Source organism: Salvelinus namaycush, chromosome 9 (genome assembly GCF_016432855.1).
Source record: "Salvelinus namaycush isolate Seneca chromosome 9, SaNama_1.0, whole genome shotgun sequence".
Taxonomy (NCBI): domain Eukaryota; kingdom Metazoa; phylum Chordata; class Actinopteri; order Salmoniformes; family Salmonidae; genus Salvelinus; species Salvelinus namaycush.
In genome coordinates, this window is record NC_052315.1 from 8,354,209 (window position 1) to 8,498,387 (window position 144,179).

Consider the following 144,179-nt stretch of genomic DNA (forward strand, 5'->3'; position numbering starts at 1 on the left):
AAGGGATATATCAGTAAAGACCACCTCTTCCAGGGAAATAAGAGACACCATATTTTTCTGTCTAAACCAATTGAAGATGTGGCGAAATGCTAACGCCTGGCAATACAATCTAAAGTTTACAATGGATAGTCCTCCTACGTGTTTCCCTCTTTGAAAATGTGTTAATTTTATCTGGGACCGTTTTACCTTCCCATATACATTTTGAAACCGCACTGAATTTTATCCCAATAGATAAACTGACAAGCCTCTATTGAATTTCCCGCCATTGGACTACAGGTAATTAGCCTATCACCAAAGACAGTAGGCTCTGTGCTATCACGTGCTGCACAAACTGTATTCCTGCAGAAGGTGGTCTATAGCAAGGTTATCCAACCGCGGTCCTGCTTCGGGAAACCCTGGTTTACAGGGGGTGGTCTATAGCAAGGTTATCCAACCGCGGTCCTGCTTCGGGAAACCCTGGTTTACAGGGGGTGGTCTATAGCAAGGTTATCCAAACACGGTCCTGCTTCGGGAAACCCTGGTTTACAGGGGGTGGTCTATAGCAAGGTTATCCAAACACGGTCCTGCTTCGGGAAACCCTGGTTTACAGGGGGTGGTCTATAGCAAGGTTATCCAAACACGGTCCTGCTTTGGGAAACCCTGGTTTACAGGGGGTGATCTATAGCAAGGTTATCCAAACACGGTCCTGCTTCGGGAAACCCTGGTTTACAGGGGGTGGTCTATAGCAAGGTTATCCAAACACGGTCCTGCTTCGGGAAACCCTGGTTTACAGGGGGTGGTCTATAGCAAGGTTATCCAAACACGGTCCTGCTTTGGGAAACCCTGGTTTACAGGGGGTGGTCTATAGCAAGGTTATCCAAACACGGTCCTGCTTTGGGAAACCCTGGTTTACAGGGGGTGATCTATAGCAAGGTTATCCAAACACGGTCCTGCTTCGGGAAACCCTGGTTTACAGGGGGTGATCTATAGCAAGGTTATCCAAACACGGTCCTGCTTTGGGAAACCCTGGTTTACAGGGGGTGATCTATAGCAAGGTTATCCAAACACGGTCCTGCTTCGGGAAACCCTGGTTTACAGGGGGTGGTCTATAGCAAGGTTATCCAACCGCGGTCCTGCTTCGGGAAACCCTGGTTTACAGGGGGTGATCTAGGGGTAGATGGATAAAAAAAAAGATGATAAAACTAATAAAACTAATTAAACAAACAAATCTATATCGCCTTCTACGTTGTGATTTGCCGATGTTGAGTAAACTTACCATGTGGTAGCTAAAAGGCTGAATTTTGGGACTACAATAAAAACCCCAAAAATGTTGTCACATACACTGGATAGGAGTAGTGAAATGTGTTGGTAGTACAGGGGCAGCCATGGTAGTACAGCGCCCCTGGAGAAAATGAGGGTTTAGTGCACAGACATATTTAGCTTGTCAGCTCGGCTATTCAAACCAGCGACCTTTCGGTTACTGGCCCAACGCTCTAACCGCTAGGCTACCTGTCACATACAATTAAACAAAATTATTGTTGACTACAATAAACTCATCGTTCCACTAGTTTCAATTCACAATTTAATAAAACTGAATTACATTTGTAATCTATTATATTCATTAAGTGTTGCTTTATTGGGTTCATATTTTGTATAATAACAAAATTATTGCAATCTGAAATAAATATAGATATTTTAATCCACTCTCTTCAAACTTCATTGCTGAAGAGAGCATCAACACCAACTAGATTTTCTTTTTCACATTTTATCCAAGTCAAGACACAGGGGTTTAAAGGCATTGGATTGGGGCACAAATATGGTTGGAGGGAGTTTACCATATTCTTCACATCAGTCCATTACTTAAAAACTACGAAGGGGAATGTATGAGCGCACAGTTTTAGAGAAGGGTAGAGAATTCGACGGCAAGATACACTTGGCAGATGAAGAGAAATACACTTAAGGGCAGTAAAAATCAAATGGTGACCCCCTATGGGCTTTGGAACACTTTCCCCCTCCTTTAAAACACGAGCCTCTTTGGGATTCTGCTTGTGTTGTTGCCAGAGAACAGGGGAGCAGTAACAGCCGTAGTTATACCTCCGCTGAGCTCAAACCGCATTGGCCTGCAGGGAATGAGTGGGGTGCAGGATGAGCAAGGACAGACAGACGACGGAGGAGGAGAGCGGGATAAGAGATGGGTTATAAACATGCAAAAGTTAAGGAACACTACACAAGCTGGCTATAACAACTCAGTTTAATTCCTATGAAATAAAGCCTCTTCACAGTTGGTTTCCACATAGGAACATTGATCTGTCATGACGTTCAATTACATGGCTAGTATGACATTAACAGATTTGATTCACACACAAGGCTTGCACTATGTATAATGTGACTGTGGGTATGAGAAACATGCTTCCTCAGTCATCCAGGATAGCACCTCTATAAAGATAGTTAACATACCATTTGAAAATGCAGGTTTTGTTTACCGGAGTAGAAATTCAATTTATGCTTCTAAAATCTCAAAAAATAAGGATAATAATTTCATAATCAAAGCATTTTCTCGGATCACCTCGTGAGGTTAATATATTCACAAAATAAACAAAGAATAGTCATACGAACAGACAACGTCGAATAGTAACATTGATTTTACGAAGAATGCTACAAAACAAGCCCAGAGAAGTTCTGGAGTTGGAAAAAGTGAGCCATGTGAACATGATGGTTTTGGGTTTGTTCGATACAGGGACACATTCAGAACTACTGCAACACATCTTCACAAAATTCAATGGTTCTGCAGACAAGATTACAAAGTGTAACTACCATGGTTGCATTCCCCTCCAAAAAACATTTTCTTTGTACAAGGATTTTATATCAATATATGAATAAGACATTTAAATACTTGTCAACCCCCTGTAATACATCCCCACCCTTTTCCCAGGACCTCTCACAAACAAAAATACATTATTGAAACTGTACACAAATATTCTGTCCATATGCTGTTCTGTTTCATTGTAAGCAGTTGGTATAGCTTCTATTAAAAAATAGTTCTTGCTGGTTTCATAGATGAACACAAAAAAGCTGACGCACGTAGACTGCTGACGTCACCGTTCTGTAAAAGCGGGTAAAGTGGGTAAATAAATGGATAGAAAGAGGTACGGTGTTGATGCTTGTGAGTCTATTCATGTCTATACATTTTGCGTTTTGCACAATGGCAGAGACACACAGAAGTGGAAAAGAAGCCTCCTCTTCTGCTGCAGTTCTAGGAACAGCCCATAACCACACCACAGCAGTAAGAACCCCCCACCCCCCCCAAAAAAAAGACATGCAGCTGAGGAGTGCTTTATCTGCATTCTGTAGCAGATGCTACTGTCTATCACTTAGCCTCCTTTAGCATAGATTACATTATCTTTCCTAGTGTTAGCTTAGCTCCTGTTAGCCTAGCTATCACGGCAGAGTGGTGCGTCTCATTAAAACAGGGGCCCGGGGCCATCTTCTTGAGGGGGGAAGTGTGTATTGAGCAGCGTCTCCATGTAGGACACGTAGCTGGAGCTGGGCGTGTATCCTTCACCTTGGTTCTGGAAGGGCACGGACCTGGCTGTGTAAGCTTCACCCTGGTCCTGGAAGGGCACGGACCTGACTGTGTAAGCTTCACCCTGGTCCTGGAAGGGCACGGACCTGACTGTGTAAGCTTCACCCTGGTCCTGGAAGGGCACGGACCTGGCTGTGTAAGCTTCACCCTGGTCCTGGAAGGGCACGGCTGGGGAAAGGGGCAGCAGAGGGGCGGCTAGGGCCGACGGGGCTGGGAGAGGATCAGTGAGAGTTGGCATTGGGGTGAGGGTGGGCTCGGAGATGGGTATTGCCAGAGCCTGGGTGAGGGTAAGGGCGCTGATATCAGTGTTGGAGGGACCAGGAGTATGGCTGGGTGTGTGAGGTGTAATACTGTGAGGTACAGGGCCTGTAGCTGGGGGTTGGCATCCGGGGTCCATGGGGGCTTGAGGTGTGGGGTGAGGGGCGGGGAGGCGAGGCCTCTTGGCTGCCTGTGGTTCGTCGCCTGACAGAAGGGCTTCCTGGGTTGGTATTGCCTAGACAGGAAGAGACAGCTGATGGTAAAAATAGTGGCATGGCATCCACATGATCACTTCTTTCCTATGTTGTGCTCCTACACCCTTCAAACCCCTACAACCAGACAGTAAGGATGGATATTTCAGGAGCATCACATAAAATATGCATTTTATAAAAGGGCTCAACACAGCCATGACTGACAACACCACAACGTAGTGTGGAATAACATGATGAATCTCCTCTCCCCAGCCCACCCCTGCCTCCCTCCCTCCCTCCCTCCCCAGCCCACCCCTGCCTCCCCAGCCCACCCCTGCCTCCCTCCCTCACCAGCCCACCCCTGCCTCCCTCCCTCCCCAGCCCACCCCTGCCTCCCTCCCTCCCCAGCCCACCCCTGACTCTCTCCCTCCCCAGCCCACCCCTGACTCTCTCCCTCCCTCCCCAGCCCACCCCTGACTCTCTCCCTCCCTCCCCAGCCCACCCCTGACTCTCTCCCTCCCTCCCCAGCCCACCCCTCCCTCCCTCCCCAGCCCACCCCTGCCTCCCTCCCTCTCTCTCTCCCCAGCCCTAGTGGGTGGGCGTCAGGTGGTCTCGTACCAGACGAGTGCAGACCCTCTTGGGCAGGTCCTGCTCCAGCGAATGGATCTCTGTTTGCTTCAGTAACAGCTGGGACGCATCTTGGAACTCCACCTGAAAAGGGGAGAAGAGATGGAAAGAGAGAACGAGTGGGAGAGTTAATTAAGGGTCATACTCAAAACAACAAAGCCCAGGATTGTCAGGAGGACAAAATCCAGTAACAGAATTTGAAGACACCCTTTGTGCCATGTTGTCTTGGTGTGTGTGACTCTGTTGTGTGGCTCTGCCGTGTCTTGCGGCTCTGTCGTGCATACAAATGTGTATGTGAGAGAGCAGGTGATTAGCCAGCATCATTAGCATGAGAGAGAGTGGGAGTGAGTGAGAGAGCGATGGAGAGAGAACACATACAAGCACAGTGAAACTCTGAGATTAGCGCACACACACACACACCCTCCTCCCCAGTCCCATCCTGTGATTAGAAACACACACACACAGAGGCATAACCATATAGTCACATGCATACTACATCCAGTCAGAGCGACACACATACAATGACATTCTACATGATTCTGTGCTTCTAACTTTGTGGCAACACTTTGGGGAAGGCCCTTTCCTGTTTCAGCATGACAATGCCCCCTTGCACAGAGCGAGGTCCATACAGAAATGGTATGTTGAGATCGGTGTGGAAGAACTTGACTGGCCTGTACAGAGCCCTGACCTCAAACTGACTGAACACTGACTGCGAGACACGCCTAATCGCCCAACATCAGTTGCCTGACCTCACTAATGCTCTTGTGGCTGAATAGAAGCAAGTCCCCGCAGCAATGTTCCAACATCTAGTGGAAAGCCTTCCCAGAAGAGTGGAGGCTGTTATAGCAGCAAAGGGGGGACCAACTCCATATTAATGCCCATGATTTTGGAATGAGATGTTGGACGAACCATGTAGTGTATGTGGGTGTGTGCAATGTGTCTTGTCATATCACGCATCGCCCAGGCTGAGAGTGTGGAAGAGCTCACAAGGCTCTGTGTACACACCATGTGTGTTCAGAGGAGTTGTGTTCCTCCAGTACCAGTACCAGGGACTGGGGAGGAGGGTGTCTCCTCTAAGCTTTATACCTCGTAAGCACTCTGTGCGTCGCACCATAAATTCTCCACACGCACCTGCAATGCTAACACTCTCGACTACGTTTGAATGTCCGCTGCAGCAAGATACTGTGCCATAATCTACAAGAGTGCCATCATTTTCAGATAAACACTGTGCTGGAAACACTCAGATAAACACTGTGCTGGAAACACTCAGATAAGCACTGTGCTGGAAACACTCCGATAAGCACTGTGCTGGAAACACTCCGATAAGCACTGTGCTGGAAACACTCCGATAAGCACTGTGCTGGAAACACTCCGATAAGCACTGTGCTGGAAACACTCCGATAAGCACTGTGCTGGAAACACTCCGAATTGCACTGTGCTGGAAACACTCCGAATTGCACTGTGCTGGAAACACTCCGAATTGCACTGTGCTGGAAACACTCAGATAAGCACTGTGCTGGAAACACTCAGATAAGCACTGTGCTGGAAACACTCAGATAAGCACTGTGCTGGAAACACTCAGATAAACACTGTGCTGGAAACACTCAGATAAGCACTGTGCTGGAAACACTCAGATAAACACTGTGCTGGAGGCACTGTGCTGGAAACACTCAGATAAACACTGTGCTGGAGACACTCATAAGCACTGTGCTGGAAACACTCAGATAAACACTCAGATAAGCACTGTGCTGGAAACACTCAGATAAACACTCAGATAAACACTCAGATAAACACTCAGATAAACACTCAGATAAACACTCAGATAAGCACTGTGCTGGAGACACTCCGATAAGCACTGTGCTGGAAACACTCCGATAAGCACTGTGCTGGAAACACTCCGATAAGCACTGTGCTGGAAACACTCCGAATTGCACTGTGCTGGAAACACTCCGAATTGCACTGTGCTGGAAACACTCCGAATTGCACTGTGCTGGAAACACTCCGAATTGCACTGTGCTGGAAACACTCAGATAAGCACTGTGCTGGAAACACTCAGATAAGCACTGTGCTGGAAACACTCAGATAAGCACTGTGCTGGAAACACTCAGATAAACACTGTGCTGGAAACACTCAGATAAGCACTGTGCTGGAAACACTCAGATAAACACTGTGCTGGAGGCACTGTGCTGGAAACACTCAGATAAACACTGTGCTGGAGACACTCATAAGCACTGTGCTGGAAACACTCAGATAAACACTCAGATAAACACTCAGATAAACACTCAGATAAACACTCAGATAAACACTCAGATAAGCACTGTGCTGGAGACACTCCGATAAGCACTGTGCTGGAAACACTCCGATAAGCACTGTGCTGGAAACACTCCGATAAGCACTGTGCTGGAAACACTCCGAATTGCACTGTGCTGGAAACACTCCGAATTGCACTGTGCTGGAAACACTCCGAATTGCACTGTGCTGGAAACACTCCGAATTGCACTGTGCTGGAAACACTCAGATAAGCACTGTGCTGGAAACACTCAGATAAGCACTGTGCTGGAAACACTCAGATAAGCACTGTGCTGGAAACACTCAGATAAGCACTGTGCTGGAAACACTCAGATAAACACTGTGCTGGAAACACTCAGATAAGCACTGTGCTGGAAACACTCAGATAAACACTGTGCTGGAGGCACTGTGCTGGAAACACTCAGATAAGCACTGTGCTGGAAACACTCAGATAAGCACTGTGCTGGAAACACTCAGATAAACACTCAGATAAACACTGTGCTGGAAACACTCAGATAAACACTCAGATGGAAACACTCAGATAAACACTCAGATAAACACTCAGATAAACACTCAGATAAACACTCAGATAAGCACTGTGCTGGAGACACTCAGATAAGCACTGTGCTGGAGACACTCAGATAAGCACTGTGCTGGAGACACTCAGATAAGCACTGTGCTGGAGACACTCAGATAAGCACTGTGCTGGAGACACTCAGATAAGCACTGTGCTGGAGACACTCAGATAAGCACTGTGCTGGAGACACTCAGATAAGCACTGTGCTGGAGACACTCAGATAAGCACTGTGCTGGAGACACTCAGATAAGCACTGTGCTGGAGACACTCAGATAAGCACTGTGCTGGAGACACTCAGATAAGCACTGTGCTGGAGACACTCAGATAAGCACTGTGCTGGAGACACTCAGATAAGCACTGTGCTGGAGACACTCAGATAAGCACTGTGCTGGAGACACTCAGATAAGCACTGTGCTGGAGACACTCAGATAAGCACTGTGCTGGAGACACTCAGATAAGCACTGTGCTGGAGACACTCAGATAAGCACTGTGCTGGAGACACTCATAAGCACTGTGCTGGAGACACTCATAAGCACTGTGCTGGAGACACTCATAAGCACTGTGCTGGAGACACTCAGATAAGCACTGTGCTGGAGACACTCAGATAAGCACTGTGCTGGAGACACTCAGATAAGCACTGTGCTGGAGACACTCAGATAAGCACTGTGCTGGAGACACTCAGATAAGCACTGTGCTGGAGACACTCAGATAAGCACTGTGCTGGAGACACTCAGATAAGCACTGTGCTGGAGACACTCAGATAAGCACTGTGCTGGAAACACTCAGATAAACACTCAGATAAACACTGTGCTGGAAACACTCAGATAAACACTGTGCTGGAAACACTCAGATAAGCACTGTGCTGGAAACACTCAGATAAGCACTGTGCTGGAGACACTCAGATAAACACTGTGCTGGAGACACTCAGATAAACACTGCTGGAAACACTCAGATAAACACTGCTGGAAACACTCAGATAAGCACTGCTGGAAACACTCAGATAAGCACTGTGCTGGAGACACTCATAAGCACTGTGCTGGAGACACTCATAAGCACTGTGCTGGAGACACTCATAAGCACTGTGCTGGAGACACTCATAAGCACTGTGCTGGAGACACTCATAAGCACTGTGCTGGAGACACTCAGATAAGCACTGTGCTGGAAACACTCAGATAAGCACTGTGCTGGAGACACTCAGATAAGCACTGTGCTGGAGACACTCAGATAAGCACTGTGCTGGAGACACTCAGATAAGCACTGTGCTGGAGACACTCAGATAAGCACTGTGCTGGAGACACTCAGATAAGCACTGTGCTGGAGACACTCAGATAAGCACTGTGCTGGAGACACTCAGATAAGCACTGTGCTGGAAACACTCAGATAAGCACTGTGCTGGAAACACTCAGATAAGCACTGTGCTGGAAACACTCAGATAAGCACTGTGCTGGAAACACTCAGATAAACACTCAGATAAGCACTGTGCTGGAAACACTCAGATAAGCACTGTGCTGGAAACACTCAGATAAGCACTGTGCTGGAAACACTCAGATAAGCACTGTGCTGGAAACACTCAGATAAGCACTGTGCTGGAAACACTCAGATAAGCACTGTGCTGGAAACACTCAGATAAACACTGTGCTGGAAACACTCAGATAAACACTGTGCTGGAAACACTCAGATAAACACTGTGCTGGAAACACTCAGATAAGCACTGTGCTGGAAACACTCAGATAAACACTGTGCTGGAAACACTCAGATAAACACTCAGATAAACACTCAGATAAACACTCAGATAAACACTCAGATAAACACTCAGATAAACACTCAGATAAACACTCAGATAAACACTCAGATAAGCACTGTGCTGGAGACACTCAGATAAGCACTGTGCTGGAGACACTCAGATAAGCACTGTGCTGGAGACACTCAGATAAGCACTGTGCTGGAGACACTCAGATAAGCACTGTGCTGGAGACACTCAGATAAGCACTGTGCTGGAAACACTCAGATAAGCACTGTGCTGGAGACACTCAGATAAGCACTGTGCTGGAGACACTCAGATAAGCACTGTGCTGGAGACACTCAGATAAGCACTGTGCTGGAGACACTCAGATAAGCACTGTGCTGGAGACACTCAGATAAGCACTGTGCTGGAGACACTCAGATAAGCACTGTGCTGGAAACACTCAGATAAGCACTGTGCTGGAAACACTCAGATAAACACTGTGCTGGAAACACTCAGATAAACACTCAGATAAGCACTGTGCTGGAAACACTCAGATAAGCACTGTGCTGGAAACACTCAGATAAGCACTGTGCTGGAAACACTCAGATAAGCACTGTGCTGGAAACACTCAGATAAGCACTGTGCTGGAAACACTCAGATAAACACTGTGCTGGAAACACTCAGATAAACACTGTGCTGGAAACACTCAGATAAGCACTGTGCTGGAAACACTCAGATAAACACTCAGATAAGCACTGTGCTGGAAACACTCAGATAAACACTCAGATAAGCACTGTGCTGGAAACACTCAGATAAACACTCAGATAAGCACTGTGCTGGAAACACTCAGATAAGCACTGTGCTGGAAACACTCAGATAAGCACGGTGCTGGAAACACTCAGATAAGCACTGTGCTGGAGACACTCAGATAAGCACTGTGCTGGAGACACTCAGATAAGCACTGTGCTGGAGACACTCAGATAAGCACTGTGCTGGAGACACTCAGATAAGCACGGTGCTGGAAACACTCAGATAAGCACTGTGCTGGAGACACTCAGATAAGCACTGTGCTGGAGACACTCAGATAAGCACTGTGCTGGAGACACTCAGATAAGCACTGTGCTGGAGACACTCAGATAAGCACTGTGCTGGAGACACTCAGATAAGCACTGTGCTGGAGACACTCAGATAAGCACTGTGCTGGAGACACTCAGATAAGCACTGTGCTGGAGACACTCAGATAAGCACTGTGCTGGAGACACTCAGATAAGCACTGTGCTGGAGACACTCAGATAAGCACTGTGCTGGAGACACTCAGATAAGCACTGTGCTGGAGACACTCAGATAAGCACTGTGCTGGAGACACTCAGATAAGCACTGTGCTGGAGACACTCAGATAAGCACTGTGCTGGAGACACTCAGATAAGCACTGTGCTGGAGACACTCAGATAAGCACTGTGCTGGAGACACTCAGATAAGCACTTTGCTGGAAACACTCAGATAAGCACTGTGCTGGAAACACTCAGATAAGCACTGTGCTGGAAACACTCAGATAAGCACTGTGCTGGAAACACTCAGATAAACACTGTGCTGGAAACACTCAGATAAACACTGTGCTGGAAACACTCAGATAAACACTGTGCTGGAGACACTCAGATAAACACTGTGCTGGAAACACTCAGATAAACACTGTGCTGGAAACACTCAGATAAGCACTCAGATAAACACTCAGATAAGCACTGTGCTGGAAACACTCAGATAAACACTGTGCTGGAAACACTCAGATAAACACTGTGCTGGAAACACTCAGATAAACACTCAGATAAACACTGTGCTGGAAACACTCAGATAAACACTGTGCTGGAAACACTCAGATAAACACTGTGCTGGAAACACTCAGATAAACACTGTGCTGGAAACACTCAGATAAACACTGTGCTGGAAACACTCAGATAAACACTGTGCTGGAAACACTCAGATAAACACTGTGCTGGAAACACTCAGATAAGCACTGTGCTGGAGACACTCAGATAAGCACTGTGCTGGAAACACTCAGATAAGCACTGTGCTGGAAACACTCAGATAAGCACTGTGCTGGAAACACTCAGATAAGCACTGTGCTGGAAACACTCAGATAAGCACTGTGCTGGAAACACTCAGATAAGCACTGTGCTGGAAACACTCAGATAAGCACTGTGCTGGAAACACTCAGATAAGCACTGTGCTGGAAACACTCAGATAAGCACTGTGCTGGAGACACTCAGATAAGCACTGTGCTGGAGACACTCAGATAAGCACTGTGCTGGAGACACTCAGATAAGCACTGTGCTGGAAACACTCAGATAAGCACTGTGCTGGAAACACTCAGATAAGCACTGTGCTGGAAACACTCAGATAAGCACTGTGCTGGAAACACTCAGATAAGCACTGTGCTGGAAACACTCAGATAAGCACTGTGCTGGAAACACTCAGATAAGCACTGTGCTGGAAAGTCAAAGTCATCTAAGTTTTGGTGTAAAAAAGGCTTCTGCTGTAGAACCAACTTGGTGCAGGGCTGGGGGTTCAATGTAGATGGAGTGGGCCATTATAAAGACTGCCTAAAGTTGTCATAAGGACATTTTAAGGGAAATAAATAGTTCTTAACCCGCCCATGCATCCTAGAATATATAATGAAAATATACAGTGGCACCACCTTTTTATTTATTTAAAATATATATATATATATTTCACCTTTATTTAACCAGGTAGGCCAGTTGAGAACAAGTTCTCATTTACAACTGCAACATGACCAAGATAAAGCAAAGCAGTGCGACAAACAACCCAGAGTTACACATAAACAAACGTACAGTCAATAACACAATAGAAAATAAAAATAGAAAAATCTATGTACAGTTTGTGCAAATGTAGAAGAGTAGGGAGGTCGGCAATAAATTGGACATAGAGGAGAAATAATTACAATTTAGCATTACCACTGGACTGATAGATGTGCAGATGATGACGTGCAAGTAGAGATACTGGGGTGCAAAAGAGCAAGAGGGTAGGTAATAATATGGGGATGAGGTAGTTGGGTGTGCTATTTACAGATTGGCTGTGTACAGGTACAGTGATCGGTAAGCTGCTCTGACAGCTGATGCTTAAAGTTAGTGAGGGAGATATAAGACTCCAGCTTCAGAGATTTTTGCAATTCGTTCCAGTCATTGGCAGCAGAGAACAGGAAGGAAAGGCGGCCAAAGGAAGTCTTGGCTTTGGGGATGACCAGTGAGATATACCTGCTGGAGCGCTGCTACGGGTGGGTGTTGCTATGGTGACCAGTGAACTGAGAGAAGGCAGGGCTTTACCCAGCAAAGACTTATAGATGACCTGGAGACAGTGGGTTTGGCGACGGATATGTAGTGAGGGCCAGCCAACGAGAGCATTCAGGTCGCAGTGGTGGGTAGTATATGGGGCTTTGGTGACAAAACGGATGGCACTGTGATAGACTGCATCCAGTTTGTTGAGTAGTGTTGGAGGCTATTTTATAAATGACATCGCCGAAGTCGAGGATCGGTAGGATAGTCAGTTTTACGAGGGTATGTTTGGCAGCATGAGTGAAGGATGCTTTGTTGCGAAATAGGAAGCCGATTCCGATTCTAGATTTAATTTTGGATTGGAGATGCTTCATGTGAGTCTTGAAGGAGAGTTTAGTCTTACCAGACACCTAGATATTTGTAGTTGTCTACATATTCTAAGTCCGAACCGTCCAGATTAGTGATGCTAGTCGGGCGGGCGGGTGCGGGCGGGCAGCGATCGGTTGAAGAGCATGCACTTAAAAAAACACCTAGCCCTCTGATATGCACTGTTGACTTTCTGATCACCTAAATCTGTCAGATGTTTTCAAACTTCCAACGTAGTCTCATGTGGAGATGAGCTACATTGATTTGAACACATTTACATAACCAGTCCTTTCAGATCTACAAGGAAGTACACAGGGTGTGCAGGCACTAACATCCCCGGATTCAACCAATCAACTTGACGTTAGTGAACATCTAGTCAAATGTCTATCCAGACTATTTGTATTGCCCCCCCCACTCCCCACTCTCTGTCATCTATGCATAGTCACTTTAATTAACTCTACCTACATGTACATACTACCTCAACTAACCGGTGCCCCCGCACATTGACTCTGTACCGTCACCCCCCGTTATATATTGTTGTTTTTTTACTGCTGTTCTTTAATGACTTGTTACTTTTATCTCTTATCCGTATTCTTTGAAACTGCACTGTTGGTTAGAGGCTTGTAAGTAAGCATTTCACTGTAAGGTCTACACCTGTTGTATTCGGCGCATGTGACTAATACGATTTGATTTAGTACTGGAACACAGGGCTAATGGGCTAGTTGGTTGACAAGGTAGAGTGAAGGGAGTGTACGGGGGGGGGGGGGGGGGGGGGCAACGCTACTCTCACCTGGTAGTACTTGTGCACGTGATCCTTGACATAGGAGGCGTTGAGTGCCTGGCCCTCCATGTTGTGGACCAACATCAGCTTGCCGGTCTCTGGGGGGCCGTTACGAAGACAGTCGTGACTCTGGAGGGAGGGAGAGAACGGAGTGATTGATTTGAGGAACAGGTTAGGATTTGATGCATCTAACATTCACTAGATATGTCATTCTATAGCCACTGCTTTGATTTGTCATTATGTTGTCACTATGTCAACACATATCATGGTCACCTCACCATGGCTAAGATCGACAGACGTGTAGAGAGAGCGAGAGGCTGAGAGAGCGAGAGGCTGAGAGAGCGAGAGGCTGAGAGAGCGAGAGGCTGAGAGAGCGAGAGGCTGAGAGAGCGAGAGGCTGAGAGAGCGAGAGGCTGAGAGAGGGACTCACCACAACGTTCTCGGGGAAAATGTTGTCACAGTAGGAGCCGTCATCATAGTTGACCTCGTAGAAGGTTTGTGAGGTCATGCCAATGATGGTGCAGGGGTAGAACCAGCCATCGATGTTCCGACCAATTACCTTCTGGCCAAGAGAAAACTCCCCCCTTGGCCCCGCCCTTGCCTAGAGAGAGGGAGGAGTGTGAAAATAGAAACTATTTGAATTTAATCTATTGTCATTCTATTTCTATGGTGTTAGAGCAGTTATAAAAAGACAGTGTTATATATTTCATGGCACGTAGTGGACAAAACATCAAGAACACCTGCTCTTTCCATGACGAAGATTGTCCACATGAATGCTATGATCCCTTATTGATGTCACTTGTTAAATCCACTTCAAATCAGTGTAGATGAAGGAGAGGAGGCAGGTTAAAGAAGGATTTTTAAGCCTTGAGACAATTGAGACATGGATTGTGTATGTGTGCCATTCAAAGGGTAAATTGGCAAGACAAAATATTTAAGTGCCTTTGAACGGGGGGGTATGATAGTGGGTGTCAGGCGCAGCGGTTTGTGTCAAGAACTGCAACACTGCTGGGTTTTTCACGCTCAACAGTTTACCGTGTATCAAGAATGATCCACCACCCAAAAGACATCCAGCCAACTTGACAACTGTGGGAAGCATTGGAGCCAACATGGGCCAGCATCCCTGTGGAGCCAACATGGGCCAGCATCCCTGTGGAGCCAACATGGGCCAGCATCCCTGTGGAGCCAACATGGGCCAGCATCCCTGTGGAGCCAACATGGGCCAGCATCCCTGTGGAGCCAACATGGGCCAGCATCCCTGTGGAGCCAACATGGGCCAGCATCCCTGTGGAGCCAACATGGGCCAGCATCCGTGGTACGCTTTCGACACCTTATAGAGTCCATGCCCCGACAAATTGAGGAAGCTGTTCTTAATGTTTTGTACACTCAGTGAGTGTGTGTGATTATATACAGTACCAATCAAAAGTTTGGACTATTTTGGACTACTCATTCAAGGGATTTTCTTAATTTTCCCCCTATTTTCTACATTGTAGAATAAAGACATAACACATATGGAATCATGTAGTAACCAAAAAAAAAGTGTTAAACAACTCAAAATATATTTTATCTTTGAGATTCTTCAAAGTAGCCCCCCTTTGCTTTGATGACATCTTTGCACACTCTTGGCATTCTCTCAACCAGCTTCATGAGGTAGTCAACCGGAATGCATATCAATTAACCGGTGTGCCTTGTTAATTTGTGGAATTTCTTTCTTTCTTAATGAGTTTGAGCCAATCAGTTGTGTTGTGACAAGGTAGGGGTGGTATACAGAAGATAGCCCTATTTGGTAAAAGACCAAGAACAGCTCAAATAAGCAAAAAGAAATGATAGTCCATCATTACTTTAAACACATGGTCAGTCAATCCGGAAAATGTCAAGAAATGTAAAAGTTTCTTCAAGTACAATCGCAAAACCCATCAAGCGCTATGATGAAACTGGCTCACATAAGGACCGCCACAGGAAAGGAAGACCCAGAGTTACCTCTGCTGCAGAGGATAAGTTCATTAGTTGCCAGCCTCAGAAATTGCAGCCCAAATAAATGCTTCACAGAGTTCAAGTAACAGACACATCAACATCAACTGTTCAGAGGAGACTGTGAATCAGGCCTTCGTGGTCAAATTGTTGTGAAGAAACCACCACTAAAGGACACCAATAAGAAGAAGAGACTTGCTTGGGCCAAGAAACATGAGCAATGGAAATTAGACCGGTGGAAATCTGTCCTTTGGTCTGATGAGTCCAAATTTGAGATTTTTGGTTCCAACTGCTGTGTCTTTGTGAGACGCAGAGTAGGTGAACAGATGATCTCTGCATGTGGAGGCCAGGTCATCTGTGGAGGCCAGGTGACCTGGCCTCCACAATCACCCGACCTCAACCCAATTGAGGATGATCTCTGCATGTGTGGTTCCCACTGTGAAGCATGGAGGAGGAGGTGTGATTGTGGTTTGCTGGTGACACTGGTATTTATTTAGAATAAATAAGGCACACTGAACCAGCATGGCTACCACAGCATTCTGCAGCGATACGCCATCCCATCTGGTTTGCGCTTAGTGGAACTATCATTTGTATTTCAAAAAGACAATGACCCAACACACCTCCAGGCCTTGTAAGGGCTATTTGATCAAGAAGGAGAGTGATGGAGTGCTGCATCAGATGAGCTGGCCTCCACAATCACCCAACCTCAATTGAGATGGTTTGGGATGAGTTGGACCACAGAGTGAAGGAAAAGCAGCCAACAAGTGCTCAGCTTGGGAACTTCTTCAAGACTGCTGGAAAAGCATTCCAGGTGAAGCTGGTTGAGAGAATACCAAGAGTGCCTTGACAGCTTTGTACAAAGGGTGGCTACTTTGAAGAATCTCATATTTTGATTCGTTTAACACTTTTTTGGTTACTACATGATGCCATATGTAATATTTAATGTAGAAAATAGTAAAAATAAAAACCATTGAAAGAGTAGGTGTCAACTTTTGACTGGTACTGTATGTTGTACGTATGCATGCATGTATGTATGTACATATGTATGTACAGTGGCTTGCGAAAGTATTCACCCCCCTTGACATTTTCCTATTTTGTTGCCTTACAACCTGGAATTAAAATAGATTTTGGGGGGGTTTGTATCATTTGATTTACACAACATGCCTACCACTTTAAAGATGCAAAATATATTTTTTTGTTAAACAAAAACAAAGACGAAATAAGACAGAAAAACAGAACTTGAGCTTGCATAACTATTCACCCTTATAAAGTCAATACTTTGTAGAGCCACCTTTTGCAGCAATTACAGCTGCAAGTCTCTTAGGGTATGTTCTTTATAAGCTTGACACATCTAGCCACTGGGATTGCTCCAGCTCCTTCAAGTTGGATGGGTTCTGCTGGTGTACAGCAATCTTTAAGTCATACCACATATTCTCAATTGGATTGAGGTCTAAGCTTTGACTAGGCCATTCCAAGACATTTAAATGTTTCCCCTTAAAACCACTCGAGTGTTGCTTTAGCAGTATGCTTAGGGTCATTGTCCTGCTGGAAGGTGAACCTCCGTCCCAGTCTCAAATCTCTGGAAGTCTGAAACAGGTTTCCCTCAAGCATTTCCCTGTATTTAGTGCCATACATCATTCCTTCAATTCTGAACAGTTTCCCAGTCCCTGCCGATGAAAAACATACCCACAGCATGATGCTGCCACCACCATGCTTCACTGGGGGGATGGTGTTTTCGGGGTGATGAGAGGTGTTGGGTTTGCGCCAGCCGTAGGGTTTTCCTTGATGGCCAAAAAGCTCAATTTTAGTCTCATCTGAACAGAGTACCTTCTTCCATGTGTTTGGGGAGTCCCCCACATGCCTTTCGGCAAACACAAAACGTGTTTGCTTATTTTTTCTTTAAGACATGTATTTTTTCTGGCCACTCTTCTGTAAAGCCCAGCTCTGTGGAGTGTATGGCTTAAAGTGGTCCTATGGACAGATACTCCAATCTCTGCTGTGGAGCTTTGCAGCTCCTTCAGGTTTATCTTTGGTCTCTTTGTTGCCTCTCTGATTAATGCCCTCCTTGCCTGGTCTGCGAGTTTTGGTGGGCGGCCCTCTCTTGGCAGATTTGTTGAGGTGCCATATTCTTTCCATGTTTTAATAATGGATTTAGTGGTGCTCTGTGGGATGTTCAAAGTTTCTGATATTTTTTTATAAGCCAACCCTGATCTGTAGTTCTCCACAACTTTGTCCCTGACCTGTTTGGAGAGCTCCTTGGTCTTCATGGTGCAATCATGATCTTCATGGAGATCATGTGACAAATAAAGTTCACCTGTGTGCAATCTAACTAATTATGTGACTTCTGAAGGTAATTGGTTGCACCAGATCTTATTTAGGGGCTTCATAGCAAAGGGGGTGAATACATATGCATGTACCACTTTTCTGTTTTTTATTTTTTAGAATTCTTTGAAACAAGTTATTTTTTTCATTTCACTTCACCAATTTGGACTATTTTGTGTATGTCCATTACATGAAATCCAAATACAATCTAACTTTAAATGGATTATTAATGCAACAAAATAGGAGAAACGCCAAGCGGGATGAATACGGGATGAATACTTTTGCAAGGCACTGTACATTCAGAATATAATTCTCAGATAAAAAGGAACCAAGTTGTACATTTACCAAAGATTCAAGAATCTTTGCTAGACAAGAAACCCAAGACATGGCATGATAATGATGAAGAACACTAGTGTCCCCAACCTTATGGAGTAGCAGCCACCGTCATAGGAGCTCAATCGCACAAGTGAATGAATCTTTGCAGATTTCACTCGTTGCTTTGAAAATACAGTATTTGTCAAATAAATACAAAAGTTATTTATTTGAGTTCATGTTGGAATTGCAGAAGCTTTTCTACATATACAGTGCATTTGGAAAGTATTCAGACCCCTTGACTTTTTTCACATTCTGTTACAGCCTTATTCTAAAAGGGATTACATTGATGAGGGGAAAAACAATCTACACACAATACCCCATACTGACAAAGCAAAAACAGGTTTAGACATTTTTGCTAATTAATAAAAAACAAAATCACATTTACACAAGTATTCAGACCCTTTACTCTGTACTTTGTTGAAGCACCTTTCGCATCGATTACACCCCCGAGTCTTCTTGGGTATGATGCTACAAGCTTGGCACACCTGTATTTGGGGAGTTTCTCCCATTCTTCTCTACAGATAATCTCAAGCTCTGTCAGGTTGGATGGGGAGTGTTGCTGCACAGCTATTTTCAGGTCTCTCCAGAGATGTTCGATTGGGTTCAAGTCCGGTCTCTGGCTGGACCACTCAAGGATATTCAGAGACTTTTCTCGAAGCCACTCCTGCATTGTCTTGCCTGTGTGTTTAGGGTCATTATCCTGTTGGAAGGCTAACCATTGCCCTAGTCGGAGGTCCTGAGCACTCTGGAGCAGGTTTTCATCAAGGATCTCCCTGTACTTTGCTCCGTTCATCTTTCCCTGTGAGTGAGAGGTGCTTCTGAGCACGCAGCACTCAGAGAAGGGAAAAACGGCCACTGGCAGCAAAAGGCATGGATTTGTTGGGGATGCATTACAGCCACACAAAGGGGATGCCGCTGGGAAATGTGAGGCGTTATCATGTGCAAAGCTCATGCTTTTCAAATCATCATTAGAGTCGCATCATGCAGCCTTAAAATATATAACAAATCTAAACATATAGCCCAACATTAGTAAAACAACTAAAGTTACATTAATAACGTTAAATTAATCATATAGGAGTACCTATTTCTTTGTTAACCGCTCAACACAGAATAGCTGCATGGGAACACTCCCTCAAATCATTTGGAGAAAATAGCCTTTCTATTTTATTCAGCTTTGTTCAATTGTATTGTTCTTACTATAAAATAATATAAAATAATGCCATGGAATCTAACCAAATCTTATCTGCTCAATGAACTAGTGTAGCCCACAGCCATATGGCATAGCATAACATAAGAGTACGCTATTCTGTTCTTCTGAAATAGACTACATTTTCTTTAGACCTGTCTAAAATAAATAATGGATTCATTGTGAAGGTGTAGGCTATATAACAAGGATTTATTAGATATTTTAAAATGTAGACGTTCCAAAGGTCTGCATCAGTGGCTTGTAGGAAGCCAGGCGACGCTAAATGTGTTTGTCAATTACCGTGAGAACGACAGTAATTTGCTTGACAATCACCGGCTGACGATATTTCGTGACCGCCACAGTCCTAGCCACCACCATGGTGCCGTGACCGCCACAGTCCTAGCCACCACCACAGTCCTAGCCACCACCATGGTGCCGTGACCGCCACAGTCCTAGCCACCACCACAGTCCTAGCCACCACCATGGTGCCGTGACCGCCACAGTCCTAGCCACCACCACAGTCCTAGCCACCACCATGGTGCCGTGACCACCACAGTCCTAGCCACCACCACAGTCCTAGCCACCACCATGGTGCCGTGACCACCACAGTCCTAGCCACCACCATGGTGCCGTGACGCCACAGTCCTAGCCACCACCATGGTGCCGTGACCGCCACAGTCCTAGCCACCACCATGGTGCCGTGACCGCCACAGTCCTAGCCACCACCATGGTGCCGTGACCGCCACAGTCCTAGCCACCACCATGGTGCCGTGACCACCACAGTCCTAGCCACCACCACAGTCCTAGCCACCACCATGGTGCCGTGACCGCCACAGTCCTAGCCACCACCATGGTGCCGTGACCGCCACAGTCCTAGCCACCACCATGGTGCCGTGACCGCCACAGTCCTAGCCACCACCATGGTGCCGTGACCGCCACAGTCCTAGCCACCACCATGGTGCCGTGACCGCCACAGTCCTAGCCACCACCATGGTGCCGTGACCGCCACAGTCCTAGCCACCACCATGGTGCCGTGACCGCCACAGTCCTAGCCACCACCATGGTGCCGTGACCGCCACAGTCCTAGCCACCACCATGGTGCCGTGACCGCCACAGTCCTAGCCACCACCATGGTGCCGTGACCGCCACAGTCCTAGCCACCACCATGGTGCCGTGACCGCCACAGTCCTAGCCACCACCATGGTGCCGTGACCGCCACAGTCCTAGCCACCACCATGGTGCCGTGGCCGCCACAGTCCTAGCCACCACCATGGTGCCGTGGCCGCCACAGTCCTAGCCACCACCATGGTGCCGTGGCCGCCACAGTCCTAGCCACCACCATGGTGCCGTGGCCGCCACAGTCCTAGCCACCACCATGGTGCCAGGTTTCCTCCAGACGTGACGCTTGGCATTCAGGCCAAAGAGTTCAATCTTGGTTTCATCAGACCAGAGAATCTTGTTTCTCATGGTCGGAGAGTCTTTAGGTGCCTTTTTGGCAAACTCCAAGCGGCTGTCATGTGCCTTTTACTGAGGAGTGGCTTCCATCTGGCCACTCTACCATGAAGGCCTGATTGGGGGAGTGGTGGAGTGCTGCAGAGATGTTTGTCTAACTTTATTAGCCACTAATTTTCACACCATAAACTCAATTATTTGATCAGTTAAGTTGACTGTTGCTCAACATTTCTCTGGCTAGCTAACGGAGAATTCATTCCAGCTAGCAAGATATTTAACAACGCTAACAATGCTTGTTCCACCACACTTTCTCCCTCACCTCAAACTTTCCAAATGCCAGTAGTTTTTTGGTTACAGCTCATGAAGTATGCTTCATCACCTTCTCACCCCAGTCTCCGTGGTCAGGCTTCTCGCCTACCTCTTCGTTATCGTTCAAGGGAGGCGCTGCTGTAACTGGCAAACTGCCTTTCCACTCTCCTGCTGTCTTGGTACCTTATAGACAGGTGTGCCTTTTCAAATCTTGTCCAAACAATTGAATTTAACACAAGTGGACTCCAATCAAGTTGTAAACATGTAAATAAGGGATATTCTTTTTAATACATTTGCAAACATTTCTAAAAACCGTTTCTCACCGTCAACAATATGGGTTATTGTGTGTAGATCGATGAGAAAGAAAATACATTTAATCCATTTTAGAATAAGGCTGTAACGTAACAAAATATGGAAAAAGGGAAGGGTCTGAATACTTTCCAAATGCACTGTACATAGTACAGACTCCTGGCCATTGCATAGATAGAAGGCTTCATCAGAAAATCGTACAGCTTAACAGTGCAGCTAACACTTATCTTGATATCATACATCATTATTATACCGATTATTTTGCTGCTGTTTAACGTTGCATGTAGAAATGTGGCGAATAGACAGAATTTTTCATTCTACATGCCAGAGAAGCATGCATGTTCTGCATAACCTATGAATACCTGAACCTTATACAATGTTGTGCCCCTACTGTACCTTGTGATTGGTCTTCTTATGCTTGTGGCAGGTGACAGACACCACGTAGGGCCAATCAGCTGGCTTCATGAGCACACCGGCGATGTGGGCGCAGGTGACGTGGAAGGAGGTGGAGCAGTTGTCGTGGGAACACTGGATACACGCCCCGCACATCTGCTTGGTGTTCTTGTGGCAGTACACACACTTCTGCAATACCAGAGAGGTGTGGTAGAATCAACACATTAGATTTGTCTGTGTCTAAAGGCAATATCACTTTTCTATACACTATTGTCAGAGAAAAAAAAAAACATTTCAGGAGTAGGTTTGTAAAAATCAGTTGGTTAACTGAGATATTTGATACAGTATGAACAGTTTACTCGTTGCAGTGTTTCCCCTATATGCATTAGCAGCGGCGTTGCTCCCTCTGCATCAATCCATCTCATTCTCTGTCGGTCCTTCTTCAGTTGTTTTAATCTTCCTTCCGCCCACCTCTCCTTCACTTTCAATTTGATTTTTCTAACTCCCCTCTCTATTTCTCACCATCCCTCCTTTCCTTTTCCCCACTCTTTCAACCCCTTCCTGCAGGTCTCTCCGCCTCAAAGCCCTCCATAGGGCCCTGGCTCTGAGGTATGTCAGCGGCCCCACAGTCTCCCGATTTTAATATTTTCCACTGGCCAGAATCACGAGATGGACTCCACAGACGGAACGAACCAAAGGGTAGCACGGGGGGGAGATTTATTTATCTGTTTGTTTGCTAATTTCCCTTTTTTCCTTCAGACATTGCCGGCTGGGGTAAAGCCATTACATAACATTTCCTCCGAGTTTTTTTGTTTCAATTGTAAAGTAAACTTTATAAAAAATTAAAACAAACGAGGCAGACAGAATTCTCAAAAATGTTAGGGTTGGGGCCAAACATTCTAGAAAGTTTTTTGTAGCTAAGGAGCATAAATTGGAGTAGAAGTGCTCACCAGTCTCTGCACTAATAAATGAATCTTCGCAAAGTGTCCCATTCGCCTTGGGATATATAGTGACTATTTTACATGAGAGGAAAAACTAAAAAAGGTACCGTGGTGTTCTTTGAGGGTTTGTGCTGCGTTCCAATTAGTTTAAACCTTTCCATGTATCCCAGAACTTTCAAAAAGGAGGACAGAATGAATCACTTTTCTGAATAAAAGCAAATATCAACGGGTTAGGACAAAACATGTACCATAGAGACAGGCCCAGTCATCCAATCATTAAGAGGGTGGGACGATTTTTCACAGCCTTTGGAAACGCGGCTTTGACAGCGGGTGGATGTAAATTATTCAAAAGACAGTCCTCACTTCCTTTCATAGATTACAACATTACTTGTAGATTTGTGACAATGCCACTGAAAAGGCTGTGCAATTGACTCTGAAATCTATTTGGATTAAGCGAGGGATAAAAGTAGGGAAGAAAGCAGTTTGTTCAGCAGCGCGGCAGCGATGGGAAATTGCCTCCTGCCAGCAGGATCAATGCAGATCATTTAGCGCAGTGAGAAATTACTCCTGATTTATTCAGACAGTTTTGCATCTATTATTCACCAAAGTTCTCCTGCTCCTCGGACCGCAAACACACAATCCATCCAGGAGGAGGAGAGGGACAGAACAGATGGAGGGTAGAAAACGGAGTGACAGAGAGAGAGGACAGACTATAGAACGAGCGATAGAGAATGAGCACGAGAGAGCGAGACGGAGAATGAGAAAGCGAGAAGAGACACCAAGAAGGAGAAAGGAGAGAGAGAAGAGGTACACTCAGAACCAATAAAGTCAAGCAGCAGACACTAACTGAGGAGTCCATAAACACAAACAACTTCTGGCAAAATGTAAATAAATAAAAATCTAAACGAGGAATTAGCGATACAAAATGGTGACATATGGACAGCCCATTTTAACACGCTACAACACCATTCAAATGGATGCAAACGCAGAACAATGCCAAATTCATGAGAAGTTGAATGGCGCAATAAAGGACAATCAAAATCCATTGGACTCCTCAATTCCTGACCAGGAGCTCTATAAGAAACTTCAGGCCTGGCGGCATCCTAAATGAGATGCTCGAATTCACTAGAAATGGCTATATTAAAACGGTTTAATTTGATACTGAGTGTAGGTTACTTCCTTGACATCAAGGACACACAACCCCAATCTTTAAGAACGGAGACAAATTTGACCCTAACAATTAGAGGCATTTGTGTAAACAGTAACCTGGAAAGTATTATAGTAGTATTATAAATGTAAGAGTTGTAAAATGTCTTTAAAAACACCATGTCTTGAGTAAAAGCCAAATTGGATTTATACCAAAACATCGCACGACCGATCATACAGTCGGAAGTTTACATACACCTTAGCCAAATACATTTAAACTCAGTTTCTCACAATTCCTGACATTTAATACTAGTAAAAATTCCCTGTTTTAGGTCAGTTAGGATCACCACTTTATTTTAAGAATGTGAAATGTCAGAATAATAGTAGTGATTTATTTCTTTCATCACATTCCCAGTGGGTCAGAAGTTTACACACTCAATTAGTATTTTGTAGCATTGCCTTTAAAATGTTTAACTTGGGTCAAATGTTTCAGGTAGCCTTCCACAAGCTTCCCACAATAAGTTGGGTGAATTTTGGCCCATTCCTCCTGACAGAGCTGGTGTAACTGAGTCAGGTTTGTAGGCCTCCTTGTTCGCCCACAAATTTTCCATAGGATTTGAGGTCAGGGCTTCGTGATGGCCACTCCAATACCTTGACTTTGTTGTCCTTATCCATTTTGCCACAACTTTGGGAGTATGCTTGGGGTCATTGTCCATCCGGAAGACCCATTTGCGACCAAGCTTTAACGTCTTGAGATGTTGCGTCAATATATCCACATAATTTTCCTGCCTCATGATGCCATCTATTTTGTGAAGTGCACCAGTCCCTCCTGCAGCAAAGCACCCCCACAACATGATGCTGCCACCCCCGTGCTTCACAGTTGGGATGGTGTTCTTCGGCTTGCAAGCCTCCCCCTTTTTCCACCAAACATGACAATGGTCATTATGGCCAAACAGTTCTATTTTTGTTTCATCAGACCAGAGGACATTTCTCCAAAAGGTACGATCTTTGTCCCCATGTGCAGTTGCAAACTGTAGTCTGGCTTTTTTTATGGCGGTTTTAGAGCAGTGGCTTCTTCCTTGCTGGGTGGCCTTTCAGGTTATGTCGATATAGGACTCGTTTTACTGTACGGTACTTTTGTACCCGTTTTCTCCAGCATCTTCACAAGGTCCTTTGCTGTTGTCCTTTGCTGTTGTTCTGGGATTGATTTGCACTTTTCCCATCAGAGTACGTTCATCTCTAGGAGACAAAATGTGACTCCTTCCTGAGCGGTATGACGGCTGCATGGTCCCATGTTGTTTATACTTGCGTACTATTGTTTGTACAGATGAACGTGGTATCTTCAGGCGTTTGGAAATTGCTCCCAAGGATGAACCAGATTTATTATTATTTTTATTTTCCCATGATGTAAGCATGGTAGGCCTTGAAGGTAGGCCTTGAAATACATCCACAGGTACACCTCCAATTGACTGATGTCAATGATGTCAATTAGCCTATCAGAACTTCTAAAGCCATGACATTATTTTCTGGAACTTTCCAAGCTGTTTAAAGGCACAGTCAACTTAGTGTATGTAAACTTCTGACCCACTGGAATTGTGATACAGTGAAATAATCTGTCTGTAAACAATTGTTGGAAAAATTACTTGTCATGCACAAAGTAGTAGAGTCCTAACCGACTTGCCAAAAGTATAGTTTGTTAACAAGACATTTGTGGAGTGGTTGAAAAACGAGTTAATGACTCCAACCTAAGGGTATCAATGTATACTGGCAATACATGCAGCAACCCTTCGCCAGGGTTGCAATCTGAGCCCTGCACTCTTCAATATTTACATCAACGAATTGGCCACTATTCTAGAAAAATCCTCAGCCCCTGGTGTTAGTCTTCACAAGTCAGATGTTAAATGTCTGCTCTTCGCAGATAACCTGTGCCTGCTGTCACTCACAGCAGAGCCTGGACCTGCTGGAGCAGTACTGCCAGACCTGGGCCCTGGCCATAAACCCCAAAAAGACTAAAACAATGATTTTCCAGAGAAGATCCAGATCTCAGGGAATTAGATCAAAGTTCTCAATTGGTACAACATATATAGAGTACTGCACTCACTACAATTACTTAGGTTTAAAAATAAACTCAACTGGATACATAAATGAGTCAGTGAATGAACTGAGAGCGATGCACTAAGGGCATTCTATGCCATTAAAAAACGAATTCAATGTGTCATAGAGAGAGAGAAGTGACCAAGGAAAGTGAGACAGTGAGAGAGAAAGAGGGAGAATGAGATATGGGAGTGGGAGAAGATAGGTAAGCATGTGATGGAAAGAGTGTGAGACCAGGGAGAGTAGTTACAGTTTAGGAGCATGTTAGGGGGTGCATAGGCCTAATCCTAGCCAATCCAGCCTCCTGGCTGGCATTTTGAGGCTCCTCAATACAAGGGAGGTCAAAAGGTTTTTGTGTGTCTGGCTGAAATGGCTGTGTTAATGCGTCGACAATATATAAAACAACACAAAAAAACAATGGACCAGGGCGCTGTTCATTAGGGAAAACATTTTAAAAGGATTCACAAAAAGTGTTTCTTATTGGACAACTCCAGGTAGTCCCTCGGCATTAGTTATTTTGTCTACTGTTTGGTATGTAATAAACATGACCCAGTGAGTTTGCCTCCCTCCCTCTCCACTCACCAGACTCTTCCTGCTATCGGGGATGGCGCTGATGTCCACCGGCTCCCTTGCGATGGCGTTGACGAAGCGAGCCTCCGCCACGGCGATGGCACAGATCACATGGACCCACCTGGTAGAGAGGAGAGGACACACAAATCGACGTGCGCCCCCGACTGTTCACAACACCTAGGGTCACGATGCCAGTATCAAGTAGGGCTATGATGATGATAGAATGTTTTTTTTGGGGGGGGGGGGGGGGGGGGTGTTAACTCGAAATGACACAACGACAAGGTTCCAGTTTAACAAAGTTTACTCTACTATATGAACACACTACAAGGTAGCCATTACACTCCAGGCTAGGTCCAACAACGACTAAACTTCCTGCGCATGCGCACTCTTGACTGAGTGATAGCCCCGTAATAACAGAAATATAGGGATACTTAAAACATGAACTTAACAATCTCCCCCTTTTCTTTAAAGACAAATAAAACATCAACAACATAATTAAATGTCCAAGTATTATTCAAGATCCCCATTACAAATGGGTTGTGTGACAGTTCTTATTTGTATTACTCAAGCTGCCACTTTCCATTACTGAGAGCCTGTAGGAGCGAGAGCCTGTAGGAGCACAAGACCGGATGCTCCTTTTTTAGTCAGACAGTCAGCAAGCTGTTCCTTTGTGGTCTACCACAGAATCCGCTGGATTCTCTGTGCTTGAATAAGTTCCTTGATGCTGCTAATCTCAAAGTCTTTTCTCTGTGACAGACTTGGTTGACTTCACAGCATCAACTAATGAGTAGTTGTCAGTGACACAAACTACAGGTAGGAAGTGCCGTTTTGTCCCACCAGTGATAACCTAGCGAAGCATCACAGAAGACAACTAGTTTCAAAGAGTCATCTTTTCCAACATGCTGAAACTTTAAAGTCACTTGTTGTGATTTCAGTTTACGAACAACTTTGTTTGCCTCATGAATGGTTTGTACAGTGGCGTGTTTTGTGTTAGATGCCAAGTTGCAACCATCAAACCAGGTCTACTCTGTCTCGCAGCCCATAAAATTTGTCCCATCTTTGACCTCAATTGACCAGCTTCAATTCCACAGAGGGGAATTCCTTTGTACGGCTCTTGAAGAATCCATGTGGATGGGTTGAAGATTCTTGATATAGCTCTCCTGTTGCATCAGTATTTTTCCATCAACTGTAATAAACTCTATGCCAACATAACAAAAATGATCATGCTCCTCACGGCCAACCTAGAAAACAGCTTTGAGGTTTGGAATCACAGTTGAAGCAAAGGTCTGTGAGCCACCCCAGATAAAGTCATCAACATGACAGGCAAGTACTCCAGTCACATTGCAGTCTTGATCAAGCCAATAGAAGACTGCAGGATCCACTTGTGACATTTTTCCACCTGTATTCAGCATTGTTGCCTTGACTTTGTTGTACCAGTAGAGTGATCCATCTGCCAGTCCATACACACACTTTTTTATTTTCCACAGTGTTCCTTCACTTTTAGCTTCGGGCGGAGGTCGGATGTGAATGTCCCTTGACAGCTCTGTTCCCTGCAAAAATCCAGATTTGATGTCTATGGAATTAAGTTTCCATTTTTTCTGGCAGATTACTGACATCAGCAATCTGAGTGACTCTGAGGCGCATGTCGGTGAGTCTTTTGGGAGTTCTTTAGCAGCCAGCTCCTCAAAACCTCTAGCCACTAGACGTGCTTTGGGCACTATTCCAGTTAAGGATTCTTTAAGGGTACACACCCACCTTGTTGAGACGCACTTTTGGCCAATGTCTTTGACTTCCTCAAACACTCCATTTTTCCTCCAATTACTGAGCTCATCTAGCTTAGCTGAGTCAAATGACACGTCCTTTGTTTCAAGTACATCATCATTTTGAATGTCATTCTGTTTTTCTCGATTTTCCATTGGTTCAATTCTGATATTATCTACAAGTGGCAGGTCAGCTGACCCTGTTGTACCAGAAAGTGTAGCTGGTTCAGAGTACTGCAAGTTGTACCAGTTCTTGTGTTTTGCTTTTCCTGCTCGTCCAATGACGGTTGCTGTATGTGGAATACCACTTTCTCTGTCCGTGTATTTAACAGTTTGTCCAGTTTTCAGATTGGAACAACCATGTTCTCTTAACACATGTGGCTGTTGAATGTTTTCCTCATTTGAACGCTCAACAGTATTACCTGTGGCATGGTTGAAGGTCTCTGCTCCATTTCCTGTGTTAGTTTCGGTGTCCATATCATCGGATGCGACATCTGGTAGGTTTGTGTCTGTTACTGTGTCCTTTTTGTCATTTTCATTAGGAGACTGATTCTCAGCAACAGCCCCTCTATCTTGTTGATCATTTACTTTCCGCAATCTTGAGTGATGCACCCTGACAATCATGCCTCCGTGCCTCACAAATATCACCACACCATCTTGACCAATGACTACTCCCGGTCCTTTCCACTCTTGACAGTCAACTCGTTTGTAGTACACTTTGTTTCCAGTTTCGTACTTCTCATCATCATTATTCCCCGAACTGCTGAGTAACTTCTGAAGTCTGTTAACTGTATCATGTCCAAACTGTTTGTAAAGCTTTAACAATACTTTGTGTTTTTCTTTAGTGCTCATGTTCTCTGTGACTGTCAGAATCTTCATGTGCTCTGTGTCAGTCAGAATCTCATTTTTGCATGGACTCTGTGTGATGTCTTTGTCTAAAATGTTTACACAATAGTGGCCTGAGGTAGTAAGTTCAAGAGTCACTGGTTGTTTAAACATCACTGCCTTGTCATTTTTTATGTCTAGTACAGCCTCTGCCTTCTTGAGGGAAGCTTTGCTTAATAGTAAGGGGATATCTGTAGGGACCACCTCTGTTTCAATGTGACACTTAGTCTGACCAATTTTTGCTGGTATCTTAACTCTCTTGGTAGAATGGACAATTCTCCCGTCTCCAAATTTGAAAGCTCTGTTGCTTGGTGTGTCAATCATATTTTGTACTTCTTTCATATTTAGTTCACTGACATAGCTATCAAGCCATTTTGCACCACACACTGTCCGTGTACATGCAGTATCAATCACAGCAGATCCTAAGGATTCAACTATAAAAATCTCAGTATCAGAAGCAGATTCATTTGAAAACAGTGTAATGTTACACTGCTCTATCTCTGTGTTTACATTTTCCTCTGTTAGTTTAACTTGTTCATTTTTATGAGGACAGTCTTTAACCCAATGGTAAGTGCTTTGACAAATTGCACATTTCGATCTCCTTCCATATTTGTCCAGTGGATTTGTGCCGGGAAATGGCGCCCTCTTCTGGTTGTCTTGAGAATGTGACTTGTTGGCGCCTTTTCTGTGCTGCTCGGTGTAATATGCTGCGTCACTCACTTGCATTCCATCTGTTATTGGCGCGACAGACGTCACCTCACCAAATATTCTTTTTAGTGCCGACTTCATAGATGCAAAAGTCAGCACAGTACAAGCAGTCAAAGCCAACTGTTTCTCCCTACCATCTAGACAAGCAGTGTCTAGCAACTTGAAAGCTAACACTGCATCTGGGAGAACCATGTCGTACTTGCGCATTCTATTGTACCTCTGTTCGAAATCAATGATGTAGTCTGCCATTGCAACCGAAATATCTCTCGTAACACTGTCAAAGTTTGAATATGCCTCGTAGGCACGGTCTTTCTCTTCTTTGCGAAATACAGAATCCAGTGTTGTGATCAAAGTTCCCATACCGTCATCCTTGTTCAAATCCTCAACGGATATTTCCAGTGCTGTATCTCTCGCTCTTCCCTCGAGCGATAATACCACCGCAAGTGCTTGCTTTTTCGCGTCCAGATTAGTAACGCGTGTCCAGATTCCCAGTTCATTTTTCCAACTTTCGTACGACCTCTTCTCGTCGAAGCGAGGTGGCACGTTGTAGTTAGAAACCATCCTCTGCTACCAATGTTAACTCGAAATGACACAACGACAAGGTTCCAGTTTAACAAAGTTTACTCTACTATATGAACACACTACAAGGTAGCCATTACACTCCAGGCTAGGTCCAACAACGACTAAACTTCCTGCGCATGCGCACTCTTGACTGAGTGATAGCCCCGTAATAACAGAAATATAGGGATACTTAAAACATGAACTTAACAGGGGGGAGATAGTCCCAGTGTCACGTGTTTATTTCTGAGCTACACACTATGATACTGGTATGGTGACAACACTACACACAGTGAATGTCATAAGTAATGCATTTTAAAGTAACATAGCGGTATTCCAGTGGTATTAAGAAGGTAGGAAAGGCCACTGACCGGTTGTCTGTGGTCATCTTCAGAGCCCCTCCCCGTAAGTTACACAGACAGCAGTCCTGTGAGAACACAAACACAGAGGTCAGGATGTGGGGTAGGCAGTGGGCACAGACCCGGGGGGATTCACAAAATGTGCGACTTAAGATATCCTCAGCCAAAACGAATGACAGACTTGAGTTATTTTAGATTCATTTGGACTATTCTGAGGAAGTGTGTACTGGCTTCAAAATTCTCAAAATTGACAAACGGTACTATTGCTGCCTTTTCCTCGTTTTTAAGGGAAGGTCCCTACTGTTGACCAATCACAGACGAAAGGACGTACTGTTGACCAATCACAGACGAAAGGACGTACTGTTTCAGAGTGACCGATGTTCCCACATATACGTTTCCAAAACGTTGAACAGATGGTCAATAGAGAAAGCCCAGCGGTTTCAGTCTGTAGGAACTTGTTTCAGGTGAAGGCATTGTGTTGAGTGAGGGACTCACCGCTGTCCAGGCGAGCGCTGTACATCGCGAACACATCCAGGACTGATTGTGTACCGTGTCCAGACTAACACCATAACAACCTGGAGAGAGAGAGAGAGAGAGAGGAGAGAAGTCAAGAGAGAGGAGAAGTGAAGAGGGAGGAGAGAGAGGAGAATGTAACTTAACTAGGCAAGTCAGTGAAGAACAAGATAAAATGAATCTTCTGGTCTGCCTTCTACACTTAGTGGTACTGAATCTACTGAGCCATGGGAAAAGGACTCCATTAATGAAAGCACATCCTCCATTCTCATACAAAAATATCTTCTTAAAAATCCTCACATCTACATGTCATTGGTTGTTCTGCAGTAGTCCCTTATTAGGCACCAAAATATATTATTTATTTCATAGCATTTACATCAACTACGCACAACCTTCCATTTTATTGCATGACATAAGTATTTGATCACCTACCAACCAACCAAGAATTCCGGCTCTCACAGACCTGTTAGTTTTTCTTTAAGAAGCCCTCCTGTTCTCCACTCATTACCTGTATTAACTGCACCTGTTTGAACTCGTTACCTGTATAAAAGACACCTGTCCACACACTCAATCAAACAGACTCCAACCTCTCCACAATGGCCAAGACCAGAGAGCTGTGTAAGGACATCAGGGATACAATTGTAGACCTGCACAAGGCTGGGATGGGCTACAGGACAATAGGCAAGCAGCTTGGTGAGAAGGCAACAACTGTTGGTGCAATTATTAGAAAATGGAAGAAGTTCAAGATGACGGTCAATCACCCTCGGTCTGGAGCTCCATGCAAGATCTCACCTCGTGGGGGCATCAATGATCATGAGGAAGGTGAGGGATCAGCCCAGAACTACACGGCAGGACCTGGTCAATGACCTGAAGAGAGCAGGGACCACAGTCTCAAAGAAAACCATTAGTAACACACTACGCCATCATGGATTAAAATCCTGCAGCGCACGCAAGGTCCCCCTGCTCAAGCCAGCGCATGTCCAGGCCCGTCTGAAGTTTGCCAATGACCATCTGGATGATCCAGAGGAGGAATGGGAGAAGGTCATGTGGTCTGATGAGACAAAAATAGAGCTTTTTGGTCTAAACTCCACTCACTGTGTTTGGAGGAAGAAGAAGGATGAGTACAACCCCAAGAACACCATCCCAACCGTGAAGCATGGAGGTGGAAACATCATTCTTTGGGGATGCTTTTCTGCAAAGGGGACAAGACGACTGCACCGTATTGAGGGGTGGATGGATGGGGCCATGTATCGCGAGATCTTGGCCAACAACCTCCTTCCCTCAGTAAGAGCATTGAAGATGGGTCGTGGCTGGGTCTTCCAGCATGACAACGACCCGAAACACACAGCCAGGGCAACTAAGGAGTGGCTCCGTAAGAAGCATCTCAAGGTCCTGGAGTGGCCTAGCCAGTCTCCAGACCTGAACCCAATAGAAAATCTTTGGAAGGAGCTGAAAGTCCGTATTGCCCAGCGACAGCCCCGAAACCTGAAGGATCTGGAGAAGGTCTGTATGGAGGAGTGGGCCAAAATCCCTGCTGCAGTGTGTGCAAACCTGGTCAAGAACTACAGGAAACATATGATCTCTGTAATTGCAAACAAAGGTTTCTGTACCAAATATTAACTTCTGCTTTTCTGATGTATCAAATACTTATGTCATGCAATAAAATGCAAATTAATTACTTAAAAATCATACAATGTAATTTTCGGGATTTTTGTTTTAGATTCCGCCTCTCACAGTTGAAGTGAGACCTCTACATGCTTTGTAAGTAGGAAAACCTGCAAAATTGGCAGTGTATCAAATACTTCTTCTCTCCACTGTATATATATTTTTACACCTATTTAATCTTTATTTAACTAGGCAAGTCAGTTAAGAACATATTCTTATTTTCAATGACCTTACAGTTAACTAGTCCAACGCTCTAACCACCTGATTACATTGCACTCCACGAGGAGCCTGCCTGTTACGCGAATGCAATAGAAGCCAAGGTAAGTTGCTAGCTAGCATTAAACTTTATCTTATAAAAAACAATCAATCTTCACATAATCACTAGTTAACTACACATGGTTGATGATATTACTAGTTTATCTGGCGTGTCCTGCGTTGCATATAATCGATGCGGTGCGTATCGTTGCTCCAATGTGTACCTAACCATAAACATCAATGCCTTTCTTAAAATCAATACACAGAAGTATATATTTTTTGAACCTGCATATTTAGCTAAAAGAAATCCAGGTTAGCAGGCAATATTAACCAGGTGAAATTGTGTCACTTCTCTTGCGTTCATTGCACGCAGAGTCAGTGTATATGCAACAGTTTGGGCTGCCTAATTTGCCAGAATTTTACGTAATTATGACATAACATTGAAGGTTGTGCAATGTAACAGGAATATTTAGACTTATGGATGCCACCCGTTAGATAAAATACGGAACGGTTCCGTATTTCACTGAAAGAATAAACGTCTTGTTTTCGAGATGATAGTTTCCGGATTCGACCATATTAATGACCTAAGGCTCGTATTTCTGTATGTTATAACTAAGTCTATGATTTGATAGAGCAGTCTGACTGAGCGGTGGTAGGCAGCAGCAGGCTCGTAAGCATTCATTCAAACAGCACTTTTGTGCGTTTTGCCAGAAGCTCTTCGCTGTGCTTTAAGCATTGCGCTGTTTATGACTTCAAGCCTATCAACTCCCGAGATTAGGCTGGTGTAACCGATGTGAAATGGCTAGCTAGTTAGCGGGGTGCACGCTAATAGCGTTTCAAACGTCACTCGCTCTGAGATTTGGAGTAGTTATTCCCCTTGCTCTGCATGGGTAACGCTGCTTCGAGGGTGGCTGTTGTCGATGTGTTCCTGGTTCGAGCCCAGGTAGGAGCGAGGAGAGGGACAGAAGCTATACTGTTACACTGGCAATACTAAAGTGCCTATAAGAACATCCAATAGTCAAAGATTAATGAAATACAAATGGTATAGAGAGAAATAGTCCTATAATAACTACAACCTAAAACTTCTTACCTGGGAATATTGAAGACTCATGTTAAAAGGAACCACCAGCTTTCATATGTTCTCATGTTCTGAGCAAGGAACTTAAACGTTAGCTTTCTTACATGGCACATATTGCACTTTTACTTTCTTCTCCAACACTTCGTTTTTGCATTATTTAAACCAAATTGAACATGTTTCATTATTTATTTGAGGCTAAATTGATTTGATTTATGTATTAAGTTAATATAAGTGTTCATTCAGTAACGTAATTGTCCAAAAAAATATTTATTTTAATAAAAAAATCGGCAGATTAATCGGTATCGCCTTTTTTTGGTCCTCCGATAATTGGTATCGAAAAATCATAATCGGTCAACCTCTACTCTAGAGATACTCTCAATGATCGGCTATGAAAAGCCAACTGACATTTACTCCTGAGGTGCTGACCTGTTGCACCCTCGACAACTACTGTGATTATTATTATTTGACCTTGCTGGTCATCTATGAACATCTTGGCCATGTTCTATTATAATCTCCACTCGGCACTGCCAGAAGAGGACTGGCCACCCCTCAGAGCCTGGTTTCTTCCTAGGTTTTGGCCTTTCTAGGGAGTTTTTCCTAGCCACCGTGCTTCTACACCTGCATTGCCTGCTGTTTGGGGTTTTAGGCTGGGTTTCTGTACAGCACTTTGAGATATCAGCTGATGTAAAAGGGCTATATAAAGAAATTTGATTTGAGAGTGGGGGGGTGAGAGGAGAGGAGAGCGTGGGGGGGGGGGGTGAGAGGAGAGAGTGGGGGGGGGGGGTGAGAGGAGAGAGTGGGGGGGGGGTGAGAGGAGAGAGTGGGGGGGGGTGAGAGGAGAGAGTGGGGGGGGGTGAGAGGAGAGAGTGGGGGGGGGGTGAGAGGAGAGAGTGGGGGGGGGTGAGAGGAGAGAGTGGGGGGGGGGGTGAGAGGAGAGAGTGGGGGGGGGTGAGAGGAGAGAGTGGGGGGGGGTGGTGAGAGGAGAGAGTGGGGGGGGGTGGTGAGAGGAGAGAGTGGGGGGGGGGGGTGAGAGGAGAGAGTGGGGGGGGGGGGGGGTGAGAGGAGAGAGTGGGGGGGGGGGGGTGAGAGGAGAGAGTGGGGGGGGGGTGAGAGGAGAGAGTGGGGGGGGGGTGAGAGGAGAGAGTGGGGGGGGTGAGAGGAGAGAGTGGGGGGGGGTGAGAGGAGAGGAGAGAGTGGGGGGGGGTGAGAGGAGAGGAGAGAGTGGGGGGGGGTGAGAGGAGAGAGAGAGTGGGGGGGGGTGAGAGGAGAGAGAGAGTGGGGGGGGGTGAGAGGAGAGAGAGAGTGGGGGGGGGTGAGAGGAGAGAGTGGGGGGGGTGGTGAGAGGAGAGAGTGGGGGGGGTGGTGAGAGGAGAGAGAGTGGGGGGGGTGAGAGGAGAGAGTGGGGGGGGGGGGGTGAGAGGAGAGAGTGGGGGGGGGGGTGAGAGGAGAGAGTGGGGGGGGGGGGTGAGAGGAGAGAGTGGGGGGGGGGGTGAGAGGAGAGAGTGGGGGGGGGGGGGTGAGAGGAGAGAGTGGGGGGGGGGGTGAGGGGAGAGAGTGGGGGGGGGGGGTGAGAGGAGAGAGTGGGGGGGGGGGGAGAGGAGAGAGTGGGGGGGGGAGGGGAGAGGAGAGAGGGGGGGGGGGAGAGGAGAGAGAGGGGGGGGGGGGGGGGTGAGAGGAGAGAGTAGGGGGGGGGGTGAGAGGAGAGAGTAGGGGGGGGGTGAGAGGAGAGAGTGGGGGGGGGGTGAGAGGAGAGAGTGGGGGGGGGGGGGGGGGGGGGGTGAGAGGAGAGAGTGGGGGGGTGGGTGAGAGGAGAGGATTTTGTTCTGGCACTCTACAGCCCTGTCTTCCTCGCCCTCGATTTCTGCAAAGAGATGTGTGGTGATAGGCATTGGTGAGTTGGTCTCCACAGCATGTCCATACCTGACCTCTGCTGACCCCCGCAGCTGGTGAGGGCCGAACGTAGCCCCGGCACGGGGGCAGCCGAAACGGGTCAGACAGCTGCTGGGGAGGTGTGTGTGTGCACATGGTAAGATCGTACTGTAATTAAATTCAACCAAACCTGGGGAAATAGTCCAATTTGGAGTAATTTGTTGGCAGTAAGCCATATTTATCATGGTCAAAGAAGAATGAGATTTTTGGAGGGTTGAAAATCAGCAAATTAATTGTACAGTGGACAGTACTATGGAACTCAACTAATACTTCTCACTGTCTATGATATGGATTCTGTTGGTTGCAGCCAGGTTTTGCAGCCAATATTCACAAATTATGTCCTGGTTAAATGAAAATAAAAATGCCACGTAGCTCTAATGCAAAGTTTTCCAAGACCGTTCTGCAGCATTCAGAGTGGCGTCACTTAGCTGGCTGCACAGTCACACACTAACCTCTCCCTGTGTGTCGCAAGCTAATACATGTGTAGACTTTACCGTTAAATGCTTCCTCACGAGCCCTTTCCCAACAACGCAGAGTTAAAAAGTAACAAAAATTTGCTAAAGATTTATAAATAAATAGTTACACAATAAAATAACAACAAGGCTTTATACACAACGAGTACCAGTACCGAGTCAATGTGCAATGGTACAAGGTAGTGTAGTTGAGGTAACATGTACATGAAGGGTCAAAGTGACCGGGCAATCAGGAGAGATAATAAAGTAAAAGCAGTGTGAAAGTGTCTATATGTGAGTGTGTGGCGTCAATATGCATGTGTGTGTTTTGTGTGTGTGTGAGCGTATGTGGTGTGTGCGTTGAAAAGGCATTGGTGAGTTGGTCTCCAACATTTCGCTACACTCGCATTAACATCTGCTAACCATGTGTATGTGACAAATATAATTTTATTTGATTCGTAGGAGTGTCAGTGTAGCGTATGTGTATATATATATATATATGTGTATAGAGTCGGTACAAAAAAAACTAGCAAAGGGGGGGGGCAATGCAAATAGTCCAAGTAGATATTTGATTATAAGACTGTTCGGCAGTCTCGCGACTTGGGGGTGGAAGCTGTTCGGCAGTCTCGCGACTTGGGGATGGAAGCTGTTCGGCAGTCTCGCGACTTGGGGATGGAAGCTGTTCGGCAGTCTCGCGACTTGGGGGTGGAAGCTGTTCAGGACCCTTTTGGTCCCAGAGTTGGTGCTCTGGTATCTCTTGCCATGCGTTAGCAGAGAGAACAATCTATGATTTGGGTGTCTGGAGTCTGACCATTTTTAAGGCTTTCCTCTGACTGGTATGAAGGATGGCAGGGAGCCCGGCCCCAGTGATGTACTGGGCCAGATGCACTACCCTCTGTAGCACCTTATGGTGGGATGCCAAGTAGTTGCCATACCAAGCAGTGATGCAGCCAGTCAAGATGCTCTCAATCAAGCGTAGCGGAAGTGTTGTTGCCTACTCGTTAGAAAGTCCAGGATCCAGTTGCAGAGGGAGGTGTTTAGTCCCAGGGTCCTTAGCTTAGTGATGAGCTTGGAGGACACTATGGTGTTGAACACTGAGTTGTAGTCAATGAACAGCATTCTCACGTAGTGTTCTTTTTGTCCAGGTGGGAAAGGGAAGTGTGGAGTGCAATAGATGGAGATTGCATCATCTGTGGATCTGTTGGGGCGGTATGCCAATTGGACTGGGTCCAGGGTCTCTGGGATGATGGTGTTGATGTGAGCCATGACCAGCCTTTCACAGCATTACACGGCTACAGATGTGAGTGCTAAGGGGCAATGGTCATTTAGACAGGTTACATTGGTGTTCTAAGGCACAGGGACTATGATGGTCTACTTGAAACATGTAGGTATTATAGACTGGGTCAGGGAGAGTTTGAAAATGTCAGTGAAGATACTTGTCAGCCCTGTGGCCTTGTGAATGTTAACCTGTTTAAAGGTTTTACTGATATCGGTTACGGAGAGCTGTTCTCCTGCATGGTTCACTGTTGCTTGCCTCAAAGCGAACATAGAAGGTATTTAGCTCATCTGGTAGGCTCGCGTCACTGGGCAGCTCTCGGCTGGGTTTCCCTTTGTAATCCGTAATAGTTTGCAAGCCGTGCCACATCTACACCGGCTCTGACGCTCATCAGTAGGATTCGATCTTAGTCCTGTATTTGACGCTTTGCCTGTTTGATGGTTCGTCGGACGGCATAGCTGGATTTCTTATTAGTGTTCCGCTCCTTGAAAGTGGCAGCCTGAGCCTTTAGCTCAGTTTTGATGTTGCCTGTAATCCATGGCTTCTGGTTGGGATATGTACGTATGGTCACTGTGGGGACGACGTCATCGATGCACTTATTAATGAAGCTGGTGACTGATTTGTTAAACTTCGATGCCATCAGATGATTCCCGGAAGATATTCCAGTCTGTGTTAGCAAAACAGACCTGTAGCTTAGCGTCCGCTTCATCTGACCATTTCCACATTGAGTGCGTCACTAGTACTTCCTGCTTGAGTTTTTGCTTGTAAGCAGGAATCAGGAGGATAGAGTTATGGTCAGATTTGCCAAATGGAGGGCGAGGGAGAGCTTTGTATGCGTGTCTGTGTGGAGTAAAGGTGAATTGTAGTTGTTTTGTTTTGCCTCTAGTTGCACAGATGATATGTTGGTAGAAATGAAGTAAAATGGATTTCAGTTTTCCTGCATTAAAATCACCGGCCACTAGGAGTGCAGCCTCTGGATAAGCATTTTCTTGCTTGCTTATGGCCCTATACAGCTCGTTGAGTGTGGTCTTAGTGCCAGCTTCAGTTTGTGGTGGTAAATAGACAGCTACGAAAAATATAAATAAATTCTTGGTAAATAGTATGGTCTACAGCTTATAATGAGGTATTCTAAGTCAGGCGAGCAGAACCTCGAGACTTCCTTAATATAGAGATTGTGCACCAGCTGTTAACAAAAGACACTGCCGTTCTGTTCTGCTTATGTATAGAAATAAACAGCTAGATGTATATTTTCCATGTCCTTGTTCAGCCATGACTCAGAGAAACATAGGATATTACAGTTCTTCAGACCACGCTGATAGGATAGTGTCGAACGGCGCTTGTCCAGTTTATTTTCCAGTGATTGCACGTTCGCCAATAGAACGGAGGGTAGAAGCGGTTGATCCACTCGCCGTCGTAGTCTCGTCATGTATCCCCGCACGCTGGCTTTTAATGCTGACTCGTCCTTTTTTACGAGTGTCAGAGATTTGGGCCTGGTCCAGGTTGAGCAGTATGTCCTTCGCCGCAGACTTATCGAAATCGAGGTTAGTGACCACTGTTCGCCATTCTAGTCTAACCGCTCCCTGTGTGTTGCATGCTAACCCCTCCCCACCATACAGAGGCTAGCCTAATTGGCTACGCAGCCTAGGCTGGGCGAGTAGAGAAGGAGGCGCAAAACTACTTCCTTTACCTCTTTTTGGGCAAGAGAACAGTTTTGGGAGACACCGGCACAACAATCCTGGGAAGTTCAGGGTGAGCGGCAGTAAATTAGCTAGAACAATTTGATTGGCATTTTGATCCTTGTGGAGAGAAAAATCCCCGCTTTGGACCCAAGGGGGTGCAAATACATAATGGGAATTTAGATAAATACGCCGTGCAAACACTACAGACCATTAGCTTTGTGAATAAAAACCAGACAGGAGAACAAACACAGTAAATATCCTCTTAGGTAAACATGGAGGGAGACTTGACTGACTGATATTGACTGGCTGGTACAGACTGAGAAGAACACAGTAAATATCCTCTTAGGTAAACATGGAGGGAGACTTGACTGACTGATATTGACTGGCTGGTACAGACTGGGGAGAACACAGTAAATATCCTCTTAGGTAAACATGGAGGGAGACTTGACTGACTGGTATAGACTGGGGAGAACACAGTAAATATCCTCTTAGGTAAACATGGAGGGAGACTTGACTGGCTGGTACAGACTGGCTGCCTGGAACGGATTTGTTTGTTTGGTGAGGGCCTGGATGAAAATAGACTGTTTTTGTCTGGCTAGTAGTTGACTAAAGTAAACATGTTATTTTGTCTGGCTGGTGCTGATCTATAGAAGACAATGCAATTATTTTGACCGACTGATCTATAGAAGACAATGCAATTATTTTGACCGACTGATCTATAGAAGACAATACGATTGTTTTGACCGGCTGATCTATAGAAGACAATACGATTGTTTTGACCGACTGATAAACAGACTGCCTGGCTTTCTACCCATCGATCCGTCCGTCCGGCCATCTGCCTGCCTGTCTGTATTAGTCAATATCAATATGTCTATCTTTCTGTGGGCATACTTACTGGAGTGAACCTGCAGGCTGCAGGAGGAGCAGGAGATCAGCGGGCTGGTGCAGTCTTCTCCCGTGTGGGAGTTGGAGGGCAGCAGCTCCGTGTTGTCCGGCCCGGCGCTGAAGCACATCTCTGGGACCAGCGGGTGGGTGCGGCTGCCGCAGCGGGGAGTGTGGGGGTGGTTGGGGGAACTGGGGCTGTCGGATGGGTACAGAGAGTCCTTCTGGGGCTGGATGAAACAGGGGAAGAGGTTACATATATTCTGGGGCTGGATGAAACAGGGGAAGGAGGTTACATATATTCTGGGGCTGGATGAAACAGGGGAAGGAGGTTACATATATTCTGGGGCTGGATGAAACAGGGGAAGGAGGTTACATATATTCTGGGGCTGGATGAAACAGGGGAAGGAGGTTACATATATTCTGGGGCTGGATGAAACAGGGGAAGGAGGTTACATATATTCTGGGGCTGGATGAAACAGGGGAAGGAGGTTACATATATTCTGGGGCTGGATGAAAGAGGAAGGAGGTTACATATATTCTGGGGCTAGATGAAACAGGGGAAGGAGGTTACATATATTCTGGGGCTGGATGAAACAGGGGAAGGAGGTTACATATATTCTGGGGCTGGATGAAACAGGGGAAGGAGGTTACATATATTCTGGGGCTGGATGAAACAGAGGAAGGAGGTTACATATATTCTGGGGCTGGATGAAACAGGGGAAGGAGGTTACATATATTCTGGGGCTGGATGAAACAGGGGAAGGAGGTTACATATATTCTGGGGCTGGATGAAACAGGGGAAGGAGGTTACATATATTCTGGGGCTGGATGAAACAGGGGAAGGAGGTTACATATATTCTGGGGCTGGATGAAACAGGGGAAGGAGGTTACATATATTCTGGGGCTGGATGAAACAGGGGAAGGAGGTTACATATATTCTGGGGCTGGATGAAACAGGGGAAGGAGGTTACATATATTCTGGGGCTGGATGAAACAGGGGAAGGAGGTTACATATATTCTGGGGCTGGATGAAACAGGGGAAGGAGGTTACATATATTCTGGGGCTGGATGAAACAGGGGAAGGAGGTTACATATATTCTGGGGCTGGATGAAACAGGGGAAGGAGGTTACATATATTCTGGGGCTGGATGAAACAGGGGAAGGAGGTTACATATATTCTGGGGCTGGATGAAACAGGGGAAGGAGGTTACATATATTCTGGGGCTGGATGAAACAGGGGAAGGAGGTTACATATATTCTGGGGCTGGATGAAACAGGGGAAGGAGGTTACATATATTCTGGGGCTGGATGAAACAGGGGAAGGAGGTTACATATATTCTGGGGCTGGATGAAACAGGGGAAGGAGGTTACATATATTCTGGGGCTGGATGAAACAGGGGAAGGAGGTTACATATATTCTGGGGCTGGATGAAACAGGGGAAGGAGGTTACATATATTCTGGGGCTGGATGAAACAGGGGAAGGAGGTTACATATATTCTGGGGCTGGATGAAACAGGGGAAGGAGGTTACATATATTCTGGGGCTGGATGAAACAGAGGAAGGAGGTTACATATATTCTGGGGCTAGATGAAACAGGGGAAGGAGGTTACATATATTCTGGGGCTGGATGAAACAGGGGAAGGAGGTTACATATATTCTGGGGCTGGATGAAACAGGGGAAGGAGGTTACATATATTCTGGGGCTGGATGAAACAGAGGAAGGAGGTTACATATATTCTGGGGCTGGATGAAACAGGGGAAGGAGGTTACATATATTCTGGGGCTGGATGAAACAGGGGAAGGAGGTTACATATATTCTGGGGCTGGATGAAACAGGGGAAGGAGGTTACATATATTCTGGGGCTGGATGAAACAGAGGAAGGAGGTTACATATATTCTGGGGCTGGATGAAACAGAGGAAGGAGGTTACATATATTCTGGGGCTGGATGAAACAGGGGAAGGAGGTTACATATATTCTGGGGCTGGATGAAACAGGGGAAGGAGGTTACACATATTCTGGGGCTGGATGAAACAGGGGAAGGAGGTTACATATATTCTGGGGCTGGATGAAACAGGGGAAGGAGGTTACACTGGGTGGAGTTTAGAGCTGTCACATTTCCCCCCAAAATCGATATTGAACACGGGACCACTCCCACAAATGTGTCCAGATTACATTCATCTGAAACATTTCCATCAGAAGTCTTAGTTAAAACTGATGGCAGTCATAGTTGGTGGTCTAATGGTCTGATGCCTCTATGTCTACTAATATGTATTAACTAGCAGCTTAAACACCAACTTTTCATTCTCTCTGTTCATTCATGCATCTGTTGCCCATTTAGTGTATGCAGCATGGTTAACATGACTCTCTGTAATCTGCACGTAGTGTTCTTTTTGTCCAGGTGGGAAAGGGAAGTGTGGAGTGCAATAGATAGAGATTGCATCATCTGTGGATCTGTTGGGGCGGTATGCCAATTGGACTGGGTCCAAGACCACTGTTGTCCGATTGTAACGTTCTGTGTCCATGGTTTGTACCCCCCCTACCCGAGTGTATGGTTTGTACCCCCCCTACCCGAGTGTATGGTTTGTACCCCCCCTACCCGAGTGTATGGTTTGTACCCCCCCTACCCGTGTGTATGGTTTGTACCCCCCCTACCCGTGTGTATGGTTTGTACCCCCCCTACCCGTGTGTATGGTTTGTACCCCCCCTACCCGTGTGTATGGTTTGTATCCCCCCTACCCGTGTGTATGGTTTGTACCCTACCTGTGTGTATGGTTTGTACCCTACCTGTGTGTATGGTTTGTACCCCCCCTACCCGTGTGTATGGTTTGTACCCCCCTACCCGTGTGTATGGTTTGTACCCCCCCTACCCGTGTGTATGGTTTGTACCCCCCCTACCCGTGTGTATGGTTTGTACCCCCCCTACCCGTGTGTATGGTTTGTACCCTACCTGTGTGTATGGTTTGTACCCTACCTGTGTGTATGGTTTGTACCCTACCTGTGTGTATGGTTTGTACCCTACCTGTGTGTATGGTTTGTACCCTACCTGTGTGTATGGTTTGTACCCTACCTGTGTGTATGGTTTGTACCCTACCTGTGTGTATGGTTTGTACCCTACCTGTGTGTATGGTTTGTACCCTACCTGTGTGTATGGTTTGTACCCTACCTGTGTGTATGGTTTGTACCCTACCTGTGTGTATGGTTTGTACCCTACCTGTGTGTATGGTTTGTACCCTACCTGTGTGTATGGGCAGAACAGAGTGCATACGGCACAGTAGGGTTCCAGGGTGGCCACGGCCGCATTGAAACTCTTCTCAGCCAGGATGTTAGGAGTGCGGTTCTGCCACAAGTGGCCCGCCTTCTTCACATGGCCATCCAGTGGCAAGGGGGAGAACAGCTCTGATTAGGGAGAAAGTTGCAAACACACACACGTCAGATCAGTCTAGATACACACAGAATGCGCATACAAGCAAGAATATAGGCTGTATCGGGATATAGGCTGTATCGGGATATAGGCTGTATCGGGCCTGCAATGCATGTAGCACACGAGCCAGAGGAATCCGCAATAGTGTGTTAGACCAGAACAGAGAGAATACAGACTGCAATGTCATCCCCTCAGAACCAACCTTCATCGCTGGACATTTCCTGCTTGACGATGGATAGCGGAGAGCGCATAGGCGGCTTGCTGAGGGGGTGTCGGCGACTCTTCTTCACCTCCATCTTAATCTTCAACTGCTTAGAGTAGTACGATGACTGCTGAGGAACCCCAAAAATTCATCAGCAAAATCCTGGGTTTGAATAAACATTTTCCACCGCTGATAATTAGTCCAGCTGTATAAGAGCATCTAAATGAATAACATCTAAAAGGTTCAAATGGAGGCGTTGATAACCTGTGTTTGAAAGCTTGAAGCTAGTGTTTTGGTTGTTCCATGCTCCAGGGTGAAGTTTCCCTTAGATACAGATCTAGGAGCAGCTTCCTCTACACCAGGTATTCCCAAACTGGGGTATGTGTACATTTGGGGTTTTTTCCTCACCTGAGTAGCCTCATTTCACTGCCAAAAATGTAATTAAACCATCTAGTGTTCAGCGAAATAACAACACAATGTCAAATACAGGTAGTTTAGTCAAATAATTAACATCAATTCACATTAATTAACTGTTACTCTCTTGCGGGAATTCCACTAACGGTCCGTATATAGCCAAACGTAGCTACTGCTCATGTTGGCATCTGTACTGATGGCACAAAAGCCATGACACGGAGACATAGTGGAGTGGTAATTTTCTGCATTATGCAATGATATGAGCAGTGACCATGTAAAACTTTTACAACATACAGAAGTGTGCTGGTTATCAAGGGGCAAATAACCATAATTTTCACTGTCTGACCGCTTGCATGATGATGAGTTTCTCACACGACTGGCCTATCTGGGTGATGTTTTTTCTCACCTGAATGATCTGAATCTAGGATTACAGGGACTCTCCACAACTATATTAAGTGTGTGGGACAAAATTGAGGCTATGATTAAGAAGTTGGAGCTCTTCTCTGTCTGCATTAACAAGGACAACAGACAGGTCTTTCCATCATTGTATGATTTTTTGGGGTACAAAAGAACTCAAGCTTACGGACAATGTGAAATGTGATATAGCGAAGCACATGAGTGAGTTGGGTGCGCAATTACGCAGGTACTTTCCCAAAACGGATGACACAAACAACTGGATTCGTTATCCCTTTCATGCCCTGCCTCCAGTCCACTTACCGATATCTGAACAAGAGAGCCTCATCGAAATTGCAACAAGCAGTTCTGTGAAAATTGAATTTAATCAGAAGCGACTGTCAGATTACTGGATTGGGCTGCGCTCAGAGTATCCTGCCTTGGCAAATCGCGCTGTTAAGACACTGATGCCCTTTACAACCACGTACCTATGTGAGAGTGGATTCTAGGCCCTCACTAGCATGAAAACTAAATACAGGCACAGACTGTGTGTGGAAAATGATTTAAGACTGAGACTCTCTCCAATACAACCCAACATTGCAGAGTTATGTACATCCTTTCAAGCGCACCCTTCTCATTAACCTGTGGTGAGTTATTCACAATTTTCAATTAACAAATAAAGTTTTATATGTAAGATGGTTAAATAAAGAGCAAAATTATTGATTATTATTATATGTACCCTGGTCCTATAAGAGCTCTGTCACTTCCCACGAGCCAGATTGTGACAAAAACTCACACTCATTCTTATATTTAATAAATGTATCGTATAGTGTGTGTGTGGCAGGCTTACAATGATGGCAAAACACAACTTTTGAGAGTGCGCTGACCCTGGTGCTAGAGGAGGTACGTAGCTGGAGGTTGAATGTTTGAAGGGGTACGGGACTACAAAATGTTAGGGAACCATTGCTCTACACCAATCCTAACCTTAACCATTAGTGGGGGAAAATGCAAAAACGGACCCAAGATCAGCGTCTAGAGCAGGGCTCTCCAACCCAATTCCTGGAGAGCTACCTTCCTGTAGGGTTTCACTCCAACCCCAGTTGTAACTAACCTGATTCAGCTTATCAACCAGCTAATTATTAGAATCAGGTGTGCTAGATTAGTGTTGGAGAGAAACCCTACAGGAAGGTAGCTCTCCAGGAACAGGAGGGTAGCAACCCTACAGGAAGGTAGCTCTCCAGGAACAGGGTTGGAGTGAAACCCTACAGGAAGGTAGCTCTCCAGGAACAGGAGGGTAGCAACCCTACAGGAAGGTAGCTCTCCAGGAACAGGGTTGGAGAGAAACCCTACAGGAAGGTAGCTCTCCAGGAACAGGAGGGTAGCAACCCTACAGGAAGGTAGCTCTCCAGGAACAGGGTTGGAGAGAAACCCTACAGGAAGGTAGCTCTCCAGGAACAGGGTTGGAGAGAAACCCTGCAGGAAGGTAGCTCTCCAGGAACAGGAGGGTAGCAACCCTACAGGAAGGTAGCTCTCCAGGAACAGGGTTGGAGAGAAACCCTACAGGAAGGTAGCTCTCCAGGAACAGGGTTGGAGAGAAACCCTGCAGGAAGGTAGCTCTCCAGGAACAGTGTTGGAGAGCCCTGGTCTAGAGGCAACTTCATCCTACACCTTGTTCCAGCACTGCTTACCTGCTGCATGCCTTTCACATCAAGCCTGTCCTCTGCTGGTATTTCTGTGTCATTGCTGCCTTGGGGCTCCTTTGGTGTCTGGGGCATGTTGAATGTGGCAAACTTCTCAAACGCTGCTTGGAAGGAGTTTATAGGGGCCAGCGGCAGGGTAGGTTGTTGCTGCTGCTGCTTCTTCCTCTTCTTCTTCTTCTTCTTCTTCTTCTCTCCATTCACCGTCAAGTGCTGTGGGTCTGCCTGGGGGTCGTGTACTGGGTGAGAGAAATAAAAAGGGAAATGTGGAACCTCCCAATTCAATAAGGTAAAAAATAATTAGAATAATCGGTGTCCTAATATCTCTGCACCACTTGTTGGTTCTAATAGCCATTTGGTCTGATACCCATTTGATCTGGTACCTTGCGATATCATGTAGCTCACGTCTAACTCACTTTGGAAGTTTGAAACTGGGATATCAATTAAACTCCTTAATTGACCCAAAATTGAAATGGAATTTCATCCAACTGGTGCCTTGTGAAACATCCACCCCCCTCACTCTGACCTCCTGCTCTTCACCCTAACGACCTCCTCCTGACGCTCACGTTCCTCTCCTGCCTCAATCCTAAACCAAACAGTAGCAAAGACAATGCAAAACTAATCCAAGCCCCTACACCGACCTCTTGTGGCCTTGGCGGCAACGGCGTCCTGCCTCTCTCGGTCCTGCCTTTCCCGTTCTTCCCTCTCCTGGTCCTCTCTCTCCATGGCCTCCAGGGTCTGAAACGCCTCCCGGGCCATCCTCTCATCCCTCTCCTGGCGCCGCTGGGCCTCGCGCTCCTCCACCTGACGCTGGTACTCGGCGGCATCCATCTCAATGCCTTCCTCCGCCAGAACCTTGACCTCCTCCAGTTTCAGCCGCCGCAGCTGCTCCTTCTTCTGTAAAGCTCTGGGGACGGAGGGACGGGGCAAACAGGGACATGAGTGAATGATGACACTTACAGTACTTCACTTGTATTAACACATAACTCAGTACCTCGCTCTTTTACCTGTATTTTACTGTTCAAGTTTCCCCTGTAAAACATTCATGCTTTTAAAAGAGACAAAGAGAAAAAGATGGATAGATAGAAATGTAGGACCAAAGAGTGAGAGACCTGAAAGTGAGAGACACTGGGTAGAGTGAAAGGGGAGAGAGCCATAGCCTGGTTCCTCTCTAGGTTTCTTCCTAGGTTCTGGCCTTACTAGGCAGTTTTTCCTAGCCACCGTGCTTCTACACCTGCATTGCCTGCTGTTTGGGGTTTTAGGCTGGGTTTCTGTGCAGCACTTTGAGATATCAGCTATTGTAAGAAGGGCTTTATAAATACATTTGATTGATTGATTGAGAGGGGAGAGAGCGGAGCGAGTGAGAGGGGAGAGAGTGGGCGGTGTGACTAGCTACACCAATTGGAACACAACCAGAAGCATGGCTGACACTGTTACACAAAAACATTATACACATACACACACGATCCATGTCTCAAGGCTTAAAAATCATTCTTTAAAACCTGTCTCCTCCCCTTCATCTACACTGATTGAAGTGGATTTAACAAGTGACATCAATAAGAGATCATAGATTTCACCTGGTCAGTCTACGTTATAGAAATAGCAGGTGTTCCTAATGTTTTGTACACTCAGTGTATATTTATATCTTGGTAGTGAATGTGGTAAGCATGTAGGTATACATGTATCAGGTAGTGTGGGGAGGACGTATACAATTATACTCTTGGACAAAGATGCCTTTCATCTTGACCTTGACGGGTCAATGAAATTCAATTGTAAAGCAAGTGTACTGTCATCTCCCTTTCTCCCCCTGACCTCTGAAGCAGTTTCTGGCGGTAGGTGACCCGGTTGGCCCTCCAGTGCTCCAGCTCAGGGCTGGTCAGGGTGGTGGGTCGCTGGTGGTCCAGCACCATGCCGTCCTTTCCCTGTTTCCACTGGACGTAGCGCTCTGGCTGCAGGCAGCGGACAAACACGTCCATGGAGATCTTCACCATGTCCTTACGACATGTACACTGACCGAGAGGAGAGAGAGAGGGCATTGTGAGTACACACACATATCAGGTCCTGGGGCTCTGTTCACAAACACACCCCACAGAGCCCCAGGACAGCAACACAATTAGACCCAACCAAATCATGAGAAAACAAAAAGATCATTACTTGACACATTGGAAAGAATTAAGAAAAAAAACAGAGCAAACTAGAATGTTATTTGGCCCTAAACAGAGAGTACACAGTGGCAGAATACCTGACCACTGTGACTGATCCAAACTTAAGGAAAGATTTGACTTTGTACAGACTCAGTGAGCATAGCCTTGCTATTGAGAAAGGCAGCCGAAGGCAGATCTGGCCCTCAAGAGAAGACAGGCTATGTGCACACTGCCCACAAAATGAGGTGGAAACCGAGCTGCACTTCCTAACCTGCCAAATGTATGACCATATTAGAGACACATTTCCCTCAGATTACACAGACCCACAAAGAATTCGAAAACAAATCACATTTTGATAAACTCCCATATCTATTGGCACTGGGGGGAGAGAGAGAGAGCAGTGTGAGTATATCACAGTAAACTGGGGGGGAGAGGAGAGAGCAGTGTGAGTATATCACAGTACACGGGGCTGGGGGCAGTTTGACTAGATACACGTACACTGGGGGAGGGAGAGGAAAAAGATGGGAGAGGATAAAGGGGAGAGAGAGAGAGAAAATAAGGGAAATGGAAAGAGAGCAAGAGAAGATGAAAATAAAAACTAATTTTCTTTCTGTGCCCCGGTTGGTGTATTACATTTCTGTATTACATTTCTGCTTTATTTCCTGAGCTGTGCTGAGAGGCCTTATGTTCAATTACTGGGAACATTCTTCAGGCACGCTGCGCCTCAGACGGAGCCAGGCAGAACAAGTGGAGGAGACAGATCGAGAGCAAGAGAGAAACAGAGAGGTGAGGTACTAGAGAGAGGGGGGGGGGGTTTAGTAATAACATCAACAACAAGAGAAAGCCCCTCCCACCGCAAACCAATATCCACACACTACATCTCATCTAGGCAGCACTTGAGGGACGGAATTAAGTGAGGAAGAAACCGGCAGATGAAAGAGTCATCTGGCTACCAGGGTCTGATTGGGGACTTACGTAAAAACATTAACTGGAAGAGGTGAGAGACAGCAAAACACAAACAACCGGGAGATAAATGTGTCTCTTTGCAATGTCGTCTGGGAACAGGGGGCGTGGGAGGGTAGTAGCAGCGCACCAGAGGAAGTAGGAACCAAAAGAAAGTAAAGCCCATTTCTGTCCCATAAAACTTTTAAGGGAAATTGATCAATTTGCCATTCCCGAGAGAGGGTGGGGTACTATGCTTAGATGACTTCATTATCAAATGGAAATGTATAAAATGTCTCCAAAACCAACACGTGACCCCCCAAGGCCTTCTAACCAATGAGCCCTATAGCCTACTCACTTCATATCCTAATGAAGTTAAATGATTGTAGGAAAACAAAAGACCTTAGGCGAGGTCGCCCCCTATTAGAAGAATATTCCACGTTAGGGGAGCGCTAAAAATACCGCCATGCGACCTCACTGGCTCCGACCGTCATCCTTCACTAAATAGGTCTAGACTCTCCGTTACCCATTGACGGCGGTGCGTGATAAAGCAATCGTCTTTTAAAACATCGCAACGTGATTGTACAACCTATGTGAGAAAAATAGGCTCACTAGAAAATCCTGTGGCGCTCAGTTGGCAGAGCATACGAAAAATGTATGCACATGTAAAGGACGTCAGGCTGCTCGCTTAACGAGTACCACTTCCTCCTGATTTGACATTTTAGGCTGAGGTGTAAGTTTCACATCCATGTTCTAGAAGCGTGAGAGAGTAGAGAAACTGTGGGAAAATCCAGTTTACAACCGTTAATGAGTCTGCTGTACTGCCTGTCCTCTTGTCTGCAGCAATGGGAGTGTGTCCATTATTCTTATATATTGTTTACCTTTATTTAACTAGGCAAGTCAGTTAAGAACAAATTCTTATTTACAACGACGGCCTAGGAACAGGGGCAGAACCTTGTCAGCTCGGGATTCGATCTGGCAACCTTTCGGTTACAGGCCCAACGCTCTAACCACTAGGCTACCTGCCACCCCAAATTACAGCTAGTGCCATTTGGAGGCTCACAGACACTCCCAGAGAAACAGTAGAAAAACTGGATTCATTTGAACTTCATTTTGAGTTATTGAGCTAAACCGAGCGGGTGGAGGAACTACTGAGGTTCTGAGGACAGCTGCTTAACGAATGCTAACATGTCCATGCATATTGCATAAGGAAGCAGTCATCTGCATTCACACCTGCCACCAAAAAAAAGGATGCAGGTTTACTGAGCATGTCTAACATGGGTGATACACAGGCACACAAAGTGGTGAAGACAGGCATCTGCAATAAGAGGCTTTAGTGGTTAGCTAGGACAGGCTCCTGCAATAAGAGCCTTTAGTGGTCAGCTAGGACAGGCATCTGCAATAAGAGGCTTTAGTGGTTAGCTAGGACAGGCATCTGCAATAAGGGGCTTTAGTGGTTAGCTAGGACAGGCATCTGCAATAAGGGGCTTTAGTGGTTAGCTAGGACAGGCATCTGCAATAAGGGGCTTTAGTGGTTGGCTAGGACAGGCATCTGCAATAAGGGGCTTTAGTGGTTGGCTAGGACAGGCATCTGCAATAAGGGGCTTTAGTGGTTGGCTAGGACAGGCATCTGCAATAAGGGGCGTTAGTGGTTAGCTAGGACAGGCATCTGCAATAAGGGGCTTTAGTGGTTGGCTAGGACAGGTACCTGCAATAAGAGGCTTTAGTGGTTGGCTAGGACAGGCATCTGCAATAAGGGGCTTTAGTGGTTGGCTAGGATAGGCATCTGCAATAAGGGGCTTTAGTGGTTAGCTAGGACAGGCATCTGCAATAAGGGGCTTTAGTGGTTGGCTAGGACAGGCATCTGCAATAAGGGGCTTTAGTGGTTGGCTAGTCATTTCTATCCCTGCTATCATGAGCTCATTTCCAGTGAGGGCCACAGCCACCATACATTAACATAGCAGTGTCGTTATTACCGCACAATGAGAAGTGAATTGACAATACTCTTTGTTTAAAGCCTACTCTAGGCCTGTAGCCAATGTTCCCTCAATGTTTTCATCACTGAGCAAAATTTCAGGTCTGCTGAGCGCAAACTTGAAAGTTGTGAAAATTCTGTGCAACTTCTGGCGAGTAATTACTGTGAACACTGAGGCTGTACCCGCTTTAAGTTAGTTTTAACAGTGGTCAATTAGCCTACTGTGGCTATTTGATCATAATGTAGACCTACCAGAGTGGCCTAACATCAAAAACAATGGAGAAAATGTATCCCATAACATTTTAACATGGAAATAGCTGTTCTATCATTCAGCCTACAGTAACAGCCAATTTGTGGTGTTCAATGTAGGCCTACATTCCATGAGACAAAACATGCAGGACTTGACATTAACCTGTTTATCCACTTGTCCTTCAGACAAGGAGGTGACTAAACATGTTGTTGTTTGATGCAAGAAACCCCTTTACAAAATAAAATGCTTTATTAATCTCATACCATTACTACAGAGATTCAGACAAATTATGCTACCTGCTGCCTATTGGCTATTTAGCTTATTCAAGTCTGTCTCAAAATACAACACTGCCCCTTTATGACAAAACAAAACTCTTCACCTGACTGTCTTTTAAAAGATGTCTAGAAATACACATGTTGTGCTCTTGTAGGAAGCAACCACTCCCCTATTGCTGACTACTAGTGATCTATAACTGGGCTAATAACTCACTAACTATCAAAGGATATGAACAAAATGTACACACGTCGCTACATGCAGCTCTCGCTTTGATCTCAAAACAAGCTCATCTACTCACGCTGTAAAGTGAATGGTACAGATCCATATAAGGCAATGGTCTATTAGTGATTATAAACTGGGTGGTTTGAGCCCTGAATGCTTATTGGCTGACAGCCGTGGTATATCAGACTGTATACCACGGGTATGACAAAACATTTATTTTTACTGCTCTAATTACGGTGGTAACCAGTTTATAATAGCAGTAAGGCACCTCGGGGGTTTGTGGTATCTGGCCAATATACCACGGCTAAGGGCTGTATCCAGGCACTCTGCCTTGCGTAAAAACAGCCCTTAGCATATTGGCCATACACCATACCCCCTCAGGCCTTATTGCTTTAATTGGCCTACCGAAGCTCTGATTGGTTAAGGCGCACCGGTCTGTGTAGAGTACAGGCCTGAGTGGTGCCTGTCAACGCAATAGAATCCTACTCCGATGCGTTCTGCCTACAACAAACTCTCTTGCATAGTTAATTTAGTTTCGGTAGTTTGCATTGAAAGTAGCTAATTGCGTTGATTCGATCACAAGTCCCACAGTAAAGGGAAACGTTGATAGTGTTAACTAAAGGGGGAATCTCTAGAACGTTCAATCTCGTGCTTCTCTGCATGGGCTGATATTTATTCTGCGAGGCAATCCCAGGGGGAGCTGTGCATGAGGGAAGATTGCCTGTAGCGCCCACACACTCGTGGAATGCACACACACACACACAATAATAATACCGTAGCCTTCATCATCTTCAGAACTCCTCATCAAAGCCCATCAGCTCTAACCCAAACAAACAAGCGTACACAAACAAATATCACTACTCGGCGAGTGAATCATCTGCAATTCACTTTGATAGATGAAAAGGAAGAGAATTGGGTCTGTGGCTGTGTGGTGTGTGTGTCCAGTTCTGAGTCACCAACAGCCAGATGGAATGGAATTGAATCTTCTATTCAGTGTGATGAAAATTCTCACAACACCCAATGTTTTGGCCCATACTGAACTGTGAACTGTAATGTACTTTCTCACCTGAAGTATAGCCTAGATCAGTGTTTCTCAACTCCGGTCTCCGAGTATCTCCAATAGCACACATTTTTGTTGTAGCCCCAGACAAACATATACAATTCAACTCATCAAGGGCTTGATGATAAGTTGATAAGTTGAATCAGATGTGCTTGTCCAAGGCTACGACAAAAATGTGTTCACTCAAGGAGTGGAGTTGAGAAACAATGACCTATCTAGATGACATATTCCTGTGTGCTAGTCAGGGAGGTAAGAGAGGAACAATGTTCAGATATGATGAAAAGCAGTTAGGCACATTACACTTCATAGCATTGTACTACTACTACTACAGAGTTGTTGTACTACTACGTTGTACTACTACTACTACTACTACTACTACTACTACTACAACAGAGTTGTTGTACTACTACGTTGTACTACTACATTGTACTACTACTACAGAGTTGTTGTACTACTACAGAGTTGTTGTACTACATTGTACTACTACTACAGAGTTGTTGTACGACTACTACTACAACAGAGTTGTTGTACTACTACGTTGTACTACTACTACAGAGTTGTTGTACTACTACAGAGTTGTTGTACTACATTGTACTACTACTACAGAGTTGTTGTACGACTACGTTGTACTACTACTACTACAACAGAGTTGTTGTACTACTACGTTGTACTACTACAGAGTTGTTGTACTACTACGTTGTACTACTACTACAGAGTTGTACTACTACAGCAGCATTGTACTACTACTACAGCAGCATTGTACTACTACTACAGCAGCATTGTACTACTACTACAGCAGCATTGTACTTCTGCTACTAATACTACTACAGCAGCATTGTACTACTGCTACTACTACTGCAGCATTGTACTACTGCTACTAGAGCAGCATTGTACTACTACCAGTGGTGGAAAAAGTACCCAATTGTCATACTTGAGTAAAAGTAAAAATACCTTAATAGAAAATTACTCAAGTAAAAGGGAAAGTCACCTATTAAAATTCTACTTGAATAAAAGTATTTGGTTTGAAATATACTTAAGTATCAAATGGAAAAGTACAAGTATAAATTATTTCAAATTCCTTACATTAAGCAAACTAGACCTCAACATTTTATTTTTTACAGATAGCCAGGGGCACTCTCTGACACTGACATCCTTTACAAATGAAGCATGTACAGTGGCAAGAAAAAAATTGTGAACCCTTTGGAATTATCTGGATTTCTGCAAAAAAATTGGTCATAAAATTAGATCTGGTCTTCATCTAAGACAAACAGTCTGCTTAAACTAATAACACACACACACACACATTATTGTATTTTTCTTGTCTATATTGAATACATAATTTAAACATTCACAGTGTAGATTGGAAAAAGTATGTATGTGAACCCCTATTCTAATGACTTCTCCAAAAGCGAATTGGAGTCAGGGGTCAGCTAACCTGGAGTACAATCATTGAGATGCGATTGGAGATGTTGGTTAGAGCTGTCCTGCCCTTTAAAAAAAAAAACTCACAAAATTTGAGTTTTCTATTCACAAGAAGCATTGCCTGATTTGAACCATGCCTCGAACAAAAGAGATCTCAGAAGACCCAAGATTAAGAATTGTTGACTTGCATAAAGCTGGAAAGGGTTACAAAAGTATCTGTAAAAGCCTTGATGTAGACAAATTGTCTATAAAATGGAGAAAGTTCAGCACTGTTGCTACTCTCCCTAGGAGTGGCCGTCCTGCAAAGATGACTGCAAGAGCACAGAGCAGAATTCTCAATGAGGTTAAGAAGAATCCTAGAGTGTCAGCTAAAGAATTACAGAAATCTCTGGAACATGCCAACATGGGAGGACACCACGGATGAAGCCACTGCTGTCCAAAAAAAACATTGATGTACATCTGAAGTTCACAAAAGAGCATATGGATGTTCCACAGCGCTACTGGCAAAATATTATGTGGACAGATGAAACTAAAGTGGAGTTGTTTGGAAGGAACACACAACACTATGTGTGGAGAAAAAAAGGCACAGCACACCAACATAAAAACCTCATCCCAACTGTAAAGTATGGGGAAGGGAGCATCACGGTTTGGAGCTGCTTTGCTGCCTCAGGGCCTGGACAGCTTGCCATTATCGACGGGAAAAATGAATTCCTAAGTTTATCAAGACATTTTGCAGGAGAATGTCAGGCTATCTGTCCACCAATTGAAGCTCAACAGAAGTTGGGTGATGCAACAGGACAACGACCCAAAACTACATAAATAAATCAACAACAGAATGGCTTCAACAGAAGAAAATACGCCTTCTGGAGTGGCCCAGTCAGAGTCCCGACCTCAACCCGATTTAAAATGCTGTGGCATGACTTGGAGAGTGGTTCACACCAGACATCCTAAGAATATTGCTGAACTGAAACAGTTTTGTAAAGAGGAATGGTCCAAAATTCCTCCTGACTGTTGTGCAGGTCTGATCCGCAACTACAGAAAATGTTTGGTTGAGGTTATTGCTGCCAAAGGAGCCTCAACCAGTTATTAAATCCAAGGGTTCACATACTTTTCCCACCCTGCACTGTGAATGTTTACACGGTGTGTTCAATAAAGACATGAAAACTCCCGGGTGGCGCAGTGGTCTAGGGCACTGCATCGCAGTGCTAGCTGCGCCACCAGAGTCTCTGGGTTCGCGCCCAGGCTGGGCTGGGTTCGCGCCCAGGCTCTGTCGCAGCCGGCCGCAACCGGGAGGTCCGTGGGGCGACGCACAATTGGCATAGCGTCGTCCGGGTTAGGGAGGGTTTGGCCGGTAGGGATATCCTTGTCTCAGTATGTAAAATGTAATAAAATGTATGCACTCTACTGTAAGTCGCTCTGGATAAGAGCGTCTGCTAAATGACTAAAATGTAATGTAAAACGTATAATTGTTTGTGTGTTATTAGTTTAAGCAGACTGTGTTTGTCTATTGTTGTGAAGATCAGATCAAATTTGATGACCAATTTATGCAGAAATACAGGTAATTCCAAAGAGTTCACATACTTTTTCTTGCCACTGTATTTAGTGAGTCCGTCAGATCAGAAGCAGTAGCGATGACCAGGGATGTTCTCTTGATAAGTGTGGGAATTAGACCATTTTCCTGTTCTGCTAAGCATTCAAAATGTAAGTATTTTGGGTGTCAGGGAAAATGTATGGAGTAAAAAAGTACATCATTCTCTTTAGGAATGTAGTGAAGTAAAAGTTGTCAAATATAAATAGTAAAGTACAGATACTCAAAAAAAACAACTTAAGTAAAGATACTTGAAAGTATTTCACAGGTTGAAAAGCATTAAACATTTATGGCAATTTAGCTAGCTTGCTTGCAGTTGCTAGCTAATTTGTCCTATTTAGCTAGCTTACTATTGCTAGCTAATTTGTCCTGGGATATAAACATTGAGTTGGTATTTTACCTGAAATGCACAAGGTCCTCTACTCCACCAATTAATCCACACATAAAACGGTCAACCGAATCAATTCTAGTCATCTCTCCTCCTTCCAGGCTTTTTCCCTCTTTGTACTTTATATGCTGATTGGCATCTAACTTTCATAATAAGGTGTATTACCACAACGACCGACCGACCTCAGTTCATCTTTCAATCACCCACGTGGGTATAACCAATGAGGAGATGGCACGTGGGTACCTGCTTTAATAAACCAATGAGGAGATGGGAGAGGCAGGACATGCACCGCGTTCAGCGTCACAAATAGAACTGACTTCTTTTTTAGCGCTTGGCAACGCAGACGCTCGTTGGCGAGCATTGTGGGTGCAATGAATGAATATCGTGTACATTGAATTTGCAACGCTCGCACACGCGACGCAAACGGTGTGGTCAGCATGTAAGAGACTGCAGGGGAACAATTGAAAACAAGGAGACCACATCTGTAATTAGTAGGCGTCAGCAGACAGATGTGTCAGCTAATAGAACCTCTGAGCTCTAGTAGACAGGAGACTAGCAACAAGCCACACAGCCCAAAGTGACAGATCCAGCTCAAAGGACCATCTTTCCCTGTGGCATCAAGAGGAAGTGAATAGGGCTTGGCAGAAAGAGGGAGGTTCCCAAGCTGTTCTTTCTTTATTTCCCATTGTCTGGCACTTTCAGGAGCCGCCTGTCAATGTGCTGACACAAAATGGAGGGCAAGCGGCAAAACCAACCAATGAATCTCTGAGATTCAGATAGAACTCTTGAGGGGGAGCTCCCTGGCCAGTGGATTGGGTTCAGACTTGAGAGGGGCAGGGGGCGAGCGGGTTAAACGAAAAACACCATCATACCAGCTGTATTTCTGTATTTTGAAAGTTCCATATCTTGAAAACTTGATTGCTGACAGGCAAAACATTTTTGGGATTATGTCAACAATGGACTAAATAGTTTTTGGGTGACGTTTTCCTTTAAATGCATCAGAGACTGTGGGAAATAGAGAGGGGCTTCCAGTGGCCCTGAGAGCAGCACACTGAACTCACAACCTCATAAATCTGACATGCAGCCAAGCAGAGACAGGGTGTGTGCACATGTGTTTTTTTGTGTGTCCCTTACAGGTGAAAGGCCTGGTCCAAAAACTATTCACAGCAGTTTGCCCTCCGGGACAGGAGATAAAGACATGAAACGAAAATGAAGCGGAACACAGACGAGAGGGAGAAACAGGCGACGTGAGACAGCTTAAAAAGACACAGGTTAATCTTGCCACTATAGGGGGTGCTGTTTTCGCATTAGCATAATTTCCTCTACAGATTAAACTGCCTCTTATTCAATTATTGCTCTTACTATATGCATATAATTAATACCATTGGATAGAAAACAATCTATAGTTTCTAAAACCGTTTCAATTTTGTCTCTGAGTTAAACAGAAGTCATTTGACAGCACTTTCCCTGACCAAGAAGAAGAACGCTCTGCCTATATATGGTCACGCCACCTATGACCCGAAACACACTTCATTCGTCTTCCTCTGGGTGTCAAGAGGACGTCAGAGGAGAAATTTTTTGTTTACCTTGTACTGACGTGAAATAAGACCTATTTCTTTGGCGTGACCGACAACTTCCGGTTCTCTGACTCGCGCTATTTGGAGGTGCGATTGTCTACTGTTTTGCTGCCGTTACGGATGAAAACTATCTCCGTCTCGAAGTTTGTTTGATACATGTGACCATATCATCTTAATGTATGTTTTTTCAATATAGTTTAATCAGATTATTTGAATTTTTTCGGGAGTTTTGCCGTGTTCCGTTCTGTGACTTTTTTTACTTTGGCCAGTCGACCAGTACATATGCTAAATGAAGAGGGAAAGTTGCCATTATGAATGGATTGAACGACTCATCAGGACTAAGGACACATTGATCAACATTCTGATGAAAGATCAGCAATAGTAAGACCCAATTTACGATGTTATTTCATATATCTGTCGTGCATGTGAACTGGTCGGGGGCGCCCAGCTGGTTCTGGCTGGCGTGGCTATGCTAATTTAGCGCTACATTTTGTTTTCGCTATAAAACATTTAATAAATCTGAAATATTGTTTGGATTCACCAGATGTTGGGCTTTCAATATCTGTACGCTGTGTATTTTTCTGAAATGTTTTAAGATAAGTAATTAGTTATATGACGTTGGTCTCTGTAATTGTTCTGGCTGCGTCAGCACTATTTCAGATTGCAGCTGCAATGTAGAACTGTGATTTATACCTGAAAAATGCACATTTTTCAAAAAAAAACTATGCTATACCATAAATATGTTATCAGACTGTCATCTTATGAAGTTGTTTCTTGGTTAGTGGCTATATATATTTTTATTTAGTCGAATTAGTGATAGCTACTGACGCAGGAAAAAACTGTTGGAGTAAAAAAATTGTGTCTTATGCTAACGTGGTTAGCTAATAGATTTACATATTGTGTCTTCCCTGTAAAACATTTTAAAAATCTGAAATGGTGGCTTTATTCACAAGATCTGTATCTTTCATCTGGTGTCTTGGACTTGTGATTTAATGATATTTAGATGCTACAATTTACTTGTGACGCTATGCTAGCTATGCTACTCAGTGGGGGGGGAGTGGGGGGTGATCCCGGATCCGGGTTGGTGACTCGTTAAAGGTTAACACACAACACACAAACAAGGCACCCCAATGACTTCTTGCTCCAGGCCTAAAACAGTTTGTGTAAGCAAACTGTGGAACTGGTATTCAAAGAATGAATTGCATGGTTGTGTAAGAGGATATGGGTAGCATGTGTGACCACTGGGTTTAATCTTCGCTATAGTGTTGTGTGTTGGTAGGGGGCACTTGGGTTTCCATATGGTTTACTGTGCAATACCCACCTGTGTTGCCATCTTGCCGTAGTCGATCCAGCGCAGGGTGGCAAAGTTGGTGGACTCCGCGCAGTTGAAGCCGTGGTTGAAACCGGCGTGGTAGCCATAAGGAAAGGTGACCATAAACTCGCCTTCTTCCTGAGTGATCTGGAGATAGCAAGAGTTCAAAGGTTAAATGTTCCTCTGTGATGTTGTGACAGAGTATCAAATCAACAGGATACAGTCATATAATCTACATGTTACTTACTGATCAATATATAAATATTCTGTTTCGGGTTTGGATGACTGACCCTGAATACAGTAAACAGTTGCATAAAAAGTGAAGTCAAACATTAAAATGTACATTAACTGACTGAGCATTAATGGTCAACAGAACCAGTGCAGTACAAGCAGTATGCAAACCTCATCAAATGTTGTATCTATATTGGATAAGCAAACATTTTTGTTATTAAACCGGCTTTTGATGGGCAGAGATGAGCAAAACTATGCCAAAATGATGAAGTAATTTACATTTAAGGCAATGAAACTCTGCCTCGGATGGAAGGATTTGGCAAAAACAGGGTCTTCGCAACCCCTGAAACCCAGCCATGGGAACAAAAACAGATGCTAGCTCTTAATATCCACAATCATTAAGCACTGATGGGAAGGGTGATTTGCTTTTTTTTAAACTCACCCTTCCTTCCTCCATCCATCTTTCCCTCACTTGAGCTGCCTGGTGGCTACTTCTCCTAGAGAACCAGTCCCGGCGATACATGCGTAATTAGACAAGCCAGCAAGCATGGCACAAGAAATTAGCCAGTCCGTGCAAATTAAGATTCATCTGATTGCGTTTCGTTCCAAGGCAGAACTAGGGCCATCATTTACTGAGAGCTCGGGAGGGTGAAGACAGTTCACCGGAATTGTCTGCATCTCTTGGATATTAAGCCTGACAAATTATTTGGCGGTTTTTATTTTGACACTCCTAGTTTTCTGTGGCTGCCCCAACATTAAAATGTCTACGTCTATTACGTGAGGTTCATTGGCAATCCCTGACAGAATTATTAAGTCACTAGATTTCTACAGCTGAACTTCAAATACGCTGTACGTTTTGGGCCCTTGATCTGAAGACCCTCTTCATCAAGTCACCTCACCCCTCTAAGAGAGGTGGGTCGGCAGGTAGCCTAGTGGTTAGAGCGTTGGGCCAGTAACGGAAAGTTTGCTAGACCAATGTAACTAAGACTCAATCCCAATCATAATTTACTGTGAAGTGAAGCTATGGTCTTTAAGTAAAGACGCCATCAATCTCATTATCAACCTTTCAATACTGTGTGCTGTGTGTCGTCTGCTCGCGCGCGCTGCGTGTTCACGTCATCACCCCCCCCTCCATTCACTCCTCCCCTGTCATCAGTCCCAGAGGTTGGTTGGAGAGCAGCCACACTCACAACAACTTCAGCATGTCTACTGACCCAGACTCCATCATCTAAAAGTGCCATTAGCCTCCACTTCAGTCAGCGAAGGCAGGCTGTCATTCACCCCGTTCATTTCTATCAGCGGTCGGTGCTAGAGTCAGCTAGAGTCACAAGGGTGTGTCCCCTATGAGCCCTGGTCAAAAGTAGTGCACTTTTATAGGGAATAGTGTTCCATTTAGGAAGCAGCCATATGCAGCACAGGGCTATCGTCTCCTTTCACCGGTTGAAGGATTTCAATTGTGCTTCAGCAAAGGGTTCCATTCAGAAGGGTTATTACTAAAACTGCCGTTGGTGGTCAAGTGGCTCCTTTCTGAGAGCTGTTAACAGGCTGCTAGTGGTCATGTGATGACAAATGAGTTGAATTGCATTACCGGAAATATCCGTCAAACATAGATGGTTAAAATGAGAAGTGTTAGAGGTCTGTTATTGGTTAAATGTGCATGTATGACATTAATCAAATGGATGAGGTTACTTCCTTTATTTCTATATATATATATATATATATATATATATATATATATATATATATATATATATATATATATATATATATATATATATATATATATATATATATATAATCCCTCACAGAACAGTGTTGCTATTAAAACTTCAGAGCCCTAAGGCTGTATGTGCCAAGGCGTCTCAGAGTAGGGTGCTGCAGTGTTCAATTTAGCATCCATTTGAGTCTTTATGACTAAAATACCTTTTAGTCTTAGTCACATTTTAGTCATTTCATCCTTAGTTTTAGCTATTATCAGTCGACTAAAACTCTGGACAATTTTTGTCTATTTTTAGTCGAAGTCATTTTAGTCAAATATTAGTCAGTTCATTTCCATGTGCACATTAAGATAGACCTATTTGAACCAGACTATCCACTCATACAGTATAGTTGACACATTGCTATTGTGGCAGATTGTAACCAATGGCAGCCATGATTTACCATATAGGCTACATGTTAAACAATTTAGACATGAAGCGATTATCTCCCCATCACAACCTTAGGATGGGGGGGATAGGGATGTGATATAAAAGTGATATTTTTTCCATGGCAAAAATGAAAAGATCGGAAAGATCAGAAAGCACAACTGAAAGACGTTAATTCCGCCAATTAAATATTCTGCAAAGGCATGCATGCTTATGATTGGATAAAACATTTGAGAAGAAGCTTCATGTTAAATTTGATGTTCATTAATATCACATGGAATTCTCATCACATTTGTCGAAAATGAAAACTCATTTGTTATTCATCGTTTTTTCCCTTCAGGACATCTCGTCTCATTATTGTCATTCATTTGTGTCAGGAAAAATGGGTTGTTGACTAATATTTTTCATCAGTTATTGTCGACGAAATGAACACTGGGGTGCTGATCGCCACCTGATCCTAGATCAGCACCTCTATTCTGAGTAGGGATGTGACAAATTGACTATTGTTCTTAACGTTTAAACTGCCATTTCTTGATTCTTCTTTAAAACTATAAAACAAATTCATTAAATTGCATATGAATTCCCATTTAATTCCCATTCAACTTCTCAAAGTATTGCCATGCAGGACTTCGCTGCGGTCGCCTGCCTTTCCCTGACATTTTCCCAACTGTTAAAGATTATGACCTGTGGGTAGAGTCGACTACCAAATAATTGATTGGTTGACTCCTTGCACGTGGACAGACAGGACAGCCACCAGACAGTCAGTCAGAACCGTGCACTAGGTCTATCTATCAGTATAGACAGGTCAGCCACCAGACAGTCAGTCAGAACCGTGCACTAGGTCTATCTATCAGTATAGACAGGTCAGCCACCAGACAGTCAGTCAGAACCGTGCACTAGGTCTATCAGTATAGACAGGTCAGCCACCAGACAGACAGTCAGAACCGTGCACTAGGTCTATCTATCAGTATAGACAGGTCAGCCACCAGACAGACAGTCAGAACCGTGCACTAGGTCTATCTATCAGTATAGACAGGTCAGCCACCAGACAGACAGTCAGAACCGTGCACTAGGTCTATCTATCAGTATAGACAGGTCAGCCACCAGACAGTCAGAACCGTGCACTAGGTCTATCTATCAGTATAGGCAGGTCAGCCACCAGACAGTCAATCAGAACCGTGCACTAGGTCTATCTATCAGTATAGACAGGTCAGCCACCAGACAGTCAGTCAGAACCGTGCACTAGGTCCATCTATCAGTATAGACAGGTCAGCCACCAGACAGTCAGAACCGTGCACTAGGCCTATTTATCAGTATAGACAGGTCAGCCACCAGACAGTCAGAACCGTGCACTAGGCCTATTCATCAGTATAGACAGGTCAGCCACCAGACAGTCAGAACCGTGCACTAGGTCTATCTATCAGTATAGACAGGTCAGCCACCAGGCAGACAGTCAGAACCGTGCACTAGGTCCATCTATCAGTATAGACAGGTCAGCCACCAGACAGTCAGAACCGTGCACTAGGCCTATTTATCAGTATAGACAGGTCAGCCACCAGACAGTCAGAACCGTGCACTAGGCCTATTCATCAGTATAGACAGGTCAGCCACCAGACAGTCAGAACCGTGCACTAGGTCTATCTATCAGTATAGACAGGTCAGCCACCAGGCAGACAGTCAGAACCGTGCACTAGGTCTATCTATCAGTATAGACAGGTCAGCCACCAGACAGTCAGAACCGTGCACTAGGCCTATTTATCAGTATAGACAGGTCAGCCACCAGACAGTCAGAACCGTGCACTAGGTCTATCTATCAGTATAGACAGGTCAGCCACCAGGCAGACAGTCGGAACCGTGCACTAGGTCTATCTATCAGTATAGACAGGTCAGCCACCAGACAGTCAGAACCGTGCACTAGGTCTATCTATCAGTATAGACAGGTCAGCCACCAGGCAGACAGTCAGAACCGTGCACTAGGTCTATCTATCAGTATAGACAGGTCAGCCACCAGGCAGACAGTCAGAACCGTGCACTAGGTCTATCTATCAGTATAGACAGGTCAGCCACCAGACAGACAGTCAGAACCGTGCACTAGGTCTATCTATCAGTATAGACAGGTCAGCCACCAGACATTCAGAACCGTGCACTAGGCCTATCTATCAGTATAGACAGGTCAGCCACCAGACAGTCAGAACCGTGCACTAGGCCTATCTATCAGTATAGACAGGTCAGCCACCAGGCAGACAGTCAGAACCGTGCACTAGGTCTATCTATCAGTATAGACAGGTCAGCCACCAGGCAGACAGTCAGAACCGTGCACTAGGCCCATCTATCAGTATAGACAGGTCAGCCACCAGACAGTCAGAACCGTGCACTAGGCCTATTCATCAGTATAGACAGGTCAGCCACCAGACAGTCAGAACCGTGCACTAGGTCTATCTATCAGTATAGACAGGTCAGCCACCAGGCAGACAGTCAGAACCGGGCACTAGGTCTATCTATCAGTATAGGCAGGTCAGCCACCAGACAGACAGTCAGAACCGTGCACTAGGTCTATCTATCAGTATAGGCAGGTCAGCCACCAGACAGTCAGAACCGTGCACTAGGTCTATCTATCAGTATAGACAGGTCAGCCACCAGACAGTCAGTCAGAACCGTGCACTAGGTCTATCTATCAGTATAGGCAGGTCAGCCACCAGACAGTCAGTCAGAACCGTGCACTAGGTCTATCTATCAGTATAGGCAGGTCAGCCACCAGGCAGACAGTCAGAACCGTGCACTGGGTCTATCTATCAGTATAGACAGGTCAGCCACCAGACAGTCAGTCAGAACCGTGCACTAGGCCTATTTATCAGTATAGACAGGTCAGCCACTAGGCAGACAGTCAGAACCGTGCACTAGGTCTATCTATCAGTATAGACAGGTCAGCCATCAGACAGTCAGTCAGAACCGTGCACTAGGTCTATCTATCAGTATAGACAGGTCAGCCACCAGGCAGACAGTCAGAACCGTGCACTAGGTCTATCTATCAGTATAGACAGGTCAGCCACCAGACAGACAGTCAGAACCGTGCACTAGGTCTATCTATCAGTATAGACAGGTCAGCCACCAGACAGTCAGAACCGTGCACTAGGCCTATTTATCAGTATAGACAGGTCAGCCACTAGGCAGACAGTCAGAACCGTGCACTCGGTCTATCTATCAGTATAGACAGGTCAGCCACCAGACAGTCAGAACCGTGCACTAGGTCTATCTATCAGTATAGACAGGTCAGCCACCAGACAGTCAGAACCGTGCACTAGGTCTATCTATCAGTATAGACAGGTCAGCCACCAGACAGACAGTCAGAACCGTGCACTAGGTCCATCTATCAGTATAGACAGGTCAGCCACCAGACAGTCAGTCAGAACCGTGCACTAGGTCTATCTATCAGTATAGACAGGTCAGCCACCAGACAGCCAGTCAGAACCGTGCACTAGGCCCATCTATCAGTATAGACAGGTCAGCCACCAGGCAGACAGTCAGAACCGTGCACTAAGCCTATCTATCAGTATAGACAGGTCAGCCACCAGGCAGACAGTCAGAACCGTGCACTAGGCCTATCTATCAGTATAGACAGGTCAGCCACCAGACAGTCAGAACCGTGCACTAGGTCCATCTATCAGTATAGACAGGTCAGCCACCAGACAGACAGTCAGAACCGTTCACTAGGTCCATCTATCAGTATAGACAGGTCAGCCACCAGACAGACAGTCAGAACCGTTCACTAGGTCCATCTATCAGTATAGACAGGTCAGCCACCAGACAGTCAGAACCGTGCACTAGGTCTATCAGTATAGACAGGTCAGCCACCAGACAGTCAGAACCGTGCACTAGGTCTATCTATCAGTATAGACAGGTCAGCCACCAGACAGACAGTCAGAACCGTGCACTAGGTCTATCTATCAGTATAGACAGGTCAGCCACCAGACAGTCAGAACCGTGCACTAGGCCTATCTATCAGTATAGACAGGTCAGCCACCAGGCAGACAGTCAGAACCGTGCACTAGGCCTATCTATCAGTAAAGACAGGTCAGCCACCAGGCAGACAGTCAGAACCGTGCACTAGGTCTATCTATCAGTATAGACAGGTCAGCCACCAGGCAGACAGTCAGAACCGTGCACTAGGCCCATCTATCAGTATAGACAGGTCAGCCACCAGACAGTCAGAACCGTGCACTAGGCCTATTCATCAGTATAGACAGGTCAGCCACCAGACAGTCAGAACCGTGCACTAGGTCTATCTATCAGTATAGACAGGTCAGCCACCAGGCAGACAGTCAGAACCGGGCACTAGGTCTATCTATCAGTATAGGCAGGTCAGCCACCAGACAGTCAGAACCGTGCACTAGGTCTATCTATCAGTATAGACAGGTCAGCCACCAGACAGTCAGTCAGAACCGTGCACTAGGTCTATCTATCAGTATAGGCAGGTCAGCCACCAGGCAGACAGTCAGAACCGTGCACTGGGTCTATCTATCAGTATAGGCAGGTCAGCCACCAGACAGACAGTCAGAACCGTGCACTAGGTCTATCTATCAGTATAGACAGGTCAGCCACCAGGCAGACAGTCAGAACCGTGCACTAGGCCCATCTATCAGTATAGACAGGTCAGCCACCAGGCAGACAATCAGAACAGTGCACTAGCCCCATCTATCAGTATAGACAGGTCAGCCACCAGACAGTCAGTCAGAACCGTGCACTAGGCCTATTTATCAGTATAGACAGGTCAGCCACTAGGCAGACAGTCAGAACCGTGCACTAGGTCTATCTATCAGTATAGACAGGTCAGCCACCAGACAGTCAGTCAGAACCGTGCACTAGGTCTATCTATCAGTATAGACAGGTCATCCACCAGACAGACAGTCAGAACCGTGCACTAGGCCCATCTATCAGTATAGACAGGTCAGCCACCAGACAGTCAGAACCGTGCACTAGGCCTATTTATCAGTATAGACAGGTCAGCCACCAGACAGACAGTCAGAACCGTGCACTCGGTCTATCTATCAGTATAGACAGGTCAGCCACCAGACAGTCAGAACCGTGCACTAGGTCTATCTATCAGTATAGACAGGTCAGCCACCAGACAGTCAGAACCGTGCACTAGGTCTATCTATCAGTATAGACAGGTCAGCCACCAGGCAGACAGTCAGAACCGTGCACTCGGTCTATCTATCAGTATAGACAGGTCAGCCACCAGGCAGACAGTCAGAACCGTGCACTAAGCCTATCTATCAGTATAGACAGGTCAGCCACCAGACAGTCAGAACCGTGCACTAGGTCTATCTATCAGTATAGACAGGTCAGCCACCAGACAGTCAGAACCGTGCACTAGGCCTATCTATCAGTATAGACAGGTCAGCCACCAGGCAGACAGTCAGAACCGTGCACTAGGCCTATCTATCAGTAAAGACAGGTCAGCCACCAGGCAGACAGTCAGAACCGTGCACTAGGTCTATCTATCAGTATAGACAGGTCAGCCACCAGGCAGACAGTCAGAACCGTGCACTAGGCCCATCTATCAGTATAGACAGGTCAGCCACCAGACAGTCAGAACCGTGCACTAGGCCTATTCATCAGTATAGACAGGTCAGCCACCAGACAGTCAGAACCGTGCACTAGGTCTATCTATCAGTATAGACAGGTCAGCCACCAGGCAGACAGTCAGAACCGGGCACTAGGTCTATCTATCAGTATAGGCAGGTCAGCCACCAGACAGTCAGAACCGTGCACTAGGTCTATCTATCAGTATAGACAGGTCAGCCACCAGACAGTCAGTCAGAACCGTGCACTAGGTCTATCTATCAGTATAGGCAGGTCAGCCACCAGGCAGACAGTCAGAACCGTGCACTGGGTCTATCTATCAGTATAGGCAGGTCAGCCACCAGACAGACAGTCAGAACCGTGCACTAGGTCTATCTATCAGTATAGACAGGTCAGCCACCAGGCAGACAGTCAGAACCGTGCACTAGGCCCATCTATCAGTATAGACAGGTCAGCCACCAGGCAGACAATCAGAACAGTGCACTAGCCCCATCTATCAGTATAGACAGGTCAGCCACCAGACAGTCAGTCAGAACCGTGCACTAGGCCTATTTATCAGTATAGACAGGTCAGCCACTAGGCAGACAGTCAGAACCGTGCACTAGGTCTATCTATCAGTATAGACAGGTCAGCCACCAGACAGTCAGTCAGAACCGTGCACTAGGTCTATCTATCAGTATAGACAGGTCATCCACCAGACAGACAGTCAGAACCGTGCACTAGGCCCATCTATCAGTATAGACAGGTCAGCCACCAGACAGTCAGAACCGTGCACTAGGCCTATTTATCAGTATAGACAGGTCAGCCACCAGACAGACAGTCAGAACCGTGCACTCGGTCTATCTATCAGTATAGACAGGTCAGCCACCAGACAGTCAGAACCGTGCACTAGGTCTATCTATCAGTATAGACAGGTCAGCCACCAGACAGTCAGAACCGTGCACTAGGTCTATCTATCAGTATAGACAGGTCAGCCACCAGGCAGACAGTCAGAACCGTGCACTCGGTCTATCTATCAGTATAGACAGGTCAGCCACCAGGCAGACAGTCAGAACCGTGCACTAAGCCTATCTATCAGTATAGACAGGTCAGCCACCAGACAGTCAGAACCGTGCACTAGGTCTATCTATCAGTATAGACAGGTCAGCCACCAGACAGTCAGTCAGAACCGTGCACTAGGTCTATCTATCAGTATAGACAGGTCAGCCACCAGACAGTCAGAACCGTGCACTAGGTCTATCTATCAGTATAGACAGGTCAGCCACCAGACAGTCAGTCAGAACCGTGCACTAGGCCCATCTATCAGTATAGACAGTCAGTCAGAACCGTGCACTAGGCCCATCTATCAGTATAGACAGGTCAGCCACCAGGCAGACAGTCAGAACCGTGCACTAGGTCTATCTATCAGTATAGACAGGTCAGCCACCAGACAGTCAGAACCGTGCACTAGGTCTATCTATCAGTATAGACAGGTCAGCCACCAGGCAGTCAGAACCGTGCACTAGGTCTATCTATCAGTATAGGCAGGTCAGCCACCAGACAGACAGTCAGAACCGTGCACTAGGTCTATCTATCAGTATAGACAGGTCAGCCACCAGACAGTCAGAACCGTGCACTAGGCCTATTTATCGACAATCAAAAGCTGCATCTCGCAATGGAATGCTGCATCTCGCAATTTTTGGGCTTGTAATGTCTCGCAACTTCAGTAAAGCTGAGCACATCATCAAAAAATAGGCTAGGATATTGAGATGAGCAAGATGAAACACTGCATGAGTTTGCGTCATGCTGTTCACAGTGTGGTAGCCAGGGCACCCAAAGAACTGACAAGTTGAGCTTCACGCTTGAATGCTCTTTGTTGTTGTCCAACTTAACCCACTATGAGGTTTCCTTTCTGCATCTACCCCCCCCCCCCCCAAAAAAACATTCTTAACGTTAAGGATCCCAATTTCATTTAAAAGTTTTAACGTTCACACCCGTAATACTGAGATGCTTTATAAAAACGGAAACAGGCTTTCTCCAGACCTCAGTCCCCCCCAGACCTCAGTCCCCCCCAGACCTCAGTCCCCCCCAGACCTCAGTCCCCCCCAGACCTCAGCCACCACCCCGGTCTTCCTGCCACTGCTCGTTCTACTACCTACCCTGTCGAAGGGGATGCTGTACTTCTTCAGTATGGACGGGGAGATGAGAGTCATCTTGTGGCGGAGAAAGGCGTCACAGCCCTGGGAACTGCCTGGGAAGAAACCTGCAGGTGGGGGAACAACACACAAAAACACCACATTACTAAATTGCCTCCCGTTGCCTGAATCCACTTGTTGTGGCATCCATACTAGTGAAATTAGTCACACTAATATCATTAGTGTCTGAGGCCTTCAACTTACTAGAAAAGAGGGAAAGAGATCTGTTTCTCTGTCTTTCGCTCTCTCACACCTCTGACGAGCCGTCTGTGCCATGCCTCAAAGAATGGGAGACCGTTTGCCCAGTTAAATTTTAATGTAACTGACAGTATAATCGAGGCCCATTTCAAACTTCATTTTCATTGCATTGTTTCAGAGCCTGTTGGTCTCAGATGCTCTTTCTCTGGCGGCTGCTGCGTGAGCTGATAAAGGTGAATAATGTGCTGGCGGAGCCCGTGTATTAATCCCCATTAAAATGCAGCTGGCAGTGTGAAACTCTCCCCGGGGCAATATTAACTAAGCTTCATTTTGTCCTTTGAGTTTGAGATGAAGTTCTCTCTCCTAAGTGATTTTTCTAAGAGATTTCAAATGGGGCTTTCTCCATTCTGATTGTTTTATACTGTTCAATCAAACTTCAACCAAAAATATCAATTTCTGCATTCCCTGCACTCATTTGAGATCATTTCCACACTGCCACTTAGAGCTGCACGATATGGGCAAAAAAAATCTAAGCTTTAAACTTGGGTGAATTGTTGGAATCATGGATGTAGAATGATTATTAATAGTATATGATAGTGGGCACTTTGAACACAGTGTTGTTTGACATGACAACGAAAGAAAAAGCCAGGCAGGAGCTATTGTGACAGGTTTGGAACCAAAGGGTTGGTCAGCGTTTTCTAGGGGACCCTATAACCTTTGGCTACATTGAATGTTCTCTTAGCTATTACATGCAGCTAACATATTCATGCTTCACCTATTCCTCTTTGATTTATAAGACACTGTTGCACAAACACGCTGATTTAGGTCAACACCATCACTGGTATCAGGCTGCATTAGCTAGCTACGTTTGTGCTAACTCAGAGACAACATAGCTATTAGCATTAGCTAATTAGCAGCTAAAACTATTTATTTTAGCCACAACTTGCTTAGAAAAGACAAACTAGCTGTTTGCAGACAGTAAGATACAAACTAATAGCATAATTATAGAACGGTTGTGGATTTATATTAAAAAGCAAAGTGGAAATCAGCATGTGCTGCATTGACCATGCAGACTGAACGCAAGTTGTCTCATGATCGAGCAACAAAAACTGTGCTCCTTGAGTGACAAGGGGCAGGCCTCGGTCTGTGTGAAAAGCGGCATGGAAATAGAGATAAACTAAATAAACGGACTCTACACACGGCAGAGTCGCGTATCACAATTAGCAAACCAAACACTAAAATACCATTATAGAATGTAAAGTAAAAACTGAAACCGTTCTGTGGCGGTATATTAGTAAAACATGGTCAGCCTAAGTGTGCATGAGGATCTGGAGTAGTCTTACCTTGAGCCAGCCTCTCCAGCCTTCTCCCGTGCTCAGGTGGGATGGCATACCTGAATGGAGGGAAAGAGAAAGAGAAAATGAAGTGGACTAAAGAAGAGAAGGAGAAATTACAGTATAAGGATCTAAATGCTTAGTACTCTGGTCAAAGTCCTCATTACACACACACACACACACTTAACTGGGCTAATATCCCAAACATGAAAGGTAATTCATCAGACCATCTTTGAGAAATCAAATGACGAGGACTTTGTAGTTGTCTTTGTAGTGCTCTTTCCCCATTTCAAATGAAATCATCAGAAAGCAAGGGAAAGAGAGAAGAGCTAAATCTCTCTCTCTGTCCACATTAGAGAGCCAGAGCTTTTATTGCATTTGTTATTACAACAATTATTTACTCCAGTTTAGAGAACGCTTAACTCCTCAGAGACCTCTGTATGACGCACCATGTACAAAATCTGCACCTCAACCTCCCTCTGGCCAAAAGCTTGTCTAAGTGATCAGAATAGAAAGGCAGATTATGGAGTCTATGGTGACTGAGTGCAGCTGTGTTAGACTGCCACCAGGTGGGCGTAGAGGGGAGTGCATGATCATTAGTTGTAGGTAAAGAAGAAGGCCAACTTGCAGGTTTGTCTCAATATTACAATCTGTGTGTGTGTGTGTGTGTGTGTGTGTGTGTGTGTGTGTGTGTGTGTGTGTGTGTGTGTGTGTGTGTGTGTGTGTGTGTGTGATTGCAGTACCAAAAGTTTTAGAACATCTACTCATTCCAGGGTTTTTCTTTATTTTTACTATTTTCTACATTGTAGAATAATAGAAGATATCAAAACGATAAACACATATGGAGTCATGTAGTACTACATGATTCCATGTGTTATTTCATAGTTTTGATGTCCTCATTATTATTCTACAATGTAGAAAATAGTAAAAATAAAGAAAAACCCTGGAATGAGTAGATGTTCTAAAACTTTTGACTGGTACTGTTTGTAAATAAGGTATTTCTGTTTTGAAATTTTTTCTAAAAACCTTTTTTGCTTTGTCATTATAGGGTATTGTGTGTAGATTGAGTATTTTTTATTTAATACGTTTTAGAATATTGCTGTAACGTAACAAAATGTGGAAAAAGGGAAGCGGTGTGAATACTTTCCGAATGCACTGTAGATCAATGTTTTTTCTGTGATCGAATTAACATTATATCCGCCCATTCTCAATGCAACAAACCAAAACAAATCTAACTTTGCCAGATTGAGCCTGTGATTTTTATGAAGGCAGAGCCAGAGCGCAACGCAGTAGAATAATATTGGTGGCGGTAGCCCACAAGCAGTCTTTCAATCAGCCACGAGTGAATACGTTTTTCAAAATCAGGGGACAGAGCCGCACGTGTGCATATTTGTTGATATTATTTGCTAGTTAGCGAGTTACCAGCCCAGTTATAGATAAGTATAGGTCAGCAATGGGGGGTTACTGCTTCCTACAAGAGCACAAAACGTGTAGGCTACATTTCAAGGTGTCTTTGAAAAGCCAGTCCTGTAAAAATCGTATGTCTTAAAGGGGCAGTGTTGTATTTTGAGACGGGCTTGATATGCAAATATGCAGAGGGATAGTCTAATTATCTGTAATGTTCATGGTTTTGGTTCAATTTGTAACAAAGAGGGCATTTTCATAGACTGACTTGAAAGCCAGATTAGTGACTATTGCAACAACAACAAATCCAGGTTCAACTATTTTGATGAAAATAATTAGTCGGTCTTATAGTTGTGAGACTTGCATTTACACCAAGTATTAATTTTATAAGCCATGAATTCATTCGATTATTCGTGACTGTTTGAAATGTGGTGTGTTGACCTTTAATTGTGCAACAAAGCTTAGAGTAAATTGTAAAAATATATAAATAATCAAGATAAGATTGTTTTATTCACTGCTTTAGCACACTGCCCACCCGGATGTCCTAGCCGTGTCTTAATCCTGGCTTAGGAAGGCCACCAAAAACCCTGAAATTTCCATCCCTAACTATAACATTTTCCACCAAGATAGAACTGCCAAAGGGGGCGGAGTTGCAATCGACTGCAGAGAGCCTGCAGAGTTCTGTCTTACTATCCAGGTCTGTACCCAAACAATTCGAGCTTCTACTTTTAAAAATTCACCTTTCCAGAAACAAGTCTCTCACTGTTGCCGCTTGCTATAGACCACCTTCTGCCCTGGACACCATATGTGAATTGATTGACTCCCATCCATCTTCAGAGCTCGTGCTGCTAGGTGACCTAAACTGGGACATGCTTAACTTCTCTAAGATAGATAGCATTTTCACGTTTGGATGAAAAGCATACCCAATTTCAACTGCTAGCTACTCATCCCCAGAAGATAATATATGCATTTTATTCGTAGATTTGGATAGAAAACACTCTGACGTTTCTAAAACTGTTTGAATCATGTCTGTGAGTATAACAGAACTTATTTAGCAGGCAAAACCCCGAGGACAAACCATTCAGATTTTTTTTTTTTTGAGGTCACTCTCTTTTCAATGAGTTTTCATTGGGAATCCAGAATTCTAAGGAACCTTCTTGCAGTTCCTACCGCTTCCACTGGATGTCAACAGTCTTTAGAAGTTGGTTGAGGGTTTTTCCTTTGTGTAATGAAGAAGTAGCCCTGTTCAGAACTAGGGTCGAGTGAAGTGTACTGTTTGTTAGAGGCGCGTGACCAGAAAGCTAGCTACAGTTTGTTTTAATCCTGTATTGAACACAGATCGTCCTGTCTTCAATTTGATCGATTATTTACGTTAAAAAATACCTATAGTTGTATTACAAAAGTAGTTTGAAATGTTTTGGCAAAGTTTACAGGTAACCTTCGAGATATTTTGTAGTCACGTTGGGCAAGTAGGAACCGGTGTTTTTCTGGATCAAATGCGCCAAATAAATGGACATTTTGGACATATATAGACGGAATTAAATCGAACATAAGGACCATTTGTGAAGTTTATGGGACATATTGGAGTGCCAACAACAGAAGCTCGTCAAAGGTAAGGCATGAATTATATTTTTATTTCTGCATTTTGTGTCGCGCCTGCAGGGTTGAAATATGCTTCTCTCTCTTTGTTTACTATGGTGCTATCCTCAGATAATAGCATTGTTTGCTTTCGCCGAAAAGCCTATTTGAATTCTGACACGTTGGCTGGATTCACAACCAGTGTAGCTTTAATTTGGTATCTTTCATGTATGATTTAATGAAAGTTTGATTTTTATAGTATTTTATTTGAATTTGGCGCGCTGTATTTTCTCTGGCTTTTGGCCAAGTGAGACAGTAGCGTCCCGCCTAAACTCTGATTTTTTGATATAAATATGAACTTTACCGAACAAAAACATACATGTATTGTGTAACATGAAGTCCTATGCGCATCATCTGATGAAGATCATCAAAGGTTAGTGATTAATTTTATCTCTATTTTTTTTTACTCCTCTCTTTGGCTGGAAAAATGGCTGTGTTTTTCTGTGGCTATGTACTGACTTAACATAATCGCAAGGTGTGCTTTCGCCGTAAATCCTTTTTGAAATCAGACACTGTGGCTGGATTAACGAGAAGTCTATCTTTAAAATGGTGTATAATACTTCTATGTTTGAGGAATTTTAATTATGAGATTTGTTGTTTTGAATTTGGCGCCCTGCAATTTCACTGGCTGTTGGTTAGGTGGGACGCTACCGTCCCACATATCCCAGAGAAGTTAACACCCCGGCCATCCTACAATCTAAGCTTGATGCCCTTAATCTCAAACGAATTATCAATGAACCTACCAGGTACAACCCCAAATCCGTAAACACGGGCACCCTCATAGATATCATCCTAACCAACCTGCCCTCCAAATACACCTCTGCTGTTTTCAACCAAGATCTCAGCGATCACTGCCTCATTGCCTGCATCCGTAATGGGTCTGCGGTCAAACGACCACCCCTCATCACTGTCAAAAGCTCCCTAAAACACTTCAGCAAGCAGGCCTTTCTAATCAACCTGGACGGGGTATTGCATTAGTCGAATAGCCCCCGTGATATGCAACTTTTCAGGGAAGTTAGGAACCAATATACACAGGCAGTTAGGAAAGCTAAGGCTAGCTTTTTCAAACATAAATTTGCATCCTGTAGTACTAACTCAAAAAAGTTCTGGGACACTGCAAAGTCCATGGAGAATAGCACCTCCTCCCAGCTGCCCACTGCACTGAGGCTAGGAAACACTGTCAACACCGATAAATCCACTATAATTGAGAATTTCAATAAGCATTTTTCTACGGCTGGCCATGCTTTCCACCTGGCTACCCCTACCCCGGTCAACTGCCCGGCACCCCTCACAGCAACTCGCCCAAGCCTCCCTCATTTCTTCTTCACCCAAATCCAGATAGCTGATGTTCTGAAAGAGCTGCAAAATCTGGACCCCTACAAATCAGCCGGGCTAGACAATCTGGACCCTCTCTTTCTTAAATGATCCACTGCAATTGTTGCATCCCCTATTACTAGCCTGTTCAACCTCTCTTTTGTATCGTTTGAGATTCCCAAAGATTGGAAAGCTGCTGCGATCATCCCCCTCTTCAAAGGGGGAGACACTCTAGACCCAAACTGCTATAGACCTATATCTATCCTACCCTGCCTTTTTAAGGTCTTCGAAAGCCAAGTTAACAAACAGACTACCGACCATTTCGAATCCAACCGTACCTTCTCCGCTACGCAATCTGGTTTCAGAGCTGGTCATGGGTGCACCTCAGCCACGCTCAAGGTCCTAAACGATATCATAACCGCCATCGATAAGAGACAATACTGTGCAGCTGTATTCATCGTCCTGGCCAAGGCTTTCGACTCTGTCAATTACCACATTCTTATCGTCAGACTAAACAGCCTTGGTTTCTCAAATGACTGCCTTGCCTGGTTCACCAACAACTTTTCTGATAGAGTTCAGTGTGTCAAATCGGAGGGCCTGTTGTCCAGGCCTCTGGCAGTCTCTATGGGGGTGCCACAGGGTTCAATTCTTGGACCGACTCTCTTCTCTGTATACATCAATGATGTCGCTCTTGCTGCTGGTGAGTCTCTGATCCACCTCTACGCAGACGACACCATTCTGTATACTTCTGGCCCTTCTTTGGACACTGTGTTAACAACCCTCCAGACGAGCTTCAATGCCATACAACTCTCCTTCCGTGGCCTCCAATTGCTCTTAAATACAAGTAAGACTAAATGCATGCTCTTCAACCGATCGCTGCCTGCACCTGCCCGCCCGTCCAACATTACTACTCTGGACGGTTCTGACTTAGAATATGTGGACAACTACAAATACCTAGGTGTCTGGTTAGACTGTAAACTCTCCTTCCAGACTCACACTTAGCATCTACAAACCAAAATTAAATCTAGAATCGGCGTCCTATATCGCAACAAAGCATTCTTCACTCATGCTGCCAAACATACCCTCGTAAAACTGACCATACTACCGATCCTCGACTTCGGCGATGTCATTTACAAAATAGCCTCCAACACTCTACTCAACAAACTGGATGCAGTCTACCACAGTGCCATCCATTTTGTCACCAAAGCCCCATATACTACCCACCATTGCGACCTGTACACTCTCGTTGGCTGGCCATCGCTTCATACCCGTCACCAAACCCACTGGCTCCAGGTCATCTCCAACTCTCTGCTAGGTAAAGCCCCGCCTTATCTCAGCTCACTGGTCACCATAGCAGCACCCACCCGTAGCACGAGCTCCAGCAGGTATATCTCACGAGTCACCCCCAAAGCCAATTCGTCCTTCGGCCGCCTCTCCTTACAGTTCTCTGCTGCCAATGACTGGAACGAACTGCAAAAAAAAATCACTGAAGCTGGAGACTCATATCTCCCTCACTAGCTTTAAGCACCAGCTGTCAGAGCATCTCACATATCACTGCACCAGTACATAGCCCATCTGTAATATAGCCCATCCCACTACCTCATCCCCATACTGTATTTATTTATTTATCTTGCTCCTTTGCACCCCAGTATCTCTACTTGCACATTCTTCTGCACCTCAATCACTCCAGTGTTTAATTGGTATAGTGTAATTACTTCGCCACCATGGCCTATTTATTGCCTTACCTCCCTTATCTTACATTTGCACACACTGTATATAGATTTTTTCTACTGTATTATTGACTCTGTTTGTTGTATGTGTCGAACTGCTTTGCTTTATTCTTGGCCAGGTCGCAGTTGTAAATGAGAACTTGTTCTCAACTAGCCTACCTGGTTAAATAAAGGTGAAATAAAAAATATAATAAAATAAACTATAAATACAAAAGTATGTGGAGACCCCTTCAAATATACATGATCAAAAGTATGTGGACACCTGTTCGTCGAATTTTCTAAATCACGGGCATTAATATGGATTTAGTTCTGCCTTTGCTGCTATAACAGCCTCCACTCTTCTGGGAAGGCTTTCCACTTGATGTTGGAGTATTTCTGTGGGCACTTGCTTTCATTCAGCCATGAGCATTAGTGAGGTCTAGCACTGACGTTGGGCGATTAGGCCCGGCTCGCAGTCGGCGTTCCAATTCATCCCAAAGGTGTTCAGTGGGGTTGAGGTCAGGGCTCTGTGCAGGCCAGTCAAGTTCTACCACACTGATCTCGACAAACCATTTCTGTATGGACCGCACTTTGTGCACGGGAGCATTGTCATGCTGAAACAGGAAAGGGCCTTCCCCAAACTGTTGCCACAATCATCTACAATGTCATTGTATGCTGTAGCATTAAGATTTCCCCTCACTGGAACTAAGGCGCTTTGCCCGAATCATGAAAAACAGCCCAGACCATTATTCCTCATCCACCAAACTTTACAGTTGGCACTATGCATTGGGGCAGGTAGCATTCTCCGGGCATCTGCCAAACCCAGATTTGTCTGTCAGACTGCCAGATGGTGAAGCGTGATTCATCACTCCAGAGAACGAGTTTCCACTGCTCCAGAGTCCAACGGCGGCCAGTTTTACACCGCTCCAGCCGACGCTTGGCATTGCGCATGGTGATCTTAGGCTTGTGTGCGGCTGCTCGTCCAAGAAAACCCATTTCATGAAGCTCCTGACAAACAGTTTGTGTGCTGATGTTGCTTTCAGAGGCAGTTTGGGACTCTGTAGTGAGTGTTGCATAACCGTGGGGACTGCAGGTTAGGAGTCAACCCGTGCATCACTACTACATTGACACTCCAACACACACATACAGTTCCTTCAGAAAGCATTCATACCTGAATTCAAAATGTATTAAAATTATTATTTCATCTACACACAATATCCCATAATGACAAAATGAAAACATGTGCTTAGAAATGCATTAATAATTAAATACAGAAATGTAATTTACATAACTATTCACAACCCTGGGTCAATAGTTTGTAGAAGAACCTTTGGCAGCGATAACAACAGTGAGTCTTTCTGGGTAAGTCTTTAAAAGTGTTCCACATCTGGATTGTGCAACATTAACTCATTCTTTTCAAAATTCTTCCAGCTCTGTCAAACATTGCTAGACAACCATTTTCATGTCTTGCTCTAGATTTTCCAGCAGATTTAAGTCAAAACTGTAAATCGTCCACTCAGGAACATTCACTGTCTTCTTGGTAAGCAACTCCAGTGTAGATGTGGCCTTGAATTTTAGGTTATTGTCTTGCTGAAAGGTGAATTCATCTCCCAGGATTTTGCCTGTGCTTGTGTATTCCGTTTCTATTTTTTCCTTTTTAATCCTCACGCAACGATTACAAGCATCCCCATAACATGATGCAGCCACCACTATGCTTGAAAATATGGAAAGTGATACTCAGTGATGTGTACAGTTGGATTTGTCCCAAACATAATACTTTCTATTCAGGACAAAAAGTGAATTGCTCTGCCATATTTTTTTGCAGTATTACTTTAGTGCCTTGTTGCAAACAGGATGCATGTTTTGAAATGTGTATTCTGTACAGGATTCCTTCTTTTCAAGCTGTCATTTAGGTTAGTATTGTGGAGGAACTACAATGTTGTTAATCCATCCTCAGTTCTCCTATCACAGCCATTAAACTCTGTAACTGGTTTAAAGTCATCATTGTCCCCATGGTGAAATTCCTGAGCGGTTTCCTTCCTCTCTGGCAACTGAGTCAGGAAGGACGCCTGTAGCTTTGTTGTGACTGGGTGTATTGATACACCATCCAAAGTGTAATTAATAACTTCACCATGCTCAAAGGGATATTCAATGTCTGCTTTTAATATTTTTTACCCATCTACCAATAGGTGCCCTTCTTTGCAAGGCAATGGAAAACCTCCCTGGTCTTTGTGGTTAAACCTGTGTTTGAAATTCACCGCTCGACAATTGTATGTGTGGGGTACAGGGATGATGTAGTCATTTAAAAAAAATCATGTTAAACAATATTATTGCACACAGAGTGAGTCCATGCAATATATTATGTGACTTGTTAAGCACATGTTTACTCCTGAACTTATTTAGGCTTGCCATAACAAAGGGGTTGAATACTTGACTCAAAAATAAATTACAACAATAATTCCTCTGACATTACGGGGTATTGTGTGTAGGCCAGTGACAAAACATCTACATTTACTCCATTTAAAATAATTCAGGCTGTAACACAACAAAATGTGGAAAAAGTCAAAGGGGTGTGAATACTTTCTGAAGACACAACATACGCTCACACACAGTTCTGTCACACGCTTCACATACGCTGCTGCTACTCGGTTTATTATTTATCCTGATTGCCTAGTCACTTTTACCCCCCCCCTACATATTTCCTCAACTACCTCGTACCCCTGCCCATTGACTCTGTACCGGTACTCCTTGTGTATATAGTCTCATTGTTGTTTAATTGTGTTACTGTTTCCTTTTTTGATATTATTTTCTTACTTTTTAATATTATTTTCTTACTTTTTAACTCAGTATTGTTGGGAAAGGGTTCGTAAGTAAGCATTTTAAAGTCTACACCTGTTGTATTCAGCGCAAAATTAGATTTGAACTACCAGCTCTATTGGCATAGCATCAAATGCGATTTTGTCATGTTGACCAGGGCCGTATGTAGCCAACGTGTCAGAATGAGTGCTGACTGACGATCAGTTTCGCTTTTTAGATCAAAATTAATAAGATTGAATGGAAATCTGGGGGGGACCTGATCCTAGATCAGCCATCCTATTCTGAGATGCTAGTTACATACTTAGACCGCTGCGCCACTAAGGCACTGCATCTCAGTGTAAGAGGCGTCAATGCAGTCTCTGGTTCGAATCCAGGCTTCATCACATCTGGCTGTGATTGGGAGTCCCATAGGGCGGCGCACAATTGGCCCAGTGTCGTCTGGGTTTGGCCGGTGTAGGCCGTCATTGTAAATAAGAATGTTCTTCACTGACTTGCCTAGTTAAATAAAGGTTAAATAAAAAATAAAAAAAATAAAACTTTAACTAAATGTTCATATCTATGGCTCTGATATAAAAAAAATGGGGTGCTTGTGAATGGCTTAGAGTAGGGAGAATATGGTAAAGGACATATAGAATTGTGTAAGCGACACTTGGAATTTGACCCTAAACTAACTTGCGACACAGCAGGGTTACCAAGGGAACCAACGTCATGAAAACGTTTAATATCCCAAATCAATATCCTGTTAAATAAACTCTAAATGAATCACAGTACATCAGTGTTTTAATACGGTTGTTCACAGCTGCTCAATTCATCTAGGTTTTGCTGATCTACACAGCCAATTGATGTGTAACACATAGGCTTGTGGTGTTGCGTGTCAACGCAGTCTTCAAGATGTAGATCAATAACACACATACACACACAGTAGTTTAACAGACAAGACTGGTCATATCATCTCTCTATTCTCTCCTGGTCTTGGTCTCCTGGTTTTGGTTCCCCCCCCCCAAAAAAAACACAACCATTTTAACTTTAAGATGATCGTTCGTCAATGGCCTACCAAGATAACCTTAGTGCTAAAAGAGGATCTTTGGGAAACGTACCGGTCAAGGCCTTCATTAAAAAGGTTTCAGATTCACAATGCAAGCGGATGGAAAACATCCATTGACATCAATATAATTGATCAGGCAATTATAACTATTGCCAATTGTCTTCATTCATAAAACACTTCCAATGCAACAATACTGTGGCACTGACGTCTCTTTCCTTCCGGAAGAGACACAAAAACAGCAAGCGTCATCTAATACCTGATAAATCTATAAAATTAAGTGAACAATGAATCCATAATGGACTCTCACTCTGCATAATAAATGGATCAATGCAATTTTAAGATGTTCATTTTCAGCAGTTTCTCTTACTCTCTGCAAACCACCGGGCGATGTTTACAGCATCTGACAACAGATTATTTGGGGGGGGGGGGGGGGGGGTAATGACAGATGGCAGCAGAGTTGGAGGGGAATGGAGTTAATTTCACAGTGGCTGCACAGGGGGGGTAACAGCTCCTTGCACATAGTTTAACATACTGTAATTACCCCAAAAGTGAAAATGATTCAATTTCCAAAAAAAAAGCAGGGGAAGAAGTGTGTGTGTGTGTACACTGTTTGAATGTTCTCCCCACACATTCACGGTTAAACAGTTGAGGGGTGCATCCAAGTGAGTAAATGTACTTTTAACGAGTGACGAGGGAAGATTACTTTTCCTCACAGGGGCATATGTAAGAGGGAAAGGGAGAAGAATAGGGGAGGGAAAGATATCTTGAGAGGGGAGACTTCTGAATCAAAAAGGAAGCAACCGAAGCATGACAAACCTACTCCATTATACCATGGAGAGGCTCTGGATTCGTCTCAAATCACACCCTATTTCCTAGGTATTGACCTACTTTAGATCACAACTCAGGTCAAAAGTAGTGCACTGAATAGAGAATAGGGCGCCCTTTGGGACGCCACTTCTCTGTTTAAGTGCCCAGGCATTAGAGCTTTGGAAAGGCTACATTCTAAAAAGCAGATTTCTAAAAGAACAAGACAGACAGTAAACTCAAGGATGGGTCTTTTAGTAGAGTGATGGCTAACGGGACATGCCTCTTGATGGAGCAGTAGAGTGACGGCTAACGGGACATGCCTCTTGATGGAGCAGTAGAGTGACGGCTAACGGGACATGCCTCTTGATGGAGCAGTAGAGTGACGGCTAACGGGACATGCCTCCTGATGGAGCAGTAGAGTGACGGCTAACGGGACATGCCTCCTGATGGAGCAGTAGAGTGACGGCTAACGGGACATGCCTCTTGATGGAGCAGTAGAGTGACGGCTAACGGGACATGCCTCTTGATGGAGCAGTAGAGTGACGGCTAACGGGACATGCCTCTTGATGGAGCAGTAGAGTGACGGCTAACGGGACATGCCTCTTGATGGAGCAGTAGAGTGACGGCTAACGGGACATGCCTCTTGATGGAGCAGTAGAGTGACGGCTAACGGGACATGCCTCTTGATGGAGCAGTAGAGTGACGGCTAACGGGACATGCCTCTTGATGGAGCAGTAGAGTGACGGCTAACGGGACATGCCTCTTGATGGAGCAGTAGAGTGACGGCTAACGGGACATGCCTCTTGATGGAGCAGTAGAGTGACGGCTAACGGGACATGCCTCTTGATGGAGCAGTAGAGTGACGGCTAACGGGACATGCCTCTTGATGGAGCAGCAGAGTGACGGCTAACGGGACATGCCTCTTGATGGAGCAGCAGAGTGACGGCTAACGGGACATGCCTCTTGATGGAGCAGCAGAGTGACGGCTAACGGGACATGCCTCTTGATGGAGCAGCAGAGTGACGGCTAACGGGACATGCCTCTTGATGGAGCAGTAGAGTGACGGCTAACGGGACATGCCTCTTGATGGAGCAGTAGAGTGACGGCTAACGGGACATGCCTCTTGATGGAGCAGTAGAGTGACGGCTAACGGGACATGCCTCTTGATAGAGCAGTAGAGTGACGGCTAACGGGACATGCCTCTTGATGGAGCAGTAGAGTGACGGCTAACGGGACATGCCTCTTGATGGAGCAGTAGAGTGACGGCTAACGGGACATGCCTCCTGATGGAGCAGTAGAGTGACGGCTAACGGGACATGCCTCTTGATGGAGCAGTAGAGTGACGGCTAACGGGACATGCCTCTTGATGGAGCAGTAGAGTGACGGCTAACGGGACATGCCTCTTGATGGAGCAGTAGAGTGACGGCTAACGGGACATGCCTCTTGATGGAGCAGTAGAGTGACGGCTAACGGGACATGCCTCTTGATGGAGCAGTAGAGTGACGGCTAACGGGACATGCCTCTTGATGGAGCAGTAGAGTGACGGCTAACGGGACATGCCTCTTGATGGAGCAGTAGAGTGACGGCTAACGGGACATGCCTCTTGATGGAGCAGCAGAGTGACGGCTAACGGGACATGCCTCTTGATGGAGCAGCAGAGTGACGGCTAACGGGACATGCCTCTTGATGGAGCAGCAGAGTGACGGCTAACGGGACATGCCTCTTGATGGAGCAGCAGAGTGACGGCTAACGGGACATGCCTCTTGATGGAGCAGTAGAGTGACGGCTAACGGGACATGCCTCTTGATGGAGCAGTAGAGTGACGGCTAACGGGACATGCCTCTTGATGGAGCAGTAGAGTGACGGCTAACGGGACATGCCTCTTGATAGAGCAGTAGAGTGACGGCTAACGGGACATGCCTCTTGATAGAGCAGTAGAGTGACGGCTAACGGGACATGCCTCTTGATAGAGCAGTAGAGTGACGGCTAATGGGACATGCCTCTTGATGGAGCAGTAGAGTGACTGCTAACGGGACATGCCTCTTGATGGAGCAGTAGAGTGATGGCTAACGGAACATGCCTCTTGATGGCTAACGGGACATGGCTCTTGATACAGCAGGGTTAGAACACACCGAGCTGAGCTGATGATTCTAGTGACATCACACTGCAGGGGGAGCAGAGGCACAGGGAAAGGGGGATACCTAGTCAGTTGTACAACTGAATGCATTTAACTCAACCCCTCTGAGGTGAGGGGTGCTGCCTTAATCAACATCCACGTCTTCGGCGCCCGGGGAACAGTAGGTTAACTGCCTTGGTCGGGGGCAGAACGATAGAGTTTCACCTTGTCAGCTCTGGGATTCGATCCAGCAACCTTGCTGACCCAACGCTCTAACCACAAGGTACACACACACACACACACTACTCTCCCTCTTAAATACACACGAACCACACACACACGCCGCTCACACACACGCGTCACACGCGTGCCGCTCACACACGCGCTCGCCGCTCACACGCACAGACACTGCGCGCACGCACAGACACGCTCACAAATGCAATGCACACACACTTGCCGAGACACACAAATCCAAAGAGACAGACAAATAGGGAGAGTGGAAGTGAGGGCTCAGGTACACAAAAACACTGTGATGCTGGTATTGATTGGTACACTCAGAGTCAGTGCAGGTACTACAGGCCACCCACTGAGTGAGGTTTAAAAGGAACGGGAGGGGAGAGACTAAATGAGAGGAGGAAAATAAAGAAAAATAGAATGGTTCCCTCTGAGCTGAAAATGTATGGTGCAGGGGACTTCCAAGGGAGTGAGGAGGAAGGGACAGAGCAAATCAACAAAGAGAAAGAAAACAAAAACAGAGAAACCAAGAGGTCAGGAAATGAGAGAGAAAAGGATGGAAAGAGGTAGCCAGCAGTGAGAGAGAGAAAAGGATGGAAAGAGGTAGCCAGCAGTGAGAGAGAGAAAAGGATGGAAAGAGGTAGCCAGCAGTGAGAGAGAAAAAAGGATGGATGGAGGTAGCCAGCAGTGAGAGAGAAAAAAGGATGGAAAGAGGTAGCCAGCAGTGAGAGAGAAAAAAGGATGGAAAGAGGTAGCCAGCAGTGAGAGAGAAAAAAGGATGGAAAGAGGTAGCCAGCAGTGAGAGAGAAAAAAGGATGGAAAGAGGTAGCCAGCAGTGAGAGAGAAAAAAGGATGGAAAGAGGTAGCCAGCAGTGAGAGAGAAAAAGGATGGAAAGAGGTAGCCAGCAGTGAGAGAGAAAAAAGGATGGAAAGAGGTAGCCAGCAGTGAGAGAGAAAAAAGGATGGAAAGAGGTAGCCAGCAGTGAGAGAGAAAAAAGGATGGAAAGAGGTAGCCAGCAGTGAGAGAGAAAAAAGGATGGAAAGAGGTAGCCAGCAGTGAGAGAGAAAAAAGGATGGAAAGAGGTAGCCAGCAGTGAGAGAGAAAAAAGGATGGAAAGAGGTAGCCAGCAGTGAGAGAGAAAAAAGGATGGAAAGAGGTAGCCAGCAGTGAGAGAGAAAAAAGGATGGAAAGAGGTAGCCAGCAGTGAGAGAGAAAAAAGGATGGAAAGAGGTAGCCAGCAGTGAGAGAGAAAAAAGGATGGAAAGAGGTAGCCAGCAGTGAGAGAGAAAAAAGGATGGAAAGAGGTAGCCAGCAGTGAGAGAGAAAAAAGGATGGAAAGAGGTAGCCAGCAGTGAGAGAGAAAAAAGGATGGAAAGAGGTAGCCAGCAGTGAGAGAGAAAAAAGGATGGAAAGAGGTAGCCAGCAGTGAGAGAGAAAAAAGGATGGAAAGAGGTAGCCAGCAGTGAGAGAGAAAAAAGGATGGAAAGAGGTAGCCAGCAGTGAGAGAGAAAAAAGGATGGAAAGAGGTAGCCAGCAGTGAGAGAGAAAAAGGATGGAAAGAGGTAGCCAGCAGTGAGAGAGAAAAAAGGATGGAAAGAGGTAGCCAGCAGTGAGAGAGAAAAAAGGATGGAAAGAGGTAGCCAGCAGTGAGAGAGAAAAAAGGATGGAAAGAGGTAGCCAGCAGTGAGAGAGAAAAAAGGATGGAAAGAGGTAGCCAGCAGTGAGAGAGAAAAAGGATGGAAAGAGGTAGCCAGCAGTGAGAGAGAAAAAGGATGGAAAGAGGTAGCCAGCAGTGAGAGAGAAAAAGGATGGAAAGAGGTAGCCAGCAGTGAGAGAGAAAAAGGATGGAAAGAGGTAGCCAGCAGTGAGAGAGAAAAAGGATGGAAAGAGGTAGCCAGCAGTGAGAGAGAAAAAGGATGGAAAGAGGTAGCCAGCAGTGAGAGAGAAAAAGGATGGAAAGAGGTAGCCAGCAGTGAGAGAGAAAAAGGATGGAAAGAGGTAGCCAGCAGTGAGAGAGAAAAAGGATGGAAAGAGGTAGCCAGCAGTGAGAGAGAAAAAGGATGGAAAGAGGTAGCCAGCAGTGAGAGAGAAAAAGGATGGAAAGAGGTAGCCAGCAGTGAGAGAGAAAAAGGATGGAAAGAGGTAGCCAGCAGTGAGAGAGAAAAAGGATGGAAAGAGGTAGCCAGCAGTGAGAGAGAAAAAGGATGGAAAGAGGTAGCCAGCAGTGAGAGAGAAAAAGGATGGAAAGAGGTAGCCAGCAGTGAGAGAGAAAAAGGATGGAAAGAGGTAGCCAGCAGTGAGAGAGAAAAAGGATGGAAAGAGGTAGCCAGCAGTGAGAGAGAAAAAGGATGGGAAGAGGTAGCCAGCAGTGAGAGAGAAAAAGGATGGGAAGAGGTAGCCAGCAGTGAGAGAGAAAAAGGATGGGAAGAGGTAGCCAGCAGTGAGAGAGAAAAAGGATGGGAAGAGGTAGCCAGCAGTGAGAGAGAAAAAGGATGGGAAGAGGTAGCCAGCAGTGAGAGAGAAAAAGGATGGGAAGAGGTAGCCAGCAGTGAGAGAGAAAAAGGATGGGAAGAGGTAGCCAGCAGTGAGAGAGAAAAAGGATGGGAAGAGGTAGCCAGCAGTGAGAGAGAAAAAGGATGGGAAGAGGTAGCCAGCAGTGAGAGAGAAAAAGGATGGGAAGAGGTAGCCAGCAGTGAGAGAGAAAAAGGATGGGAAGAGGTAGCCAGCAGTGAGAGAGAAAAAGGATGGGAAGAGGTAGCCAGCAGTGAGAGAGAAAAAGGATGGAAAGAGGTAGCCAGCAGTGAGAGAGAAAAAGGATGGAAAGAGGTAGCCAGCAGTGAGAGAGAAAAAGGATGGAAAGAGGTAGCCAGCAGTGAGAGAGAAAAAGGATGGAAAGAGGTAGCCAGCAGTGAGAGAGAAAAAGGATGGAAAGAGGTAGCCAGCAGTGAGAGAGAAAAAGGATGGAAAGAGGTAGCCAGCAGTGAGAGAGAAAAAGGATGGAAAGAGGTAGCCAGCAGTGAGAGAGAAAAAGGATGGAAAGAGGTAGCCAGCAGGTAGCCAGCAGTGAGAGAGAAAAGGATGGAAAGAGGTAGCCAGCAGTGAGAGAGAAAAAGGATGGAAAGAGGTAGCCAGCAGTGAGAGAGAAAAAGGATGGAAAGAGGTAGCCAGCAGTGAGAGAGAAAAAGGATGGAAAGAGGTAGCCAGCAGTGAGAGAGAAAAAGGATGGAAAGAGGTAGCCAGCAGTGAGAGAGAAAAAGGATGGAAAGAGGTAGCCAGCAGTGAGAGAGAAAAAGGATGGAAAGAGGTAGCCAGCAGTGAGAGAGAAAAAGGATGGAAAGAGGTAGCCAGCAGTGAGAGAGAAAAAGGATGGAAAGAGGTAGCCAGCAGTGAGAGAGAAAAAGGATGGAAAGAGGTAGCCAGCAGTGAGAGAGAAAAAGGATGGAAAGAGGTAGCCAGCAGTGAGAGAGAAAAAGGATGGAAAGAGGTAGCCAGCAGTGAGAGAGAAAAAGGATGGAAAGAGGTAGCCAGCAGTGAGAGAGAAAAAGGATGGAAAGAGGTAGCCAGCAGTGAGAGAGAAAAAGGATGGAAAGAGGTAGCCAGCAGTGAGAGAGAAAAAGGATGGGAAGAGGTAGCCAGCAGTGAGAGAGAAAAAGGATGGGAAGAGGTAGCCAGCAGTGAGAGAGAAAAAGGATGGGAAGAGGTAGCCAGCAGTGAGAGAGAAAAAGGATGGGAAGAGGTAGCCAGCAGTGAGAGAGAAAAAGGATGGGAAGAGGTAGCCAGCAGTGAGAGAGAAAAAGGATGGGAAGAGGTAGCCAGCAGTGAGAGAGAAAAAGGATGGGAAGAGGTAGCCAGCAGTGAGAGAGAAAAAGGATGGGAAGAGGTAGCCAGCAGTGAGAGAGAAAAAGGATGGGAAGAGGTAGCCAGCAGTGAGAGAGAAAAAGGATGGGAAGAGGTAGCCAGCAGTGAGAGAGAAAAAGGATGGGAAGAGGTAGCCAGCAGTGAGAGAGAAAAAGGATGGGAAGAGGTAGCCAGCAGTGAGAGAGAAAAAGGATGGGAAGAGGTAGCCAGCAGTGAGAGAGAAAAAGGATGGGAAGAGGTAGCCAGCAGTGAGAGAGAAAAAGGATGGGAAGAGGTAGCCAGCAGTGAGAGAGAAAAAGGATGGGAAGAGGTAGCCAGCAGTGAGAGAGAAAAAGGATGGGAAGAGGTAGCCAGCAGTGAGAGAGAAAAAGGATGGGAAGAGGTAGCCAGCAGTGAGAGAGAAAAAGGATGGGAAGAGGTAGCCAGCAGTGAGAGAGAAAAAGGATGGGAAGAGGTAGCCAGCAGTGAGAGAGAAAAGGATGGGAAGAGGTAGCCAGCAGTGAGAGAGAAAAGGATGGGAAGAGGTAGCCAGCAGTGAGAGAGAAAAGGATGGGAAGAGGTAGCCAGCAGTGAGAGAGAAAAGGATGGGAAGAGGTAGCCAGCAGTGAGAGAGAAAAGGATGGGAAGAGGTAGAGGTAGCCAGCAGTGAGAGAGAAAAGGATGGGAAGAGGTAGAGGTAGCCAGCAGTGAGAGAGAAAAGGATGGGAAGAGGTAGAGGTAGCCAGCAGTGAGAGAGAAAGGGATGGGGAGAGGTAGAGGTAGCCAGCAGTGAGAGAGAAAAGGATGGGAAGAGGTAGAGGTAGCCAGCAGTGAGAGAGAAAAGGATGGGAAGAGGTAGAGGTAGCCAGCAGAGAGAGAGAGAAAGGGATGGGAAGAGGTAGAGGTAGCCAGCAGTGAGAGAGAAAAGGATGGGAAGAGGTAGAGGTAGCCAGCAGTGAGAGAGAAAAGGATGGGAAGAGGTAGAGGGAGCCAGCAGAGAGAGAGAGAAAAGGATGGGAAGAGGTAGAGGTAGCCAGCAGTGAGAGAGAAAAGGATGGGAAGAGGTAGAGGTAGCCAGCAGAGTGAGAGAAAAGGATGGGAAGAGGTAGAGGTAGCCAGCAGAGTGAGAGAAAAGGATGGGAAGAGGTAGCCAGCAGTGAGAGAGAAGAGGATGGGAAGAGGTAGAGGTAGCCAGCAGAGTGAGAGAAAAGGATGGGAAGAGGTAGAGGTAGCCAGCAGAGTGAGAGAAAAGGATGGGACGAGGTAGAGGTAGCCAGCAGAGAGAGAGAAAAGGATGGGAAGAGGTAGAGGTAGCCAGCAGAGAGAGAGAAAAGGATGGGAAGAGGTAGAGGTAGCCAGCAGAGAGAGAGAAAAGGATGGGAAGAGGTAGAGGTAGCCAGAGGTAGAGGTGAGAACCTACAGCAAGGTAGCTCTCCAGGAACAGGGTTGGAGTTAAAACCTACAGGAAGGTAGCTCTCCATGAACAGGGTTGGAGTTAAAACCTACAGGAAGGTAGCTCTCCAGGAACAGGGTTGGAGTTAAAACCTACAGGAAGGTAGCTCTCCAGGAACAGGGTTGGAGTTAAAACCTACAGGAAGGTAGCTCTCCGTGAACAGGGTAGGAGTTAAAACCTACAGGAAGGTAGCTCTCCGTGAACAGGGTTGGAGTTAAAACCTACAGGAAGGTAGCTCTCCAGGAACAGGGTTGGAGTTAAAACCTACAGGAAGGTAGCTCTCCATGAACAGGGTTGGAGTGAGAACCTACAGGTTAAAATAACAATAGAAGATCAATCCTTCTCTGATTGCGGAGTGGGAATTAGTCACCCAGCGAGACCATGGAGAGATTGAAGGCGAGAGAGCGTGAGAGAGAAACACACACACGTGCTCTCACCTCGCAGACACAGCTTAAAGATGACGGGCACTGCGCCGGACACCTATACTAGCTGACCCCAAGGACGCCAGGTAAGGTCACCGCCGTTACTGATACTTTGACAAAGCGTCTCCCTCCATTAGCGTTCTGTCGATACCCTTATCTACCACCATTACCTTGCCGCCGTGTGACTCATTTAGCCAGGAGTGGCTGTTAGTTTAAGCCTACGTCCCAAATGGCACCCTGTTCACTATATATGGCCCAAAGGGCTCTGGTCTAAAGTAGTGCACTATATAGGGAATAGGGTGCCATTTGGGATGAACTCATTGAGTGTGTGATACTGCTGGGCCTATGCAGTAGTGCTGCTTTTCCTATTCGCTTCCAAGTGAAATGGTTGAAGAAAATGATGGAGATGTGTTGACAAATTGAGGCTCTTTATGTGATTCAGTGTTGGGAGAGCCATAAACGTTAAGAAATAGAATTGGATGCCGAGTGACGGCTTTGGGAATAGAGAGGCTCGACGGGGGGTCGTATTACAAGAGGAATAAGAAAACGACGGGGGAGAGGTGTTTGAAGAGTACTACTGCTACCTAGCGACGGATGATGGGATGGTTGGCCCTGGACAATTTAAAATGGCTTGTAGGACAGAGACACACTCATATTCACAGAAAATACACATAGGTGCGGGACTGCAAGAGGAGAGGGGGAGAGAGACGACAAACAGCGAACACTATAAAACTGGACTTTACTCACGGCCGAGTGGCGTTTCAAAATAGTGCACACAATATGGATCTCTTGAGATATGGATATTGCACAGATCTATATTGCAATTTGGATGTGAATTAGATTACAGTTACACACACACACACACACATATACGTTTTTAAGTCATGTTTTTAAAATAAAATCGTAGTGGTAGATCTCAGTTTGCATTTTGACTCAAAGCGACCTTGACTCAAAAAAGGTTGGTGACCATCGGTCTAGACTAGAGGTCGACCGATTAATCGGAATGATCTATTAATTAGGGCCAATTTCAAGTTTTCATAACAATCGGAAATCGGCATTTTTGGACACCGATTTTTTTTACACCTTTATTTAACAACACATTCTTATTTTCAATGACGGCCTAGGAACGGTGGGTTAACTGGCTTTTTCAGGGGCAGAACGACAGATTTTTACCTTGTCAGCTCGGGGATTCGTTTTTGCAACCTTCCGGTTACTAGTGCAACGCTCTAACCACCTGCCTTACATTGCACTCCACGAAGAGCCTGCGTGGCAGACTGACTACCTGTTACACGAGGGCAGCAAGAAGCCAAGGTAAGTTGCTAGCTAGCATTAAACTTATAAAAAACAATCAATCTTCACATAATCACTAGTTAACTACACATGGTTGATGATATTACTAGTTTATCTAGCGTGTCCTGCGTTGCATATAATCGATGCGGTGCCTGTTAATTTCTCATCGAATCACAGCCTACTTCGCCAAACGGGTGATGATTTAGCACTGTCGTTGCACCAAACCTAACCAAAAACATCAATGCCTTTCTTTAAAATCAATACACAATTATATATTTTTTAAACCTGCATATTTAGTTAATATTGACTGCTAACATGAATTTCTTATATTTAGGGAAATTGTGTCACTTCTCTTGCGTTCCGTGCAAGCAGTCAGGGTATATGCAGCAGTTTGGGCCACCTGGCTCGTTGCGAACTGTGTGAAGTCCATTTATTCCTAACAAAGACCGCAATTAATTCGCAAGAATTGTACATAATTCTGACATAACATTGATGGTTGTACAATGTAACAGCAATATTTAGACTTAGAGATGCCACCCGTTAGATAAAATACGGAACGGTTCCGTATTTCACTGAAAGAATAAACTTTTTGTTTTCGAAATGATAGTTTCCGGATTCGACCATATTAATGACCAAAGGCTCGTATTTCTGTGTGTTATTATGTTATAATTAAGTCTATGATTTGATATTTGATAGAGCAGTCTGACTGAGCGGTGGTAGGCAGCAGCAGGCTCGTAAGCATTCATTCAAACAGCACTTTTGTGCATTTTGCCAGAAGCTCTTCGCTGTGCTTTAAGCCTATCAACTCCCGAGATTAGGCTGGTGTAACCGATGTGAAATGGCTAGCTAGTTAGCGGGGTGCGCACTAATAGCGTTTCAATCGGTGACGTCACTCGCTCTGAGATTTGGAGTAGTTATTCCCCTTGCTCTGCATGGGTAAAGATGCTTCGATGGTGGCTGTTGTCGATGTGTTCCTGGTTCGAGCCCAGGTAGGGGCGAGGAGAGGGACGGTAGCTATACTGTTACACTGGCAATACTAAAGTGCCTATAAGAACATCCAATAGTCAAAGATTAATGAAATACAAATGGTATAGAGAGAAATAGTCCTATAATAACTACAACCTAAAACTTCTTACCTGGGAATATTGAAGACTCATGTTAAAAGGAACCACCAGCTTTCATATGTTCTCATGTTCTGAGCAAGGAACTTAAACGTTAGCTTTTTTTACATGGCACATATTGCACTTTTACTTTCTTCTCCAACACTTTGTTTTTGCATTATTTAAACCAAACATGTTTCATTATTTATTTGAGGCTAAATTGATTTTATTGATGTATTATTTTAAGTTAAAATAAGTGTTCATTCAGTATTGTTGTAATTGTCATTATTTATTTTTAATTCGGCCGATTAATCGGTATCGGCTTTTTTTTGGTCCTCCAATAATCGGTATCGCCATTGAAAAATCATAATCGGTCGACCTCTAGTCTAGACCGTCCTCCAGTGGCCACCTGTTTAAGTAGAGAAGTAAATGGACAGTCTCCTTAACTCACTTTCAGCTTTACACATGTAGATGATAGATGCTAGGAGAAGCAGCTGCCGAAAGCCTGTCCAGATCCTGAAATCAAGGAGTGATTTCGGCTTGCCATTTTTTTAATGTAGATGCAATTGCAGCAAAAAACTGTCACATAAAATAGAGAACCATGAGGAATGTGTTGAAATCCCCCAAAACAAGTGCTAAATGACCTACAGAAGTAATTATATGTATATTTTGAAATGAGCAGAGATAGTGAGACAGTGAGAGAGAGAAAGTGTGAGAGAGAAAGAGAGAGAGAACTAAAAAGACAAATCTAGCCACTGACCAGGACTTGGGCTCTCCAAAGTGGAGGTAGTTGATACTGTAGAGATCCATGTCCTCTGTGTGCCAGGCAAAGGTGGTCTTCCACATGCCAAAGTACAGGTAGGGCGTGTTCACCCCCTCGATCACGATGCCACACTCCTGCTCCACCATGTCCAGCAGCGTGTTCAGGTGGCCGATGTTCCACTCACCGATCTCCTGGAAACACAGACAGAGGGGGTGAACACGGTGACCCAATTAAAGCATATTGGCTACATTTACCAAATAAATTGAAAGAAAAAAAGGCATGCCTATAGACATGGAGTTGAACTGTTTGTTTGTCACAATTGTACTTCAGCTAGTCTTATACCAGTGAATAACATAGCTATACTATGAGGACTAAGATTGCCATTGATGTTCAAGGCCATGTAGTAATACATGTTCACCACCAGATGGTATCAAGGCCACATCACATAAAGACATGATATTTCAGCTAGTATTTTTTTATCAAAACTTCAACAGGTGTTACTGTCGGTTACTTAGTAATTCCACACCATTTGTAACTACAGTGCATTTGTTAAGTATTCAGACCACTTCCCTTTTTCCAAATTTGGGTACGTTACAGCCTTATTCTAAAATGGATTAAATACAAAATGTCCTCCATCTACACACAATACCCCATAATGACGAACCGATAACAGGTTTAGAATTTTTTGCTAATTTAGTAAAAATAAAAAACGGAAAACATTCCTTCTATACATACGTACTCAGACCATTTGCTAAAGAGACTCAAAATTGAGCTCAGCATCCTGTTTCCATTGATCATACTTGAGATGTTTCTACAACTTCATTGGAGTCCACTTGTGGTAAATTCAATTGATTGGAAATTATTTGGAAAGACACACACCTGTCTATATAAGGTACCACAGTTGATAGTGCGTGTCAGAGCACAAACCAAGCCATCGGGTCGAAGGAATTGTCCGTAGAGCTCTGAGATAGGAATGTGTCGAGCCACAGATCTGGGGAAGGGTACCAAAACATTTCTGCAGCATTGAAGGTCCCCAATAACACAGTGGCCTCCATCATTCTTAAAATGGAAGAAGTTTAAAACCACCAAGACTCTTCCTAGAGCTGGGCGCCCGGCCAAACTGAGCAATCGGGGGAGATGGGCCTGGGTCAGGGAGGTGACCAAGAACCCGATGGTCACTGACAGAGCTCCTCTGTGGAGATCGGAGAACCTTCCAGAAAGACAACCATCTCTGCAGCATTCCACCAAGCAAGACTTTATAGTAGAGTGGAAGACACTCCTCAGTAAGAGGCACATGACAGCTCGCTTGGAGTTTGCCAAAAGGCACCTAAAGGACTCTCAGACCATGAGAAACAAGATTCTCTGGTCTGATGAAAGCAAGACTGAACTTTTTGGCCTGAATGCCAAGTGTCACCTCTGGAGGAAATCTGGCACCATCCCTATGGTGAAGCATGGTGGTGGCAGCATCATGCTGTGGGGATGTTTTTCAGTGGCAGGGAAGGGGAGACTAGTCAGGATTGAGGGAAAGATGAACGGAGCAAAGTTCTGAGAGATCCGGCAGGGTAGCCTAGTGGTTAGAGTGTTGGACTAGTAACCGAAAGGTTGCAAGATCGAATCCCCGAGCTGACAAGGTACAAATGTGTTGTTCTGCCCCTGAACAAGGCAGTTAACCCACTGTTCCTAGGCCATCTTTGAAAATAAGAATTTGTTAACTGACTTGCCTAGTTAAATAAAGGTAAAATAAAACATTTTTAAAAATCCTTGATGAAAACCTGCTCCAGAGCGCTCAGGACCTCAGACTGGGGCGAAGGTTCACCTTCCAACAGGACAACGACCCGAAGCACACAGGCAAGACAACGCAGGAGTGGCTTCGGGACAAGTCTCTGAATGTCCATGAGTGGCCCAGAGTCCGGACTTGAACCTGATCGAACATCTCTGGAGAGACCTGAAAATAGCTGTGCAGCGACGCGCCCCATCCAACCAGACAGAGCTTGAGAGGATCTGCAGAGGAGTATGTGAGAAGCTCCCCAAATACAGGTGTGACAAGTTGGTAGCATCATACCCAAGAAGACTCGAGGCTCTCATCGCTGCAAGAGGTGCTTCAACAAAGTACTGAGTAAAAAGAGTCTGAATACTTGCAAACATTTCAACAAAAAAACTTTTTGCTTTGTCATTATGGGGTATTGTGTGTAGATTGATGAGTGGCGGGGAAAAAAACTATTTAATCCATTTTATAATAAGACTGTAACGTAACAAAACGTGGAAAAAGTTAAGGGGTCTGAATACTTTCCGAATGCACTGTATAGCGAAGCCAGGGTTCAGAAGGCGTGAAACAGAAGAAAACAGTAACAGCGAGGTAAGCACTATTTGAACTTGTCCCATAAGAAACACGTTGTTACTAATGTTCACAATCCATGTGCAGACCTGCCAACCCTGTCCAACTTTTTAAGAGTACCAGACGCGTGCGGGAAATTGGAGATTCAACTCGATTGGGGTTCTCTCCCCTCCCCCGCACGCTTGTGCGCTGTTTTTGAGTTTGATCGCATTATAGAATTGGTGCAAAGGCATTTTAGAAGCATTGCCTCTATAGCTAATACCGGACACTCATTCATTAACCGCTCCGTCTTATAAACTCCCGACCCCATTTAATGCCAAGACGTTCATATCTATTTTTTATTATACTTTTGTAATGCTTTTTGTGACGTGGATAATAATTACAGTTAATCTGGTTGCGTGATCCTCGTAATGTTAAGTGGAAAATACAACTAATGGATGCGAAATTACATGTATATCACACTCGCACAAACACGACCAGTTATTTTTCATATTATCATTTCATTTCTTTCACTAGGAAATGCGAGTGAACTGCTGGCATTTTAGAGCCCACTGAAAGTTCATCTTATGTTCCCTAACATTAACTTGAAACAATTAGTGTTTACCTTTGCACAACACACTGAGTCGAAAAAGGATTTGTCCATGTGTTGACGTACAGCTGACAGTGGGCAAACTCAGCATCACAACAAACAGGAGGGGCAGACATGGGGTAGCTCGTCGAATAATTACATATTAACCTCCATGTCCGTTGACACAAACTCTGTACATGTCTGTGTTGCAGCTCGAGAATCAGGATATTAGATTCTCAGTGGATTTATTTTTTATTTAAAAAAATATAAGCCCATTTTCATTTCTGCGTACTTTTAACTCGGATCTCGTACCTGCATTCATGGCCAGAGAATTGCATATTTGGTATGCAAAATGCATGCATGTTCGCAGGTCTGCATGTCTAATAAGCAAGGCTTGTTCCTGGGCTGACTTACAGAGTCATAGATGGAGCCGCTGACGTCAGCCCCGTAGATTGGAGACACAAAGGTGAGGTTCTTCCAGTACTTCCTCTCCAGGTCGTCAAAGTCCTTGTGTCGGGGGGTACAGTACCTGGGAGTGGAGGGGAGAGTAGAGAGGTCTATAGTTCACCAGACGGACACTAAATGGGACAGGCAGTGAAACAGGCGAGAACAAAGGCAACCCAATAATATCAATGGAAAAGTGATAAATCAAAGGTTCACAATCGTACTGTGTGTCATTTGTAATGGTCTCAACTCTTCATAACTGTGGTAACCTAAATTGCTGTGATTGGGAAAGAAAACATTTTATATAAAACTTTTTTTTTTTTTTTTACTACCAAAAGCATAAATTATTCTTTAGTTTTCACTGTGAAAAAAAAACTGTCTCTGATCATAACAGTAATGTATCTTCTGCATTATTCTGAATGGGTCTCAATGGGTGTAGAATGTCTGGTATCTGGGTGATATGAGGCCCTACTTTCTGCTGTTGGCCAGTTGGCGGTACTCCCCCACAGTCATGGACTTCTTCTGGATGTTGTACTGGGTGAAGAGGCCTGACTGGCCCGTCACCACCTGCATGATGGGAGCAGGGATCGTCATCTCCTCAATGACGTCATATGACTTCCGTGGCTTCCAGCCCTTAGGGGGAATCACCTGCAAGAAGGGCAGGAGGGAGGGAGGGAATGTGAAAGTAAGTGAGTGAGAGAGGATGTGAGGGGGCGAGAGTGAAAGTGAAAGAAAGGGGAAAAAGAGAGACAACCGTGACCAAGTGAGATGGAGAGGCAATAACAATACAAGGCTGAATTATTAGTGTTAGGCCATTTAAACTAAACTGTCCTGATGTGTGTGTACCTTCGCCAGGCCTGCGCGGTGTGCTCCTTGAGTCTCCATGTAGGCAATGTATTTGGCAAAGTCCTTGAATTCCTCCATGGTGGGCCGGAAGGTCATGATCTTACAAGTTGGATTCATTACTGGGACTGGAGCTGAATCTGCAGCTAGTTCTGGGGCTGTATCTGGTGTTAGCTCAGGGGCTAATTCTGGGGCTGGAGCGGAATCTGCAGCTAGTTCTGGGGATATGTCTGGTGCAGGATCTTTGCCCATGTCTGGTGCTTCCAGCGACATGGTGGCAGGTGGATCTGGAAATAGAAAGAAATGACAGCGAATAGAATAAAAAAGCAATACATTTATTTTTTACCTTTATTTAACCAGGCAAGTCAGTTAACACATTTTTATTTACAATGACGGCCTACCCCGACAACGCTGGGCCAATTGTGCGCCGCCCTATGGGACTGTCAATCACGGCTGGATGTGATACAGCATGGATTCTAACCAGGGACTGTAGTGACGCCTCTTGCACTGAGATGCTGTGCCTTAGACCGCTGTGCCACTCGGGAGCCCAATAAGGCACCAACAGACCTGGGTTCATATGTATCTAGTCTTGAAAACCCTACCCTAGGTAACAGTGACTAGGGCACGGGTTGCCAAACGGCAAATGTTTCCGTTTATTACAAATCAGCCTGACAGTACATTTAAAAGCATTTCAAACTGAAGTAAGTATGGTTTTTGAAATGCATCAGAAAAGGTATTGAGACGTTCAGGCAATAATTGTGTATGATCTTCTTGGCGGGAAATAACAATCAGTAGCTTTCTGTCCTTGGTGACAGATTTTCATGCGAATATTCTAAAAACCGCATAAAAAAATAAAAAAACATTTTTCAACCAGAGATGAGTTTCCATCAAATTGACTTGTTGCTGATACGTTTGTGTGTGATGACGTGGTGCAAAAAATAAAAAATAAATTCCATCGCATTTTCAACTCCATCGGTTGTCACTAAACACGTTGCATTATTAATGTAATGGAGGCTGTTTAACGGGCTCATGACTAGGGTGTCCCAGACAACAACAAAAAAGTATAGGTCGACCGAGAGCAATCTGTTCTATCGACGAAACAATTGGTCGAAATTTTTAAACGTGTATTTTGCCATATATATAGACAGACGCTATGTGTTTAAATAAAATCAACTATACTGGAAAAATATATAAAACGCATCATGTAAAGTGTTGGTCCCATGTTACATGAGCTGAAATAAAAAGATGGCAGACATGTTCCATACAGCACAAAAAGTGTATTCCTTTCAAATTCTGTGCACAAATGTGTTTACATCCCTGTTAGTGAGTATTTGCCAACAACCTAACAGGTGTGGCATATCAAGATGCTGATTAAACAGCATGATCATTACACAGGTGTGCCTTGTTCTGGGGGACAATAAAAGGCCACTCTAAAATGTGCAGTTTTGTTACACAACACAATGCCACAGATATCTCAAGTTGAGGGAGTATACAATTGGCATGCTGACTGCAGGCATCTCAACCAGAGCTGTTGCCAGAGAATGAGAATTTAATGTTAATTTATTTACCATGTTTTAGTGAACTTGGCAGTACATCCAACCCGCCTCACAACCGCAGACCACGTGTATGGCGTCGTGTGGGCAAGCGGTTTACGGATGTCAACGTTGTGAACAGAGTGCCCCATGTTGGCGGTGGTGGTAAGGTATACGCAGGCATACGCTACGTGCAATGAACACAGTTGCATTTTATCTATGCCAATTTGAATGCACAGTGATACCGTGACAAGATCATGAGGCCCATTGTCGTGCCATTCATCCGCCCACATCACCTCATGTTTCAGCATGATAATGCACGGCCCCATGTCGCAAGGATCTGTATACAATTCCTGGAAGACGAAAATGTACCAGTTCTTCAAATGGCCCGCTTACACACCAGACATGTCGCCCATTGAGCATGTTCGGGATCTTTTCTATCAACGTGTACGTCAGCATATTCCAGTTCCTGACAATATCCAGCAACTTCACACTGCCATTGAAGAGGAGTGGGACAACATTCCACAACCAACTGATTAACTGATGCAAAGGAGATGTGTAACGCTGCATGGGGCAAAAGCTGTCTGTGACAAACAGATGCATATCTGTATTCCCAGGCAAGTGAAATACATAGATTAGGGCCTAATGATTTGTTTTGCAAATGACTGGATTTCTTTATGTACCAAATCAGTAAAATCTTTGAAATTGTTGCGTTTATATTTTTGTTCAGTATGAATGCATGCACTAATCTTGTGCAACACGTTAGGACATAAAACGGATCGCGTTCTTCATTTCACTTGTCACATTATGAAGCTTGCCGTAGTTCTCCAGAACGGTTGAGCCAGTCACGTGTTTGTTTGCAAATAGCACAAAGGGACACAGCGGGAACAGAGTCCAGCGGTGTATTGACATGGGTCGCGTTTTATATTGAAAGTCAACTGTTTTTTGCTTCAATAAAAATTATTCAGGGACGTGCAACTATAGTTTTCCTTCATATAAAATACATTAATGCAAAACAATAGGCAGAAAATTGCTTAATTTATCAGATAACAGAAGTGCAACGCTATATGGTTGGTAGCCACACAGAGTAAATAAGCTTGCAATGTTTTTGCATGGCCATCATATTTTTCATGTTTATCATAGAAAGAATGTAGCCAGCTACATGTCCTAAAGTTTTTGTTGTTGTTAAAAAGGTTATCTTTAATTTTACCAGAGAAAAGTAGGCTGGCTACACCAAGAAAAGTACAAGAGAAAAGTAGCTACACTTCAGTCAGAGCGCGGTCTGCTGATTGAATGCCTGTTTGTGAATGTGCATCCGAGTGGAGAAATGCAACTGAAGCATGAAATTAGTCTGACGAGCAGAAATTACAAGAAGCATCTTAGAGCTGCGCTTCCAAACGCAGCAAGTTATTTATTATGAATTGTAAACTTTTTTTAATGCGTGAAAAAACAAATATTTCTGCATTAACGCGACCCTTAAGTTTAACTTGATAGTTATCTAAGCATCTGAATGAATGTGACAGGTATCATATAGTGTTCGCTTTCTGAGGAGTTTGCGAAATTAATGCCCGTTGGATGAGTTGTGTACATCTGCCACTGTTTGATTTCCTTGCGTTTATTTCCTCTCTTCTAACAGAGCAGGCAGGCCCATTGCCCTAGCGACTCCACACAGGCACAACGTGTACACATGCTGCTTCAGAGACAGTACAGTTCTTCCTTCAGACAAGCATGCGCCAAAACTTTGTTCATTTGCACAATGTCTCTCGTTCACATTCGCTTGTAAAATGTCCAAATTCACCAAAAATGACATTTCGGTAGCTCTTTCCTATACATGTATAACTTTACGAGTTGGATTGGCTACCTTAAATTTGTTTATTTTCGTTTACGCTCATTAGCAGTTTTAGCTAGCAGCCTCCGCGGAAATTCGATATTACGTATGCTAATTTTGTTAGCCTTCTGGTAGACACCCAATGGGTTTATTAGCTGTTTTTGCGACCCTTGTGTAATAAGCCTGTAATACCGTAAATCCAGAGATGAGAGAAGGACGGTATGACAAATTCTGGTTCCCGCCGGGCCCTAATCAGTAGGCTATTAAAGACTCAAACTGGCAACAGGAGCAGGACCTGTCTTATTACTGTAGATATACAGTACCAGTCAAAAGTTTGTACACACCAACTCATTCAAGGGTTTTCCTTTATTTTACAATTTTCTACATGGTAGAATAATAGTTAAGACATCAAACGATGAAATAACACATGGAATCATGTAGTAACCAATAAAACTGTTAAATCAAAATATATTTTTGATTTTAGATTCTTCAAAATAGCCACACTAACTTTGACAGCTTATCACACTCTTGGCATTCTCTCAACCAGCTTCACCTGGAAAGCTTTTCCAACAGTCTTGAAGGAGTTCCCAGATATAATGAGCACTTGTTGGCTGCTTTTCCTTCACTCTGTGGTCCAACTCATCCCAAACCACCTCAATTGGGTTGAGGTCAGGTGATTGTGGAGGCCAGGTCATCTGATGCAGCATTCCATCTCTCCTTCTTGGTCAAATAGCCATTACACAGCCTGGAGGCGTGTTGGGTCATTGTCCTGTTGAAAAACAAATGATGGTCCCACTTAGCGCAAACCAGATGGGATGGCATATCGCGCTGCAGAATGCTGTGGTAGTCATGCTGGTTAACTGTGCTTTGAATTCTAAATAAGTCGGCAACAATGTCACCAGCAAAGCACACCATCACACCCCCTCCTCCATGCTTCACGGTGGTGACTACATATGCAGAGAGCATCCGTTCACCTACTCTGCGTCTCAAAGACATGGCGGTTGGAACCAAAAATCCCAAACCAAAAGGACAGATTCCCACCGGTCTAAATGTCCATTGCTCGTGTTTCTTGGCCCAAGAAAGTCTCTCCTTCTTATTGGTGTCATTTGGTAGTGGTTTCTTTGCAGCAATTTGACCATGAAGGTCTGCTTCACGTAGTCTACTCTGAAAAGTTGATGTTGAGGTGTGTCTGTTACTTGAACTCTGTGAAGCATTTATATGGACTGCAATTTAACTGTGCAATTTCTGAAGCTGGTAACTAATGAACTTATCCTCTGCAGCAGAGGTAACTCTGGGTCTTCCTTTCCTGTGGTGGTCCTCATGAGAGCCACTTTCATCATAGAGCTTGATGGTTTTTGCGACTGCACTTGAAGAAACTTTCAAAGTTCTTGAAATTTTCCAGATTGACTGACCTTCATGTCTTAAAGTAATTGTGGACTGTTGTTTCCCTTTACTTATTTGAGCTGTTCTACATTTTACAATGTAGAAAATAGTAAAAACCCTGGAATGAGTAAGTGTGTCCAAACTTTTGACTGGTACTAATATAATACCTAAAGTTATTAGAAAAACATTTAAAATCCAATATCAAAAACACTTGTCTATCCTGTCAGTTCTTAACACACTGATTTTATTACCTACATTTTAGCATTTTATTCTTAACGTATTTTACTTAGTTTAAAGACACTTGGAGAGGTGAAACAATGAGTAATACGTGTGTTCTTAAATTCACTCTTTCATACACTTTTCTGAGTGATACATGAAGCTATGGCAGGACGCACGTAGACAGTATACAGCTGGCGTTGTCAAAGACAGGGGAACTTAGCCAGTATCTGACTAGCTAGCCAACTAGCTACACATACTGAAACTAGCAATTGTATTAGTACACTGATAAAACTGGCACATTTATCCCACTAGCTATTCACCGTGTGACTCAGTTGGTAGAGCATGGCACTTGTAACGTCAGGGTTGTGGGTTCGATTCCCACTGGGGACTAGTACCAGCAAATAGGAAAATGTATGCACACACACTACTGTAAATCACTCTGGATAAGGGTGTCTGCTAAATTACTAAACTGTAAACTCACAGGAATAACGCTCAAGGCATTTGTAGCATACGTTAGCTAACAAGTATTTCAAGGTAATGTTAGCAAGCACAAAGTGATTTTCGGAGCAGGTTAGGACAGCATTTTCGCTAACCATTTCCCCAACCTTAACCTCAGTATCCTAACCTGCTCCGTAAATTTTCCAAACCTGCTACGAAAAAGTAACTTAGGTAACGAAAAGTGTTTCGCAGCTAAACTAGTTACAGTAACGTTACATACAGTAAGTTAATAGTTCGCGTGCAAGCGTACGCTGACCGTCGTGACACAGGCAGCTAGCAAGCAAACTCGATATTCAGAATTAACAGTAGCTACTAAGCTAGGAAAATATTGCATGCTATGGATCGATCAAAAAACGATTGTGTAACGTTAGTGTCACTTATGTCAGCAATGCATGCTAGCTATATGGGTGTCCGATGTATGCAATTAAAACTAGCTAAGTTAGCTCGCGCCTAGAAACGTAACGAAATGTTATGTTCCTAGGCTCGCCCTAGCAAAGCACGTAGCTAGTTAGTAATAGTTGTATAATAGTTGTAAGCAAACACCAATTTCTACTGTCGAGAATGGCCGTTTTGGGAGTTCATTCGAATTTTGACAGCCAATACTCCGCTCACAGGCTGCCTTCCCCCATTCCATACAAGTCAACAAAACAGGCACCTTCGCTGGCTAACTAGCTAGCTACAACTGTTTTTGATCACATCGGAAATAACACGTGTATCTAGGTGCACTTGAGCCCCAAAAAATAAGCAAATCATTCAACATTACCTCCTGCAGCAAAATATGTTCCTTTTCTTTCTTTTTCTCAATCGATGTTTCTCGTTTTATAAAATCCACACACGATCGATTATCTTTTAGAGCTTTAGCTAGCTGGTTGCACACAGGAGAGCTAGGCCTCACGCCTCCCTCACGAGTTTTAGCTCAGTGATTGGCCAGACTAGGTGTGTAGGCATTCACTGGATACATTCTGTGGATTTGTTTGGATGACCTCGTTGATAGATTGCTATATGAACCAATAAGGCAGAACGAACTGGGCAGCACATATTCCGGTTGCGAAAAAGGTTAACCTCCAGGAAGCGTCATTTTACGATATCAAAACGAAAATGGTACCGAGATGGGTCGTCACTAGTTACCCCAATCACAAAGTCATAAACCCCGCCTCTTTCTACAATCTATTTTCCTAATATCTGATTGCAAACCTAATTTTAACCATAAACTTGAACACAATGATAACCGTATGCCTAACACTTAAATTACAAAAACCAACAAGCAAATTGTTTTATTTTTACTATAGCAAATTTTGACTTTGTGGCTGTGGTAACTAGTGGAAACCACCAAAATGGTAACAAAATGGGAACTTGTACTACTGAATTCCTCGGAACTGTTTTTTTATTTTAAGGAATGTTCTGTTGATCCAAATGTAGCCATGTTCTTAGAAACAGTGCAGTATCCTTTGCAACAAAGAAATACGTGTAAATGTTCTTACAACCAAAACCAATAACATGGATATCAGACAATGCTTGCCCAGAAAAATGTAACATGGGGCGGCAGTATATTAGCTATGATTTCAAATTGTATTAGTTACATGCGCCGAATCTAGGTGTAGACCGTACAGTTTAATGCTTACTTACGAGCCCCTAACCAACAATGTAGTTTAATAAAATTGTTTTAAAAAAAAAAATACGAATAAGCAAAAGTAACAAACCCTCGACAACTACTGTGATTATTATTATTTGACCATGCTGGTCATTTATGAACATTTGAACATCTTGGCCATGTTCTGTTATAATCTCCACCAGGCACAGCCAGAAGAGGACTGGCCAACCCTCATAGCCTGGTTCCTCTCTAGGTTTCTTCCTAGGTTCTGGCGTTTCTAGGGAATTTTTCCTAGCCACCGTGCTTCTACACCTGCATTGCTTGCTGTTTGGGGTTATAGGCTGGGTTTCTGTACAGCACTTTGAGATATCAGCTGATGTAAGAAGGGCTTTATAAATACATTTGATTTGATTACCGAGCAGCAGTAAAATAACAATTATATATAGATAGTCTCACTGAATATCGGTAGTGTCAATGTGCGGTGGCACCGGTTAGTTCAGGCAATATGTACATGTAGATAAGAGTAGCAGCGGGAAGGGGCAGGAAGTGCAAATAGTCTGGGTAGCCGTTTGATTAGACGGTCAGGAGTTTTATGGCTTGGGGGTACAAGCCGTTTAGAAGCCTCAGACCTAGACTTGGCGCTCCGGGTGCCGCTTGCCGTGCAGTAGCAGAGAGGAAAGTCTATGACTAGGGTGGCTGGAGTCGATTTAGTAGCGTTTCAAATGCAGTTCTAAAATGGACACAATTATCTACACATTTTATTTTTCACAATACTGTGGTCATTAAACTGACACCTAGGACAAAAAGGCACCATTACATCTTTTGTTAGCGAGAAAGTAACATTTCAAATTTGCAATTTTATAAAAAGGTTTATTGGAAAATTCTGCACTTTGTAAAAACATGTGCAAGCAACTTCTAATACTACATATCAAAAAACAATTCTAAAAATATACAATTTTAGAAAATATACATTTCCAGTTTACGCAAATTGTAGAATTTGAGGTATTACTAACATCTGCAGCCACTGGCATTCATTTTGCAATATTGGAGAAGAACAAGCAAAAATATAAATATTTCCTGTTGCACCACCAGAGAAAAAAGTTTAACAGAGCTAGGTGTTTAAGTGTTCTATAGCCCTGCCTTGAATCAAAAGCATTTTGTGGGACACCTAAACAGGAATTGTGCACAACAGTACAAAGGTTACGCATGACATCTTTGGGCTTGTTCAGAAACAGTGTGCTTCGACAGCAGTTAAAGGATTAAGGTGACATACATTTTACAATTAAAAGGGATAATTATGACAAATTGCAACAAAAATCAATAATTTTATAGATTAATGAAAGGTATAGATTTCTGGTGAGTAAATCTGCTCCCCTCAAATTGAAATCAAATGTTCACTAACTCCATCAGATTACACATGGGAAAAGAAATGTTAAAAAACTTTTGTAAAGAGTAAACACACAAAACAACAAGTACGTTTGTTACTGAAATGACCCTCACATCCACCATGAAGTAATTTCTATAAAACGTTAAAAAAAATAACTTGGGGGCGATGGGGGTTCCAATATCAAATCCATACCGACACTTAAAAAATAAATTGTTTAAATGGGGTCGCTGACAGATTTATCAGTTGTGCTTCGCTTAAGAAATACATGAGTTAAGGACAGTTCTATTGGACATCAAACTTAGAATATAAAATACATTCAATAAGGGAGTGTTTCCTAAATATAAGTGTATGCAATTGATTAACATGTCCATCTGCTCTAACAAAAGATTCCGCAAAGTATACACAACACGGTCATCTTAAAACCACATGTGCTTGAAGGAATTAGACTTGTGTATTAATTTTGGCAGTTCAAGTTAAAATGCATTGTTAACAGAATAACATTAAGGTTACAGATACATTTGATCAAGGCAGTTTAATTACATCAACTACAGTTAATGACAAATAGGACCAGAGAAGAGGGGGTGGCATTTCGCCAAACAGACAGTGTTACATTTGTAAAATATATTAGGAAAAGTTATTATTTTTGTCTTTACTGAAATGCTTAACTTCCCTCATAGTTCATGTTGTCTCCATGCTGGTCAAGCATGTGGAACAAGTTATCACCGTCCACTGCTGTATCCTGGGAAGAACTGGTTGAGAATGGCTTGGAGGGGAGTGTTGACAGTCATTGGGTTGTTTTTCCCCAGATCGTGCCTACATGCCGGGCATGAGTACACCTCTGCCTTGAAAGACCGCTGAAGGCATTCCTAGAAAAAGGAAAAGTGCAACTTTCAATCTCTTGTCTATTTTTCTTCCTCTCAAAATGGACATTAAGGCAAAATGTCAAGGCTAGCAAAGAAGATCAACTTACCCTGCAGACATTGTGTTGGCACTCGGTGGTGATAGGTTGAAAGACCACTTCCTGGCAGCATATACATGAGAAGACTTCTTCAACTTTGTTCAGGAATTTCTGGAAAAGCAAAAGTAAACTGTTAAGTACCTAGTATCCAAACCCATGGTGAGGAGAATGACATGGAAAAGCAGAAGCTGCAAAACCAAGTCATTTTACACATCCTAATGCTTTCTATCAGCCCTTCAATGGACATAACGTAAAGACAATGCTCAGTACACCACCAGTGATGATGACAATCAAAAGATCCAGCATTAACATCAACACTTGCCTGGTTATAAAGCTTCAGATGGTCATATCAAAAGTGATTGGCTTTGCATTAGTCTCACTGAGAAAAAATAACATCCTATCTGGATAAGTAAAGGGTAAATAAATTAATTCCAATGGTGTGAAATCTGACGAGAACTTTCTTACCGGGCCAAGGGCCAGAGACTCCATGGCTTCACCCCACAGCTTCCTGTTGGACTCGTCACCCTTGATCCAAGCCTTCTGTTCTTTGGTCAGTTTATAAGCCTCAACTTTCATCTTCTTGGGAGTTCCCTTGGCTGGTGACAACTTCTCTTCAGCTACAAAAGAGGTTAGGAGAGGTAGCACATGGACACAGAAGGTTGGGAGAAAAGAGATGGACACCCATTTAGAACTTACTCCACGGTCAATACCACTCATGATTGTAAAAGTGAGAATAGTGTTCATTAACCATTTGCACCTGTATTCTGTTGAGAATCTGAATGCTACCAATGTATTTTGTGTGGCTAAAGCTAATTCTGCAGCTACTTTGAAGAAGTACCCACCATTACACTGAGACTTTCTCTTCCGCTTCCCTTTGGTGGGTGTTTCAGTCACCTCATTTTCCTTCTCCTTGTTCTCCTTTTCCTTCTCCTTGGCAGCCTGGGCCTCCAGATAGCCCTCAGGATACTACAAAATATTAAAAGGATGTAGACTCATCAAAACGAGTTATAGAAAGGCATAGAGTGCCTGAGCTGCAGTTAACAGGATAATCCGTGCCTCCACCTGCATTGTGAGTCCCAGTTTCTTGATGCGTTCCTTGCCATCCCGGGTCCATGGCGCTGGCTCGTAGTCGTTTCGTTTGAGCAGGTACCTCCAGACCAGGAAGCCGGACTTGCCCTTCTCTGGCCAGTATTTCACCACCTGGAAGAGATGAGGGAATTGTTGAGTCAACATGGAACCACAGGACAAGACAAAGGAAGCAGGCTTGTGAATTGCTAAGGGTGTAACAATACACAGTATTTTCATATTGAAATTCATTTCAGAATCAACATCCCCATTTCACGCCTGGGCATTCCCACCTTGTAGATGCCGTCGTATCTGTTGCCGTCTTCGGGGCTGAACTTGCTATGCTTGCGGCCCTTGGAGCTGCGCACCACCCTGACCGGCTTGCCTGCCTTCCAGTCTTTGGCCTCAGCCCCGTCCTTCTCGTTCACCGACGCGTTGCAGTTCAGAGCCAGAGCTCTGGGTCACACAGGCAAATGAGGATTGGGTCATTCAAATGATAATCAAATTGTGGATGGCAGTGAATAATCCATGTCAAAACTCCCTCAAAATACTTTAGACAGTTTAAACAGCAAATAAGATGTCCTACTTGAATAATACTGAATACAATAAAAGGTGAATTGTTAGAACAGGTCATGATTGTTAAAAACAGTCAACCTAAAGCTCAAGAGGCATAGACATAAAAAGCAAATAAGCCCAGGCGTCCACCCATTACAACCTCATTCAAGCCACTATATTAACGCTACGTGTGTGAGTGGCATGGGGAAAGTTGTGCTGGTCTGATGAATACATGTAGGAGAAGAGGTAACAAGACCACACTTCACTGTAGCACAGATATGGAGACCAGGGGAGGTATACCAGCACCAGTGGGTGTTCTCTGTGCAGAGACTTACCTGTTCATATTGGTGAGCTTCTGATCACACGACTGTTCAGCTGTCCTCTTGTTGCCAGACAGGTCTCGTCCTCCTGAGCCGGTGTAGGTGAACTCGTTGCCATTATCCTGGGAACCAATTGAAAACCAGAATTTGCACAGTGACTTCTCATGCTTAAGGTGTTCACAACATTCCGTTACATCTAGTTAGACTTAATCTTCCATTTACTTTTTAACTATGTACATTATGGGCACATGTAGTAAAGGAAAAATATGGAAGAGAGCTTATGTACCTGGTCGTCTTCATAACCCCCTGCCAGCACTAGGGAGTAAGATCCATCGTTGCTCCTCCCATGGATCCCAGCTACATGTGGCCTGTGACAACCAGACTCACTCACCTGTACACAGTGTTTAATGTCAGAGAACAACCTACCAGGACCGACAGCCATTACAACAAACACTAAGGGGTTCATTCAATCAAATCCACCCACAAGACTCCTTTTGACATTGTCAAATTAAAATTACAATGTTTTTGGGTATATTATACAAAAAAATAATACTGCAGTTATGACTTTCCTCTTCAGCCTGTTGCAAACAGAAGTGACTCACCTGGACCCTGAACTTCCAAATACTTCCAACGGGGACGCCAGGGACTGGGCCGTAGTGGTTTGAGGGCACGATAGTGCACTGCTTGCTGCGGCCGACACAAGCCATGCCCTGATAGGAGAAGAGGTCGTGTAAAAACACTTGGGTATACACAGTTTACTAAACTAACAACAAAAAGTTCAGAAGGGTAACTGGGTATTTGATGTCTCAGGACCCATCATTATACCTCTGCTATTTCACTAAGAGGTAGATCCACCCATCAACATTCCTCAATGCGCTTACCTTTCCCCAGTCTCTCTGGCTGGTTGAGCTAGCGGATGCCATTTTGGATTTCTTCTTGCTATCCTTGAGTTTCTCTCCTGCTAAGACCACTTCACTGGCATCGTTGCGGCACTCTGGACAATACCTAGATAAATACAGGAGGTTAGAGCAAGCAGGGAACAGGATATCCAAAATAAATGCAGTATAAAGCCACTACATGGCTCGTGTAGTGTTAATATGGGCATGTGGAAAGTTGTTCTGGTCCGCTGAATACATGTAGGAGAGAAGACAACTCCCCCAATGCAGAGGTAACAGACCACACTTCACTGTAGCACAAATATGAGACCAGGGGGAGCAACACTAGCACCCGTGGGTGTTCTCTGTGCAGAGACTTTTTCTTCAAGTAATTTGGACAGTACAGCTCACGGTAGAAAGAAACTAATGAATAATACTCAATTCAAATTGGCCAAATAAACAGCTTGAAATCACATCAAACTCCATTTAGAAACATGCTTCAAGTGCATGACTAAGACAGTCACATAAGCAGCTCTAGAAGGGGGTACTGGTCAGACAAACAGACTGCCAGCACAGACATCAGTACTGTAGCATACTTACCAGTCGTCATCGTCGGGGAGGCTGGTCAGTGGGGGGTTAAGGCAGTAGATGTGGAAGGCCATGTCACACTCGTCACACAGCAGCTGCTTGTCAGGGTCCTGCTTCACACCGCACACGTGGCAGTTGCACCAGCGGCAGTTCTTTTTGAGGTCATCTTTGCAGTGTTTGCACTCCGGTCCGTTTGACCCTGGAGTAAAAACAGGAGCGAAGACAATGTCAGCCCTTTGACTTGTAAACGTTAAGATGATTACTGTAAACCCTTCAGTAGGAGATGCATGTGTGTACTGGGAATATTTAAGATGAATAAAGTTCATTTTTAGTTAAGAGTAATTCACATAATGCTTAGCATATCCACACGTTTTCCCTTTCTGCAACACACATGATTTCCAGTGTTCTGTTTGTGACACTGATGTGTGTTGGTTGATGGTCACGACACTTGATACTGAATGTTATGGGTTGTTCTCATATCATTTGATAGTGATTGACGTCAGTTACTGAACGCACAAGGACACACTGAATATTATAGTATTGATGACATTATGAACAATGTGATTCTGTAGCAGCTGGCAAAATCACAGTCTAATGTTTGTACTTTGTACAGGCTGATGTTTAGAGAACATTTGATACCGTCTGATTAGACCAGGGCTCTCCAACCCTGCCCTGTTCCTGGAGTTACCCTCCTGTAGGTTTTTGCTCCAACCCCAGTTGTAACTAACATGATTCAGCTTATAAACAAGGTAATTATTAGAAATCAGGTGGGCTTGATAATGGTTAAGTGAAAACCTACAGGACTGTAGCTCTCCAGGAACAGGGTTAGAGAGCCCTGTATTAGACTATAAAAGGCCTTCACCAAGAGGCCAGTGAGATATTTTCTATGCTTCTGAAGGCATTTCCCTAAATTCTAGTATTAAACTGGGTTCTTCTTTGACTGATATTATCAACGACTGCTCTCTTTTTTAGTTTGCCTGAATTCCAGTTACAACCAGTGTTTTGGATGAATCCACACAAGCAAACTAAATATGCTCAGGCAGCACTTTGTAAAAAACTATAAGAACATATTGATTTGTGTAGCCATCATAACTAAAAATGAATCTTGTGCTGGATCGCGAAGTATGTCAAGATTAATCCCAGTCTCTATGGTAACAATAGTATGTGTATGTCGTTTTCTAACATCTGCCTCCAACGTTGAACTAAAACCTGATTTCAGCCTGCAGAACGTTTGCAACTCTGCATGTGCTTTACATGCATCTTCATGAAAACCGGGCTGATAAATGCACGGACCCTACACGAGAACAGACTAAACACGTAGGCCGTTTGTGACAAAATAGAAACTACTGCGCTGTCTGCATCTGTGTATTGAGTGCAAGTCAATTATTTACATCAGTGTATAAAATGTGTTGATACTTCAATTTGCATTGATATTAGTGAGAGTATGAGTAATGGAGGGGATAGCTGCTGTTTTACGGGCTCCTAACCAACTGCTGTATTGTTTCCCCCCCCCGCATTGTTCATAACTTATTTTGTACCTAATGTTGCTGCTACCATCTCTTATGATCAAAAAGAGCTTCTAATATCAGAACAGCGATTACTCACCTCGAACAGGAAAAATATATTTTATTTAACGAGTAGTGCGACGCAAAGGCTGTACTGCTTTCGTGACCAGGCCCAAATCCACGTCATTCGCGTGAAGATGGAGAAAAAAGGGGGCCGTGGTGCCTTGTGAGAATTCGGAGACGAATGGGTCGACTACCGTCCGTACTTTTGGCCAACTTGCAATCATTTGGGGAAAAAACTGGACAATCTACGATTAAGACTATCCTACCAACGAGACAAACTAATATCTTATCTTTCATCGAGTCGTGGCTGAACGACGACACGGATAATACAGTTGGGTAATAATATACAGTTTTCCATGCATCAGCAGAACAGACCAGCTACGTTTGGTAAGACGAGGGGCGGGGGTGTGTGTATTTGTCAATAACAGCTGGTGGGCCATGTCTAATATTAAAGAAGCCTCAAGGTATTGCTCGCCAAAGGTAGAGTACCTCATGATAAGTTGCAGACAACACTATCGACCAAGAGAGTTCTCATTATTCGTAGCCGTCTATTTACCACCACAAACCGATGCTGGCACTAAGACTGCACTCAACAAGCTGTATAAGGCCATAAGCAAACAAAAATAAATTATCATCCAGAAGCAGCGCTCCTAGTGGCTGGGGACTTTAATGCAGGCAAACTTAAATCCTTTTTACCTCATTGCTACCTGCATGTCACATGTGCAACCAGGGAAAAGAAAATCCTAGACCACCTTTACTCTAAACACAGAGACGCATACAAAGCTCTCCCCCGCCCTCCATTTGGCAAATCGGAGCATAATTCTATCCGCCCGATTCCTGCTTACAAGCAAAGACTAAAGCAGGAAGTACCAGTGACTTGCTCAATACGGAAGCGGTCAGATGATGCGGATGCTACACAACAGGACCGTTTTGCTAGCACATACTGGAATATGTTACGGGATTCATCCAATGGCTTTGAAGAGTATACCACCTCAGTCACCGGCTTCATCAATGAATACGGCGACGACGTCGTCCCAACAGTGACCGTACGTACATATTCCAACCAGAAGCCATGGGTTACAGGGAACATCCGCACCGAGCTAAAGGCTAGAGCTGCCGCTTTCAAGGAGCATGACACTAATCCGGAACTAGATGAACCATCAAACAGGCAAAGTGTCAATACAGGACTAAGATTGAATCCTTCAACACCGGCTCTGACGCTTGTTGGATGTGGCAAGGCTTGCAAACTATTACAGATTACAAAGGGAAATCCAGCCACGAGCTGCCCATTGACGCGAGCCTACCAGACGAGCTAAATGCCTTTTATGCTTGTTTGAGGCAAGCAACACTGAAGCATACATGAGCACCAGCTGTTCTGGATGACTGTGATAACGCGCTCGGTAGCCGATGTGAGCAAGACCTTTAAACAGGTCAACATTCAAAGCCGCGGGGCCAGATGGATTACCAGGACGTGTACTCAAAGCATGCGCAGACCAACTGGCAAGTGTCTTCACTGACATTTTCCACCTCTCCCTGTCCAAGTCTAATACCAACATGTTTCAAGCAGACCACAATAGTCCCTGTGCCCAAGAAGGAGAAGTTAACCTGCCTAATTGACTAGCGCCCCGTAGCACTCACATCAGTAGCCATGAAGTGCTTTGAAAGGCTGGTCATGGCTCACAACACCATCATTACAGAAACCCGAGATCCACATACCACCCCAACAGATAACACAATCTCCCATTCCCACCTGGACAAACGGAATAACTATGTGAGAATGCTATTCATTGACTACAGCTCAGCATTCAACACCACAGTGCACACAAAGCTCATGACTAAGCTAAGGACCCTGGGACTAAACACCTCCCTCTGCAACTGGATCCTGGACTTCCTGACAGGCCTCCCCCAGGTGGTAAGGATAGGCAGCAACACATCCGCCACGTTGATCCTCAACACAGGGGCCCCCCAGGGGTGTGTACTTAATCCCCTCCTGTACTCCCTGTTCACCCACGACTGCGTTGCCAAACAACTCCAACACCACCATTAAGTTTGCTGACGACAACAGTGGTAAGCCTGATCACCGACAACGACGAGTCAGCCTACAGGGAGGGTCAGAGACCTGGTCGTGTGGTGCCAGGACAACAACCTCTCCCTCAATGTGAGCAAGAAAAAGTAGATGATCGTGGACAACAGGAAAATGAGAGCCGACATCACCTTTTCCCCCTCAGGAGAGTGAAAAGATTTGGCATGGGTCACCAGATTCTCAAAAAGATCTACAGCTGCACCATTGAGAGCATCCTGACCAGTTGCATCACCGCCTGGTATGACAACTGCTCAGCATCCAACCGTAACACCAGGTCCTCTACTCCGACAATTAATCCATACATAAAAGTCAGCCAAATTGTTTCTAGTCATCTCTCCTCCTTCCAGGCTTCTTTTTCTTGGACTTTATATGGCAACTAACTGTCATAATAAGGTGCATTACCACAACCGACCTCAGTTAATCTTCAATCACCCACGTGGGTATATGTTCCTAAAAACCAATGAGAAGATGGGAGGCAGGACTTGCAGCTCGTTCTATGTCACAAATAGAATCAACTCCTATTTTAGCGCCTGGCAGCGCAGACGCTCGTTGGCGCGCGCGAGCAGTGTGGGTGCAATGATTGAAAACGTGTGTAAATGTATTTCTCGCAGCGCGTCTGGTTTGTGCATGGTGTAAGGCGCTACAGAGGGCAGTGCGTACGGCTCAGTACATCACTGGTCCAATCTTCCTGCCATTCAGGACCTATATACTAGGGGGTGTCAGAAGAAGGCCCAAAAAATTGTCAAAGACTCCAGTCACCCAAATCAGAATATTCTGATATTCTACCACACAGCAAGCGGAACCGGAGAGCCAAATCTAGGACCAAAAGGCTCCTTAACAGCTTCTACCCCCAAGCCACAAGACTGCTGAACAATTAATAAAATGGCCACCCGGACTATTTACATTGACACTCCCCCTTTGATTTTGTACACTGCTACTACTCTGGTTATTATCCATGCAGTCACTTTACCCCTACCTACATGTACAAATTACCTCAACTAACCTATACCACCACACATTGACTCGGTACCAGTACCCCCTGTATATAGCCTCGTTATTGTGTTACTTTATAAATATAACTCTTGAACTGGATTCTTTTATTTAACTAGGCAAGTCAGTTAACAACAAATTCTTATTGACAAAGACAACGCTGGGCCAATTGTGCACCGCTCTATGGGACTCCCAATCACGGCCAGTTGTGATTCAGCCTGGAATCGAACCACGGTCTGTAGTGATGCAGTGCCTTAGACCGCTGCATAATAACTATCCTACTGTGTACGTGGATTCAGTCAGATTCTGGTGCAAAACATTTGGCACAGTAGCAAAACAGAAACAAGCTATTGGACAAATCCAGGTAGGTCCATTAAAGGGGCGGCAGGTAGCCTAGTGGGTTACTGGCCCAACGTGCTAACCGAAAGGTTGCTAGATCGAATCCCTGAGCTGACAAGGTAAAAATCTGTCCTTCTGCCCCTGAACAAGGTAGTTAACCCACTGTTCCTAGGCCATCACTGTAAATAATTATTTGCTCTTAACTGACTTGCCTAGTTAAATAAAAAAAATCATATAGTTTTGTCGCGTTTGCTTTCTAGTGAATACACCCGATGAAATCCAGCTAAACAGCTCCAACTTACTTTTCAATGGACTGTCAGATCCCACTCCAGATCCATCCAATGCTCCAGGCTCCTCGATTTTGTAAATTTCAGTCAAGAACATGATCCTACAGTCGTTCAGGGAGTCACCGGCATCCCTGAAATAAAACACAAGCTCTTAGGATACCTGTCATGGTACTACTGTGCAAACAAAATGCCAATGGAAAACTATGACATCAACATAATAAAAAAGTGCAATCTATACTGTGTAGCTAATATATAACAAGTAATCAATAGAAACACATTATTGAATTATTCTATGAGAGACAATGTACTCTCTTTTTGCTTATTAAAGCAGAGATGAACAGGACCAATTATTACCCGAGCAGTATTTTGGTGTAGATCTCGTGCAGGGTGCGCGTCTCCCTCTTCCTCTGGATCTGGGCATCGTACCAGTAGCCGCGCTCCTTGGGTTCGTCGGGGTTGAAGTTGACCATGACCACCATGCCCACCTCTAGCTGGTGCCACTGGTAGACGGTGCGGGCACGCGGGCGCACATCCTTGGAATGCAGCGGCACCACACCATTCTCTGGGTAGCTATAGAGACCACACAGAGGCAGTGTCAGTATTCAGCTCAGATGCACACAGCAGGTGCTTCCTACATAAATGGGGCTTTTGTAAGCTGATTGACATATCTGAAAGAACAGAAGCAGCTCAAAGTAGTCTTTGAATTCTGAGGGACTTGACTGCCGGGGGCACATTGGAGTAATACAAATCGTTAATTTCAAATGTTCCTCTGGTTTTTACACACTGGCAGGCAAAACAATGAGGCATGGTAATGTACAAATTATCAAGCACAAATATTTGTTATTTGTTTGCCAATTGTCGTGTTATGGAATTATATATATTTTTTTGCATAGACTTATCAGGAAAGAAATTAATGTTGAAGCCCCACTAGGAACAAGGTGTTCTGCAACAGATACAGAAACCGAGTGGTACACTGTGGTATTGGCAGCATGTGGTCAAAAAGAAATGGGTGCATCCCAATAGTATCTCTTGTCCCCTGAAGCAGGGCTTGACAAACTTTTTTAACCACTAGTCCTTTAAACGTGTCCAATTTTTTTTATACAACAAAGTCTGTAACACCTTTTTTACATTGTTGTATGACGCAAAGAAGCACTTTACAAAATGCATTACTATATTTTTAGAGAATCAGACAAATGTAGGCTATACCCTTCCTATTGGCTTCTTTACATATTCAAGCATGTTTCAAAATACAGCAGTTTCACGTGAGATGGAAATATTTATTAGAAATTAAGAGATCTAAAGATGCATCAACTAGCATGGGTTATTGATATAACTAGGATTATGGCTTGCCTGCTGGACAACACAATAAAGTTGATTTGAAAACCACTAGAACATGTGGAAAATGCTGGTTTCAATGGCATATTAAAGTGTTTATAAAATAATTCCCTCAACACTTTTATAGTTGTATTTTGACTAGGCTACTTTGAAACAAGGCAAGACATGCTTTATAAAATGACAAAATTAAGTTGAAACAATTAAATCATTTCAAAATGCTGATCGCCTCCACTCAGGGTGATGTACAACAGGCACTGTCCGTACGAACCGTATGTCGACGGAATCAAGCCTTCAGACATTTATGTAAATTACCCCGCATTAGATTTGTGAAACATGACCTATTAGTGTAATTTAAAGTCTCATTAAAGTTAGACTCCATTTCCCAGCGCCTCCCTCACGTCTGCATTGGTTTTGACAATTTGCATATCACCTACAATTTGTCCCGTGGGCTTTATTTTTTATACATGTAGGCCTACATGAAAAACAGATTTGAATATTATTTCAATGTTGGCTCTCTGATCCAATTATGATATAATTGTTTGATATTGTGCAATGATTAACTTGTTTTTTTATTTTAAAAATGTACTTGTCCATTTGTACTACTTAAATCTATCATGTCATCCAACAAATATATATATTTTTAAATGTCCCCGACAAGAGTTAATGTCGAGGCCTGTGACGTGTGCACTCGTTCACTACTTCACAGAAAATCTAAAAGCATTAGATGGGTGAAGACCTGGGCTAGTGAGAGTATCACAATATTTCTTATACCAGTCATTTCCTTTAAAAATCAGTAAAGGGAAGTGAACAAGTGCACCTTTTGGGAGGAAGGAGAGATAATTGGGACATGGCCAATCTTTTCCCCCATTGGTCCACCTCTTTACTAAACGGCAATAAGTTCCACATGAACACATGTTTTCTATACATGTTTGCAGAGGGTAACAGTCACCAGTGAGGCATGACATATCCATCCGATCTTTAAATATAAAATACTTGATAAAATGCTCACTCTTCATATTTGACATGGTAGTGAATAACTTCCTCTTCGCTGGGTTTAGTGTCAGAGCCCTCCTCTCCAGATGTCTTTGTAACATTCACAATTTGGGCCTCAAACCAGGCACCCATGTTCAAGTCTCTGGCATCAACAAACTCGTTAATCTGGGGGGGGAATTACACAAAGTCAATATTATTATTTTTTTAACTTGTGTTTAGCAAACTTCAAATTAAGACTAGCTATTATATTCAACCCCAATTCAAGAACTCCAAAATATTAACGCAAATAACATTTTTGATTTTAAGTTAAAAGCATAATTTCACCCCATCAAATGATACCAGTTCAGCCAATACTAGGGCTTTTAGAGATCCGCCCTGTGTTTACCTTGTAACAGCCAAAGCCGGGGTCGACCAGGTCTGGAAAGTCAGTTTGGGTGGAGGTGCCAGCTGCCTGCACCTCGGCCTCCCCGTGGGTGGAGCTCTTGTCCGACTCACTCTGCGCCGAGCTACAGCCAGAGTCAGAGTCAGACAGCTCGGCCTCTTTGTCCTTGCTTTTGAGGACAGCAGCAGGGGGCGCGGCCTGTCTAACAAGCAGCTGCACTATGTCGTTCAAACCCACGTTGTAATCAAAGATTGTGTGGCCGTCCTCCATCTGGGACCAGAAACAGAACATATTAATTCAGACATGATTACTAAGGACCCCAGCAACACGGTTGTAACTGAATTAAACAGAAAAGTATCCATCTTCCCCACCTGCTTTCCCCGGTAAAAAAGCCTCTGCTTCTCTGGGTCAACCTTAAAGAGTTCCAAGATCTTGAGGCGCAGCTCGTCCACCTTGGTAAGTTTGGACAGGGAGTCAATCCGGTGGGTCTCCTTGCCATCCATGGTGCGCACTTGAATCCACATTGCAGCTGCCCTGTGCAAAGGGGAGCCAAACTGTGGGTTAATGGCAGCATTGCACCATCTGAGCTTCAAAAGCAGCACCATTCAATGTTTCTCCCACTTTCCTTTGAGTATTACTGTGCCAACTATTGATCAAGTGGATCAAACATTCATTATTTACTTGAAGAAATACTTCCCCAAATCCCATTCAATGACTGGGGGAACATTCAACAAACATGCCATGCTGATTTTAACAGTGCGGGAAACTGGGTGAGTAAGCCACTCCTACCCTTTTAAATGCTGCTATTGCGACCCCAACCTGGCGCGAAGGCAGCGCTCGTATCAAACAACGTGGCTTCGCTTCCTGACAATGTTCCAAGCGCACATATTCTCGAAACTTGAATAGAATTGCTATGGTAGACAGTATGAAATATATATTTCAAAATATAATTCGTTTTATTTTACATTAGCTAGCGACGCTTTGTGTTCAGCTGGGAGGAGGCTGGTTCTCTCGGGTCAGCTGGGATGAGCTACACAATGTTGTGGCAGTAACTACTACTGTTACTATACTTGACCAGTTACTTAGACTTACAATTGTTGGCTGGTTAGCTTGCTACACAAACGAACCATTAAACAATATTGGGAAACAATTGACAAGCAGCTCGCGATTTCAATTGACTAACTAAATATCAGGTAATTTAATGTAATAATTAGCTAGCTATGATTCAAGAAAACGCGCTATTTTGTTTTCTCGGCTGGTGGACAAGTAACACTAACTAACATTAAATAAACAAGATCAGTAATATTCAGCCGTCGTAAACAAACATTTTTGCAATAGCTAACGTTAAGTAAGTTAGAACTAACTAGCTAAGAAGTCATACTAACGTTGGTTAACAGCTAATGTAATGGGGGTAGCCATTGAAATGTTGAAACTAACTAGAAATAACGTTATCATCCACGATAGTAACAAATAGTACACTGATAGTAACGTTAATCGACATTGACAGCACACCACGTTACATTAGCCTAGCTAGCTAGTTAACGTTAGCTACAACATCAACTAATAGGTTGAAGTTGCTACAACTAGCTAACCAAAGGAAATAGTATCGTTACATTGATGGCACTTACACATAGCTTGTGAGTTACCATGCAAACTGTCGAGTGAAATTATAATATTAATAATTCACTACCAAAAGTTAGCTGGTTGGAATGAGGCATTCACTGTACCAAGTTAGCTAGCAACTTTCAAAATTGCCAAAGAAGAAACATTACGTTACCTGTTCTTTTCTTACAAATGCAAATAATTATATGACGTTTATTAAACCGTCAAACGTAATCCTATACTACTTCTTGATCAAATTCACAACTCTTCTGTAGACTGCTTTTAGAGGACTTAATCAATAAGACTCTTCAACAGTGAATGTCGCCGCCTTCTTTCCGCTATTGGCTATTACCATTCTGAATTTGTCTCTGATGGGCTGAAATTCCTGTCAATCAAAACTGTGACCGGAGCTTAGCCTCAGCCCGCGAAACTAGGGTCTCGCTGGCCTTCCCTCTTCCGAGAATTTGGCGCCAGATTGATTGTACCGTCAATTTACACAAACACAGAAACAGAACTGTGTTCTACAAACTTTTAGCACAACTTTATGCCTGCGAGATGACAGATCGACACCAAACATTAGATACATTTGACAAAAAATGCACAATGTGATTTCTTCAAACTGAAAAACGACTTTCTCATAGCAAACTTGATGGCCACAGCCATGTCCTGCCAGAGCGTGATGTTGTGCATCCAGTGATGTTGTGCATCCAGTGTTCCTGTCTTGTTGTTCAGTTTGGCGGGAGAATATCATGCCAAGTGTGAACAAAGTAACATCAAACTCCGTTTTTGTTCACAGTTAACGGAAAACCTCCTGATGCCCTAAATAATGTTTTATATTCATGCGAGATCCAACCCAGCACTAAAACGATGAATTCCTTGTTTTAAAGGACAGCACCCTGCTTCAAACGCCATTGTTCATCTTACCACAACAGCGTGATAGCGTTGGTTCTTCTATGGATTTTATATGGCATTTGGTAACTAACTTTAAGGTGCATTACCATCAACAACTGAACTGGAGTGTGGACCAAAGAGAGAAAAATCCTACCGATTCTCATCTCCCTAAGGAAACGAAATACATAATTAAATACTACATCCCCGGAAGATTTTCTCAGCAGTTCACTTAAGCTTGGCTCTTCAACACCATTACTTAATTCTAATAACAGACTCTCCCTTTCCCTCCAATATTTCTGCCATTGAAATATGTTCCACTGTCTCCACATTGATCACACCTCCCAGTTGGATGTTTTCCTTCCAATTTCAATTTGCTGTTGAGCTTTGTGTGTCCCAGTCTCAGCCTAATGACACTTTCCTACCTGAGAACCTCCTTGCCTCCACCTTTTCCTGAATCGTATACAGGTGTCTTCCCTTTCCCACAAGACTTGCCATTTGTTTTTTAACACTGTTCTTATATATCTTAAGTTAATCAGTGCTGCACAGGAGTCAGACTACCCTGTGAGGCCTCACCTCCAACCACTCTGCAGCCAAGAGTATGGCCAGCAACTCCAATGTGTAAACAGAAATTATCCTTTGCTCCTTTTGTCACTGGATGTCAGGATGACATCATTGGTTCAGTCTAACCATGCACTTATATCCTGTCCAAGTATTAAAGTGTCTTATTTCTTTGTCTTATGGTGAGTTTACTTGAACTTTAACCCCTCTTGTCCAATTATTTTGCATTGTAAAAGTGTTTCACAAGTGATTGGTGTTAATAATTTAATCAGCAGCAGCATAGAAACCCATAAAAAAAATAAGCAGAGATGAATATACAAAATGTTTGTGAGGGGAATCCGTATTACTGTGCTTGCTACTCTATCTAGAGGCCACGAGCGAGAAAGCATCAAAATGCGTTTGGCTTCATAATATTCTTTAATAAAACTCTCAATTATTTTAATTCCTATTACCATTACTTCAGAATAACAAAAGGATATCAAATAAATGAATACTCCTTTTATTGACAAATAATAAAAACTTAAGCTTTCCTTTACAGCAACAAATAATCTTCAAAGTATGTGACAGAACATGAATGATGCTCTGCATCTAACAGAAAATAGACATACATATGAGAAAAGTGCTATAACATAACACCCATAATGATCCTTATCAGCACTATAATCAGAAGAAACCCCATGTGAAATGCAAATCAGCAGCATTGTTTGCCTCAGTATTTAGGAAAAAGAGATGTGGATCAAACCACAATTTAGGAGTGTAAACCTAAGCATTTTGAGCGGTTCTGGGTCTGCAAACCGTCTGGCACCTTGTCCGGCAGACCCTACGGTAGCATCCTCTGCTACAGACTCTACGACAGACCCTCCGAGGAGCATGTCCCTCGAGGTTGGATTCGGACTCACCTACAAGTAGAAACAAGGAATGTTTAAATTCATAGTGTTCAATACACATAGTAGGTTGACAATAAATGTGGCTCAATTCACAGTTGTTTCAGAGTCCCGCAATAAGAGCTACAATGCTAATATTCTCTGGGTGTCACTGAGTAGACTGATACCCCATGTCATTAATCCACAATCCAGAGGTAATTGCCACCAGTGCAATTCTAGTCTAATACATCCAGTGTGATTTCAACAGATTGCCCATACCAGTTTGGCTCAGGTCCAATGACTATGCACTTAAGAGGGAAAGAAGTTGGGCCATCCTAGAAATGTTTTAGAGTAATATATTATATACAATTTAGCAAACGATTTTTTAGCGACTTACAGTCATGCGTGAATACATTTTTATGTATGGCTGGTCCCGGGAATCGAACCCACTATCCTGGCGTTGCAATGCTCTACCAAGATCTATGGCAGGGTTATGTGCTTTGTGAAGCCTCAATTTAATATGATTTATAAGGCCTTTATTAAGTGGCGCTTATGCCATCACTTATAAAGTGCAGGTTTATGTAATATTTGACATAGTGGGTTATGTCAAATTTGACATGGGTAGTTATGTCACACAGTTATGTCACATTAATGAACCCTATATAAAGCATGATATATGGTTATAGATGATTTGTGACATATTTGTGTAGTGTTTATGAAGGCTTTATGAAGCCTTTATAAGCTGCATGTCATTTAAAGCGGGACCATTTTTTGTTATGTGTCGAAAATCCTAATTATTCACTTTCTTTCACATACCTTGAAGATTATTTGTTGCTGTAAAACAAAAGCTTAACCCTGTGAGATGAAAACATTTTATTATCCTTCAGAAATATGTGCAATAGGCCTCTGATTATCATTTGTAGAACAATATTCTGGAAACGTTGCAAAATCCAACATTGAGCTTCAATAGTAGAAAAAAAATGTGTGTTAAGAAAACTGAGAAATTATATTAAAATCACATCAAAATGGATCAAAAACATTTGATCACTGCAAATGTTAGAATTTTCCTATCAAAAACATATATATTTTTAAAGGATAAACTATTTTGTGGGTTTTCTATGTATGGAGAAGATACACTAAGTTTGTGTAGGCAACCAGTGTGGTGTCAGACAAGTGTGTCACGCCCTGATCTGTTTCACCTTTGTAATTGTCTATACCTCCCTCCAGGTGTCACCCATCTTCCCCATTATCCCCAGTGTATTTAAACCCGTGTTCTCTGTTTGTCTGTTGTCAGTTTTTGTCTCGTCAAGCCTACCAGTGGTTTTCCTGTCGTTCTCTAGTTCCTGGTTTCGACCATTCTGCCTGCCCTGAGCCTGACTGCTGTTCTGTACCTTTCGCACTCTGCTCTGGATTACTGACCTCTGCCTGCCCTTGACCTGTCGTTTGACTGCCCCCCTGTTTTTGTAAATAACTTTGGTTACGTCGAAACTGTCTGATTCTATGTCTTCTCCTGAGCCTTGACAGAGTGGACAGTTTTCCAATGTTTGAGGCTACTGAAGCCACAATAATCATACTGACACACAACAAATACTACTAAGAGATGCATGTGGGTCTAAGGAGATGCATTATATAGTGTTTATTTAAAAAAAATTAGGACCTGTACGGGGTACAATTTAGGAAATGTATTTTTGCAATGTTGGGTCTGTGTTAAGTCACTTGCTCTTGTTCATAAATGTTGAGAAATGATTTTGCCAATAAAAGGAGTGTATACATTAATTTTATTTCCTTTCATGAGTCATTAAACATGCATCATTCCGCAGTAATGGTAATGGGCATCACAAAATAATTGAGAGATTTAGTAATATTATGAAGTGTCACAGGTTCTGTTTGATTTGAGTGTTGTTTCCTTAGGTTACCCCTGGAGGGCGCCCTTACCTTGTTTTCCAGGTTACCCTGATTATTTCTTATTGGTTTCACCTTCTCTGTTCACATGGTTGCCTGGTTATTTAGGTTCCTCAGTTGGCCTGTATTGTTGCTATGGTTTCATGATTTGTTAGTGTGCTCTTGTGCTGTTGCCTTGTTTCATTTTAGACTCTAAGTAAAAGTTCTGGATTTACCCCTACCTCTGCGCATGGGTTTGAGTTCGTACAAGCATTATTGTCACAATGAAGCAGAATGCATTTTGATTAAGTGTTTACACTTTGAAACAGCTCTCCTGTATTTTACGGTTTGTCTACTTGCTCTCACATTCATACATTGAGTCACTAATACAATTATGTTGGTGCGACTTCTGTGGGTTGTGTGTCAGTGATGTCATAGAAAGTATTAGTCGATAATGTTATAGATACTTCTGGTTGGGTATATCCATATTTTTATTTAATCAAAAATGACCAATGGGTTAAATGTCAATGTGATGTTTCTAATGAGGTGTTACCCAGTCTGACACAGTAACACAGGCTCATGGTAGTTCCATCACTTTATTCATGAAACATTAAACTGAAGTATCAATCAAGTTTATTTTATATAGCCCTTCGTACATCAGCTAATATCTCGAAGTGCTGTACAGAAACCCAGCCTAAAACCCCAAACAGCAAGCAATGCAGGTGTAGAAGCACGGTGGCTAGGAAAAACTCACTAGAAAGGCCAAAACCTAGGAAGAAACCTAGAGAGGAACCAGGCTATGAGGGGTGGCCAGTCCTCTTCTGGCTGTGCCGGGTGGAGATTATAACAGAACTATGCCAAGATGTTCAAAATGTTCATAAGTGACAAGCATGGTCAAATAATAATCATGAATAATTTTCAGTTGGCTTTTCATAGCCGATCATTAAGAGTTGAAAACAGCAGGTCTGGGACAGGTGGCGGTTCCATAACCGCAGGCAGAACAGTTGAAACTGGAATAGCAGCAAGGCCAGGTGGACTGGGGACAGCAAGGAGTCATCATGCCCGGTAGTCCTGACGTATGGTCCTAGGGCTCAGGTCCTCCGAGAGAGAGAAAGAAAGAGAGAAGGAGAAAATTAGAGAGAGCCAAGATTTTCAAAATGTTCATAAATGACAAGCATGGTCAAATAATAATCAGGAATAAATGTCAGTTGGCTTTTCATAGCCGATCATTAAGAGTTGAAAACAGCAGGTCTGGGACAGGTAGGGGTTCCGTAACCGCAGGCAGAACAGTTGAAACTGGAATAGCAGCAAGGCCAGCCGGACTGGGGACAGCAAGGAGTCATCATGCCCGGTAGTCCTGACGTATTGTCCTAGGGCTCAGGTCCTCCGAGAGAGAGAAAGAAAGAGAGAAGGAGAGAATTAGAGAGAGCCAAGATTTTCAAAATGTTCATAAATGACAAGCATGGTCAAATAATAATCAGGAATAAAAGTCAGTTGGCTTTTCATAGCCGATCATTAAGAGTTGAAAGCAGCAGGTCTGGGACAGGTAGGGGTTCCATAACCGCAGGCAGAGCAGTTGAAACTGGAACAGCAGCAAGGCCAGGTGGACTGGGGACAGCAAGGAGTCATCATGCCCGGTTTGCCGTGACGTATGGTCCTAGGGCTCAGGTTCTCAGAGAGAGAGAAAGAAAGAGAGAACGAGAGAATTAGAAAGAGCATACTTAAATTCACACAGGACACTGGATAAGACAGGAGAAGTACTCCAGGTATAACCAACTGACCCCAGCCCCCCGACACATAAACTACTGCAGCATAAATACTGGAGGCTGAGACAGGAGCGGTCAGGAGACACTGTGGCCCCATCCGAAGATACCCCCGGACAGGGCCAAACAGGAAGGATATAACCCCACCCACTTTGCCAAAGCACAGCCCCCGCACCACTAGAGGGATATCTTCAACCACCAACTTACAATCCTGAGACAAGGCCGAGTATAGCCCACAAAGATCTCCACCACAGCACAAACCAAGGGGGGGCGCCAACCCAGACAGGAAGATCACGTCAGTAACTCAACCCACTCAAGTGACGCACCCCTCCTAGGGACGGCATGAAAGAGCACCAGTAAGCCAGTGACTCAGCCCCTGTGATAGGGTTAGAGGCAGAGAATCCCAGTGGAGAGAGGGGAACCGGCCAGGCAGAAACAGCAAGGGCGGTTCGTTGCTCCAGAGCCTTTCCGTTCACCTTCACACTCCTGGGCCAGACTACACTCAATCATATGACCTACTGAAGAGATAAGTCTTCAGTAAAGACTTAAAGGTTGAGACCGAGTCTGCGTCTCTCACATGGGTAGGCAGACCGTTCCATAAAAATGGAGATCTATAGGAGAAAGCCCTGCCTCCCGCTGTTTGCTTAGAAATTCTAGGGACAATTAGGAGGCCTGCGTCTTGTGACCGTAGCGTACGTATAGGTATGTACGGCAGGACCAACTCGATAAGATAGGTAGGAGCAAGCCCATGTAACGCTTTATAGGTTAACAGTAAAACCTTGAAATCAGCCCTTGCCTTAACAGGAAGCCAGTGTAGGGAAGCTAGCACTGGAGTAATATGATCAAATTTCTTGGTTCTAGTCAGGATTCTAGCAGCCGTATTTAGCACTAACTGAAGTTTATTTAGTGCTTTATCCGGGTAGCCGGAAAGTAGAGCATTGCAGTAGTCTAACCTAGAAGTAACAAATGCATGGATTAATTTTTCTGCATCATTTTTGGACAGAAAATTTCTGATTTTTGCAATGTTACGTAGATGGAAAAAAGCTGTCCTTGAAACAGTCTTGATATGTTCGTCAAAAGAGAGATCAGGGTCAAGAGTAACTCCGAGGTCCTTCACAGTTTTATTTGAGACGACTTTACAACCATCAAGATTAATTGTCAGATTTAACAGAAGATCTCTTTGTTTCTTGGGACCTAGAACAAGCATCTCTGTTTACTGTTGAATTTCATTTATTCTGATGCAGGATGCTCCTTCTGAGCAGTACCAATATGGTAGATGGTGGCATCAGAGCCTCTCATTGGCCAACACATAACATTAGCAATTAGCATAACATTAGCAAATAGTGTTTGTATACTGTACATCATTGCTCCCCCTCTGCCTCAGCCTGATGGTGAGACTATGGGTGCATCTCAATTGGCTTCTCCTCGTGTCCTCTCTCCTCCCCCTCAAAACACATTGGAGGAAAAAGCCAGAGGTCCCGCCCCTCTGACCTTCTCCTCCAATGGGTTTTGATAAGGAGGTGAGGAGAGCGGATGCGAGGAGAGGGCAATTGAGATTCTCCCATGTTTTCCACATGTTGGGGCATTATTTAATGGTAAAAGCACAATTTTTTTCATATTTAGCCTATTTAGTGTTCAATAGATCATTGTAAAAATCAGACGAATCAAATCAAATTCTATTTGTCACATGCGCCCAATACAACAGGTGAAATGCTTACTTACAAGCCCTTGAAGGTGAAATGCTTACTTACAAGCCCTTAACCAACAATGCAGTTTAAGAAAATATAGTTAAGAAAATATTTCCCAAAAAATTAAATAATAATAATGAGGCTATATACAGGGTGTACCGGTACCGAGTCAAAGTGCGGCGGTATAGGTTAGTCGAGGTAATTTGTACATGTAGGTAGGGGTAAGTATCTACTATACATAGATACTAAATAGCGAGTAGCAGGAGTGTAGAGAGCAAACAGCAATGACACATCATAATTGTACAACGTTGAATAGTTCATTTTGATATTGTGCATTATCAGACCATCCACACCACAGATAATGAGTAGTAGTAGATGTGTGCAGTTTGTTATGCCTTCAAGCATTTGTGGGTTAATTATTTAGTTTTGTGAGGTCTACAGCGTCCATGGTAGAACAATTAAGACAACATTGTATTTTTAGTCTGATTAGGTGTGGAAATTCTTACAATTTTTTTAAAAATCATAATTTATCCAATTGATTTAGCTATATGTTGACAAATTAGAGAAAACATAACTATTGACGTGACTGAGTATGTGTGTAGGAACTTGAAGCACCATAGACAGTTTTGTCAGTGCTGATTTGGAGGTTGGACTCGTTTCCAGCAAGCAGACATGTCATTCTGATTTCATGCTGTGTCCTTTTTAGTTAGCAAGTTAACCAATGTGTTCCCTCTGTAAAAATGATTTGAATTGTGCGTGAGCGCGAATATATAACACATTTTCATTTACCCGTTGTTGGTAATAGCATTATGTTACGAGTTGGAAGCGCAGTGGCCTGGTAAGTAGGGTAACAATATTTTCGAAAGCTCAACCTTTAGCGTTAGCCAGCTAGATAAATAGATAGCTACTGTTAGATAGCGAGCTGACTATCTGGGCATGAGGACAGTGTTGCTCGCTGTGCTATATTGAGATAACTACCTAGCAATGTTGACCACAATGCTAGCTAAATAGTTTATGCAGCATTCATTGATTGACTTAACAGCAATAGCTAATTGATGACAATGCTGTACTTCTTCTAATTACATGACTGTCTTGCTAACGTTAGTTTAGTTGCTTGTTGCCTAGAGGCTGGCCACGAAAAGCTTGTTATTACCCTTGATGTTCAAGAAGGTAACGCTAACAGTTAGCTAGACATTAGCTTGTTGTTAAACAAATTGGAATCACTGACATCAAGTGGCCAGCTAGATTGGGTGTGGGTTAGGTAATTATCTGCGAAACAAAAGGTTGACATTGTAAGTTAACGATGCATTGTAGCTAAAACAACGTTACTGTATTTAGCCAGGCAGATGTGCAGCTACTGTAGTTAACTAACGTTATTTGTTCCCCATTCAATCAACACTATCATGCCGTTGTTGTTCATCATGTTGTACTGTACAGTATACGATCAATCGTTCTACTCATCACACCTAACTGATGTCTGCAGAAGGTACAGTGTTAATGTTGCTTGTGTGTCTAAATCCCTGACACATTTTTTCCATGTCTCTGTCCTGTCAGCATGGCCTGCAGAAACCTGGTCTCCCCTAACATGGGGGTGAGGTTCAGGATGCCCTTACAGAAGCTGCACCCTCTGTCTCGTGCCATCCACCACCGGTACAACGCCAGTGTCACCCCCCCGCACTGCTCGGCAGCCCGCCACTTCACCTCCATGTCCCGGCTGCCCATGCAGCCCCCCAAGCCTCCCCCGGGCGGTCACGGCGGCTGGCGCTACCAGCAGCACCGCAACTTCTGGATGCTCCGCCTGGCCTCCAGGCTACTCAAGCTCCGGTACATTGTGCTGGGCTCAGCAGTGGGAGGCGGGTACACCGCTAAGAAGGTACAGTACATTTGAGGTAGAGGAGAGAGAGTTGTATGGTAACGGCCAGTTTCCCAGACACGTATAACCGGAGCCAGGTTACTGCCCCATAATGTTGTTCGAAAGAAGCTGTTGTACTTGTCTGTTAGACTTAAGACACATGATACAAGTGCATCTCTCATCTAAATACCAGTTGGCACTCTGATCTCTAATTGGCTGGACCTGCTTGGTAAGCGCAGTGAGAGTAACAAACACATAGAAAGTGGTTTACTACCGTTCACACTGTGCTTAAGCGATATTGTCTTTGAGTGCTGCTTTTCTAATCCTAATGTACGAGTCGCTCTACTTACCTCCACTCCCAGTGGAACAGAGGTGACTTGCTCTACATTTGATTGGCACTCTGCTAGGGTATGTGTTTATGCCAGACTGCCAGCACAGATGAGATTCCCTGATGAGCTGGTTATTTCAAAACCCTTTCACTATATGGACTAGGTTTACATATGATTCTGTTGAAGTTGATCTTGTATAGGCTAGATGTGTCTAGACTTCCCTCACACCTGTTTTTTTTTAGCCCAGACTCATACAACCTAGGTAAAACGACCCTTGTGTTTTCCTCTGAGTTAACCCTCTCATGTCACTTAGAATGGGAAATACAGTGCATTCAAAAAGTATTCAGACTCCTTAAACTTTTTCCACATTTTGTTACAGCTTTATTCTAAAATGGATTTTAAAAATGTCTTCCCTCAATCTACACACTATACCCTTTAGTGACAAAGCAAAAACAGGTTTTTATACACATTTATAAAATGAAACAGAAATACCTTATTTACAGACCCTTTTCTATTAGAGTCGAAATTGAGCTCAGGTGCTTCCTGTTTCCATTGATAATCCTTGATGTTTCTACAACTTGATTGTATTCAGTATTCAGACCCTTTACTCAGTACTTTGTTGAAGCACCTTTGGCAGCGATTACAGCATCGAGTCTTCTTGGGTATGACGCTACAAGTTTGGCACACCTGTATTTGGGGAGTTTCTCCCATTCTTCTCTGTAGAGCCTTTCAATCTGTCAGGTTGGATGGGGAGCATCGCTGCACAGCTATTGTCAGGTCTCTAGAGATGTTCGATCAGGTTCAAGACCGGGCTCTGGCTGGGCCTCTCAAGGACATTCAGAGACTTGTCCTGAAGCCACTCCTGCGTTGCCCTGGCTGTGTGCTTTGAGTTGTTCTGTTGGAAGTCACCATTGGGTTCTTGGTCACCTCTCTGACCAAGGTCCTTCTCCCCCGATTGCTCAGTTTGGTCGGGCGGCCAGCTCTAGGAAGTGTCTTGGTGGTTCCAAACTTCTTCCATATAAGAATGATGGAGGCCACTGTTGTTTGGAACCTTCAATGCTGCAGAACTTTTTTGGTACCCTTCCCCAGATCTGTACCTCGACACAATCCTGTCTCTGAGCTCTATGGACAATTCCTTCGACCTCATGGCTTGGTTTTTGCACAGAAATGCACTGTCAACTGTGGGACCTTATATAGACAGGTGTGTGCCTTTCCAAATCATGTCCAATCAATTGAATTTAGCACAGGTGGACTTCAATCAAGTTGTAGAAACATCTCAAGGATGGTCAATGGAAACAGGATGCACCTGAGCTCAATTTCAAGTCTCATAGAAAAGGGTCTGAATACTTATGTAAATAAGTTATTTCTGTTTTATTTTATAAAAATGTGTAAAAACATGTTTTTACTTTGTCATGATGTGGTATTGTGTGTAGATTGATTGTGGAAAACATGTATTTAATCCATTTTAGAATAAGGCTGTAATGTAACAAAATGTGGAAAAAAGGAAGGGGTCTGAATACTTAACAAATGTATGTCCAATTATTGTACCCTAACCCATCCCTTGAAATATTGTTGTTGTTAATCTTTAACTGAGGTAATTTGTTTTCCCATTATCACAACAAAAATTGTAAGTTGACCATGTGATTGAAATGCCACGTCTGTTCTGTTCTTCCAGACTTATGAGGAATGGAAGGATATGCTGCCTGATATGGGTGAATACATTTGGGTAATACCTGATTTCTTCTGGGAGCTGAGTAAACAAATTGACCTCGGTAAGATTTTTTTCTGGTTCAAAATGGGGTTTAGGTGGTAGACTTGGCAGTAGGTGTGTTGGTCGACTGGAAGATTTAGTGGCCCTCCTTTCTACTCGTTTTCCCATGGCTTATGCCATGTTCTTATGCTGAGTGACTCAAACATAACTAAATCAGTGGGGGCCCCATGCTATCACAAAATAACTCCTGAATGCATCGTTTCTGTAGTTTTAGATTCTCCTGGACTGTCTCGCTTTATTTTGGTGATTGTTAGCTCTCAAAGATGTTATAAAAAATATATATAGATCCATTGTCTTTTTTTGGGTACTTTCTGTCTGTTTCACTTTACACTTAAAATGTTTTTCAATGCCCCCAAAATATTCGGATTTGTTTCCCTGTTTGGATCGAGGAGGGTCGAAGAAACACATATGCAGAAATCCCCTACGTGAAATGACTCATTAGAAGCCTGTGAACCAAAAATTCTTATATAGATTTACCACTGTTAAATAACTTGTCATGTTGGTTTAATTCCTGTTAATCAGTAAAGTGTGTGTGTGGTTAATCTGACGTGAATTGTATGTAGTATTTGGGCTGAGCCAGTGCTGTCTTTCTGTTAAGGCTGCTCAGTTAGTTTGGTTAATTTGATTTCCATGTTCAAAGGATAAACTCCACCTACCCTATCGCAATTCTCTTCTGCACACAGATAAACTAACCAAAATGCTGCCTGAGTTAGTGGAGATTGCCAAGTTTCTACCAGAGTTACCCGATTTAGATAAGATAGGAGAGAACTTCACCTTCCTCAAGAGCATCCTCTTCACCGGTGAGTACAGTCTTGTCAGATTAAAAAATAGATCGCCTTTTTGGAGGCTATGTCAGACAAAGCGGTTACTAAACTCTTTTTGGCCAGGATTGTATATATTTTTTGGAACAAGTGGCAAAAGTGATAAATTAACATCTTGAGCTTTGTGAACCTAGAATAGCAATAGCAGCTGCTTCAAGTGGTAGAAAAATGTACGTCATTGGTATTCTGAACTTGAAGTGGGCTTCTTTTGTTGATTCATACCTGCATACCTAGCAATCTACCTTCATACTTTCCAGCAAAAAAAGCATTTAGATTTTTGCTAATGTACTGTCAGTTGCAATCACTTTTAACTTGCCCGATTTAGCTATTCTGCATTATTAGTAGTATCACAATGACGTGCACAGATTGCACACGTAGCCAATGGTATCTGACTCTGGACTTAAAGGATGCAGCCATGACATCAAGCTCACAGCAGGGCCTTGAAACATGTACCCTGCAGTGACCCTGCTCCGACCCCTTTGCTTCAGTCTTTTGATTTGTTTTGTGTTCTTCCCTTCTTCTCCTCTGCGTTCTTCACAGGTGTTGGTAGTAAAGGAGCTTCTGGTCAGCGTTTGTTGTTAGGTGTGTATCCCCTACACTCAGTCCCCCTCTCCGCCATGGTGCTGTTTGAATACCCACCCCTCGGCGTGTGTGCGGCAGCCCCTCGGCGTGTGTGCGGCAGCCCCTCGGCGTGTGTGCGGCAGCCCCTCGGCGTGTGTGCGGCAGCACCCTGTTTAGTAGTGCTTTGGAGCCAGAGACGTTTTGCAGTGCTCTTAGATATTGACCTCCAAACCCAACACGATTGGCTTCCAGACTACCAACTTGTTGTTTTTATCTGACGATGCTGCTGTTTCAGACACCAGTGACAAATTATTGATGGAAGGATTTGTTTTTTTGGGTGGAGAAAATGCTTAGATTGACACAGTCTTTAATTGATGTACAGGATATATTCTTACATCATATTGTTGATATCAGATAAGTGAAAAGATTGATATTTTGTTCACGTCTTATTATGTAATCGAATTCCTCTAAAAACACTTCCTCTGAAAACCAAAGTTGACCACTGAATAGAATGTATTTGGATTGAATTGGATGTGATGCTGCCGATCTTGTGGTCCACAGTTGTTTCAACAACAGATCCACTGCATCCTCTCCTTCTCCCTTGGGTTTGGTTTCATCTGACTGTGGCTTTTGTCTGTCCTACTTGTGTGTTTTTTCCTCCTTTTGATTTCCAAGTTCCTCCTCCTTTCTCCCTGGCTTCCCTGGCCTCTTTGGTCTCTCTCCCCCTCTACTTACATGATGGGAGGATAGTCCTCTTCTTGGAGGGCTCTCCTTGTCTGCTGGTAGCTGATGCTTCTCAAATGTTTGGAAAATACATCTGTCTATGATAGATGGAAACATCTTGAACTCCATCCATACCTCTTCTTTGACTTGCTAAAACAATAGGTGTATTCCTGGGTTGTGTCGCAAGTGGCACCCTATTCCCTATGTAGTGCACTACTTTTGACCAAGGCCCCATATGGATCTGGTCAAAAGTAGGGCACTATATAGGAAATGTAGGGTGCCATTTGGGACACAGTACTGTAGTTGTGAGGCTTGTTATTGACAGGTCTTTCATTGGCTGGATGAAGGATTGTTGTTCCATGATGTTCTGAAGGGAAGTATATAAATATGTTTTGCTGCTGGTTCAGCTGGCTCTGTAGCACCTCCCAACTCCAACCTGAGTTGTACAGGAGAGAAACGTCTTTCATAACAGCACTGTGTAAGGGTTTGCCAATTTGATGGCAATTAATGAATGATTTCATTGGCATTATTTTATAGTACCATATCAGACATAACTTGTCAGAGAGCCAATGAAAAGCACAAGCTCCCGAATGTTATTGTGAGCAATATTTTCCAAACCTTTGAGATTCCATCATGCAGGTTCTGACCTGGGGCATAGATGGTAGATAGAGTCCTCTCTAATGTTGGGCATGCCAATACTTTTCACTCATTACTGCTATTTGCTAATAAACTATAATCGATGATGTGTGGTGCAACCTGGTGATGTTTCTCATGCGTTGTGCTGTTTTTGTCTCCTAGCCGAAGCCCCTGGGGACACTCCAGTAAAAGCTGCCACAGATGCCCCGGTCACGGCCACACCAGAGGCCAGCGGCAAGCAGTTTAGGAAGGCAAGTCTGCTCTGCACTGCCTGACTAGCTCACCCTCACTCCCTGTGGCATATAGCTCACCCTCACTCCCTGTGGCATATAGCCCACCCTCACTCCCTGTGGCATATAGCTCACCCTCACTCCATGTGGCACATAGCCCACCCTCACTCCATGTGGCACATAGCCCACCCTCACTCCCTGTGGCACATAGCCCACCCTCACTCCCTGTGGCACATAGCTCACCCTCACTCCCTGTGGCACATAGCTCACCCTCACTCCCTGTGGCACATAGCTCACCCTCACTCCCTGTGGCACATAGCTCACCCTCACTCCCTGTGGCACATAGCCCACCCTCACTCCCTGTGGCACATAGCCCACCCTCACTCCCTGTGGCACATAGCCCACCCTCACTCCCTGTGGCACATAGCCCACCCTCACTCCCTGTGGCACATAGCCCACCCTCACTCCCTGTGGCACATAGCCCACCCTCACTCCCTGTGGCACATAGCCCACCCTCACTCCCTGTGGCACATAGCCCACCCTCACTCCCTGTGGCACATAGCTCACCCTCATCAGCAGACTACTGCTTTTTGGAGTTGGCAGTTTGGCTCAATGGAAATGCCATTTTAGTTCCAGTCAATTTGGGAAATGAAGTGAAATTCAGGCCTTGGATTCAAACTCCTTGAGGTAAATTGTTTTTTTTAGGTCATTAACTGAATTTCACATCATTTTGGGATTGACCACAGTCCTGGCTGACTGCCTATACAGTGCATTTGGAAACTTTTCAGACCCCTTGACTTTTTGTTATGTTACAGCCTTATTCTAAAATGGATAAAAAAGTGTTTCCCTACACACAATACCCCATAATGACAAAGCAAAAACTGGTTTTTAGACATTTTTGCAAATGTATAAAAATAAAAAAACACTCCTTATTTACTTAAGTATTCCAACCCTTTGCTATGAGACTTGAAATTGAATTTAGGTGAATCCTGTTTTCATTGAGCAATCTCGATGTTTCTACAACTTGATTGGAGTCCACCTGTGGTAAATTCAATTGGTTGGACATGATTTTGGCACACCTGTCTATATAAGGTCTCACAGTTGACAATGCATGTCAGAGCAAAAACCAAGCCATTAGGTCGAAGGAATTGTCCGCAGAGCTCCGAGATAGGATTGTGTCGAGGCACAGATCTGGGGAAGGGTACCAAAACATTTCTGCAGCATTGAAGGTTCCAAAGAACACAGTGGCCTCCATCATTCTTAAATGGAAGAAGTTCGGAACCACCAAGACACTTCCTAGAGCTGGCCGTCCAGCCAAACTGAGCAATCGGGGGAGAAGAGCCTTGGTCAGGCAGGTGACCAAGAACCCGATGGTCACTGTGACAGAGCTCCAGAGTTCCTCTGTGGAACCTTCCAGAAGGACAGCCATCTCTGCAGCATTCCACCAATCAGGCCTTTATGGTAGAGTGGCCAGACGGAAGCCACTCCTCAGTAAAGGGCACATGATAGCCCGCTTGGAGTTTGCCAAAAGGAACATAAAGGACTCTCAGACCATGAGAAACAAGATTCTCTGGTCTGATGAAACCAAGATTGAACTCTTTGGCCTCAATGCCAAGTGTCACATCTGGAGGAAACCTGGCACCATTCCTACGGTGAACCATGGTGGTGGCAGCATCATGTTGTGGGGATGTTTTTTATCTGCAGGGACTGGGAGACTTGTCACGATCGAGGGAGAGATGAACAGAGAGATCCTTGATGAAACCTGCTCCAGAGCGCTCAGGACCTCAGACTGGGGCGAAGGTTCACCTTCCAACAGGACAACGACCCGAAGCACACAGCCAAGACAACGCAGGAGTAGCTTCGGGACAAGTCTCTGAATGTCCATGAGTGGCCCAGCCAGAGCCCGGACTTGAACCCGATCGAACATCTCTGGAGAGACCTGAATAAAGCTGTGCAGCAACGCTCCCCATCCAACCTGACAGAGCTTGAGAGAATCTGCAGAGAAGAATAGGAGAAACTCGCCAAATACAGGGTTGCCAAGCTTGTAGCGTCATACCCAAGAAGACTTGATTCTGTAATCGCTGCCAAAGGTGCTTCAACAAAGTACTGAGTAAAGGATCATTATGGGGTATTGTGTGTAGATTGAGGGGGAAAAAACAATGTAATCCATTTTAGAATAAGGCTGTAGCGTAATAATATAGCAAAAGTTAAGGGGTCTGAATACTTTCTGAATGCACTGTACATAATGTTTTTTCATACATGCTATAGGGTGAAAACGTGCTTTGGTGATGATATTTTACTTGTGTTATAAAATACATTTTACAAAGACATATAATTATTCGTGTTCTGAATCATTCAGTTGTATCTTTCTCTAACATTTAATTAACAGTATATCCAAAAAGTCGGATTTCGTAACTTAATACATCCGATAATAAGCACCGAGCTCGGTTGAGTGGTTCAGCTTTCTTGCAGCTACTTTTAAGGATTTTACATGTAGTGGTGGTCATCTTCAAAGCTGTTTCTGTGGTTATTCAAAAAGCTCATTTTGCGTTTTTTTTAAAAACTTTTTTTTAACTAGGCAAGTCTGTTAAGAACAAGTTCTTATTTACAATGACGGTCTACAACGGCCAAACCCGGACGACACTGGGCCAATTGTGCGCCGCCCTATGGCACTCCCAATCACGGCCAGTTGTGAAACAGCGTGGATTCGAACCAGGGTGTCTGTAGTGACGCCTCTAGCACTGAGATGTCGTGCCTTAGACTGCTGTGCCACTCGGGTTCGTGCAACACGAGCTGAATTAAATGTAAAAGTAAAATAAAAAGCTTGTACATTCGATGCTCTGTTGACATTTCAGAGATACGCATGTTTTTGTGAGAAATCTTTGAAAAATAACAGGAATTTTGCATTTAATATGAAAAGCGTGTAGTGAAATATGAAAATACTACATGTCATGTCTCAAAATCGATATCTATATTGTTTTATGACCTATGGATTCAAGAAGAAAGATGGCGAGTTCAACGGGAAAGTGAGCCTGTCAGGTAGCCTTTATTCTTGATCAGATTCCAGTTTAGCTGACACAACACACTGCAATTGTCCTTATTTTGACCACTTTTTCTGTCTGGCCTCCATTGATTTAGTCACCCTAATTCTGGCCATCCTACAGGGGTGAAAACTCCAATAACTTAACAGATTATAATAGAGACATGAGGTTTGGACCATTGGTTTTCTTAGACATTTGTACTCTGTAGGACTGAGTTTCATTATACTGTGCCAGTGTTTCTGTTGTCCATTTGTATGCTGTCGGTAATATTCTTCTTTCTTGTGTTAGAAAGATACATGTTCAGTGCTTGACCTTACAGAATTTAACTTCATCGGTAGAATATGAATATAGGCTACTGCTATACGTACATATGAGGATATTTGCCGTTGCTTTTTCATCTCATGCTTCTCCATGTGTTTGTTTTTTCCAGAAGCCTTGAGCTGCATTCATAACATAATGCTCTTTAGCTTCTGAACCATGACATCGTTTTGCATCCATCTCTGTTCTGTTCTCTCCTCAGTTCACCCATGTTGTATTGTTGCTCTCCTCTCAAGGGCTCTTACACTGTTGTCCCCATGTTCAGTGGAGTAGTCCTGCTTTTAATGTTGTTTTACACTTTTCAACCTTTCACACTGTTGCACCCCGGTGACTTTAAGAGGAACATGTTTCAGTCTTAAGCAGTGGTGCCTAACATGGAAAAACATTATCATAGATCAACTTGATTCCTGAGTTGGGGTCAATTTTGTCTCAACTCAGCCAATGTTTTATTTGTATTTTAAATGAATGAGTTTGAAATAGAATTTATATTAATTACCTGAATGGACTGAGGTAAAACAGACGGACCCCAACCCTGCTTCACAGACATTTTTGGAAAGTCTCTCAATATAAGCAGTTGCCTCAGTTTTTGGATGTACTGTTCATTGGGCAGCTGAAACCAAGGGAGAGGGATGAGTTGAGGATCATTGGACTGTGGCTTTGCTCATCTTCCCCTGGGCTGTAGCACACTTCCTGCTCCATCCCTGACAGATCACTCATTCCCTGCTAGGGGTCGCAACATTCTGCTACTGTAACTCTTCCAAATTTCCCAGGTTTTCCCAGAAATCGTGGTTGGAAGATTCACAGATTTCCTGCTTATTCCCTTCTGGTTCCATCAAATCTTCCAACTGGGATTTCTGACAAACCTAGGGATGTTAGTAATGTTACTGGCATTTTAAAACCCTCTTCCCTGCGTAGCTAGCTTTGTTTATCATCAGGCTGATTTTAGCAGATAATATAATTGTATGATATTGACCAACATCCCACATTTTTACGGTGATTATATTACATTTTTTTAATATCAGCAATTATTTTAGTAGTTTATCCACATTCAATAATGTATCCACATCTACATTATCCTAAAACCTGTTGAATATTAAGACAGTTTTCCAGAGTGTTCATGTGTCATTGCGTCGAATAGCATGATCATTGTGTAAGTTGGTAGGCATCAGTTGTTTTAGTATTACTATAAAAGCCATAGCAGTGAACACTATGGAAGACTGCTAAGAAACTGTACAGAATCTTACCCACTTGTGCCACTGGCTGCGAGACACTGGTTGTGGTATCTGTTGCCTCTTCCGCTTCCAGTCTCCCGACTGTTCTGGAGTCTGTGACAGAGAAAGCCTGACTGTTGGGTACCGCTGATGGTGGCAAGATCTAGTCCTAGACATGGATTTTGACCATAGAGGTCCTATGATGATGAGTCTGTGGGCATAGATTGGACATAGACAACCCGAAGCCTGGTTGGTTGGGTTAGTGTGTTGCTTGAATGACGGGTACAGTACGTTGTGTTGACGGCTGTGTTGCTCCTGCCTCTCTCTCACTGTGACGTCCCTCAGGGTCTGCTCCACGAGCTCATTCTCATACAGCAGCAGATCCAGCAGGCTGAGGAGGAGGTCAGGCGAGCCTCCGCAGCCAATAACGCACAGCCAAGCCCAGAGCCCGCTCCCAGCCGAGCCCGCTCCCAGCCCACCCCTGCGCCTGTCTCCACCGCCGCCTCCACTTCTGAGCCCGCCTCCGCGCCAGATACCCGAGCCAATCCCAGCCAGCTCCCCGAGTCCCAGCCCCCCTCGGCAGAAAGGCAAGGTGAAGGTCCTACCCCCCCCGCCCACACCAACACCCAGCACTCGCCTGTAGAAGCCCCCGTCTGAACGTAAACGGTAGAACCGCACCCAAAGGCACCCACCCTCCTCAAGAAGGACAAACCCCCTGCCGTTCAAATTCAGACTAATGGAAATTTGCCCGGGTAATCCCGTAAGAGTACTGTTTATGAAATTGGTGGATGGAATTGCTATGGTCATATGTCGTTTGGATTAGTAGCATTGAGCAAGCCTAGAGCTCTTTTCTAGCTCACATATGAAAGTGGACAAGAAGGCACTGTAGTGTACTGTATTGAACCTCTGGTCATTGTTGATTTCTACCAGTCTTTTTATAGCCAAGGCTATATCCTACTAACAACAGATCCTATTGTGTAGTGCTAGTTTCCAGTCGCTGAATACAATGCAATGATAAGTAGCAAATATTTAATTAATCACATCTTTTGTGTCACTTTGCCCAAAATGTTCTTGTCAGTTTATTTCATTCTGGGCTAGCTGTTTTTGTATTAAGGTAGTCAACATATGCTAGTTAGCCTACATTGTGTTAGTTAGCCTACATAGCACACATTTTAATCTCGCTTCATTCAGCCTGCCCAAACATAGTACCTTGTCATCTCCCTCAAACTTCCTCTTAGTTTGAACGAGGCATTGAAGGAAAACTCATCCGTCCTTATGGTATCCGTCAGGGCAGTGTGCCGTGACACACTATTTTGTTCCACTGGTGGAATGACATGTCTGATGCCTGGCAATCTCAGAATCCCTCATGCCAGTTCAGTACCACAGTAACATAGCCCTGGCTCCCTCTCTCATGTAAACCGCTGGACTGCGACCAAACGCTCCTCCCGTAACACTCCACTAACCTACACTGCATGGAGGGACACCCTGCTGCATGGTGTACTGTGAACTTATGGAATAACTCTAGATATCAGCTATACAGTGAAATCTAATTGAATTATAGTCCTAGATCAGGAACAGGATAGGACTAGATCAGGACTAGATCATGATATAAGAATCAATACTAGATCTTTCTTAGTTCCGTAATCAGAATGCTGTAGGCTGTTATCACGGCATTGCAATTTGCAAGTAGTTAGCACAATCACCTTAGCTGCAGTCCCTGTCTTTCGTCTGTGTGTACCGTATGTACAGTACCAGTCAAAAGTTTGGACACACCTACTCATTCCAGGGTTTTTCTTTATTTGTACTATTTTCTACATTGTAGAATAATATGAAGACATCAAAACTATGAAATAACACATGGAATTATGTAGTAACCAAAAAAGTGTTAAACAAAATATACTTCATTTTTGAGATTCTTCAAATAGCCACCCTTTGCCTTGATGACAGATTTGCAGACTCTTGGCATTCTCTCAACCAGCTTCATGAGGTAATCACCTGGAATGCATTTCCATTAACAGGTGAGCCTTGTGAAACTGGTTAATTTGTGGAATTTCTTTCCGTCTTAATGTGTTTGAGCCAATCAGTTGTGTTGTGACAAGGTAGGGGGTATATAGAAGATAGCCCTATTTGTTAAAAGACCAAGTCCATATTATGGCAAGAACAGCTCAAATAAGCTTAGAGAAACGACGATCATTACTTTAAGACATGGTCAGTCAATCCTAAAAATGTCAAGAACTTTGAAAGTTTCTTCAAGTGCAGTCGCAATAACCATCAAGCGCTATGATGAAACTGGCTCTCATGAGGACCGCCACAGGAAAGGAAGACCCAGAGTTACCTCTGTTGCAGAGGATAAGTGCAATAACTGCACCTCAGATTGCAGCCCAAATCAATGCTTCACAGAGTTCAAGTAACAGACACATCAACATCAACTGTTCAGAGGAGACTGTGTGAATCAGGCCTTCATGGTCGAATTGCTGTAAAGAAACCATCACTAAAGGACACCAATAATAAGAAGAGACTTGCTTGTGCCAAGAAACACGAGCAATGGACATTAGACATGTGGAAATCTGTACTTTGGTCTGATGAGTCCATATTTGAGATTTTTGGTTCAAACCGCTGTCTTTGTGAGACGCAGAATAGGTGAACGGATGATCTCTGCATGTGTGGTTCCCACCGTGAAGCATGGAGGAGAAGGTGTGGGGGTGCATTGCTGGTGACACTGTCAGTGATTTAATTAGAATACAAGGCACACTTAACCAGCATGGCTACCACAGCGATACGCCATCCCATCTGGTTTGCGCTTAGTGGGACTATCAATGGTTTTTCAACAGGACAATGCCCCAACACACCTCCAGGCTGTGTAAGGGCTATTTGACCAAGAAGGAGAGTGATGGAGTGCTGCATCAGATGACCTGGCCTCCACAATCACCTGATCTCAACCCAATTGAGATGGTTTGGGATGAGTTGGACTGCAAAGTGAAGGAAAAGCAGCCAAAAAGTGCTCAGCGTAGTGGGAATTCCTTAAAAAAAAAACATTCCAGGTGAAGCTGGTTGAGAGAATTCCAAGTGTGCAAAGCTGTCATCAAGGCAAAGGGTGGCTACTTTGAAGAATACAGAATATTAAATATATATTTTGGTTTAACACTTTTTTTGGTTACTACATGATTCTATGTGTTATTTCATAGTTTTGATGTCTTCACTATTATTCTACAGTGTAGAACCCTTGAATGAGTAGGTGTTCTAAAACTGTTGACTGGTACTGTATGTGTGTTTTTAATCTCCTGTCCCTCCTTGCCGTCCCTATCCATCCAGTCATTTGTGCACGGTCTCCATCTGTCTGGTTTGTGATCTCTTTCTCTCAATAATGCAGTGCAGGTGTGGAACTGTTAATGTGAATCATCATGGAGTAATAATCTTTATAATGATCTCTTTGATGATTGCGATAATTCAGCTGTCTTTTCCAGGGTTGGATTTGACTTGTGCCTGTGTGATTTTTGCACTGTGATTCACTGTAATACAGATTAACACCAAACAAATGACTACAACCTGGAATGGAATCAGTTATCCCCCTTTTGTTGACTTGTCTTTCCTCCACTGTGGTGCCCGCTGATCTCTGTAATGTGCACGTTGGCTGTCTGTCATGATGCTAGTTGTCTCAGCGGGTTTGGACTGGATCACAATGTCCCAGACTTGTGAGAGCGAGGTTTAATAAACCTGCTCGCTCTGTGACTGATCTGTGTGTCTCTAGTCTTCAGATAAGGAGAAGGTGGACCAGCTTCAAGAGGAACTGCTCCGAACTCAGGTACAGTACAATCCTTCCATATCCTTCCATGTCCAAGTATTTTACAACATTTACACAGTAAAGATCCAGTTTAATTTGGTGAAGGGACCGACTGGTCCATCTCTTTCCTCCAGTAGATTCCTCATATTATACCATATTGACGTTGTAAAGTCAGGTTAAAAAACATCCGTTTTACTTTGATAAATGGACTGAATTAAAGAGATAATTTGTTGTTAAAGATGAAGTCTTCTTTCTCTCTGTTGTCCTCAGATGAAGTACCAGCGCATGCTGGAGAGACTGGAGAAGGAGAACAAGGAGCTGAGGAAAGTGGTGCTGCAGAAAGATGAGAAGGGCATCCACCAGAGGAAAGTCAAGGTGAGTGTGAGTCACGCACACACATGTACACACGCATACGCGTACACACGCATACGCGTACACACACACGTACACGCACACACACAGACACATGTACACACCAGGGTTGTGCATGTGAGTAAAAGTTCATTATTATTTTATAGTCTCTGCAGTAAATATACTAATTCTTCCATCAGGCATTTCTCTTAAGTGTTCTTCCATCTATTCCTTCTACAGAAGTCTCTAATTGACATGTACTCTGAGGTCCTGGACATTCTCTCAGACTTCGACTCTAACTACAACACCCAGGACCATCTACCCAGGGTAAGGAACAACAAGTGGCTCATGGCTTTCTGGAAATGCAATCAAATTATGGAGACGTTATTGTGAACCCTTTCTTGAGTGTACTGTATACTGTACTGCCAGAAATACATTGTTTCCTGTTGGAAAAGCAGAGACCTACCATTTTACAACAATGCCATCTATCACACCTATGTCATCTAATCCCTCCCCTCTACCACCCCATCCATCTGTCCTCTCTCTCTCTCCCTCCTCTCCATCTTCTCTCTCTCTCTCCTCCCTCTCTCTCCTCCCTCTCTCTCCTCCCTCTCTCTCTCTCCTATACTATAGGTGGTGGTGGTGGGAGACCAGAGTGCAGGGAAGACCAGTGTGTTGGAGATGATCGCCCAGGCTAGGATCTTCCCC

General features: G+C 44.3%; 3 protein-coding genes and 1 non-coding gene across 6 annotated transcripts in view; 1 reads left to right on the forward strand and 3 right to left on the reverse strand.

The window, feature by feature from the left end:
* Window positions 1–2,212: 2,212 nt before the first annotated feature.
* LOC120053638 (lysine-specific demethylase 4B-like) lies at window positions 2,213–104,303 on the reverse strand. Of its 3 annotated transcripts, XM_039000793.1 has the most exons (23): window positions 104,048–104,303; window positions 97,828–98,111; window positions 97,454–97,629; window positions 96,952–97,066; window positions 93,632–93,825; window positions 71,694–71,743; window positions 70,117–70,220; window positions 60,030–60,167; window positions 48,677–48,873; window positions 47,506–47,771; window positions 46,856–47,103; window positions 44,361–44,490; window positions 43,973–44,133; window positions 40,745–40,961; window positions 31,498–31,577; window positions 31,015–31,070; window positions 26,745–26,853; window positions 21,985–22,170; window positions 14,095–14,265; window positions 13,674–13,793; window positions 4,630–4,722; window positions 3,691–4,055; window positions 2,213–3,648 (listed from the first exon to the last, which is right to left on the reverse strand). In XM_039000793.1, exons 2-23 carry the CDS (start codon window positions 98,095–98,097, stop codon window positions 3,441–3,443), a joined length of 3,654 nt encoding a protein of 1,217 aa, XP_038856721.1. In that variant the 5' UTR covers window positions 98,098–98,111; window positions 104,048–104,303; the 3' UTR covers window positions 2,213–3,440. The 3 variants fall into 3 exon arrangements, with proteins under 3 accessions (XP_038856721.1, XP_038856719.1, XP_038856720.1); XM_039000791.1 differs by having other exon boundaries at window positions 2,213–4,055; window positions 104,048–104,301; XM_039000792.1 differs by having other exon boundaries at window positions 2,213–4,055; window positions 44,361–44,487; window positions 104,048–104,300.
* A 1,427-nt stretch (window positions 104,304–105,730) lies between these two features.
* On the reverse strand, window positions 105,731–120,484 carry LOC120053639 (E3 ubiquitin-protein ligase UHRF1). The gene is made up of 17 exons (XM_039000795.1): window positions 120,378–120,484; window positions 118,972–119,134; window positions 118,604–118,870; window positions 118,235–118,383; window positions 116,245–116,460; window positions 115,906–116,021; window positions 110,636–110,822; window positions 110,042–110,165; window positions 109,763–109,870; window positions 109,447–109,551; window positions 109,176–109,282; window positions 108,579–108,741; window positions 108,283–108,420; window positions 108,063–108,186; window positions 107,686–107,837; window positions 107,233–107,331; window positions 105,731–107,128 (listed from the first exon to the last, which is right to left on the reverse strand). The coding sequence occupies exons 2-17, from the start codon at window positions 119,122–119,124 to the stop codon at window positions 106,982–106,984; spliced, it is 2,355 nt and encodes a 784-aa protein (XP_038856723.1). The 5' UTR covers window positions 119,125–119,134; window positions 120,378–120,484; the 3' UTR covers window positions 105,731–106,981.
* LOC120054230 lies at window positions 110,272–110,408 on the reverse strand. Its single transcript, XR_005477600.1, has one exon. It is a non-coding gene; the product is annotated as a small nucleolar RNA SNORA22 (small nucleolar RNA).
* An 8,020-nt stretch (window positions 120,485–128,504) lies between the features above and the next one.
* Window positions 128,505–144,179, forward strand: part of LOC120053640 (dynamin-like 120 kDa protein, mitochondrial) — an 84,528-nt gene continuing 68,853 nt past the window's right edge. Inside the window, exons 1-9 of the mRNA XM_039000796.1 lie at window positions 128,505–128,684; window positions 129,401–129,719; window positions 131,703–131,799; window positions 132,482–132,598; window positions 134,702–134,790; window positions 143,088–143,141; window positions 143,391–143,495; window positions 143,712–143,798; window positions 144,105–144,179. The exon at window positions 144,105–144,179 is cut by the window's right edge and continues 39 nt beyond it. Of these exons, the coding sequence (XP_038856724.1) occupies window positions 128,656–128,684; window positions 129,401–129,719; window positions 131,703–131,799; window positions 132,482–132,598; window positions 134,702–134,790; window positions 143,088–143,141; window positions 143,391–143,495; window positions 143,712–143,798; window positions 144,105–144,179 (972 nt within the window). The 5' untranslated portion in view covers window positions 128,505–128,655. The remainder of the gene's footprint in view (window positions 128,685–129,400; window positions 129,720–131,702; window positions 131,800–132,481; window positions 132,599–134,701; window positions 134,791–143,087; window positions 143,142–143,390; window positions 143,496–143,711; window positions 143,799–144,104) is intronic.

Excerpts from the sequence above, each read along its gene's own strand:
- LOC120053638 (XM_039000791.1), bottom strand. The coding sequence starts at position 98,097 with ATGTCGCTGGAAGCACCAGACATGGGCAAAGATCCTGCACCAGACATA. Across the intron at positions 60,168-70,116 it reads ACAGCATCCCCTTCGACAGG|ATCACTCAGGAAGAAGGCGA; the intron begins GTAGGTAGTAGA and ends TGCTATCTCCAG. Across the intron at positions 40,962-43,972 it reads TGTTCTGCCCATACACACAG|CCCCAGAAGGACTCTCTGTA; the intron begins GTAGGGTACAAA and ends TGTTTCATCCAG.
- LOC120053639 (XM_039000795.1), bottom strand. The coding sequence starts at position 119,124 with ATGTGGATTCAAGTGCGCACCATGGATGGCAAGGAGACCCACCGGATT. Across the intron at positions 109,283-109,446 it reads GGGGTTATGAAGACGACCAG|GATAATGGCAACGAGTTCAC; the intron begins GTACATAAGCTC and ends ATTGGTTCCCAG. Across the intron at positions 107,838-108,062 it reads GAGAAAGTCTCAGTGTAATG|CTGAAGAGAAGTTGTCACCA; the intron begins GTGGGTACTTCT and ends CCTCTTTTGTAG.